General features: G+C 34.3%; 4 protein-coding genes, 2 non-coding genes and 1 pseudogene across 6 annotated transcripts; 2 read left to right on the forward strand and 5 right to left on the reverse strand.

Annotated features, from left to right (window-relative positions):
* Positions 1 to 10,075: 10,075 nt before the first annotated feature.
* LOC108488542 (hypersensitive-induced response protein 1-like) lies at positions 10,076 to 11,732 on the forward strand. The gene is made up of 5 exons (XM_017792822.2): positions 10,076 to 10,477; positions 10,546 to 10,666; positions 10,772 to 10,863; positions 10,974 to 11,070; positions 11,199 to 11,732. The coding sequence occupies exons 1-5, from the start codon at positions 10,289 to 10,291 to the stop codon at positions 11,558 to 11,560; spliced, it is 861 nt and encodes a 286-aa protein (XP_017648311.1). The 5' UTR covers positions 10,076 to 10,288; the 3' UTR covers positions 11,561 to 11,732.
* LOC108487788 (probable auxin efflux carrier component 8) lies at positions 11,490 to 65,908 on the reverse strand (annotated as a pseudogene).
* On the reverse strand, positions 24,702 to 24,808 carry LOC128282833 (small nucleolar RNA R71). The gene has a single exon (XR_008273187.1). It is a non-coding gene; the product is annotated as a small nucleolar RNA R71 (small nucleolar RNA).
* Positions 65,909 to 69,117: 3,209 nt separating the features above from the next.
* Positions 69,118 to 76,120, forward strand: LOC108487787 (beta-glucuronosyltransferase GlcAT14B-like). The gene is made up of 4 exons (XM_017792146.2): positions 69,118 to 69,745; positions 69,827 to 69,902; positions 70,012 to 70,127; positions 75,278 to 76,120. Exons 1-4 carry the CDS (start codon positions 69,181 to 69,183, stop codon positions 75,790 to 75,792), a joined length of 1,272 nt encoding a protein of 423 aa, XP_017647635.1. The 5' UTR covers positions 69,118 to 69,180; the 3' UTR covers positions 75,793 to 76,120.
* A 2,567-nt stretch (positions 76,121 to 78,687) lies between these two features.
* LOC108488864 (thaumatin-like protein) lies at positions 78,688 to 79,775 on the reverse strand. Its single transcript, XM_017793145.2, has 2 exons — positions 79,702 to 79,775; positions 78,688 to 79,609 (listed from the first exon to the last, which is right to left on the reverse strand). The coding sequence occupies exons 1-2, from the start codon at positions 79,745 to 79,747 to the stop codon at positions 78,894 to 78,896; spliced, it is 762 nt and encodes a 253-aa protein (XP_017648634.1). The 5' UTR covers positions 79,748 to 79,775; the 3' UTR covers positions 78,688 to 78,893.
* Positions 79,776 to 83,038: 3,263 nt separating this feature from the next.
* On the reverse strand, positions 83,039 to 83,769 carry LOC108487566 (uncharacterized). The gene has a single exon (XM_017791939.2). It carries the CDS (start codon positions 83,721 to 83,723, stop codon positions 83,172 to 83,174), a length of 552 nt encoding a protein of 183 aa, XP_017647428.1. The 5' UTR covers positions 83,724 to 83,769; the 3' UTR covers positions 83,039 to 83,171.
* A 48,941-nt stretch (positions 83,770 to 132,710) lies between these two features.
* On the reverse strand, positions 132,711 to 132,817 carry LOC128282803 (small nucleolar RNA R71). Its single transcript, XR_008273156.1, has one exon. It is a non-coding gene; the product is annotated as a small nucleolar RNA R71 (small nucleolar RNA).
* Positions 132,818 to 144,179: the final 11,362 nt, after the last annotated feature.

Genomic DNA, 144,179 nt, shown 5'->3' on the forward strand with positions numbered 1-144,179 from the left:
GGGTTAACATGTTTTGTATTGGAGTTTTTGATGATTTTGAGTAATTAGGACTAAATTGCAAAAAAAAAATTGAAGGACTAAAATATGAAATAAATGAAATATATGGACTTGTATGAACACTAAGAATATTCGGCCCAACATGGATGTGTTGAAATTTTGCATATTTTGTGTTTTGTGCAATTTGGACTAAATTGTAAAAAGTGTAAAATGTCAGGGTAAAATGGTAATTTTCCCATTTATGTGTTTTTGGACTAAATTGAGTGAAAATATGTTTGAATGAGTTTAATTTGAATATGTTTAGATCAAGAACCAAAGAAATCAGATTTTGCTAAAGTTGTCGATTAGTCGTTTCGTCCCAATTATCGTTGTCCGAGGTAAGTTTATAAGCAAATAGATGTTATTTATTTGATTAAATATGAATTATATATGATGAAATGTATAATGTGATAATATATATATGTGAAAGCCAAATGTGTATAAGCTCAGAACCTACGTGTACGAGTTCGATTCGACCGAGTTACGACGTCTGAAAGCCTTATGTCAACCTTAGGAATAATTAGGACATAGAATTCTGATATGTGATGTGCGAGTAAGACCATGGCATCGATATATGTGTACGAGTAAGACCCTGTCTGGGACAGTGGCATCGATATGTGATTACATGTAAGACCACGTCTGGGACGTTGGCATTGTATGTTACGTGTGACTATCTGAGTATCCTATTCAATTCCGAATGGTTCAACGGGCAATGATAAGTTGAGATCGAATGTGTAAAATGAGCTAAGATGATCAGGTATGAGTTGGTTGATTATTTATTTGAAAATAAGGTAAGTTGGCTATTGGCTTGTGATACAAATTATACAAGTTAATAATGTAAACATATGTGCTCTTGTGTGATATATTCGGCCATATGCTATGAATATGTATGTGATGTTATATTTTGATTTATGAATATATATATATATATATATATATATATATATGAATATAAATGTACTTGGTTATATTATGATATTTTGGCTTTAAATTTGAATGTCATTTTGTATATATGTATATGTGTACATTCGCCATGATAAATTCTATAAGTGAAAGTATATGTTATACAAGAAAATAGTAAGCTTGAATTTAAATGTAATTATGATAATATATTTTGGTATGGTTTAAATAAGTTGATTATGTCTTTAAGCTGTTTATTTGCTATGACTTACTAAGCTATGATAGCTTATTGTGTGTGTTCTTCTTTGTCTTTGTTTTATAGATTTTGAAGTTTAGTTATGAGCTTGGGGATCGTCAGCGGAGTTTATCACACTATCGACTGTTTTCGGTACTTATAAGTTGAATTTTGAACCCATGGCATGTATAGGCTAGATTATTTTTGGATATGTTAGAATTTGGCATGTATATATATATATATATATATATATATATATATATATATATATATATATATAAGCCATGCAAAAATGGCTTGTTCATTTTGTTAAGTTCGGTTTCAAGGCTTGATTATTATGCTAATATTTGGAATACTTGATCATGGTTTATGCTCATTTCGGTAAGTATGTTTTATGACATATATCAATGATGTTTGGTTTTATGTCTTGATGCGAGTAATGATATGAATAACTTACAACTAGTTCAATAATAAGCTCGGTAAATGGATTTGATTAGCATATGTGGTTAGTCTTGTGAGTTGGCTTTATAATGGAGTAAGTGATGAATTTATAGCCAATTTTAATGGTTAATTCGGTTTGTGTTCTATAAATACAGATGAAGGTTATGAGCTATTTACGAAATGAAATTTGTATTCATATATATGATCAATGCTTGACGAATTATGGCAAATGAAATATAATTTGATTGAGTTATGTTTGTGTTATATGTTTTTGTAATTGATTTGGATTTTTGGAGATAAATGATGGATTATACAATGTTTAAGTATAGTCGACTTAGCTTAGCTAAAGTAAAAGGTATATGTTTATGATATGTCCATATATGAATTTGTTATTTAGGTTCGGTTACAAATAGCAAAGAATGAATAAAATTTTAAAAGACATATTGAAGTTATTTGAATGACCAAATGTTTGGTTATGATGTTTGGCTATCTATGTTCAGTTTATGATGGCTAGAATAGATATATTATAATCTGTTATAAGGAAGTCATATTAAATGACCGAATATATGCTTAAATTGATTTAGTTGTGTATATGAAATATTAGCATAATTTATAACATATGTAATTGACATGTTTTGATTTAGTTAAATTGCATGAAATTATAAATGCTAGTTAATTAAGAAATGAATGAATTGATTATTTTGCAAGTGAAATTCGGTCTCTTACTTATGATTGTATGTATTGTAAAATTTTGTTTAGTTAATCGTGAGGTATAGTTTAATTTAAGCTAATATGTGCATGTGGAATGGCTTATAAATAAATATATTTATTGTAAGATAATTACGTGCAAATAAATGATGATTAATGATATTTTTAAGTGATCAAATGTCATGTTATTTTATTAGTATGTTCGGCTAAATCAAATATAAAGTATATGCATTATTATATGTTTTATATTAATGAGATTTAGTAAAATGATCAACAAATATTATTGACACGTTTAATTTATAAAGCATTATTAGTATATGTGTTATAAATGATAAAAATTTATGTTGACCCTTGCTTGGTTAAGTAATGTAAATGTGTGATTAATGTAAGTTGAAAATTAATATGGCCTTATGAGGAAAGTCTTGTGCCGAATTAAAATGGCTAGGCATATTTGATTTAGTTAGTTTTTTTTTTTTGAGTAGTCAAATTAGGTATGATATGAAATGTCTTTGATATTTGGAAATGATTAAAGATATTATAATGAATTGCACATGAATTAGTAATGCACATGATTATATTTGATTTATAATGTACGTTCGATTTGTATTGGTTATGTGATTGGTTTATGTAGACTTAGCTTTTATGGATGAGTGTTTGGTTATTAATTTAGTATAAATTATTATTAAAGAAGTCGATATAATTTTGTGCATGATTTGTAATAAGGGACACGACTGTGATGAATTGTGTTTATGTTTAGTAATGCCTTGTAACCCTAATTCGGCGACGGATTCGGGATAGGGGTGTTACAAAGCACTTTGTGCTTAGTAAGCTCATGTAACAAGAATTATACTTACCTAATATTTTCAATACAATGCAATAAACATTCAAATATCCATTCAATGTATTATTACCCTAACATGCACAAACTCAACATTTAAGTTAGTCCAATAATTTTCATGTATCATAATATATACCATGATTGATGAGCTCATCAATACCATGATTTCCATTCCCTTGTTATTTTTCCATATTTATCCCGTTGAATTTCTCGGAATTTTGATGGATTTTCAGAGGTACACTTTTAGTGTACAATTCTGGGTCTGTCAATTCATATTCATGTGTTCACATTTCCATTTCAGAGAGCACACTCCCGCGAACCTCATCCATACAGCGGGATTACCAGTCCAAGCTAAATCCCCTGTAATATAAACTCATAGAGTATTGTTGGGATTACCAGTCCAGGCTAAATCCCCTACAACGACAATTACTCTAATGAGCTTGGATCTGAATTACAAGTCCAGGCTAAATTCAGACCCTAATTCAGATTACCCGTCCGGGTTAAATCCATTTTACACATATTCTTCGAGAGGGCTATATTAGGATAGGATCACCCGTCTAGGCTAGATCCTTTTTATCGTTAATTCATTTTCAGAGATCCATCGAATTTTCCTTTCATTCAACTGAGATTTCTTCCCCTTTTATCAAATATATCAATGTTTCATTAATTTTCATACAATGAACATTCAAATCATATTCACATCAATAACATACATTTCAAGCATTTAAGAATATAATTCAAGTTACACGAACTTAGCTCGATACTTGGTCGTATACAAAAAGCTACTAATCCCGAAATTTTTATTTTCCTCGATCTAGCTTCGTATTTGAATTTTTTGGATTTAAATAAATAAATTTAATTATCAATTTAATACATTTCATGTTCATATGTAACATTCTCTATAATTCCACTATTATTTATAGTTCATTCAAAGCTGTCTACTTGAGTCGTAGTCAGTAAATTATTTATATGTCAAGCTAAAGAATTCAAAATTAAAAATTGCTTAATATTTCTGAAACTAGACTCAAATACCTTTCTACCATAAAATTTTCAGAATTTTTGGTTTAGTCAATAAGTATAGTAAAATCTTCAAACTTACCCTTGTTCTGTTGTCTGACAGCTTCGACCTTTCATTGCTAAAAATTAATTATCTCTTACTAAAAAATTTGGATGATGTTTCCGTTTGTTTTTATTGAAAATAGACTCATTAATAATTTAAAAATGTAAATTTTAACCCCTAATTATTTTTATCCAATTTTTGATGATTTTCTAAAGTCAGAACAGGGGAACCCGAATTCATTCTGACCTTGTCTCACAAAATTTATTATATCTCATGATTTATAATTTCATTTCTTACAATGTTTCTTCTATGAGAAACTAGACTCAATAAGCTTTATTTACATATTTTTTTCATCTTCTAATTCGATTTCCACAATTTATGGTGATTTTCAAATTTTATCTACTGCTGTTGTCCAAAACTGTTTTAGTGTAAGATGTTTATTACCATTTTTCCCCTAAGCTTTTAATAAATGATAATTTCGTCCCTACTCAATTAACCTCTCTTGAGCTGATTTTTCTCAATTAACACTTAATTCTAGCACTTTATACTACTTTATAACCTTTGGGAATCAGAATTTCAGCACTAGACTTTAATTCCAAACATTTTTACAATTAGGTCTTAAAAATCAATTTTTATTGAAATTACCTAATAAAATCATCTCATAAATAAATTAAAGCTTAAATTTCATGATATTTCATCATAAAATTACAGAAATCAACCAAGGTGACTTCCAATTTCATCCATGAAATCAAAAACTAATGAATTTAATAGTAGGACCTAGTTGTAAAAGTCTTAAAAACCCAAAAATTATAAGAAAAAGGCAAGGATTAACTCACTTGGTACAAAAATTATGAAATAACAGCTTGAATAAACCCTTAGGACATTTTTGGCTGATGATAATGAAGAAATATGAAGAGAATTCTAGATATTCCAATTTGGTCCCATTTTTATTTTAGTAAATTTTGTTATTTTCCCATTTTGCCCTTATTTCACCAATTCTCCTGATTTTTCTCAGCTTATGCCTCCCAAAATATCTCCTTTTGGGCTTATTTGCAATTTATGTCTGTCCTCATTTAACAATTGAGCTATTTAATCCTTTTAGTAACTTTTACACCCTTTTCAATTTAGTCCTTTTTACTTAATTAACTACCCAAACGTAAAAATTTTCTAACGAAATTTTAATACCATATTACTAACATTTCAGAAATATTTATAAAAATATTTTTGACTTAGTTTTACGAGATCGAGATCTCGATACCTTGATTTCACCCAATTTCTTCAATAATTTCTTTTTCTAACTAACCACTAAATTGGTAAAATTTTTCTATCGATTTTCATACGATTTTCCTATCATATCAATATTCATGCAAAAATATTAAAATAAATTTCTCTTTAAATCAGATTTTTAGTTACGAAACCACTGTTCCGATAACCTTGAATTTAGGCCATTACACTGAATATACCAAAGTTCAACATTTGTTGCGAACTATTGAGTTATATTATAGTGATTCTGGTGTGTTACCGGGGGCGGATGTATAGCCTTCGGGCTTGACACTTAGTGCCCAGGCGTGTTTTTGGAGGCATGTTAGCCTACAGGCTAGGCACTTGGTGCCAATGTGTGTTTTCAATTAGATTGGCTTATTTGAGCTCTTGGTGTGTTTCGAGCGGATAACTGTGTACTCATATCTGTTATATCATTCATCGGGCAATATTTTTAGTGTTAGATGTTTTGTTCATGAATTCCTATAAGCATTATGGCTTGTTGTTGTATGAACTCGTATGATTATATTCAAATGTTTCTCGTACTCGTTTGTGTATAACTCACCTGTAATGAATTGTGATTGACAGGAAATACTAATTATTAATCTTGTTATTTAAGTTTTCATGTTATTTTAGCAAGTTTTATTGTTTTACTCGACGAACTTACTAAGTTTTATAAAAACTTATTCGTGATATTTATCTTGTTTCTTTGTAGATAGCATTTCGTGGAAATCGGGTGATCGGATTGAGTAAAAGAAATCACATTATCCAAATATCTTTTGGTAGTTTTGAAAGTTTACTTTTGGTTATATGGCATGTAATAGGTGTTTTGGTAATGTCTTGATTACTAGTTAACGAATTTGGTTTATGTGAATATATGTCTTTGATATTGGGCTTGTAGTGGTTCATAAATAAGTGTTTTTGATCATTTGGTTATATGCTGCTATTGAATGACTATACTATGATAGAAGTAAACTTGAATTATATGTATGAAAGGTAAGATTGGCATGTGTTCTTAGTAAAGAATTATGGGCTTTGTATATAACTTGGTTGAAAAATTGAATTGTGGTGTTATTGAGGGCACATTGGTTAGGCATGTGTTCTTGGATGCTTTGACATGTTTTGATTCACTTCAGAGAATGCAAAAGATCTAGTAGGAACTCTAGAAGTCCGTCTTACTTGGACTTCAACAATAGTTGGTTAACAAATACTCCCCGTTACAATTTTAACTAAAATTTGAAACATATTTAATAACAAGAATTTAATCATCAAATATTCAATTATCTAAATATCATGCATAATTTAACTCAATAAAAAATAAACTCTAGTTTGAAAAAAATTTTAAAGTAATATTTTTTGGCTTAAGGGTGTAAAAAGCTCTCAAACTTAAAAAAAAAAAAGAAGCAATTAGGTCTCTCCTTTTCTTTTTTTCTTTTTCACTCAATTGAGTACTTAAACTTTAAAATGCATAAAAAAAGATCCTCAATTTTTTTAAAAAGCAATTAAGCCCCTACTCTTATTAAAAATTAGAAAAAAATATAAAAATAATAAATTTTATAAAAATTATTAAATTTTAATAAAATTTAAAAATTTAAAATTTATTAAAATTAGAATTTTTCTATAAGAATCGTAAAAAAAAACAAAAATTGTAAAATTTTATAAAAATCATAAAACATTTATGACCCCTTTTTCAATTAAAGTCATCACGTGTTGCAACACAAAGATGATATGTGATTTAAAATGATAAAAAATTCAATAAAAGTTATAAAAGAAAATTATAAAATGCTTCTTTTGGTACGATAATTTTATAATTTTTTACAAAATTTATATTTCTTTACATTTTCTATAATTCTCTTAAGAACTTGTAAAATTTTATAAATTTTTATAATTCTATATATTTTATAATTTTTTACTATTTTTATAAAATTTACAATCTTTTATTATTTTTACGATTTTTATATATTTTATAATTTTAATATTTGAATTTTTATTAAAATTTAATAATATTTATAAATTTTATAGATTTTAATTTTTATAATTTTTAATAAAAGCAGAGGCTTAATTGCTTTTTTTGAAAAAGCTCGAGGGTCTTTTTGATGCATTTTGAAAGTTCAAGCACTCGATTGAGAGCAAAAAAAAGGTAGGGGCTTAATTAATTTTTTTGAAAAGGTTTGAGGGTCCTTTTGATATATTTTGAAAGTTTAAATACACAAATGATTGCAAAAAAAGGGGGGCTTAGTTGCTTTATTTGAAAATTTTTAGGGTTTTTGCACCCTTAAGCCTATTTTTTCATAAAATAATTTACCACAAATAAGAAAATAGGAAAGAAAACATATGAATTTTTATAATCAATAGGATTATTTACAATATTTCTCCAAAGTCTATATTTATAAACATAAGAAGTATAAATGAATTAAATCTCTACTTCTAATAAATATTAGAGTCTTAAAATTCATCAAACTTATTTTTATCTTAATGGACATCCACTTAATGATAATATATTCAAACGCTCCCTCTTGGATATCCATTGGTAGATAATGTGCCTTGTTATACTTTACTAAGATAAAAACTCTGTAGAAAAAAATCTTAGTAAAGGAAAAAGAGTATAATTATCTATAATATGCATATCATGCCGCTTCATTAAAAACCTTATCAAGAAAACTCAATGGAACAAAACCTCGGCTAAGGGAAAAAGAGTACAACACGTATTTACTCTCATCTAATGACAACATCATATAATATCTTATATTCTATGTATTCAATCTTGAATGCTAACTTTTCAAATGATCACTTGAATAAATTTACTAAACATGTATATCATCATTCTTTTAGAAGTCATGAGTGAATAAGACTTCTAGAAATCCTATGATTAGTCTGGTAGTCAAGAGTTGTTCACCCATAGATCTCACTCAGGTTCGAGTCTCTGAAAGAGCAAGTAAGCCTTTATTTAGGCACCTTCCTTTAGACATAGTGTGTGCATGTACATGTGGTGTGAGTATGTTCTTATTGTGTGTATGATAACTAAATTCATAATTGTTGTTTTATTTTATCGAAGAATAAATTGACGTGGTTTGATTGAGTGCAGTTAGGTGACGTCAAGGGACTTACTGATCTAGTTTAAATAGCTCACAAAATCGAGGTTGTTGACTTGAATTGTATTCTTCTATTTGTGACCACTTCAGAATCAAAATTGAAGTTGTGTTTAGGCTAGAGTTCTTTTTATTAAATTTATTTTTATTTCGAAATCCTAATATTCTATTTTATTTTATTATTTTATTACATTATATTTTAACTCCTTTTTATTTTCACAGAAACTCTCTAATTTTAAGGAATCTTAAAATAAATTAGATCCACCTCTTTGGAATCGATCCTACTTCCTTAATAATGAATTTAAATTTTAGTTTAAGAGTTGTTACTTTTTATTAATTTAGTTTTCTTCTTAATTTTTAAATCAATGGGGAAGAGGTAAATATTTTTATCTTCTTAAGCTTTAACCTAAATTATTTATAAAAGGAATATATTTGGTTGTGAATTCTTTGATTTATCTTCACTGTTTCACTGAAAATCTTAATAGTTTTATCTGTCTAAATAAAATAAAATGGTATAATTTTATAGCTTTAATCTCTCCCTCTTTCCTTTATGATTATTTATCCAGATAGTCTTTGCAATTTCCAACTTTGTTTTGTCTGTTTGACGGAGAAGCCATGGACCTATATATTTATTAAACTTGATCATTCATTATCTTTTCGGAATTTGAACTACATTGATTGAATTAGGCATGATGACTGTGTAATCCTTAAATCACATTTAAAAATTCAACCGCTTAATTTTATATTAAAGTTTGAATGCATTCTTTTTCATTTGCTCTCTCCCAAACATAATTTCATTAGTTTCTCGTTGTTGAAATAAATGATAAAATTAGACAGTGTGAAAATCAATGCTTTGATGTATACATCAAACTAACCTAACAAAATTACCAAAAATACAAAAAGCATACCTATCATTACCCTCATTAAATTATTAAAAACAGCATTGATTCCTTCTTCAAGGATTTCTACATCATTTGACAATTACGTATACTACTCTGTCCATCATTATAATTGGTGTCTGCAATGGGATTAAGCTACACTTTCATTGGTTGAAAACCTGGACTATAATTTTTAAACATTAAGAAAAAAATATATGATTATAGTGAGTAGGAATCTTTGAATTAATACGGCAAACACAATAAATAATGAAATTGACCTGAATCAAATTTTATTAATTTAATTCATTTTATTTTAAATTTTAAATATATATATACTCTTACTAATAAATAAAAATAAAATATTTATTAAACTGAATATATTTTGTTAGAATTGTGTCACTTAAATTCTTATTAAGGAAATAAAATACAATGACAAAATAAAAGAATCGTGTAGAGTTTAAAGATATAAATTTTTAGAGATACAGATCACGTTGCACAAGTAGAATTCGTATAGAACATCAAAACTCTTCTTGTATCATTTATATTTTAATATTAGTAAATTTCTTTTTCTTTAGACATTGATTTTTTCCGTAAAGGTTTCACGTATAGTTTTAACATATCTAATTATTAATAAATAGATTTGCTTGATATTTTCTAGCCCTGTATCTAGTCAGATGTTTGAATGGCATTATTTATATCATCCTTGTTTTCTTTCCTCTCTTCAAACTAAACTCTAAATGTGTGTTCTCTTGACATCCTTGTCCGGTCGTATGTATTGTGCTTCTTTTTTATGTGTTTCTTTTGTTGTTTGTTGTTAGTCCATAGAGAAAAACAAGGGAGGGGATGGGCAACCTATTTTGTTGTGTCCAAGTAGATCAATCAACCGTAGCAGTAAAGGAAAGATTTGGCAAGTTTGATGAAGTTCTAGAGCCAGGATGCCATTTTTTACCTTGGTGTATTGGAAGCCAGCTTGCCGGCCATCTCACTCTGCGTTTACAGCAGCTTGATGTGCGTTGTGAGACAAAGACTAAGGTTTGCAACCATCAAATCCTCGCTTTATACCATTTATGTTGGTTAGACTCAAAAAATTGTTGGTGCAGGACAATGTATTTGTCAACGTTGTGGCATCCATACAGTATCGTGCGCTGGCTGAGAAGGCTAATGATGCTTTCTACAAACTTAGCAACCCCAGGACTCAAATTCAAGCCTATGTTTTTGATGGTCTCACAAACAGCTATCTTATTGCTTTAATATCCTTCTTTAATTTGTTGCCAAATGGTAACTTGGATTTTCTTCTTTACCTTTTTTTTTTTTCTTATTCTGTAGTTATTAGGGCAAGTGTTCCAAAGCTGGATTTGGATGATGCTTTTGAGCAAAAGAATGATATTGCTAAAGCTGTTGAAGATGAGCTTGAAAAGGTAATTCGAACTATCAACTTCTTTATTCTCCAAACGGCTTGTAAGCCTGTACAATCTTGATCTCCGTATAAAATTTATTGATGGGATATTTGATGATTTGTGTTTAATAGGCTATGTCTGCTTATGGATATGAGATTGTCCAGACCCTCATTGTTGATATAGAACCAGATGAACACGTGAAAAGGGCCATGAACGAGATTAATGCTGGTGAGTTTATTTCTAAATCAAACATAAGCAAATCATTATAAAGCTCTTATTGTGACATCTAATTGTTCCAAAAATTTTGATTTGATCAATGATTAATTATTGGTAAGAGTTTTTGATATATATGGCAGCTGCAAGGATGAGAGTTGCAGCAAACGAGAAAGCAGAGGCGGAGAAGATTATACAGATAAAGAGAGCAGAGGGAGAGGCGGAATCAAAGTATCTGTCAGGAGTGGGGATTGCAAGGCAACGACAGGCGATTGTGGACGGTCTAAGGGACAGTGTGCTTGGGTTCTCAGTCAATGTTCCAGGGACAACGGCTAAGGATGTTTTGGATATGGTTCTTATTACCCAGTATTTTGATACCATGAAAGAAATTGGTGCTGCCTCTAAATCTTCATCCGTCTTTATCCCTCATGGACCTGGTGCTGTTCGAGACATTGCCACCCAGATTCGAGATGGCCTGCTTCAGGCATCTCACCATCATGAATAAAGGGTCAAACCCAAACTCCTGATTGTAATAAAAAGTCTTAAAACCAGGATACGGTTTAGTGTGTTTGAGTGAAATCTATATTTAGTCTCTCTGCTTAAAAATATGAAATGTAATTTGCTATGTAAAGTTAATGAAAGTGAACTTTTCCATTTATGGTTTATGATTTAGAGAACTTTCTCTTCTTCTTTTTTCCCTAGCATACAAACAACAATGTTAAACAATTTCCCAGGAAACTAGCAGGATTTTCCAGGAATTTAACAATGCTAAAACAAGATAGTAGATCAATGCTACAGGTAAAGCAATAAGCATGCCAAATATCACCTTGAAAACAAACAACAACCAAATCCTCATCAGTCAAATGGATCCAAATCAAAACAATATGAATTGAAATGTTGATTACCCTGTGCTTATGTTGAAGCTGATCTCCATGCAGCTGGTATGAAGCAAATGTAGCTGGAAGCTGGCCATGCAAGCTCGTGACAAGCATGCAGTAACCTAGGTTTTGTGTTGCTGTTAGATTTGAACTAATATTTTGTTCATTTTGAAGTCTAGTTTGCTATAAGCTTTTTGATTGATGTAATTTGATGTTGATGGAGCTGTTAACCAGCTTTGTGTTAATGTACAAGTTAAGCTTTTTGTTATTTGGAAAGCTTAGTGGAAGTAGGTGTATGTTTAGGTAGAAATTTGACTTGTAAGTTTTTTATTTTATTTTGATATATGTAATGGCAATCTGCCTATGATGATGGTATAAAAAAATACAATTCTTTTTTCATCAATACTCTCAACTATTCTTCATGCTCCTTCTTTCTTTGCTTTAGCTCTGTTCTTGTTTTCCTTCCAATTTCTGCTCTTAAAGCTTGAACTGGAAGCATTTTGCCTTCATTCTTTACCCGGTATATTACGTTCTTCTTTGGTGCTCTGTTTGCAACTCTTACTTTACCCGTTAAAGTACTCTCAAACTCAACAATTGGTATCAAGAGCTTTCATTTTAGAGGACCTGTTGTTGAAAATTAAATGGCTTCATCAGGCTTTTCTCCTGCTGCACCACTAGTCTTTAATGGTGAAGGGTTCCACATATGGCAGGTTAAGATGAGGACTTACCTGCAGGCCTTTGATCTGTGGGAAGTTGTTAACACAGACATCGAGCCAGCTCCACTAAGGATCAACCCCACTGTGGCTCAGATTCGTCAGCATGCAGATGAGAGGACTAAAAGGCACAAGGCCATGTCCTGTATTCAGAACTGTGTTTCTGATGTGATCTTCACCAGGATCATGACCTGTGAGACCCCGAAGCAGGCTTGGGACAAGCTTAAGGAGGAGTTCTAAGGCACTGAAAGAACTAGGCAGCAGCAGCTTCTAAATCTGAGAAGGATTTGAGAATCGAAAATGAAAGAAGAGAAACTGTCAAACAATATTCGACGGATAATGGCTTTTGTAAACAGTATAAGGCTCCTTGGTGAGCAGTTTGATGAAGTAAGGATAGTTGAGAAGGTTCTCTCTACTTTACCAGAGAGATATGAGGCAAAGATATCCTCCTTAGAGGACTCGAGAGACTTGACAAGGATCTCCCTGACTGAGCTTATCAATGCTCTTTATGCTCGAGAACGAGAAGAGCCAGCGAGGATCGATGAGCACCGTGAGGGTGCATTTCGTGCCAAGAGCAAGCCTAGCTCGAGTAATGCTGCCTACAAAGGCAAGAAAAAGCGGAGGATAAATCCAAAGTCGATGCCTCAAAAAAATGGGATAGATCATGCAGACACTGCAAAAGGCCCGGTCATCCAGAGGCGAGATGCTGGTTCAGACCAGATACCATATGTCAACATTGCAAGAAGAAGGGCCATGTTGAAAGAGTCTGCAAAGAAAAAGGCAGACCTGGCCAAAACCAACCTCAACACAAGAATGAAGAGGCTCGAGTAGCTGAACAAGGCAGTGACAGTGAAGAACAAGTGTTTGCAGTCTCATGTTTAGCTGCAAAATGCAAGGTTAAAAAGGGATGGCTCCTTGACAAGGGTCGCACCAACCACATGTCACCAGATGCAACTATCTTCAAAACTCTAGATAGAAGTCGTAAGACTACAGTAAAAATTGGAGATGGACACTGTATTCAGGCAGAAGGCATAGGTGATGTGATAATATGCACTCCATCAGGTAACAAACTCATCCCAAATGTACTGTTTGTACCTGAAATTGATAGAAATTTGTTGAGCATAGCTCAGTTGCTGGAAAAAGGATATACTGTGGTCTTTAAAGGAAAGGAGTGCCAAATCAGTGACCAAAAAGGATCCATACTTATGACAGTCACCATGAGTGACAAATGTTTTGAAGTTGACTGGTTAGGTGACTCACACACAGCCCATACAGCCTCAACAGAAAATACCAAGCTTTAGCATCAAAGACTTGGTCATGCCAACTTTAAGTCTATGGCTCGGATGGTCATTAAGGAAATGGTTGAAAACTTCACCAAGACAGTTCAGAATGAAGATGTTTGTGAAGTCTGTCAGATGGGAAAGTAAGCCAGGCTTCCATTTCCTACAAACACAACCTGGAGAGCATCAAGCAAGCTGGAACTAGTGCACACTGATGTTTGTGGCCCCATAAGGACATAATCACTAAGTGGTAATAGGTACTTTATTCTCTTTATTGATGACTATACCAGATACTGCTGGATTTATTTTGTGAAGCATAAGTCTGAGGTTGCTCAAGTGTTTATGAAGTTCAAAGCTGCAGTAGAAACAGAAGTAGGCTGCAAGATAAAAACCATTAGGTCAGATAATGGAACTGAATACACTTCAGCTCAGTTCCAAGCTTTGTGCAAAGACGCTGGCATCAAACACCAGCTAACCAATGTCTACACACCCCAACAAAATGGGGTTAGTGAAAGGAAAAACAGGAGCTTGATGGATATGGCCAGATGTTTATTGTTTGAGAAGAATTTACCCAAGACCATGTGGGCTGAAGCTGTCAACACTGCTGTCTACATTCAGAATAGGCTTCCAACCAAAGCACTTGCTCACAAGACACCTTTTGAAGCCTGGTTCGGGTTCAAGCCATCATTGGCTCATATGAAAGTCTTTGGTTGCCTATGTTATAGCCAAGTACCAGCTGTTAAGAGGGACAAGTTGTCCAAAAGGGCTGTTCCTGGTATTTTAACCGGGTATAGTATGGTAAAAAAGGGTTATAGGATCCTAGATCCTTCAACCAACAAAATCCAAGTAAGCAGAGATGTAGTGTTTGATGAGAAGGCTTGTTGGAATTGGGACAAGAATGAACCTGAAGCTGTCTCTGAAGAACTTGTGGTTGATCAAACAGAGTCAGAAGAAAATAGTCCTGATATGGACTTTGATGATGTGCCAATCAGAGGTACCAGATCCTTGGCTGAAATTTATGAAAGGGCACATTTAGCCTTAGTAGAGCCAACCTGTTTTGAAGAGGCTATGAAGCATGAAGGCTGGAAACAGGCAATGGCAGATGAAATTGCCATGATCGAGAAGAACCAGACTTGGAAGCTAGTTGAGAAGCCTGCTAACAGGAAGATTATTGGAGTAAAATGGGTCTATAAGGCCAAGCAGAATGCTGATGGAAGTCTGAATAAACTGAAGGCTAGACTTGTGGTAAAAGGATTCAGTAAAAAATATAGACTGGATTACTTTGAAACATATGCTCCTGTTGCCAGATTGGATACGATTAGGCTGATTGTTGGATTGGCTGCTCATATGCAGTGGAATGTTTATCAACTAGATGTGAAATCAGCCTTTCTAAATGGAATCCTTGAAGAGAAAATTTATGTCGAACAACCAGAGGGATTTGAAGTACCTGGCAAGGAAGATTTGGTTTACAAACTAAGAAAGGCTTTATATGGCCTAAAACAAGCACCCAGAGCATGGTATGCTAGAATTGACTCTTATCTGCTTAGTTTGAAGTTTGAGAGAAGTGCTAGTGAGCCAACGTTGTATGTCAAGAAGAATAAAACTGAAACTCAGCTTGTGGTGTCATTGTATGTTGATGACCTATTGGTGACAGGAGGAGATGGAGTTGATTTGGCAGAATTTAAGACAAAGATGATGCAAATGTTCGAAATGACTGACCTGGGGCTGATGACATACTTCCTAGGAATGGAAGTAAGCCAGACACAAGAAAGCATCTTCTTGAAACATGAATCATTTGCCTTGAAGGTGTTGACAAAGTTTTCAATGCTGAACTGCAAGCCAACTCCTACACCTGTTGTAACTGGGTTGAAACTATCAAGCCATGAGGGTCATGAAGAAGTCTGTGAAACTACCTACAGAAGCTTAATTGGTTGTCTTCTATACTTGACTGCAACGAGACCAGACATCATGTTTGCTGTAAGTCTACTTTCTAGATTCATGCACTGCTGCAATGTACAACATTTTCAAGCTGCAAAACGAGTACTAAGATACATTAAAGGTACTCTAAATCATGGTCTCTTGTTTAGCAAGGCTACAGAACTTAGATTGAAAGGCTACATAGATAGTGACTGGGTTGGTTCTAAAGACGATATGAAGAGCACATCAGGGTATGCTTTCACATTGGGGTTAGGAATTGTATGCTGGAGTTCCAAAAAACAGTCTCTGGTGGCTCAATCGACTGCTGAAGCCGAGTTTGTAGCTGTTGCTAGTGCAATAAACCAAGCTATTTGGCTGAGGAAAATCTTAACTGATTTGAACTTATCTCAAGTAGAAGCAACAGAGATACTTTGTGACAATAAATCTGCTGTTGCAATTGCAAAGAACCCTGTCTTCCATGGTAGAACTAAGTACTTTGACATAAAGCTGCAAGTGATAAGGGAGATGGAGCAAGCTTGTGAAATAAAGCTGGTTCATTGCAATTCGGATGATCAAATTGCTGATATCTTGACCAAGGGTCTTGGTGTGTCGAGATTTAACAAGTTAAGAAAGCTCATGGGAGTTTGCAGCATGGAGCTCAAGGAGGAGTGTTGAAGCTGATCTCTATGCAGCTGGTATGAAGCAAATGTAGCTGAAAGCTGGCCATGCAAGCTCGTGACAAGCATGCAGCAACCTAGGTTTTGTGTTGCTGTTAGATTTGAACTAATATTTTGCTCATTTTGAAGTCTAGTTTGCTATAAGCTTTTTGATTGATGTAATTTGATGTTGATGGAGTCATTAACTTGACTTTGTGTTAATGTACAAGTTAAGTTTTTTGTTATTTGGAAAGCTTAGTGGAAGTAGGTGTATGTTTAGGTAGAAATTTGACTTGTAAGTTTTTTTTTATTTTGATATATGTAATGGCAATCATTTATGATGATGGTATGAAAAATACAATTCTTTTTTCATCAATACTCTCAACTATTCTTCATGCTCCTTCTTTCTTTGCTTTAGCTCTGTTCTTGTTTTCCTTCTAATTTCTGCTCTTAAAGCTTGAACTGGAAGCATTTTTGCCTTCATTCTTTACCCGGGTATATTACGTTGCTGCTGGTGCTCTATTTGCAACTCTTACTTTACCCGGTTAAAGTACTCTCAAACTCCAACAGCTTAGTATATCCGGATGAACATCGAATTCTTTGGCGAAAACAAATGGAACTACTCCTAGAGGAAGAGCTACCTGGAATATGTAGATTTGGGGGTATCAATGTCTAGCTTTTTCATCCCTTTGAAAATCAAGATTAATGGAACAGTTTACTAACCTGCACGATTCCCACTCTTAATAATCTGCCTCGAAGTCCCAAGGCAGCTGAGGATGCTGCAATTAGAGCTGGACCAGCCATGAATTTCATGACCATGGCTACTGCCCTCATTCGTATACCACATGCTATTCTGCTACGTTGTGATGCCATAAATAGACCTATATTAAGTGGGAAGAGCTGGGGTTAGGATCAATGATCGTGTTCAATAACTATAACAGGTACTCTTACTTCCCCACGCACACACATTCAGGTCTATCATATGTGGAAGTCCTGGGTTTGAGCATAAAGAGGCGCACTTTCGAGAAATTTAACCTTGAGAGAAGTGAGAGTACTCAAAGAGAGCAATTCTTGATTGTAATGTACAGGCAGTCGTTACAGTCACATAAGCAATGCTATTACGGTCAACTGTGATGGATATACCAAAACTGTAATCCTACCTAAACTGAACATTGACATACCAAGTCCCCCACTAGCTATTATTGATAATGAATTCTGAATAATGGCAGGGAATTTTATTTCCCACCCGCGGAAGATAATCCATTTTCAGCAAAGTTAAAGCAAATTTACAGTCACCAAATAATCTTTATCAAAGATGAACATCATGTTGTTTGGCTTAATATTTTATGTAATCTAACCTGAATCGAGTGCCTGCCCAAATGAGACCAAGCCAAGCTGCATGAGTGTTGGGATTTGCCACCAGCTTCTTTTCCACAGACTTGAAAATGAGCATAATCTTGAATTTGCTTGCTCTGGTTTCTGCCTCTTCTTCTCTCTCTTCCCCTTGTACTTCCGTGTCCTCTTATTTCAACAAAGATTAAATAGTGATATATGTCGATAGTACAATTCATATAATTATATGAACTTGATGCTGGATAATATAGCTGGATAATATATATTGGTATAGTTTATGAAATTCATCCATGTTTATATTTCATATAATTATATGAACTTGATGCTGGATAATACATATTGGTATAGTTTATGAAATTAATCCATGTTTACATTTCATGCAAAGTTAAAAAGGTTTAGCTATGTCTTCTAAAGTTGGTGTAATCTCAGAGGCTGGCTTTGCAGCATTGAACTCGAACATGAACAATAATAAATTATACCAAATCAAGCTTTGAAGAACAACAATCTGAGCCAGTAATCCAGCCGATTCATCACCATACATGGCCTTCTATCGGAACTAAGAACAAAAACGAATGAAACAAGCAGTTTCTTGAGCTTGAAGGCTCGATACTTGCTGTAGCAAACAAAAAACAGAATCAGGCTTGAAGAACAAAAGAAAGAAAAGAATTAAGAGAGAATTAGATGAAGAATTCTGATGAATTTTCATTAACTTTGAAATATGGCATAATGGCAATACATATACTAGACATAAGCTAGTCAAAAATAAGCAAATTATCACCTAAACATTAACTACTACCATTAAGTAACTTTGAAACTTAAAAAACATGACTTGCACACTTTGTAAAGTTGATTTATCAGCTCAAACATTGAAAAATTACATCAAGTACATTAACAGCTTGGTTTGAATCTAACTAAATTACAAAATGTTAATTGAAGTAACAAAACAAAACAAAACAACAACACCATCTTCAGCTGCAACATGCATGGCTCGGACAACTCCTCTGCTTCTTGGCTGCATGTGCTGCATGGAAGCCAACTTCAACACTCCTCCTTAGCTTGCATGCTACAAATTCCCATCTTAGCTCTCAAATATTCAAACCTTGACACACAAAGAGGCTTTGTCAAGATATCAACAAGCTGATCCTCAGAACTGTAATGAATCAATTGCACTTCTTGAGCTTGCTCCATTTCTCTAACAAAATGAAATTTTATCCTGAAATGCTTGGTTCTCTGATGGAACACTAGATTCTTTGCAATTGCAATAGCAGACTAGTTGTCACATTTGATCTATGTTGCTTCCCTTTGGTGTAGATTCAAGTCTGCCATGATTTTTCTTAGCTATATAGCTTGATTAACAGCTCCTGCAGCTGCCACATATTCTACTTCAGCAATTGATTGAGCAATAACATTTTGCTTCTTAGAACTCCAACAAAAAATGGCTGAACCAAGTGTAAACAGATACCCTGAGGAGTTCTTTATCTCATCCACTGATCTAGCCCAATCACTATCAGTATAACCAAGTAGCTTCATGCTATCAACCTTGGTGAACATCATTCCAAAGTTCAATGTACCTTTGATGTACCTGAGAACTCTTTTGGTAGTTTGTAAATGCTTCACATTGTAGCAATGCATGAATCTAGATAGTAGACTTATAGAAAACATAGTGTTTGGTCTAGTGGCTGTAAAATAGAGCAAACATCCAATCAAACTCCTATAGGCTGATTCAAAAACGTTATCGAAATCGTCTTGGCTTGACAGCTTTTCTCCAATAGCAACTAGTGTGCTTGTTGCCTTGTAGTTCAGCATGGAGAATTTGTTCAGAATCTTTAAGGCAAATGCCTTCTGACTTAGAAGATCCCTTGCTGAGTTTGAGATACCTCCATGCTAAGGAAGCAGGACATTTGTCCCAAATCTGACATCTCGAACATCTTGGCCATTTTTCCTTTGAAATCAGCCATCATGGCATTGTTGCCTCTTGTCACCAATAGATCATCCACATACAAGGAGACTATGAGCCATGTTTCATCATCTTTCTTCTTCACATACAAGGTTGGGTTACTGATGCTTCTCTCAAACCCCAAGCTGGCTAGGTAGTTATCAATTCTGTCATACCAGGCTCCTGGTGTCTGTTTCAAGCTATACAAGGCCTTCTTCAGCTTGTAGACATTACCTTCCCTGCCAGCTACTTTGAAGCCTATAGGCTGTTCAACATAAATCTCCTCATTAAGAAAACCATTGAGGAATGCTAATTTTACATCTAGTTGATGTATTTGCCATTGCTTTTGTACAGCCAAAGCAGCCAGCAGCTTTATTGTGTCAAGCCTGGCTATTGGTTCAAATATTTCAAGGTAGTCAATTCCATACTTCTGACTGAATCCCTTTACTACTAGCCTTGCTTTTAGCTTTTTCAAAGTTCCATCAGCATTATGCTTGGCTCGAAACACCTATTTCACTCCTATGACCTTCCTGTTGGCTGGTTTTACAACTAGCTCCCAAGTTTGGTTCTTTTCAATCATGCTTAATTCATCAAGCATAGTCTGTTTCCAACCTTGCTGAGCTTTAGCTTCTTCAAAATAATTTGGTTCAACAACAGCCACATCAGCCCTCTCATATATTTCAGCCAATGGTCTGGTTCCCCTAACTGGCACATTATCAATGTCCATTTTAGGATCATTTTGATCAATTTCAATCTGATCTATCACCAGGTCTTCAGTAGCAGTCTCTGGTTTATTTTTATCCCAGTTCCAGCCTGAATTCTCATTGAATACAACGTCCCTGCTCATAAAGACTTTATTGGATGAAGGGTCCAAAACTCTATACCCTTTCTTGACACTGCTGTAGCCCACCAGGATGCCAGGTTGATCCTTCTTGGCTAATTTGTCTCTTTTTAGTGCTGGAACATGTGTATGACATATGCAGCCAAAGACTTTCAGGTGAGCAACTGATGGTTTGAACCTAAACCAAGCCTCGAATGGAGTTTTATAAACCAATGCCTTGGTTGGTAGCCTGTTTTAAAGATATACAGTAGTGTTAACTGCCTCAGCCCACAAGATTTTGGGCAAATTCCTCTCAAACAACAGACATCTTGCTATATCCATCAAGCTTGTATTCTTTCTTTCACTAACACCATTTTGTTGAGGTGTGTAGGTATTGGTCAGTTGGTGCTTAATGCCTACTTCATCACAAAAGCCCTGAAACATAGCTGAGGTATACTCTGTCCCATTATTAGACCTCAAAGTCTTTAGCTTGCAACCTGTTTCTATTTCTACTACAGCCTTGAACTTCCAAAATACTGAGGCCATTTTTGACTTGTGCTAGGAAGTAAATCTAACAATATCTCGAGTAATCATCAATGAACATGATAAAATACCTACTGCTATTCAAAGATAATGCCTTCATAGGGCCACACACATCAGTGTGGACAAGCTATAACTTTTCAGAAGCTCTCCAGGCTTTGTTTGTAGGGAATGGCAGTCTGACTTGCTTTCTTAGTTGACACACTCCACAAACATTTTTTTTCTTAACTGATTTGAAGAAGTTTTCAACCAAGTCTCCTTTGGTCAACCGAACTAGTGACTTGTAGTTAGCATGACCTAACCTCTTGTGCCACAGCTTGAATTAATCTAAAACAGTTATATAGGCAATATCTGAGTTCTTGTTCCAGTCCACTACAAAGCTTCTGTCAGCCATGGTCACTAACATAAGCTTAGATCCACTTGGATCACTTATTAGCCTTTCTTTGCCTTTGAACACTACTGAATAACCCTTTTCTAACAACTGAGCTATATTGAGCATATTTCTATAAATTTCAGGCACAGATAAGACATTAGAGACAAGTTTGGTACCTGTAGGAGTGTCTACTAGTACATCTCATTTGCCTTCTACTTTGATGAAGTGTCCATTTCCAACTTTCACCCCTTTTTTTAAAGCTTTTATCGATGTTTTTGAAGATAGCAACATTAAGGGTCATATGGTTTATGCAACCACTGTCTATCAGCCATCCTTTTATGGTTTTTTTTTTGCCAGCTGAGTAAGAGACTGTAAATACTTGCTCTTCTTGGCCACTACATTCTTCTGCCACTCGAGCTTCAGCTCTAAGCTGTTGAGGCTAGTTTTGATTCAGCTTGCCTTTGTTTTTGCAAACCTTCTTAACATGGCCCATCTTTTTGCAGATTTTACACTGTCCATCAGGCCTAAACCAACAGTTTTCTCCTTGATGACTAAGCCTTTTACAATGTGAGCAAGGTGGATTTTTTCTTCTTGCTTCATCTCTCCTAGGCTTGTCTAAACAGGTCTTCTTCCATTTGTAGCCAGAAGAGCTCGAGGCAGGTTTGCTCTTGGCTTGAAAGGCATCTTTTTTATGCTCTTCCTGTCTCTTGACTCTTCTTTACTTTTGAGCATAAAGAGCATTAATCAGCTCAGTTAAAGAGATGCTAGTCAGATCTCTCGAGTCTTCAAGGGAAGAAATATTGGCCTCATATCTTTTAGGCATGTTTAAGACAACCTTCTCTACAATTCTTGCTTTACTAAACTGGTCCCCAAGCAACTTGATACTGTTCACAACAGCCATGATTCTGTTTGAATATTGTTTCACTGTTTCTTTTTCATTCATCTTCAAATTTTCAAAGTCCCTTCTCAAATTCAGTAGTTGTTGTTGTATCTTTCTTTCAGTCCCCTGAAACTCCTCCTTCAGCCTATCCCAAGCCTGCTTTAGTGACTTACAAGCTATGTGATAAACCGTAATTTATACATATTTTTATCCCACAATTAGCACATTTATGGATGAATTCTCCTTAGATTTGGTGAATTCAATGCTCCTAATCCTTTAATTTCATGTTTTATACTTAGGTGAGCATAGGAGAGTAAAAAGAGCGAGAAACAAGACAAAAATGGAGAAAATAGACCAACATGAGAAATCAACACGGCCTGGACTTCCTCACACAAGTAAGCCACAAGGCCGTGTCCATTTGGCAGAATTGAAGCACGACTTACATGGGTAGACCACAAGCCCGTGCCTATGTAAGAGCCTTGAACATGGATTGGAAAAATTACACACCGGTGTGTCCCTGTCGAGCCCAAGTTTAGTTCTATTCGGAAAAGGTCACTCTTGAGGGATTTTAGGCATTCTAAAGCCTATTTAAACACCTGATGAGACACTTAGAATGGAAACAGGGAGGAGGAGGTAAGGAATTACTCAAGGAAAGCCGATTGATCCATCTTACAAGCTGGATTCATCATCAAGACTGAAGATCTCCCTTCAATTTCCTTCAGGAGTTTTGGGTTTTCTTTATGTTTTGTTATCTTTATTCTTTTGAGATGTTTTCTTTTATAATTATGAACTAAACCCCCTAAATGCCTGAAGGGAATAAAACCTAAGATGGATTTTGTTATTATTATTTGAATTGTATGATAAATATTTGACTTGTTCTTAATTATGTGTTCTTAATTCTTGTTTTAAATATTCCAGGATATTGATTCAAGTTAATGCGCTTATTCAGAGGAGAAAAAGTCCCTGTCTAAGAGTAAATTTGTCGTAATTAAGAGGAGTTGATTGCACGCTTAGAGATAGGGTAACAAGATTTTGCCAGAATAGGGTGAAACCTAATAAGGGAGTCCATTGATTGAGTTAATGCAACACTAGGGTGTTAATTAGAAAGAGATTTCAATTAATCAACTTAGGGTTAGATGTTTTTTTTCAATTAATCAACTTAGGGTTAGATGTTTTTAGTCTCGAGAGAGATAATAATATAACTTAGGGATTTCTAAGGATCAAGTCAAATGAATAAATGGTCTGGTTCAAAGTCAAATAACAAGTGAAGTCTAGGTGGATTTTCCTTGGGCATTATCTTAATCAATCGAGTTTTCCCAAAAGCTTTTCCCCAATTTTCTCTCTGTGCACCCTTCGTTTAGTTAATTGGTTTAGATAAACAAATCCCTTAATTTTTAGACTAGATAATAAAAAGAAAGTAATTACTAGTACTCTTGGTTCCTTTGGGTTCGATAATCCAGTCTTGCTAAAGCTATACTACTGTTCGATAGGTACACTTGTCTTCATCGTGATAATAGTTAGTTTCAAGAACGATTAATTATAAATTTCTGTCACGAATATCACGTATCAAGTTTTTGGCGCTGTTACCGGGGAACTAAGATATTAGGAACACTCGGTTTTTATTACTTTAGCCATTTTACTTTATTTTCAATTTAAATTTTTATTTCCTTTTCCAATTTTCTCTTTTATTCGCTTCTGGCAGTTTTTTTTATAGTGTATGACTAGAAGAAACCCGTCGGGACTATTACTTTTTGATAGTGAGATTGATCGCACAGCTCGCAGAAACCTAAGAGAAATAAGGCGAAGCCTAAGATACACAGAGGAAGAGCAAGAGGACGATACTTCAACCGCAACTGAGGAGATAGCTGAAAATTAGGAAAATTCGTTACCTCATGCGATTGCTGCTGGTCCAGTAAACCAGAATCCTGGTCCACGCATTATGTATGATTATGTTAAACCGAATTTAATAAGAACCGAGTTGAGTATAGTGAGGCCTACTATTGCTGCAAATAATTTTGAACTAAAACCTAACACGAATCAAATGATACAACAATTTGTTCAGTTTGATGGTTCGTAGGATGAGGATCCAAACAATCACTTGGAAAATTTTCTAGAGTTTTGCGACACATTTAAAATCAATGGTGTTTCTGATGATGCCATCCGCCTTAGCTTGTTTCCCTTTTCGTTGAGGAACAAAGCTAAACAGTGGTTGAACTCGTTACCAAAGAGGGTCAATCACTACTTGGGAACAAATGACTGAAAAGTTTTTACTTAAATATTTCTCGCCGGCTAAAACGACTAAGTTAAGGAATGTCATCTCTTCTTTTGTGCAAATGGATCTAGAAACACTCTATGATGCATAGGAGAGATATAAGGACATCTTGAGAAGATTCCTTTACCATGGGCTGCCCTTATGGTTGTAGGTTCAAACATTTCACAATGGCCTGAATCTTTCGACTAGATAGATGATTGACGCAGCTGCTGATGGGACTATCAATAACAAAACACCTGAAGCAGCTTACGAATTTATTGAGGAGATGTCATTGAATAATTATCAGTGGCAAGTTATGAGGACAAAGCTGACAAAAGCAGCCGGAATTTTCAACCTCGATGCGATTACTATGTTATCTAACTAGGTAGAACTCTTAACTAAAAAGATTAACGGTTTGTGTGGTTCTACTCAGGTACATCCAGTGATGAGGTGCGATTCAAATAGAAGAAGAGCATACATGGAATATGAACCCTTCAACCCTAGCACCGAGGAGGAACAAGTTCAATATATAGGTAATAATTCTATATCTCAAAATAACCCATATAGTAACACATATAATGTAGGTTGGAGAAACCATCCCAACTTCTCATGGGGTGGTCAAGGGAATCAAAGGCCACAACATCCTCCGGGTTTTCAACAACCACCTTACCAACAAAAGAAAAAGCTGAACCTTGAGGAGATGCTAACAAAGTTTATCTCGGTGTCTGAAACTCGCTTTCAGAATACTAAAACAGCACTTAAGAATCAACAAGCGTTGATCTAAGGGCTCGAAACTCAGATAGGACAACTCACCAAATTGATTTTTGAACGAAAACAAGGTGGCTTGCCAAGTAACATGAATCTAACCCAAGGGAATAGCTCAATGCAATTACCATTCAAGATGAGGAAGGGTTAGTCGAACTTGAACCAGAACCGAGGCAAGGAATTGTGGTAAGTAAAAGCAAAGGTGAGGTAGACCACAGTGAACAAACACCGGTAAGTAAAGAGTACAAACCTCGTGTGCCATACCCCAATGTGACAAGGAAAGACCGCACAGACAAAAAATTTGGTAAATTCCTTAAATTATTAAAAAAATTACATATCAACTTACCGATTATTGAAGCTCTTTTGTAGATGCCAAACGCAGCCAAATTCTTAAAGGAGCTTTTAACAGATAAGCGGAAGTTGGATGAGGCGTCGTATGTGGAGTTAAATGTAGTTTTCTCAGCCATACTACAAAATAAGCTGACCAACAAATTAAAAGATCTAGGGAGTTTTACGATTCCTTGCGTAATTGGTAGCTTAGATGTTAATAATGCTTTGGCTGATTTAAGGGCTAGTATCAATGTCATGCCTTATAAAATATTTAAACAACTAGGTCTTGGGAAACCCAAACAAACTAGGATGAGCATTCAGTTAGCAGACAAAACAATCAGATTTCCTAGGGGTATTATTGAAGATATACTCGTTAAAATTGACAAATTCATATTCCCAGTTGATTTTATTGTTCTAGACATAGAAAATGATAGTGACGTGCCTTTAATTTTAGGAAGGCCCTTTTTAGCAACTACTAGAACTATAATTGATGTTGGTACATGTGAACTCACACTTCGTGTGGATGAGGAAACAATCACCCTTCAAGCTCAAAATTCAACTAATGCTGATCATGTGGTGCAACCTTCCTTGTAGGAAATACATCCGAAAAGCATACATGAGCCTTGTTTAAATAACAATAAAGAACCAATCTATAAAGAACGAAGGCTACAAGTCGAGGAATTAGATGAATGGCAGACATAGAAACCGAGAGTACACGATAGACCAAAATCACCCCATGACGAGCTCAATATTTTACCAAAACAACTTAAGGTTGGAGACAAAGTACTCTTAGATGGAGCAGACCCTTGGATTGCCACATCTGAACCTAATGGAGAAATCTCTCTTACGGTACTTAGTATTTTCCCATACAGCATAGTCGAGGTAATTCATCCTAAATTCGGTACGTTCAAGGTAAATAGTACTCGTCTAAAATCTTATTTTGATAAAATTGATTGCAGAGATAAGGAGTGTAAACTCCTCGTACCACCATGACCATGTAACAGAGAGGTAAGTCAAGCTTAGACTATAAATAAGTGCTTCTCGAGAGGCAACCCGAGCACTAATGGTGTTAACTTATTTAAATTTTAGTTTTTAACATTTAAATCCACTAACCGAGACACTGAACATAGGTTTTTCAGAACCACACGGCCAAGCCACGGGCATGCCTTAGGCCGTGCGCATACCATGGAAGGCAACACGACCATGCGATACGGCTGTATGAAAACAGGGCATAAATTTTCCCCAACACGGGATGCGATAAGCTGCCACGGCCGTGCGACGTAGCCGTAGTCGAATCTGTCAAAACAACACGGGTGTGTGACACGCTCGTATCTAGAAACTGTGGTTGAAACTGAGAATTGAGCATGGACATGTCGTGCTCAAGACTGATAAAATAACACTGGCGTGCGCATTTGAACATGGGCGTGGGAGAAGCGAACGAAGTAGGACACGACCGTACAACACGGCCATGTGAACCAACATGCCCAAAGAACACGGGCGTGGAAAAATTTCAGACGCGCCCAAATTTAAAAATCATGAAACACATGGGCTAAAATTAGGGCACACGAGCGTGCCCCACGACCGTGTGCCCCAAAATCTATATAAACCCCTTGCTATTCATCATCCCCTTCCTCAAAATCCTTAACCCTAGCAGCTGCAACTCCTTCACACGCCCTTCCTACCAAGCCCGTGCGCCGACCACAACACCACCATCAACGACCCAAGCTCCTCCCTCTACCAAGCTCTTGCATTTGTTCATTCTTTTCTCTTCATTTTGCTTACTAATTAGATTTTTCTTATTTTATTTTGACTATTAATCTTCATAATTCTAATAATAACAATGCTTGTACTCTTTGTTTCTTGCTAATCTAGTTGATGGATTATGGTACATTCATTCTTGTGTTGCCATTGACTTCAATCTATTTCCCATATTATCATTCCCATATGCATTCATTCACTAGGTATTATTCTCATATTACTATTCATAGTAATGACTTAAAATATCTGATCAGGTTATCTTTCAGCATAATTGTTTTTAGTACATAACTCCTATGAACTATCTCTATTTAGTTCTAACATGCATTGCATATTTTTCCATGCTATTGTTGGGGAGTAATTTTATTTTTAATTATTGTTTATTTTGTCTTGCCATTACAGATATCATGTTAAATCATGGTAAAAAAACTGTTGTCCTCCCTTCAAAGAAGAGGAAATGAGCAGCGTCATCCTCGGGTCCTACAATGGAGATCAGACATCCCTTTATTCAATTTCCCTTAGGACCCCAGGAAGAACTCTTTCAGATACTTCGGGCCCGACCCCTAGGTGTGGGCCGCTGCATTGATTGGGCTGCACTTGAACAAGTCTAACTGGCTAACGCGATTAGAGCCCTTCTGTCGACTGACCTATGGGAGCTCTTCTTTGGGATCATTGAGTCGATGTACCTCGAGCTCACACTGGAACTCTGTTATGATAGAGTTTGATGATCCAGGAACTGTCCAGTTCTACCTTGGTGGTTTGGTTCGCCAGTTGAGCGTACCTAAGTTTGGAATCACATTGGAACTGTACACGGAGGAGTTCATGGACGACAACGAACTCGACACCGTCCATCGCCATATTCACTATTCTCCTTCGAAGTGTTGGAGTGCTTTAGTCCCTGACTCGGCCACCTATGATCCTAGCTGCTCTAAGGCATCAGCCCTCACTCCATCCCTACGGTACCTACAAGCCATCTTGGCCCACACTCTGACAGGACGGAAAGAGAGCACCGGCATCGTCAACACTCACAACACCTATCTCTTGTGGAGTATAGCGAACGGACACATCTTCGACCTTGCCATTCGCCATTAGACGGAGTGGCATAGGAGAGGAGTCATCTCCATTGGCCCCTATGTGACTAGACTGGTACGGTATTTTGGGCACCTCAACACAGCAGCACAATCATCGTCCCTCAGCCTAATTGGCCAGATGTCCCCACAGGGCATCTCGAGTATGCTATATATAAAGATGATCAAGAAACGACTTGGAACCTACCCTCCTTAGTATCGCATCGTCCAGTCTGCCGAGGAGGAGGACCCAGAGGACATTACTGATGATGTCCTTCCATGTCATGAGGACCCACCGTCTCAACCACCATCCATCCATCATCCAGTTCATGTGGCGGCTTCATTCTCTGATATCTCTCAGCGCCTTACTCGATTTGAGCAGCAGTGTTTTCAGTACTTTGATTACATTGATGCTACTCTTCATCAGATTTGGCAGCACCTTCACATCTCATTGCCACCACCATCTCGCGAACCATCTGGCGATGACGATGTTTAAAAACTTTTTATTTATTATTTTTATTTTCATTTTTATCTTTATTTATCTTCTTAAAGTACTTTTTATTTTATTTTCCTTCAATACTATTTCATTTTTAGGTTTTATAATTTTTATTGAACAATTTATAGTTTCGACTATTTCATTACGAATAATTATGTTTCTCTATATTTCCTAAAGAGTTTTTGATGTTATCACAGTTATAAAGAGCTCCAAACCTCATCATCACTTAGGAACTCAAAACTCCACTGGAAAAGGTTCTCCACGACTGTCATGTCCTGCCCGACCACCATGATAACCTCTTCGTTGGACACTGTGGTTGTGGAACCCAACCTCTACCACCACCGGAGTATCTTCCTCCAAACTTATCATTGCCTTGGCCGATTATTCTCCATACCACCAATTCAAGGATTCCATTCAACATTCAAGAAGTTTCACTTCTCTCCCTATCTTATGATCTTATATTTATATCGTCGTAAATCTAACTTTGTGCATTGAGGACAATGTACATCTTAAGTGTGGGGGGGTTGTTTATATCTTTATCAGAAAAATCCCTAAATTCTGTCTTATTCTCATGTGATTTTCTGTTATCAGTATTAGAATGAATTTTGATTAATTTATGATCTTTATTGATATGTTTTGAATTAAAACATAGGCATTCATGTATTGATGGTTTAAACTTTAAGAAATTAGAGAATCAAGCATGATAAGTTGATTTTTGAGTTTTAAAAATTTTGAGGTTGTTTCCCCAAGATCAGGTATTATCTTAAGTTGAAATTCACAGGTTTAACATCAAAAAGCCATAATTTTTGTGAGATCTTGAACCTTTAAAAGCATCTATTATTTCTTTCATGCTCACTGTAGCGACGTAAAAGTTTAGCTTTGGCCGCAAGTTGAGGCGATTATTTGAAAATTTGAAAATGGAATTTCGGTTTTCAAAAGAAAAGGAGTCGCCACCGATCTTTTTTTTTAGGTGTGATCGGACACCTAATAAATCCTCTTTTTTTTTAAAAAAAGGAAATTTATTTTTGAACAAAAATGAAGGCCGAATTTGGGTCTACGCGAAGATCCAAAGAGAAATAGGGTTTGGGAGTCGGTTAAGCACGAGGAAGGTATTGGCACCCTCGCGACGCCCAAAATTGGTATCTTGTTAAACACGCATTGTCTTAATTCTCAAAAATACAAGTTTAATTTAATATTTAATCGCGATCCGATTGAACTACGAGAATTTGAAATTTTGGTTTTTTAGAAGGACGTCTCGTTTTTAACACGAGCCAATGATATTCACCCAACATAACGATGAAATCAGTGACTTGGTATTGAAATTGGTACGTTGCCTTATTTATTAAAAATTAATTAAAAGCATAAAAATAATATTATTCGCAGCAGAATTTGTAAATAATGCACACGATGATACAATTAATGAAAACAATATTAAAATACAATATTAGAATAAAAATAACAATAATATTAATATATACACGAATAAGAACGAAATAATAATAATAATAATGACACGACAAGTCAAAGTAGAAAATAATAAAATATTATCAATAATAACGATCATAGATTAATAAAATGATGACATGTTAACAAGGACAATAATAAATAATAATTAATAATGCTAAATTAGTTAATAATAAAACAATAAATAAATAAACACAAAAGGAAGGCATATAATATAATAATAATATTAAAATAAAGTAATTAAAAATGATACTATATATAAATATATATGTAGCGGCGTAAAAAAAAATTAGTTTAAACGGTAGCTAATTGTGGCGATTTATTAAACATTTGAAAACCAACTTTCGATTTTATTAACAAAGGGAGTCGCCACCGATCCTTTTTTATAGGTGTGATCGGACACCTAATAAAATTATTTTAAAACAAAAAGAAGGCCAAATTTAGGTCTACATGAAAGTCCAGAGAAAAATTGGGGTTCGGGAGTCAGTTACGCGTGAGGAAGGTATTAGCACCCTCGCGACGCCCAAAATTGGTATCTCATAAACATGTGTTGACTTGATTTTCAAAAATACGAGTTCAATATAATATTTAATCGTGATCCGATTGAAAAATGAGAATTTTTAGTTTTCGATTTTTTTTTTAGAAAGGGTGTCCCGTTTTTTAACACAAGCCGACGAATTTCACCCAACATAGCGATGAAATCGATGGCTTAATATTAAATCGGTACATTGCCTTATTTTTGAAATTAATTAAAACATGAGAAAAAATATTCCTAAAGTGAGAAATTAAAAATAGATAAAGGACGCAAAAAAATGATATCATTAATGAAAAATATTAACATGGAATACTAGAATATTAGAATAACAATAATAATGATATTTACAAAATAAAAACAAATCATGTACTAATAATAAAATAGGAAAAATGATATATTTGGTAATAATAATATAAAATAATAATATGTACATAAAAATATATATATATATATGCATGTAATAAAAGTATGTAATAATAATAATAATAATATCTACAATAAAAGAAAATATTAGGAAATGTACATAAAAATATATACATAAAAATTTACAACAATAATATAAAATAATGATATGTGCAAATATATATATACATATGTACATAAAATATACACTAATATAATAATAGTTATAATAATACTAGCAATAGTAATAATTTGTAATAATAATATATACACAATATGGTATTTAAAATATATATATATATATATATATATGTATATATAATAGTATTTAAGAATATATACATAAGAAATATATAACTAATGGCATTAAAAAATATATACATAATATATATAAAATACCTAAAAAAAAGAAGGGGGAAAGAAGAGAGAAGGGAGGGGGGAAAGGAAATCCGACCAAGGGGGCCGGTCACTGATTCGATCGTCGTACCATGCCGTCGTCGACCACCGCACACCAATCGTGGGTGGTGGGGAAAAATAAATTTTTTAACAATATATGTATATATAAAGAAAGAAAAAACAACACAAAAAAAAGAAAAAAAAGATTCGAAAGAAGAGGAAAAAAGAAAAAGATGCAACCTTTTTATTGATGTTTCTTTTGTGTTCAAAATTTGAAGGGATTTTTGTGTTTTTTTTTCAATCTTTGTAAAATCCCCCTTACATGATTTTTGAATGGCTTTTTATAGCCATCTTTTACATGATTTTCTATTATTTCTTTTTCTATTTTGTAGGTGGTGGTGGTAGACAATGGATATCAAAAATGGGAGGAAAAATGGGGCAAGTGGGAAAGTGGCTAGGTGGCTAGGGTTTCTTGGTTTTTTTGGGGGGGTTTAGGTTTTTCTTTTTTTTTTGGGGGTTAGGTTTTTTCTTTTTTTTATTTTTGGTTAGGTTTTTCTTTTGGGAGGGCTTAATGGGCTTTTGAATTGGGTTTAATATTTGGGTTTTGTAATGGGTTTGGGTAGATGTAAATGGGTCATGGGTTAAGGGTTTTAGTGGGTTTAGAGGTTTGGTTGGGTTTTGATATAATCGGGCCGGGCAATTTGGGCTTCTATTGCCCTCTTTGCTCATTGTCGTTACAACGATAATAGAGCAAAGACTTTCAAGGAAGACCAAACTTGCCGGTCTTGCTAGGTCTTGACTTGCTTTGGAACTCTTCTTGTTTAGTTAGTCCCTTTTCAGTCCACCGCATCTTGTAGCTTTGGTTCAATACATCGCAAATTCGAGATATGCCTTGTAGCTTCAATCTGCTCCAATGTAACTTCAAGGATATGAGATTTGTGGCTTCAAACCGCTTCATGTAACTTCGAAAGATAAGATCTACAACTTCAATATGCTCTTCTATCGCTTCAGTGAGATAAGGTTTTGGTCTTCTCTCTGCGACTCCGAAAGGCAAGATCGATACCTCGATCAACTCCATCAGCAACTTTAAGGAGATAGAATCGGCGTCTTCAATCGACTTCAATCTTTATTCTCTACTCGGCATGTGATCCTGAGCTCAACTCATTTTTCGCAATATGAATTGACTCTCTAAAAAGACATTAAAAAAGAAATTGAAAATAGCTCAACAAGATGAGCCAAGGCTCAACTCACCTCTCGCAATATGAGTTGATTTTTGAAACTTAACTTGAAAAGCGATTTTGAAAATACCTCGATATGTGATGGAGGTTCAACTCACCTCTCGCAATATGAGTTGATTTTTGAAAAGCGAAATTAAAAGACTCAACTCAACTCTCGCAGAATTAAAAGCTCAACTCACCTCTCATAATATGAGTTGAATTTTTTGAAAAAAAAGAATTGAAAATAGCTCAAGACGTGAGCCAAGGCTCAACTCACTTCTCAATATGAGTTGATTTTGAAAATGCAATTTAAAAATAGATTTTGAAAATACCTCGACATGTGACTCGAGGCTCAACTCACATCTCGCAATGTGAGTTGATTTTTTTGAAAAATATAAATTGAAAAAAATACCTCAGTGTGTGATCTGAAGCTCAACTCACCTCTCGCAATATGAGTTGATTTTTTTGAAAGACAGAAATTGAAAATAGCTCAGCGCGTGAGCCAAGGCTCAACTCACCTCTCGCAATATAGATTGATTTTTTGAAAACAGAAATTGAAAATACCTCAACGTGTCTTGAAGCTCAACTCATTTCTCGCAATATGAGTTGAATTTTGAAAATAGAAATTGAAAAATGGAAATTGAAAATACCTCGGCGTGTGATCTGAGGCTCAACTCACCTCTCGCAATATGAGTTGAATTTTGAAAAATATAAATTGAAGTAAAAAAAATACCTCAGTGTGTGATCTGAAGCTCAACTCACCTCTCGCAATATGAGTTGATTTTTTTGAAAGACAGAAATTGAAAAATAGAAATTGAAAATACCTCGGCGTGTGATCTGAGGCTCAACTCACCTCTCGCAATATGAGTTGATTTTTTGAAAGACGGAAATTGAAAATAGCTCAGCGCGTGAGCCAAGGCTCAACTCACCTCTCGCAATATGAGTCGATTTTTTTTTGAAAGACAGAAATTGAAAAACAGAAATTGAAAATACCTCGGCGTGTGACCTGAGGCTCAACTCGCCGCTTCATAATCTGAGTTGACTTTTTGACAACAGAATTGAAATTACCTCAACGTGTCACGAGGCTCAACTCACCTCTCGCAATATGAGTTGATTTTTTTGAAAGGCGAAATTGAAAACGGAAATTGAAAATACCTCGGCGTGTCTTGAGGCTCAACTCATTTCTCACAATATGAGTTGATTTTTTTTGAAAAATGAAATTGAAAATACCTCAAGCATGTCTTGAGGCTCAACTAATTTCTCGCAATATGAGTTGAATTTTGAAAATAGAAATTGAAATTACCTCAGCGTGTCTTGAGGCTCAACTCATTTTGAGCAGAAATTGAAATTACCTCAACGTGTCTTGAGGCTCAACTCATTTCTCAAATATGAGTTGAATTTTGAAAATAGAAATTGAAATTACCTCAACGTGTCTTGAGGCTCAACTCATTTCTCACAATATGAGTTGAATTTTTTTGAAAGACGAAATTGAAAATACCTCAAGATGTCTTGAGGCTCAACTCATTTCTCACAATATGAGTTGATTTTTTGAAAAAGAAATTGAAAATACCTCGGCATGTCTTGAGGCTCAACTAATTTCTCGCAATATGAGTTGAATTTTGAAAGCAGAATTGAAATTACCTCGGCGTGTCTTGAGGCTCAACTCATTTTGAACAGAAATTGAAATTACCTCAACGTGTCTTGAGGCTCAACTCATTTCTCGCAATATGAGTTGAATTTTGAAAACAGAAATTGAAATTACCTCAACGTGTCTTGAGGCTCAACTCATTTCTCGCAATATGAGTTGAATTTTGAAAACAGAAATTGAAATTACCTCAACGTGTATTGAGGCTCAACTCATTTCTTGCAATATGAGTTGAGTTTTTTTTTTGAAAGACGAAAATTGAAAATACCTCAGCATGTGAACCGAGGCTCAACTCACCTCTCGCAATATGAGCTGATTTTGAAAAAGTAGAAATTAAAAGGTTCAACCCACCTCTCGCAATATGAGTTGATTCTTGAACAACATAAATTGAAAATGAAATTGAAAATACCTCAGCGTGACTCAAGCTCAACTCACCTCTCGCAATATGAGCTGATTTTGAAAAAGTAGAAATTAAAAGGTTCAACCCACTTCTAGCAATATGAGTTGATTCTTGAACAACGTAAATTGAAAACAGAAATTGAAAATACCTCAGCGTGACCTGAGGCTCAACTCACCTCTCGCAATATAAGCTGATTTTGAAAAAGTAGAAATTAAAAGGTTCAACCCACTTCTCGCAATATGAGTTGATTCTTGAACAACGTAAACTGAAAATAGAAATTGAAAATACCTGAGCGTGACCTGAGGCTTAACTCACCTCTCGCAATATGAGCTGATTTTGAAAAAGTAGAAATTAAAAGGTTCAACCCACCTCTCGCAATATGAGTTGATTCTTGAACAACGTAAATTGAAAAAGAAATTGAAAATACCTCAGCGTGACTTGAGGCTCAACTCACCTCTCGCAATATGAGCTGATTTTGAAAAAGTAGAAATTAAAAGGTTCAACCCACCTCTCTCAATATGAGTTGATTCTTGAACAACTTAAATTGAAAAGAAATTGAAAATACCTCAACAGTGACTCGAGGCTCAACTCACCTCTCGCAATATGAGTTGAAATTAAAACACAAAAATTGAAAATACCTCAGCGTGCCCCGAGGCTCAACTCACCTCTAACAATATGAGTTGATTTTGAAAAACAAAAATTAAAAGGCTTAACTCACCTCATTTAAAACATAAACTAAAAATACCTCAGCGTGCCCCGAGGCTCAACTCACTTCTCGCAATATGAGTTGATTTTGAAAAAAAATTAAAAATACCTCAACGTGTCTTGAGGCTCAACTCATCTATCGCAATATGAGTTGATTTCCCTTGAAAAGCATGAATTAAAAACATCAAAATACCAAAACCTGTCCTTTGGTAGAACTTGGGTGTCTTTTCCTTTGATTCAGTGCGACTCTCATTCAAGATTTCTTGCTCTGCTGGGGTACCTGTATATGCCATGTATGATGTTATCATGATATGCACATGTTTGTCTTAAATGCTTTTATGCCTACATGATTATGCAGTGCTCCTTAAGCATGTTTGTCGGATGTCCATTTAGCCACGATTGTTGAGGATCTGTGTTCATTGCTTTGATTCTCGACTTTCTCTTGAGCCTTATACACGTCTTCAAGCTTCACGAGTAATCGGCGTTTCTCGATATCACTCTTACGCTTCGATTGAACTTTGTTCTTACTTTGAGACTCTTGTGCTTATCAAATTTTCATCCGTAATGCTTAACATTTTTTTTTGTTTAGAGTATGTCATTTGACCATCTATCATGTAAATAAACACATAATGAGATGCATGAAAAAGGTCAGATAGGGATAAAAATGATATTTCATATTCATCTATTTTAAATGTGGCAAACAAAGCAAGTTAACCAATGAGAGTAAAAAATGTCAAAAAGAAAGAAAGGATCGTATTCAACGGATACAAATGCTCTAGATATTCAACACATGAACTCTTCCTCGTTCCTCAATCAAAAATCTTTTCGAGCGCGGCTTCTTGCGTAGAAGATTTCGAGCTTTCATAAATGCTTCAAATACTGTAGCCTCACTGCTTGACCTATCGTTCGACCGCCAGGTTTGTTTCATTAGGACGCCCTTTCGGGTTTTCATCCTAATCTTTTTGTACTAATCAAGACGCCCTTTTCGGGTTTTCGCCTTGATCCCCCCCCTTTTTTTTTTTTAAGATGCCTTTTTCGGGTTTTCATCTTAAGCATAATATTTCTTCACAGCATCTGAGTTCACTGGATTCGACAACTCTTTCCCATCCATCTTGGTAAGGATCAAAGCTCCTCTTGAGAATGCCTTCTTTACGACGTACGGTCCTTCCCAGTTTGGTGCCCATTTCCCTCGCAGATCTTTTTGTATTGAGAGAATTTTTCTCAGCACGAGTTCTCCTTCATGAAATTCTCTTGGTCGTACCTTTTGTCATGGGTCGCTATCATTCTTTTTGGTACATCCGCCGTGACAAATTGCCCCGAGACGCTTTTCTTCAATGAGGTTCAATGATCATATCGAGCTTGTACCCATTCTGCTTCTTCTAACTTTGATTCCATTAAGACTCGTAGAGAAGGGATCTCAACTTCGATATGTAGCACAGCTTCCATTCCATAAACCAGAGAGAAAGGAGTTGCTCCTGTAGATGTTCATACAGATGTGCGATATGCAAACAAAGCAAATGGAAGCTTCTCGTGCCAATCTTTAAACGTCTCAGTCATTTTCCCAATGATCCTCTTAATATTTTTATTGGCTGCTTCAACAGCCCCATTCATCTTTGGGAGATAAGGCGAGGAGTTATGATGCTTTATTTGGAATTGCTCGCATACTTCCTTCATCATCTTGTTATTCAGATTCATGGCGTTATCTGAAATGATTTTTTCAGGCAAACTATATCGACAAATGATTTCCTTCTTCAAAAACCTGCAAACTGCAGTCTTGGTCACATTGGCAAACGAAGTGGCTTCTATCCATTTTGTGAAGTAATCAATAACCACAAAAATGAATCGATGTCCATTAGAAGCTTTCAGGAAAATAGGCCCTATGACATCCATGCCCCACATAGAAAAAGGCCACGGAGAAGTCATGACGTGAAGGGGCGAAGGGGCTACATGAAATTTATCGCCGTAGATTTGACATTTGTGGCATTTTCTGGCAAAACTAATGCAGTCGCTTTCCATCGTTAACCAGTAGTAACCAAGTCTCATAGTCTTTCTGGCCATAGTGAAACCATTGGCATGCGTCTCACAAATTCCCTCATGGACGTCTTCAAGTATTTTTCTAGCCTCAACAGCATCTACGTATCTCAAGAGCACTTGATCTTTTCCTTTTTTGTACAGGATGTCCCCATCAAGAACAAATCCCGCTGCCATTCTTCTGATTGTTCTTTTGTCGTTCTCGTTTGCTTGTTCAGGATACTTTTGATTCTTGATATATTCTAAGATATCATGGAACCATGGCCGTCCATCTGGCTCCTTTTCAATGCTGAAACAGTGTGCAGGGACCTCGTATATGCTCATTTTGAGGGGTATTATTTCTGCTTCTTTACTTGCTTTGAACATTGAAGCCAAGGTGGCGTGGCATCGACCAATTGGTTTTCTTCTCGGGAAGTAATGAAAAGTTATTTCTTTGAATTCTTTGATCAATTCACTACTAAATCACATGCTTAATCAATTTTGGGTCCCTCACTTCCCACTCTCCACGGATTTGGTAAACCACTAGGGTGAGTCCCCGTACACCTCTAAGATTTCGATGTTTCATTCAATAGTGCATGAAGTCCCATGATCTGAGCCTCATATTCGCTATGTTATTGGTGCAGAAGAAATTCATCTTGCAGATGAGCGGATAATGATTCCCGTCTGGTGATACCAGATTGCTCCAATTCCATGCCCTAAAGCATTTGGCCTTTCCATTAAAGCATATCTTCCATGACTTCTCTTTTGATGACTTCGGATTCCATTTCGTGATGCACATTAAGTCTTCGTCTGGGAAATCAAATTTCAAGGGCTCATATTCCTCCGTAGTTCGAGTCGCTAAGAAATCACTATTGCGCTCCTTTTATCGACTTCGACTTACATAGGCAATGTCATATTCGATAGGAGGATCGCCATCGTGCCATTCTTCCCGAGAGTGCGGTGATTCCATCATGTATTTTATTGGGTTTAGCTTTGAAATTAGCCATGTCGTATGATACAACATATATTGTCCGAGTCTCCGAGCTACCCAAACCAGAGCGCAAGCAGATATTTTTCAATGGACGAATACTTTGCCTCATATTGATAAACTTTTACCGAGGTAGTAGATCGCATTTTCTTTCTTTCCCGACTCGTCGTGTTGCCCGATCGCAACCCATTGAATTCTCGAACACGATCAAATACAATATCAATGGTCTTCCGGCATTGGCGGTACTAGCACGGAGGATTAGACAAATCTTGTTTTATCTTGTCAAAAGCCACTTGGCACTCCTCGTTCCATTCTCCGGATTATGTTTTCGAGGAGTCGAAAGATTGGGTCGCATTGGTTGGTAAGTTGAGCGATAAATCGGGCGATGTAGTTTAATCTCCTAAAATCCTCGACTTCCTTTTGCGTGCGCGAGGGTGGTAACTCTTGAATGGCTTTTATTTTATCTGGATCAACTTCAATGCCTCTCTCGCTGACAATGAAGCCAAGCAATTTTCCTGAGGTAGCCCCAAACGTACATTTGGACGGATTGAGCTTTAGCTGGAACTTTCTCAGTCAGTCGAACAACTTCTTCAGGTTCGCTACATGCTCTTCTTCCCCTCGGAACTTAGCAATCATATCATCGACGTAGACCTCTATTTCTTTATGCCTCATGTCATGGAATAACGTCACCATAGCCCTTTGATATGTTGCCCTAGCATTCTTTAACCCAAATGGCATCACCTTGTAGTAGAATGTTCCCCACATTGTTACGAAGGTAGTTTTTTCCATATCCTCAGGGGCCATCTTGATCTGATTATACCCCGAGAATCCGTCCATGAAAGAAAACAATGAATGTTTTGCTGTGTTATCCACCAACGTATCAATGTGTGGTAAGGGAAAATTATCTTTAGGACTTGCTCGATTCAGGTCACGATAATCCACGCACATTCGGACTTTGCTGTCTTTCTTTGGCACCGGGACTATGTTAGCCACCCATTCTGGATATTTGGAGGCTTGTAGGAAACCAGCATCAAATTGCTTCTTGACTTCCTCTTTTATCTTCAACAACATCTTAGGCTTCATCCGTCTTAGCTTTTGTTGAATGGGCTTGCATTCTGGCTTTAATGGGAGCTTATGGACTGCTACATCTTCATCTAATCCTGGCATGTCCTGATATGACCATGCGAATACATCTTTGTACTCACGGAGCAAAGCTATCAAATTATGCCTGGTGCCCCCTGAAATAGAAGTCCCAATCTTCACTTGTTGCTTCCTTTCTTCAGTTCCCAGATTTATTGTTTCAACAGATTCTTGATGAGGCAAAATCTGTTTATCCTCTTGTTTCACCATTCTTAGCAAGTCAGGGGACAAAACATAGTCTTCAGCATTTTCTTCGACTTCAAATTCTCCTAAACAAACAGCCTTCTCAAAATCGATTTCAGGACTCGTAACGGGTTTGTTCATATTGTTGCTATCCGAGCACCTGAAAGTTGAATGGAAAAGGAAACTATAGAGGGGCATCCAAGTATTGGAACCAACAAACGAAATGTTATGGCATGGTATGAGGCAAATGTATAGATAGGCTATGAAATGAGGAGATGATTATGAAATTAGTGATAATGCGAAAGATCGTGATAAAATGCATCTTCATTGATATTCATTTAAATGATAAAGAGTGAATGCAAGCTCTTACAAAAGAATTCTATTATATCTAAGGACACAATAGAATGTTAATGTTTGAGCATTACTCTGAAGACTTATAAACTACAAGAAGGTCCTTGGCAGTCCCATTGTTCAACATAAAACCCGGAGGACAATGGCGTATCATTGAAACATCTTTAATAGCCTCACTTCCTTTGTCAATAACATTTATACTGACATTCTGAAGACCCCTTTCAATTAATAACAGCGTGCTTTGTATATTATCCTGTCCGGGGTATATCATTCCCACAGATGTAAATGTTTTTAACAAGGGAGGGTATGTTATGGGCTTCCATTCTACTTCTCGGCCCAAAGTTCTCACAATCCTTCTCTCCTGATCTTTTTCCCACTGTTTTCTTCTTTGATGCATGTCCGGCTGGAACCCCAAACCGTATCGGGCCTTGTGGTGCACTGGATTTAGAGCCCTGACTATTCCTTGCAGATAACTCCCTAAACATTTTCTCGCTCGAGCTCCCCTTCCTACAGTCAGTTTGACACCCATCCTGGTATTTCTTGACAATTTTGGAGCGGGAATTCTGTTTCCCTCAGCGACTAATGTGGCATTGACAAATTCAAGAGATCGGAAGGAATATTCCATAGCGTCTTTACTCACTTCAATATATGGTGCGTCGGCAGAAATAGATGCTACAATGTCTTCTTCTCCCTCGACAGTGACCAAACAGCCATCCATGATAAATTTCACCTTTTGATGGAGTGATGATGGGACTGCTCCAGCAGAATGGATCCAAGGTCTTCCCAAGAGAAAATTGTATGATGGTGTAATGTCCATGACTTGAAACTCAACATCGTATATGTAGGGACCCACTTCTAGAGGGATCTCGATTTTTTCCCATAACTTCTCATCTTGTTCCATCGAATGCCTTTCTGTAGAATGACAGGGCTTTAGATAGGACAAATCCATCGGCATCCTGGAAAGTGTGGCCAAAAGCATGACATTGAGTGCCGATCCATTGTCGATGAGCACGTTCGGTATTATATAGCCCTTACAACGGGTTGTGATATGCAATGCTTTCACTGAGCCTCTACCATTGGGCGATATTTCATCATCACTAAAAGAAATGAAATTATCCCCATTCAAGTTGTTCATCCATCTATCCAGTTTTTCAACGGATACATTGTTTGCCACATAAGATTGATTTAACACTTTCAGCAGAGCATTCCGGTGTGGTTCTGAATTCAACAGCAGAGATAATACCAAGATTCGCGCTGGCTGCTTACTCAATTGTTCTACCACATTGTACTCACTTTGCTTGATAAATTTTAAGAATTCCTGTGCTTCCTCCTCGTCCACAGGATTTTTAGCTTCTTGTTCAGGCGCAGTTTCATGCTCATCATCGGTCACGTGCATCGGTGCTTTTCCTTTCTGTTTCAAGTCACTGTTCTTCTTTATCTCATTCGAATAACATCTTCCACTACGAGTGAAATGACCTACTTCCCCGACGCTTCTAGTCATGGCTTTGGGTTTTTCATCTTCAGGTGTGACAATATTAACGTCATATTTCCATGGTACTGCTTTATTGTCCTTGTAAGGGAAAGGAGACGGTACTTCGATTATCATTTTTGGTTTCACCGGCTCTTTCGTCGCATCGTAATAAATTACTAACAGGTCGATCAGCGCTATAAAGGGGACCTGATGACTGGCTATCAGAGGCGCATACTTCTCTTTCATTAGTCTCTTCCCTTTTGTTAAGAACCTTAATCTCCTTATTATCCATCCGGTCTTGAAGCAACCTTTTAAATTCCTCACACGACTGAATGTCGTGTCCCACAATTCCATGGAAATTGTAAAAACTTTGACCTTCTTCTCCGAGAATTCTATCGGGGTGACAAAGTAATCCTTTCTTAACCAGTACCTCCCAGATTTTCTGTAGAGGCGTCCTTATTTCCGAAACACATCTTCTGATTTTCCATTTGTCCACTTTCCCCACTATGCTCACATCTCTTTCGGTATGGTTAGGGAATGGGTTCCCAGTTACATTACTGGCACTATCGAATCATAGGATACCTGCATCAATAAGTCCTTGAACTCTTCTCTTAAAGGCTAGGAAGTTTTCCGTGGAATGTCCCTGGTTTCTCGTATGGTATGCACAACTAGCGAATTGTATGTTTTAACCTCAGTGAACGAGTATGGAATATGCAATGAATGAATGAATGCATAAATGAATGCATGAATGTCAAATGACTGTTAGTCATGAAAGAAATGCAAGAAATTGGTGTTAATTTCAAGATAGCCCCTATTTAGGCATTTCCTTAATCAAAAGAGTCTATTACACAACGTTTCGGTCACTCGTGTAATTGACTCCTCCATCAGAAACCCCTTTTTGGCAACCAATCTCTAATCAACACCTTCCTAACAAGATGTCTATGATGCATGATGGAAAATAGAAATACAGACAAACAACCTTGGTTAGCACAACACATATGATCAGAGAAAAATTGTGGAAAATCTAACAAATTATGCTACTTGGTTCAATGGACTCGATTCCCTTGCATAGAAAGCGAAAGTGCAAAAGGTAAGAGGCGTTCCTCCCATGCACTTATTTTGGTGACTACTAAATGGACGGAGGTTCAGCATGGCTCTAGTTGGATGGCTCGTATGGTTCACTATATGCGGTTTTGGTTCTAGATGGGTACTCGAATTGTCTCAGACCGTCATCTACTAAGATTAGTCTGAGCCTCGGTCATGGCCCATCATAGGCTTACGAGATCAATTCGAGGATTACATTTACTTATGCCTATGCGAAGGGACAAGTTAACTCACGAAAGCATAAGTCATATGTAACCCGAAAGTATTCACTAGCTCATGCGGAGGAACGAGTTAACTCACGAAGGCGTAGCGTTTACTTTCACTTAACAGGGGCGGAGCCGGGTATAGAGCTCATGTTATGCAACAAAATGCATGTGCACGGTGTGTGGGGAGAAACTTACAAACCTTTACGTTTTATTTAAAAAACTAAACCAAAACTAAAATCACAAAATTTTAAAGTTGAAAAACAATAGGATAAAACAAGTTAGAATATATACAACACGATGCAAATGCATGATTTTTGAAAACAAAAATTTGAAGATCACGACTAAATGTTAATTTGAACAAGGAACTTTGAAAATTTTGACAACGCGAGTTTAATTCGACTCGACTCTCAAAAAGGGTCCCCGATGGAGTCGCCAAATGTAGCGACGTAAAAAATTTAGTTTAACTTGGTCGCTAATTGTGGCTATTTATTAAACATTTGAAAACCAACTTTCAATTTTATTAACAAAGGAGTCGCCACCGATCCTTTTTATAGGTGTGATCGGACACCTAATAAAATTATTTTAAAACAAAAAGAAGGCCAAATTTAGGTCTACATGAAAGTCCGAGAGAAAATTGGGGTTCGGAGTCGATTCTGGCGTGAGGAAGGTATTAGCACCCTCGTGACACCCCAAATTGGTATCTCATAAACATGTGTTGACTTGATTTTCAAAAATACGAGTTCAATATAATATTTAATCGTGATCCGATTGAAAAATGAGAATTTTAGTTTTCGATTTTTTTTTAGAAAGGGTGTCCTTTTTTAACACAAGCCAATTAATTTCACCCAACATAGCGATGAAATCGATGGCTTAATATTAAATCGGTACATTGCCTTATTTTTGAAATTAATTAAAACATGAGAAAAATATTCCTAAAGTGAGAAATTAAAATAGATAAAGGACCTAAAAAAATGATATCATTAATGAAAAATATTAACATGGAATACTAGAATATTAGAATAACAATAATAATGATATTTACAAAATAAAAACAAATCATGTACTAATAATAAAAGCAGGAAAAATGATATATTTGGTAATAATAATATAAAATAATAATATGTACATAAAAATACATATATATATATATATATATGCATGTAATAAAAGTATGTAATAATAATAATAATAATATCTACAATAAAAGAAAATATTAGGAAATGTACATAAAAAATATATACATAAAAATCAACAATAATATAAAATAATGATATGTGCAAATATATATATACATATGTACATAAAATATACACTAATATAATAATAGTTATAATAATACTAGAAATAGTAATAATTTGTAATAATAATATATACACAATATGGTATTTAAAATATATATATATATATGTATATATAATAGTATTTAAGAATATATACATAAGAAATATATAACTAATGGCATTAAAAAATATATACATAATATATATAAAATACCTAAAAAAAGAAGGGGGAAAGAAGAGAGAAGGGAGGGGGGAAAGGAAATCCGGCCAAGGGGGCGGTCATCGATCGATCGTCGGCCCTCGTCGTCGTCGACCAACCGTGGTGGTGGTAAAAAGGTAAATTTTTTAACAATATATGTATATATAAAGAAAGAAAAAAACAACACAAAAAAAGAAAAAAGATTCGAAGAAGAGGAAAAAGAAAAGATGCAACCTTTTTATTGATGTTTCTTTTGTGTTCAAAATTTGAAGGATTTTTGTGTTTTTTTTCAATCTTTGTAAAATCCCCTTACATGATTTTTGAATGGCTTTTATAGCCATCTTTACATGATTTTCTATTATTTCTTTTTCTATTTTGTAGGTGGTGGCGGTAGACAATGGATATCAAAAATGGGAGGAAAAATGGGGCAAGTGGGAAAGTGGCTAGGTGGCTAAGGTTTCTTGGTATTTTTGGGGGGGGTTTAGGTTTTTTTTTTTTTTTGGGTTAGCTTTTTTCTTTTTCTTTTTTTGGTTAGTGTTTTTTTTTGGGAGGGCTTAATGGGCTTTTGAATTGGGTTTAATATTTGGGTTTTGTAATGGGTTTGGGTAGATGTAAATGGGTCATGGGTTAAGGGTTTTAGTGGGTTTAGAGGTTTGGTTGGGTTTTGATATAATCGGGCCCGGGCAATTTGGGCTTCTACAATATATATTTATATATACATATAATAAAACATAGACTAATATTAATAATGATAATAATACTAACAATAGTAATGAAATACAAAAAAAGTAAATATAATATAATAATAATATTAAAATAAAGTAATTAAAATAATACTATATATAAATATATATATATACATATATAATAAAACACATACTAATATTAATAAGAATAATAATACTAGAAATAATAATGAAATACAAAAAATAAACATAATATAATAATATTAAAATAAAGTAATTAAAAAATACTATATATAAATATATATATACATATATAATAAAACATATACTAATATTAATAAGAATAATAATACTAGAAATAATAATGAAATACAAAAAATAAACATAATATAATAATAATATTAAAGTAAAGTAATTAAAAATAATACTATATATAAAAATATATATATATACCTATATAATAAAACATACACTAATATTAATAATGATAATAATGCTAACAATAGTAATGAAATACGAAAAAGTAAATATAATATAATAATAATATTAAAATAAAGTAATTAAAAAATACTATATATAAATATATATATATATATATATAAATAAAACATATACTAATAATAATAATAATAATAATAATAATAATAATAATAATAATAATAATAATAATAATAATAATAATGATGAAATACAAAAAAATAAACATAATATAATAATAATATTAAAATAAAGTAATTAAAAACAATACTATATGTAAATATATATATACCTATATAAAAAACATACACTAATATTAATAATAATAATAATAATACTAGCAATAATAATGAAATACAAAAAAAGTAAATATAATAATAATGTTAAAATAAAGTAATTAAAAATAGTATTATATATAAATATATATACGTATATAATAATAATATACACTAATAATAATAATAATAATAATAATAATAATAATAATAATAATAATAATAGTAATAATATTGAAATACAAAAGCAAATGTAATATAATAAAATATTAAAATAAAGTAATTAAAAAATAATACTATGTGTAAATATAAATACATATACGTATATAATAAAAACATATACACTAATATATAATAATAATAATAGTAATAATAATAATATAAAAATAAAAATAAAAATAATAGTGTTAGACAAATTGATGCGAAAAAAGGACTAAATTGAAACTAATATGGAAGTTTGGGGGCAATTTGAAAATAAATAAAGAAGAGAAGGACTAATTTGGGCACGCGGATAATAAGGGAGCACCAAAATGGGCAATATCCCCTCCTCCCAAAATGCACAGCACCAAGAGGGACTAAATTGAAGGTCAAAATAAATTACAGGGCAAAATTAAAAAAAACGAAAAATACTTGATTGCAAAGTAATAAAAAAGCGAAAGGGCTAAAAGTGCAATTAGCCCTTCCGTTAAAAAACACGCGGATCCTAGGCGGGTCGGGTCGGGTCGATCCGGTCCAAGTCAAAACGACGTCGTTCTAGGGTTTAAAGTCCTAGACCAAAACGACGTCGTTTTAGTCCTCTGTATAAAGCAAAGTTTTTTGTTAAAATTTCATTTTTTCTTTGTTTCAGAAAAAAAAAAGGGGGGTTCTCTCATTCCTCTCTGGACGAACCCAGAATCCGGCGAAGGGATTGCCGTCGCGCCGCCGTCGGACGCGGCCGTCGGCCACCGTGAAAATTAAAAAGGTATATATTTTTTTTATTTTTTTTTATATTTTTATCTATATCTATATCTATATATATATATATATATATATGCTATTTTTTAAGAAGAAATATAAAGAAATATGTATATATATATGCGGAAAAATAAAGAGAAAGGTACACAAAAATGGACCTTTGCACCACGAATCTGTTCTTGATTGCTTGTTACTTTTTTTTATTGAAATCTATTCTTTGTATTCTCTTTTTTATTTTGTTGGAGCAAAAAAAAAACCCTTTACATGATTTTTGAATGGCTTTTTATAGCCATCATTTTACAAATTTTATTATTATTTCTTGCTGTCTTTTCTTGCAGGTGCAAGTGGGCGGTGGTGATGCGACCGTGGCGGTGGAGCAAGTGGTGGCAGAGGGCAGTTGCAGAGGGTGGTTGAGGCTTGCGGCTAGGGTTTCTGATTTCTAAAAATAGGTTGTGGGCTAGTTGGGTTTGTGATTTGGGCCAGGGTTTGCATATTGGGCCTTGGAAATTGGGTTCATTTTATTTTATTTTTGGGGTGGGTTGATTTGTTTAATTTTTTTGTTGTTTATTGGGCTTCGTTTTGGGTCTGATATTGGTTTGGGTTAAGTGGGTTTGTTATTTTATAGGCCAAAATTGGCCTACAACAGCTGCCCCTCTTTGCTCATTGTCGTGTAAAGGGAATAGAGCAAAGACATAAAGAAAGGCCAATTTTGCCCGGTCTTGTTGAGTATTAACTTTCTGGTGTTTCTCTTTCTTAGGTAGCCTCGTCTAGCCCACTGTATCTTGTTGCTTTGATCTACTTCATGCAACTTTAGAGGTATAGGACTTGTTACTTTAATCTGCTCTCTTCTTCAGGGGTATGAGGTTCATAGCTTGGATCTGCTTTACCGTTCCACTGTAACTTCAGGGAGATAAGGTCTAATATCTTCAGTCTGCTCTACTACAACTTTAGGGTTCTGCTACAACTTCATGGAGATCAGACATGTAATTTCAACCTGCTCTACTGCAACTCTCGTAATATGAGTTGATTTTTTTTTGAAGCATAAATTGAAGATACCTCAGCGTGTGACCCGATGCTCAACTCACCTCTCGCAATATGAGTTGATTTTCTTGAAAAACAGAAATTAAAAATATCTCGGCATGTGGCTCGAGGGTCAACTCACCTCTCGTAATATGAGTGATAGAAACTAAAAATACCTCAGCGTGTGACTCGAGGCTCAACTCATCTCTCGCAATATGAGTTGATTTTTTTTGAAAAACAGAAATTGAAAATACCTCGGCGTATGTCCCGAGGCTCAACTCACCTCTCGCAATATGAGTTAATTTTTTTGAAAAAGAAGAAATTAAAAAACAGAAATTGAAAATATCTCGGCATGTGGCCTGAAGGTCAACTCACCTCTCGCAATATGAGTGGATAGGAACTAAAAATACTTCAGCGTGTGACCCGAGGCTCAACTTACCTCTCGCAATATGAGTTGATTTTTTTGAAAAGCAGAAATAAAAATATCAGGATACCAAATATCATCAAAACCTCTCGCTCTGCTGGAGTACCTGCATATGTCATGCATGATGTCATCATGGTATGCACATGCTTGTCTTAAATGCATGTATGCCTATATGATTATGTTATGTGCCTTGGACTTGTTTGTCATATATCTCTTTTCGTCACGATTCTTGTGATGACCTGCATTCATTGCTTCGATTCTTAACTTTCTCTTCAGGCTTTGTACCCATTCTCCAACTTTATGAGTAATCTGTATTTCTCAGATACCACTCTTTTGCCCCCTATTGAACTTTGTCCTTGCTTTGAGGCTCGTACTTATCGAATTCTCATCTGAGTAATGCTTAACCTTTCTTTTGTTTAGAGTATGTCATTTTACTATTTATTATTCAAATAAATCATACAATGAGATGCATGAAAATGGTCAGGTAGGTACAAAAGATATACTTCTCATTTATTTATTTTGAAGGTAACAAACAAAAAGGTTAACCAAGGATAGTAAAAAAAAGTGTCATAAAGAAAAGGGAATCACATTCAGTAAATACAAATGCTCTAGATATTCAACGCATGATCTCTTCCATGTTACTTAATCAAGAATCTTTTTGAGCATGGCTTCTTACGGAGAAGATTTCGAGCTTTCAGAGATGCTTCAAATACTATAGCCTTGCCGTTTGACCCACTGTTCAAATCGCCTTGCTCTTTAAGCCCAGGTTTGCTTCATTAGGACGCCCTCTCAAGTTTTCATCCTAATCCTTTTTTGTTCATCAAGACGCCCTTTTCGGGTTTTCGCCTTGGTATTTTTTTTTTAGGCATAATATTTCTTTACAGCATCTGAGTTCACTGGGTTAGGTAACTCTTTCGCATACATCTCAGTGAGAATCAAAGCTCCACCTGAGAAAGCCTTCTTTACGGCATATGGTCCTTTCCAATTTGGTGTCAATTTTCCTCGGAAGTCTTTTTGTATTGGGAGAATCTTTCTCAGCACGAGTTCTCCTTCGTGGAATTTTCTTGGCCGTACTTTCTTGTCATAGGCTGCGATCATTCTCTTCTGGTACATCTGTCCATGACAGATTGCCTTCAAATGTTTTTCTTCGATAAGATTTAACTAGTCATATCGAGCTCGAACCCACTCTGCTTCCTCTAGTTTCGACTCCATTAAGACTCGTAGAGAGGGGATCTCAACTTCGATGGGTAGCATAGCTTCCATTCCATAGACCAGAGAGAAAGGAGTTGCTCCCGTAAATGTCCGCACATATGTGCGATATGCATACAAAGCAAACGGTAGCTTCTCGTGCCAGTCTTTATATGTCTTGGTCATTTTCCCAATAATATTCTTAATATTCTTGTTGGCTGCTTCAACTGCTCCATTCATTTTCGGGCGATAGGGTGATGAGTTATGATGCTTTATTTGAAATTGTTCACACACTTCCTTCATCATCCTGTTGTTCAAATTCAAGGCGTTATCTGAAATGATTCTTTCAAGCAAATCATATCAACAAATGATTTTTTTTTTAAGAACCTGCAAACTGCAGTCTTCGTCACATTAGCAAATGAAGCGGCTTCTATCCATTTTGTGAAGTAATCTATCACTACAAAAATGAATCGGTGTCCATTAGAAGCTTTTGGGGAAATGGGCCCTATAACATCCATGCCCCACATAGAAAAAGGCCACGGAGAAGTCATAACATGAAGGGGCGAAGTGACTACATGAATTTTATCACCATAAATTTGACATTTGTGGCATTTTCGTGCAAAACTAATGTAGTCACTTTCCATCGTTACCCAGTAATAACCGAGTCTCATAATCTTCCTGGCCATAGTAAAACCATTAGCATGTGTCCCACAAATTCCCTCATGGACATCTTCAAGTATTTTTCTAGCATCGATAGTATCTACGCATCTCAAGAGCACTTGATCTTTTCCTTTTTTGTACAAAATGTCCCCATCAAGAACAAATCCTACTGCCATTCTTCTTATTGTTCTTTTATCGTTCTCATTTGCTTGTCCGGGATACTTTTGATTCTTGACATATTCTAAGATATCATGGAACCATGGCCATCCATCTGGCTCTTTCTCAATGCTGAAACAATGTGCTATGAAGAGGCATTATTTCTGTTTCTTTGTTCGCTTTGAACATTGAAACCAAAGTGGCCAGGGCATCAACCAATTGGTTTTCTTCTCGTAGGAAGTAATTAAAAGTTATTTCTTTGAATTCTTTAATCAGTCTTGCCACTAGATTGCTGTATTTGACTAATTTCGAATCTCTCACTTCCCAATCTCCACGGATTTGGTATATCACCAACGCTGAGTCCCCGTACACCTCTAAGATTTTGACGTTTCGTTCAATAGCTGCACGAAGTCCCATGATATAGGCCTCATATTCCGCTATGTTATTGGTACAGAAGAAATTTAGCCTGGTAGTGAACGGATAATGGTTCCCTTCTGGTGATACTAAGACTGCTCCAATCCCATGCCCCAATGTATTCGATGCACCATCAAAGCTCATCTTCCATGACTTCTCTTTGGATGACTCACATTCTTTTCCTGTAATGCACATCAAGTCTTCATCTGGGAAATCAAATCTCAATGGCTCGTATTCCTCCGTTGTTCGAGTTGCTAAGAAATTCGCTATTGCACTACTTTTTATCGACTTTTGGCTTACATAGACGATGTCGTATTCTGATAGTAGGATCTGCCATAGTGCCATTCTTCCTGAGAGTGTAGGTGATTCCATCATGTACTTTATTGGGTCCAGCTTTGAAATCAACCATGTCGTATGATACAACATGTATTGCCTGAGCCTCCGAACTACCCAAACCAAAGCGCAACAGAATTTTTTAATTGACGAGTACTTTGCCTCATACTCTGTGAACTTTTTGCTGAGATAGTAAATCGCCTTTTCTCTTTTCCCTGACTCATCATGTTGCCCCAGTACGCAACCCATTGAATTTTCGAACACAGTCAGATACAATATTAACAGTCTTCCTAGAGTTAGCGATACTAGCACCGGCGGACTAGAAAAATACTGTTTTATCTTGTCAAAAGCCATTTGGCACTCAACGTTCCATTCTCCAGGATTAAGTTTTCGAAAGAGTTGAAAAATTGGGTCACACTGGTTGGTAAGTTGAGCAATGAATCGAGCGATATAGTTTAACCTCCCTAAAAATCCTCTGACTTCTTTTTATGTGCGCGGAGGTGGTAGTTCTTGTATGGCTTTTATCTTATCTGGATCAACTTCAATGCCTCTCTCGCTGACGATGAAGCCTATCAATTTACCCGAGGTAGCCCTAAATGTACATTTGGCTGGATTAAGCTTCAGTTGGAACTTTCTCAGTCTTTCGAACAACTTCCTGAGGTTCCCAACATGCTCTCTTTCCCTCTTGGATTTGGCAATCATATCATTGACGTAGACTTCTATTTCTTTGTACATCATGTCATGAAACATCACCATGGCCCTCTGATATGTTGCCCCAGCGTTCTTTAATCCGAATGGCATCACCAAATAACAGAATGTTCCACACATTGTTACGAAAGTAGTTTTCTCCATATCCTCAGGAGCCATCTTTATCTGATTATAACCCGAGAATCCATCCATGAACGAAAACAATGAATGTTTGGCTGTGTTATCCACCAATGTATCGATGTGTGGCAAAAGAAAATTATCTTTAGGACTTGCTTGATTCAGATCGCGATAATCCACACACATTCTTACCTTGCCATCTTTCTTCGGTACTGGGACAATGTTAGCTACCCATTGTGGGTACTTGGAGACTTGTAGGAAGCCAACATCGAATTGTTTCTTGACTTCTTATTTTATTTTTAACAGCATTTCAGGTCTCATTCGTCTTAGCTTCTGTTGAATGGGTTTGCATTCTGGTCTCAGTGGGAGTCTATGGACCACTACATCCTCATCCAATCCTGGCATGTCCTGATACGACCATGCAAATACATATTTGTACTTATGAAGCAAAGCGATCAAATCATGTCTGGTATTATCTGAAATGGAGGTCCCAATCTTCACTTCTTGCCTCTTTTCTTCATTTCCCAAATTTATTATCTCAACAGATTCTTGATGAGGTAGAATATGTTTATCTTCTTGTTCTACCCTTCTTAGTAAGTCAGGAGACGAGACATAGTCTTCAACATTTTCCTCAGCTTCGAACTCTTCTAAAAAAATAGCTTTCTCGAAATTGATTTCAAGATTTATAACGGGTTTGTTCATATTATTGATATCTGAGCACCTGAAAGTTGAATGGAAAAGAAAACTATAGAAGAGTATCAAAGTATTGGGACCAACAAGCATAATATTATAGCATGATGTGAGATATATACAATGACAGGCTGTGAGAAGAGGGAAAAATTATGAAATTAATGAGGATGAAAAGACCATGACAAAATGCATCTTCATTAATGTTCATTTAAATGATAGAGCAAATCATAAGCTCTTACAAAAGAATCCCTACTATTACTTAGGGACACACAAAAAGGAGGGTGTTAACATTGAGCATTACTCTGAAGAAGACTTAGAAACTACAAGGAGATCCACAACAGTCCAATTTTTCAAAACAAATCCAGGAAGACAAGGGCGTATCATTGAAACATCTTTAATTGCATCATTTCCTCTGTCAATGACATTTATACTGACATTCTGAAGACCCCTTTCAATTAATAACAGTGTGCTTCATGGATTATCTTGCCCAGGGTGTATCATTCCTGCAGACGTAAATGTTTTTGACAAAGGAGGGTACGTTATGGGCTCCCATTCTAATTCTCGGCCTAAGACTCTTGCAATCCGCCTTTCTCGATCTTTCTGCAACTATTTTCTTACTTGTCGCATATCCGGTTCGAACCCTAAACCGTATCGAGCCTTGTGGGGCACTGGTTTTAGAGCTCTAACTATCCCTTGCTGATATCTTCCCAAACCTTTCCTCGCTCGGGCTCCCTTTTCCCACAGTCAGCTTAATTCCCATCTTGGTATTCCTTGACAGCTTAGGCATGGGAATCTTATTTCCTTCAGCAACGAACGTAGCATTGATGAATTCGAAGGAACGGAAGGAACATTCTACTACATCCTTGCTTACTTCGAGGTATGGTGTATCAGTAGAGATAGATGCGACAATGTCTTCCTCACCCACAACAGTGACCAAAAGACCATCCATGATAAACTTCACTTTTTGATGGAGAGATGAAGGAACTACCCCAGCAGAGTGGATCTAAGGCCTTCCTAAAAGGCAATTATACGAAGGCGTGATGTCTATGACCTGAAACTCGATGTCATATATATAGGGGCCCACTTCCAGAAGAATTTTGATTTTTCCTATGACTTCTCGTCTTGTCCCATCAAATGCTCTTACTGTAGAGTGACAAGGCCTCAGATAAGATATATCAATTGGAATTCTAGAAAGCGTGGCCAAAGGCATGACATTGAGTGCTGACTCGTTGTTAATGAGCACATTTAGTATTATATAACCCTTCCAACGGGTTGTGATATACAATGCTTTTACGGAGCCCTTACCATTTGGCGGTATTTCTTCATCATTAAAAGTAATAAAATTATCCGCGTTCAGGTTATTCACCCACCTATCAAGTTTTTCGACGATATATTACTTGCCATGTAAGCTTGATTTAACACTTTTAGCAAAGCATTCCGATGTGGTTCTGAATTCAACAGTAGGCATAATATCAAGATTCGTTCCGGTTGTTTACTTAACTGTTCTACGACGTTATATTCACTATGCTTGATGAACTTCAAGAATTCATGTGCTTCTTCTTCATCCACAGGCCTTTTAACCTCTTGTTCGGATGGAGTCTCAAGTTCGACCTCGGCCTCGTGCATCGGTACCTTTCCTTTCTGCTTTGAGTCATTAGTCTTTTTTATTAGTTCGACCTCTTTAGAATAACACTTCCCGCTGCGAGTGAAGTGTCCTACTTCGCCAACATTTCCGACAGTGACTTTGGATTTTTCACTTTCAGGTATGATAATGTTGACGTCATATTTCTATGGTACTGCCTTGTTGTCTTTGTAAGGGAAAGGAAATGGTACTTCAATTATCATCTTTGGTTTCACTTGCTCCTTTTTTTCATCGTAATAAATCACCAATGGTCGATCGGCACTATAAAGGAAACCCGATGATTGATTATCAGAAGTGCATACTTCTCCTTCATCGGCCTCTTTCATTTTGTTAAAGATCTCGACTTCCTTGTTGTCCATCATGTCTTGAAGTAGTTTTCTGAATCCTTCATAAGATTGGATGTCATGCCTCTCGATCCCATGAAAATCACAAAAACATTGACATTTTTTATTTCCTTCTTTGAAAATTCTGTTGGGATGAAAGAACAACCCTTTTTCAACCATTACCTCCCAAATCTTTCGCAGTAGTGTCTTTATTTTAGAAACACAACTTTTGGCACACCACCTGTCTTCTTTTGTCACCGCGCTCACGTTCCCTTCAGTATGGTTAAGGAGCGGATTTCTAGCCGTATTACCAGCACCATCAAATCGTTGAATATCTGCATCAATAAGACCTTGAACCATCCTTTTAAAGGCCAAACAATTTTCTGTAGAATGCTCCTGGTTTCCAGCGTAGTACATGCAATTAGCATTAGGATCGTACCATTTTGGGTATGGAGGCTTCAGGGGCGCCATATAATGTGGGGATATTAATTATTTTTCCAACATTTTTGGGTACAGCTCTCGTATGACACTGGAATTGGGGTGAACTGGGGTTTTTCAGGATTGGGTCTTGTCGGTCTTTGATCATTTTTGGGTTGGTTTTGAATAGGCATGGCATTTGGTGGGAACATGGAAAATGGTCTTTGGTTATCTGTGGCGTAGACGGGGTAAGGAGGAGGTGTTTGATAGTAAGGGTTTTGGGAAGGATAATAAAAGTTTGGAGGTGGGCGATATCGAGGTCGTGGCTGGACTGGGTAAGGATTAGAAGTATGTTGGCTCTCAGTTCCCACCATATGGGCTTCTGCCTCTTTTTTCTTTACAGGTGCTGCCCTTTTCGAGCTTTCGAAACTTTCCATCCTTTCACTCTTGATGGCATTTTCTATAAGTTTCCCGAATATTACAATATCTGCGAAGTCTTTCGTGGCACTTCCTACCAACTTATCATAAAACGGTGCTTTCAAAGTTTTGATGAAGAGGACCGTTATTTCAGTTTTAGTCAATGGGGGTTCTACTTGAGCCGAGATATCCCTCCACCTTTGCGCGTATTGCCTAAAAGTCTCCGTCGGCTTCTTTTCCATCATCTGTAAAGTTAGCTGATCAAGCACCATGTCAGATACATGCTTGTATTGTTCACAAAATGCTGATGCCAAGTCTTTACATGATCGGATCCTTTCTCTACTAAGTTGATTATACCATCAAAAGGCCGATCTGACCAAGCTATCTTAGAAATAGTGTATTAGCAATTTATCTTCATTTACGTAACCAGTCATCTTCCTGCAAAACATGACAAGATGCGCCTTTGGACATTTCGTTCTATCATATTTTTTAAAATTTGGCACTTTAAATTTTGGAGGCAGAACCAGATCGGGCACCAAACTAAGCTCTTTGGCACTTAGTGCAGAGAAGGTTTCAGCACCTTCTATCGCCTTGAGCCTTTCTTCCAAGCTCCTATACTTATCCTGGGCATCATGATCATCCATTTTCAACCTGGCTATTTTTACCGGATCATCCAAATCTAGAACATTGGGATTAGCAAGATTAGCTCCGGGGTTCGATATGAATATACCTTGCCCTAGATGAGCAGGGGGTACGGTTCGTTGCTCCAAGCTTGCAGGTTCTCCTCGAGGACATTCTCTTTGCATTACATGTGCATGAGGTGGAGTGAATCCTGGGGGATAGAGCGGATCCTGATCATGATTAGTTCTTGGCTGAGGTTTCATAGTGTCAGGGCTCTGGATAGGTCATTTTCCTTTGACCAAAGCTGTCATCATCTCCATCATTTTGGCCATCTAATCTCTTTGCTCGAACGATTCCTCTTGATATCTTAACATCAGATCTCTTGCTTCCTGTTGTGACTTGGTCAACTGCTCTTGCAATTCTCTTTGGGTCCTTTCCATCCTTTCAATTCTTCCATTGAACTCGGCTTCCATAATTCTAGCTTTTCAGCGCGTCCTATAAGAATGGCATGATTCCAGACTTGGAGTGTCGCAACTGCGGATTATACGGTTTTAGCCTCAGTGAATGATTATGGTGATATGTACATGGAATGAACAGATGAATGGATGAATGACAAATGAATGTTATTTATGAATGAATATGCAAGAATTTGGTGTTGATTCCAAGATGGCCCCTACTTAGGCATTTCATTAATCAAAAGAGTCTATTACAAAACGTTTCACTATCTTTGATTCAACAGCTACATAAATTTTCTAGCCACATTGCCTTGTTTCTTCACTCGCTCTAAGAATTCTGATATGCTTGATTTTTGACTCGAATAGAATTGGCAATTGAGAGCTTCGGCTTCATCTGATGATTGCACGACTTGCATAGCCGCCTTGCGAATTTCGTTGATCAAAAAGTCGAGTTGCATTTCTTTTTCTTAGAGAGCTCTTTCGTAGACGTGAGTGTCTCTATCGTACTGACTATTCTTTTCTTCCAGGGCTTTTAGGAGATTATCCAACTGTTGCTGTTGAGCTTGCAGTGTATTTTCTAAATCTTGTACTTTCCCTCTTAGCTCTTGATGTTTAGACTGACTAGTCACAAATTCTGCAGACACAGTTTCATACTCAGCATTCTTCTTCCTTAACTCTATCATAGCACGTGCAGCTTTTTCCTCTTCTTTCTTTGCTTTCCCTTTCCAGAATTTCATCCCACCTTTTATATTGCTAATTTCTTCCTTCCATTCTACTGACGACTTGCCCAAAGCACTATTTTTTATAGTGTTTCTTAATTTCTTATTTTCCAAATGAAGGTCCCTTAAGTCGTTTCTCACGATCTCAGCTTCTTTTTAAACTTTCTGGTTTTGGATTCTTCAATTTGAACCCCGATCTTCAGCTGGTAGTTTTTCTCTTGAAGAGAACTAATATCCCGTAACAGCTTGGACTTTTCACATTCGAATTCACGTCTCGCTACTTCCAGCTCGGATGGCATTTCTTCTGAGAAAGGATTCTGGAAAGTGTAACTCGTCAGTAAGATTTATTGACTATTCACTCGTCGTTTTCTCCATAAGTCATAATCCTGAGTGATAGTATCAGCATAAAGGGCTAACTCCATTAGGTGAATTTCCTTCCAAGACTTTGCAGTATCTCGGACTCTTTTCATGTAGCCTTCACCCGTAAAGGCGAACTTTAATTGTGCCAATCCTCCGGTAGCAGGTATGAACTGTCGTGAAGCAAATTATCTTTGAACCATTAACGGAGTGTATCCAATTCCTCCCCATAGTCCTAGTAAAGGCACCCAATCTTGGCTCCCACATTTGTATAATAGAACTGAAGGATGGATCCATGGTGCTCTCCAGGTTATATCTTTGGTACGAAGGTTCTAAAAAACTGAAACCCAATGCTGTTCAGTGACATCCTTTGGCCAATCTTTCTCAAGGTAAGCTTTCAATGGGGTGAATGTTTTTGAAAACATGTGGAAAGGTGTGCGCTCCACTTTCCAGAAATGGCTTAGAATCCAGACATTAAGTAACTGTGCGCATTTGATAAAACGTCCTTCCCCTTTCCTCCTACAACAACTTAGAGATATAAAAGTCTCGGCTAAGATAGCTGGGACGGGATTGATCTCTTGCTTCAATCTTTCGAAAAAATCCACTATCGCGACTTCTATATGCCCGAGAACTTTTGGGAAGACAATTAATCCGTAAATGGCCAAATCAAACAGATCCACTCTCTTCGCAATATCTGGATGGTTTTGAACTAAGTTTCGCAGAGAAAACCACGGAACACAACTGACTTCATTCTTTTTCTTTATCTGTGTTTCAGCCCATATATCGGTTATTCCCGTCAACCTCACTAGCTTTTTCTTGAAAGTCATTGGTTTGGGCTCTTTCACATATATCTTGTTGAAGTGTACGTTGTCAACACGAAGCAAGGCAGCATACTCTTCTATGGTTGGAGTCATATCTTTCTGATTGAAAGTGAAACATTGGTATGCTGGGTCCCAGAATCGAACCATGGCTTGAATCAACTGTTCGTCTACATTGACGGCGATCAAGTGAGCTATATCCCCGTACTTTTCAGTGAAAATCCCCCTAGTATCTGAGTCCCATTGTTTCCAAATCTGAGTCAAGTCTTCGAGGTTATTTTGACGAACGTTTGAAGTTACATGTTCGGGAAGATTGGAGATACATCCTTCCATTAAATTTCCCCATTTTGCTTTCTGGGTTTTCAAAGACCAGTCTCGAACAACGACATTTTTTTCGGTTACTTGCGTAATTGACTCCTCCATCAGAAACCTGTTTTTGGCAACCAATCTCTAATCAACACCTTTCTAATCAAGATGCTTATAATGCATAATGAAAAATAAAAATAAAGACAAACAATGGATAGTAATCACAACAAATATGAACTGAGAAAAACTATGGAAACTTCAACAAATAAAGTTACCCAATTCAATTCTTTTGCATAAACAGTGAAAATGTAAAGGAAATGAAAGGCAAAAGGTGTTTCTCCCGTGTACTTATTTTGGTGACTATTAGCGGACAGAGGTTTGGCATGGCTCTAATTAGGTGGCTTATATGGTTCACTACATGCGGTTTCAGTCTTAGACAGGTACTCAAATTGTTCGTACTATCGTCTACTAAGACTAGTACGAAGCCTCGGTTGTAGCCCATCACAGGCTCACGAGTTCAATTTGAGGGATTACATTTACTTATGCCTATACGGAGGGACAAGTTAACTCACGAAAGCATAAGTCGTATGTAACCCGGAAGTATTCACTAGCCTATACAGAGGGACGAGTTAACTCACGAAGGCATAACGTTTACTTCCACTTAAGCGGACGGAGCCCGGGTATAGAGCTTATGTTATGCAAAAATGCAAATGCACGGTGTGTAGGGAGAAACTTACAAACCTTTACGTTTTATTTAAAAACTAAACTAAAAAACTAAAACCATACAAACTTAGAGCTGAAAAACAACAAGACAAAAACAAGTTAGAAGAATATTTACAACATGATGCAAATACATGACTTTTCAAAAACAAAATTTAAGGATCACGACTAAATATTAATTCAAACAAGGAATTTTGAAAATTTTGACAACACACGTTTAATTCTAGACTCGACTCTCAAAAGATGTCCCCAGCGGAGTCGCCAACTGTAGCGACGTAAAAATTTCGCTTTGGTCGCTAGTTGAGGCGATTATTTGAAAATTTGAAAATGGAATTTCGGTTTTAAAAAGAAAAGAAGTCGCCGCCGATCTTTTTTTTTAGGTGTGATCGGACACTTAATAAATCCTCTTTTTTTAAAAAAAGAAAATTTATTTTTTAACAAAAATGAAGGCCGAATTTGGGTTTACGCGAAGATCTAGAGAGAAATAGGGTTCGGGAGTCGGTTACGCACGAGGAAGGTATTAACACCCTCGCGACGCCCAAAATTGGTATCTTGTTAAACACGCGTTGTCTTAATTCTCAAAAATACAAGTTTAATTTAATATTTAATCGCGATCTGATTGAACTACGAGAATTTGAAATTTTGGTTTTTTAGAAGGACGTCTCATTTTTAACACAAGCCAATGATATTCACCCAACATAGCAATGAAATCAGTGACTTGGTGTTGAAATCGATACGTTGCCTTATTTATTAAAAATTAATTAAAAGCATAAAAAATAATATTATTCGCAACAGGAATTTGTAAATAATGCACACGATGATACAATTAATGAAAAAATATTAAAATAAAATATTAGAATAAAAAATAACAATAATATTAATATATAGACGAATAAGAACGAAATAATAATAATAATGACACGACAAGTCAAAGTAGAAAATAATAAAATATTATCAATAGTAACGATCATAGATTAATAAAATGATGACATGTTAACAAGGACAATAATAAATAATAATTAATAATGATAATTAGTTAATAATAAAACAATAAATAAATAAAGGAAGGCATATAATATAATAATATTAAAATAAAGTAATTAAAAAATACTATATATAAATATATATATACATATATAATAAAACATATACTAATATTAATAATAATAATACTAGAAATAATAATGAAATACAAAAAAATAAACATAATATAATAATAATATTAAAATAAATTAATTAAAAATAATACTATATGTAAAATATATATATACCTATATAATAAAACATACACTAATATTAATAATAATAATAATAATAATACTAGCAATAATAATGAAATACAAAAAAGTAAATATAATAATAATGTTAAAATAAAGTAATTAAAAATAGTATTATATATTAATATATATATAATATATAATAAGAATATACACTAATATTAATAATAATAATAATAATAGTAATAATATTGAAATACAAAAAGCAAATGTAATATAATAAAAATATTAAAATAAAGTAATTAAAAAATAATACTATGTGTAAATATAAATACATATACGTATATAATAAAAATATACACTAATATATAATAATAATAATAATAATAATATAAAAATAAAAATAAAAATAATAGTGTTAGACAAATTGATGCGAAAAAGGACTAAATTGAAACTAATATGGAAGTTTGGGGGCAATTTGAAAATAAATAAAGAAGAGAAGGACCAATTTGGGCACGCGGATAACAAGGGAGGACCAAAACGAGCAATATCCCCTCCTCCCAAAACGCAAAGCACCAAGAAGGACTAAATTGAAGGTCAAAATAAATTACAGGGCAAAATTAAAAAAACAAAAAATACTTGATTGCAAAGTAATAAAAAAGCGAAAGGGCTAAAAGCGCAATTAGCCCTTCCGTTAAAAAACACGCAGATCCTAGGCGGGTCAGGTCGGGTCGATCCGGTCCAAGTCAAAACGATGTTGTTTTGGGGTTTAAAGTCCCAGACCAAAACGACGTCATTTTAGTCCTCTATACAAAGCAAAGTTTTTTGTTAAAATTTCATTTTTTTCTTTGTTTCAGAAAAAAAGGGGGGGTTCTCTCATTCCTCTCTAGATGAACCTAGAATCCGGCGAAGGGATCGCCGTCGCGCCGCCGGAAAATTAAAAAGGTATATATTTTTTTTTTTTTTTATCTATATCTATATATATATGCTGTTTTTTAGGAAGAAATATAAAGAAATATGTATATATATATATATATATATATATATATATATATATGCTGAAAAATAAAGAGAAAGGTAAACAAAAATGGACCTTTGCACCACGAATCTGTTCTTGATTGCTTGTTACTTTTTTTTTTAATTGAAATCTATTCTTTGTATTCTCTTTTTTATTTTGTTGGAGCGAAAAAAAAAACCCTTTACATGATTTTTGAATGGCTTTTTATAGCCATCATTTTACAAATTTTATTATTATTTCTTACTGTCTTTTCTTGCAGGTGCAAGTGGGCGGTGGTGATGCGACCGTGGCGGTGGAGCAGATGGTGGCAGAGGGCAGTTGTAGAGGGTGGTTGAGGCTTGCGGCTAGGGTTTCTGATTTCTGAATATAGGTTGTGGGCTAGTTGGGTTTGTGATTTGGGCTAGGGGTTTGCATATTGGGCCTTAGAAATTGGGTTCATTTTATTTTATTTTTAGGGTGGGTTGATTTGTTTAATTTTTTTGTTGTTTATTGGGCTTCGTTTTGGGTCTGATATTGGTTTGGGTTAAGTGGGTTTGTTATTTTATAGGCCAAAATTGGCCTACAACACTCACTTTTATTGTTGCTTTGAGTGCGTCAATATTGATTTGTTATTCTAGAACTTGCCTGATTATGCATGTCAAGACCACACCTTTGATTTGATATGTCGAGATGATAAAGGAACTTAGGTTTAACCCACTCACTCCATAAAAGCCTACCTTCATAATTAACCATTAGTGAACCCACTTTGATCCTAACAAGCCATTTATTGATTTACCCTTTCCTATAATCCATTTTTGTTAAAATCCTCTCAAATTGACCCCTATTTTTGTCAAGATTTGATTTGAATAAATTGCTTAACTATGTTTTATCTTTGATAGTTAGCTTATGTTGTTTGACTTATTTTTAAAAAAAAACATACATTTTAGTTGTAATTTATTGTTTTTGAGCTTAAGTGTTTAATCCCATAATCTGAGAAGAAGCTCACTTGTTTTTAATTGATGATTAGTTATTTTTCTAGTTAGGTAATTTTTCAATTCAATCTCGATTCTAACCTTCTCTTTCAGCTTGTGACCACACCCCCTAACTAAAGCCACGTTACAACCCTCTAAAGACCTTTTGATTAATGTATCATCTCAATATAAAGTAGTGGAGATTTGATTTTCATGCAAGCCTATGGTAATAACTTTTCATATTGACTAATGAGTGCTTCATTTATTGTCCTTAAAACACCTCGAGTGATTTTAGCGAAGCTTTAGTGAGGATGTTAAACTTTGTGATATTTTGAATCAAAGGTAATCACTTAGATGAGGGGAGACACCTATGTTTTCGTGATAAAACGCTCAACTTGGAATGTTTGAAACTTTGATGTTTTTCTAGTTGAATTCTCAATGTATGATTACTTATGGTTTATTTTGATATATTATCGATAGGGGTTATAAGTTAAGAAGAATTTATTTTGATTGTGAGTTGAGAATTTTGCTTGAGGACAAGCAAATGTTTAAGTGTGTGGGTATTTGATAAACCGTAATTTATACATATTTTTATCCTATGCTTAGCATATTTATGGATGAATTCTCCTTAGATTTGGTGAATTCGATGCTCCTAATCCTTTAATTTCATGTTTTATACTTAGGTGAGCATAGGAGAGTAAAAAGAGCGAGAAAAGGGAAAAAAATGGAGAAAATGGACCAACATGGGAAATCAACATGGCCTGGACTTCCTCACACAGGTAAGCCGCATGACCGTGTCCATTTGGCAGAATCGAAGTACGACTTACACGGGTAGACCACACGCCCGTGCCTATGTAACAGCCTTGAACACGGATTGGAGAAATCGCACACGGGCGTGTCCCTGTCGAGCCCAAGTTTAGTTCTATTCAGAAAAGGCCACTCTTGAGGGCTTTTAGGCATTCTAAAGCCTATTTAAACACCTGAGGAGGCACTTAGAATAGACACACGGAGGAGGAGGCAAGGAATTACTCAAGAAAAGCCGATTGATCCATCTCAGAAGCCGGATTCATCATCAAGACTGAAGATCTCCCTTCAATTTCCTTCAGGAGTTTTGGGTTTTCTTTATGTTTTGTTATCTTTATTCTTTTGAGATGTTTTCTTTCATAATTATGAACTAAACCCCCTAAATACCTAAGGGGAATGAAACCTAAGACAGATCTTGTTATTATTATCTGAATTGCCTGATAAATATTTGACTTGTTCTAAATTATGTGTTCTTAATTCTTATTTTAAATATTCCAGGATATTGATTCAAGTTAATGCGCTTATTCAGAGGAGCAAAAGTCCCTGTCTAAGAGTAAATTTTTCGTAATTAAGCGGTTGATTGCATGCCTAGAGATAGGGTGACAAGATTTTGCCGGATTAGGGTGAAACCTAATAAGGGAGTCCATATATTGAGTTAATGCAACACTAGGGTGTTAATTAGAAAGAGATTTCAATTAATCAACTTAGGGTTAGACGTTATTAGTCCCGAGAGAGATAATAATATAACTTAGGGATTTTTACGGATCAAGTCAAATGAATAAATCGTCTGGTTCAGAGTCAAATAACAAGTGAAGTCTAGGTGGATTTTTCCTTGGGTATTGTCTTAATCAATCGAGTTTTCCCAAAAGCTTTTCCTCAATTTTCTCTCTGTGCACCCTTAGTTTAGTTAATTAGTTTATATAAACAAATCTCTTAATTTTTAGGCTAGATAATAAAAAGAAAGTAATTACTAGTACTCTTGGTTCCTTTGGGTTCGACAATCCGGTCTTGCTAAAGCTATACTACTGTTCGATAGGTACACTTGCCTTCATCGTGATAATAGTTAGTTTCAAGAACGATTAATTATAAATTTTTAAAACCTATCACGAATATCACGTATCACTATGATCCTTTTTGAAAATCATATCAGACACACTGTTTTGCATGCAAGACATTGCCTTGTGTCTCTTGGTTCTTTCATCTGTGTGTTGCCTAATTTGAGCCACAGTGGGATTGGCTCTTAGAGGTGCTAGTTCAACATCCAACTTAGCTACTTCCCACAAGTCGAATGCCTGCAGGTAGGTTCTCATCTTTACTACCCAAATGTGGTAGTGGTGCAGCTGGAGAGAAACCCGATGAAGACATGATTTTGAGGAATGAAAAATGACAGGTCCACTAAGAAATGAGCTCTAGATACCAATTTTTAGAACTGATAACAAAGATCTTGAAGGCTCGATACTTGTTGTAGCAATCTAAAAATAGAATCGAGCTTGAAGAACAAAAAGAAAGCAAAAAATTAAGAGAGAATTAGATGAAGAATTCTGATGAATTTTCATTAACTTTGAAAGATGGCATAATGCCAATACATATACCAGACATAAGCTGGTCAAAAATAAGCAATTTGTCACCTAAACATTACCTACTACCACTAAGTAACTTTAAAACTTAAAAAACATGACTTGCACACTTTGTAAAGCTGACTTATCAGCTCAAACATTGAAAAATTACATCAAGTATGTTAACAACTTGGTTTTAATCTAACTAAATTACAAAATGTTAATTGAAGTAAGAAAACTAAACAAAACAATAGCATCATCTTCAGCTACAACATGCATGGCTTTGGTAGCTCCTCTGCTTCTTGGCTGCATGTGTTGTATAGAAGCCAACTTCAACACCTTTAACAACGGTATCCCCAGGATCAAAGTGTTAGGCAAGGTCGATAACGAGAAGCCAGTTATGATAGACGGCTAACCGCCCCGAGATCAGAGTTGTCCAATGGCAATCAAAACAATGAAGGTGAATACTTTCTGAAGAAAGTCAGCAAGTATGAGTTTAATGTTCATCTTGTGAAGGTTGGTTTTTGAGATCACTTGGAAAAATAGTAGTGGGATTGAGAATTTAGCTATGAACTTGTTTATGCCTGCATATTGTTGTGGTGTAAAAAGCTTCTACCATGTCACAGAAATGTAAGCCAAAATCAAGGCGAAGTATAAAGGAGCAGTGGCTGCAAAAACATGGTAGATATCTACTGGAGAAATCATGGTAAACTAGTTATTATTGAACGATTTTTTCTTTTAAAATGTACTGCTTTGATCGTATAACCTTAGTAAAGACTATCGCTATTCACATTCTCATTGAGTAAAATTACTTAATAATTAATTATTGGTATATTTATAATTCTTTTGGAGATTTAATGGGTAAAGTAAAAAGAGAAATAACCAAAGTGTAAATATTAAGACATAAATTTGTCATTATGTCATTTTATTATAATTCTTTAATTTTTCAATAATTCACTTTATTGAACAAGATAGGCACTATACATAAAGCCCTGACTTGATAGCTTACAGTGTATAAGGCTTGAGAAGTAAAAATGCTCAAGATGAAGAATAATAAAACACTATTTAACACGATATAAAAACTAGTACAAGTCACAACAAGAAACAAAACACATAACAACACAAAAACTCTACATGGACATGTTTGATCACTCCACACTGGCTTTACTATAATCTTTCATTCATGAAATAAAATAAAATGAGAACATACATTACCAACTTTATACCTCTACATATCTATTTCTTTAAATATATCTTACAAATTTCATGGTCAAACCTAAAGATTGATGCATCAAGAAGCAACAATAATCCTTTTATTAATAAATTCATGAGCACCCCATCATAAATAAATTCATAAAATTAGGCTCATTTGCAAAATCTTCACTACACCATTTTCTTTCCATCCCCGATCAAACAATAAAAGTCTCTAATATCTTATTACATGGTTCTTCTACTCATCAATATCACACAATTCGTACACATTGTTCATCACCATTGCTCTCAAATAGGGTTTTTAAGCCTTGATATCTCATTCGATAGTTTTTCTATTTAGCAAACTCTTATCATGCATACACATAGACCATCACAATTTAGAATTTTTTTTACGTCTAGCTCTCTTTAATAATATCCCGTTGTGCTTAATAATATTTAAATTCATTGTAAATTTATTTTTAACCTAAATGATGATTAATTCCCTAACTCTATCATCTATTGGAAGCTAAAAATCCCTTCAACCCAAAATTTTGTATCTCTTTCACTTTTCACTATTAAGAAAAGATTGAGAGAAGAAAGAATTATCTTTATGAAGCATTCAACTTAATTTTCACTATTTAACCTCTCAATTTTTAATGTAAGAATCACGTGGTTTCACAATCTACACTAAAACATTAGATTTGAAAAACAAGTTATGCATAGATTCGCAAAATAACCACTTTATATATACTTTAATTCTATTATTGGTTTACAAGATTAATCAGTTCATTGATAATTAGATAATCATCATAATTTATCAATAATTTAATGAGTTTGGTGACCTTTCAAGCCTCCTTTGTGTTTTTTTTTATAAAATTATTCTATGATTTTGAATATCAAAATTAGTAAAGGACTTATTTGTATATTTCTCACTTTTGTTAATCGACAACCACACCTTTTTCCTTTCCTCTGTCTGCTCTTTTCACTCAAATTTTGACAATTAATCTCAACCAAAGTGTATCCTCAATCTCTTCAAAGCTCTTCATTTTCCTTATTTTTAATTATGGACTGCTACTCTTTTCAATTATATTTTGGGTAACTCATCACCATTTGTTCCATTAGTTTCAAGCCCACTATATATATTTTCATCCTTTTACGGATTCAATCCTGACTTAATTGGTTGTGTTGATTCTAAAAAATTTAAACCTGCATTAATTAAAAATAACCATGAAGTATCCCAATCTAGTGTTCGTGTATTAAGGTCTCATTCATCTCAAATAATTGCTTCACTTACCACTGTTTCTTGACAACTACCTCCATATAGATCCTCAACATCTATTCCTTTATCGATTCATTCTTGATCAAGATTGATACTATGCTTCCTTTTTTTATTGTTATGTTCCACGTATAAAATCCCCAAAAATAGCTAATTAAGTTTGCCCCATTTTCTCTTTCATTATCTCCACCTATGACATGAATATATTCCTCTATCTTTCCTAACTTCTTTCTTTGATCAACAAATCCACTTGATTTAGTATCCAATAGCAATAGAGACATGAATATATTGTGCTTTGTATTTTGGAAGAATATCTAGTGCACTATCAGTGCATAAATCACATGCACTATAAGTTAATAATAACATAACAATTAGAGGTGCTCATAGGCTAGACCAAGTTTGGGATGGACCAATATAAGGTATCTAGATCAATTTTTCAAGCCCGAGCTCCATTCAAAAAATGGGCTTACTTTTTTTTCCCAAGCTTGACCCAATTTATAAAAGGTAAATCTAGGCTCGAGCCACCCTGCCCATATTTAATATTTTAGATTAATTTTTATTTAAAAATATTTTTTTAAAAAATATAATGCGATAAATACACTAAAAATGCTAAAATAAAGATTTCTAACACATTAAAATGTATTTATATTAAAAAACATACTACAATAAATATAATAAATACTTTATTATATTAAATATAATTTCTAAAATTTTATATTTTGGGTTGGGTTATTTAGTTGGGTAAATTCTTTTTAGGTTTTAGATAATGAGTTTTATTGTTATTAGGCTAGTGATTTAATATAAATATATTTAATTATTATTTAACATATATAATTAATATACTTAATTTTCATAACATAATATATTCGGGCTAAACTCGGGCCAAAAAACTTATTCAAGGCTTGACCCATATATAAAATTAGGCCTTAAATTTTACTCAAGCCTATTTTTTTGACATCGTATTTTTGTCCAAACCTCTCATTTTTATAGGCCTTCAAGTTTTGGAAAGGTGATCCGGCCCATGAACAGGTTTAATGATAACTCATCATTAAATTAACAAACAAATAGTGGAAGATTTATAAAAATACTAATAAATTTATTTAGACATAATTAATTATAAATAAATGCTAAAACCCTAAATCCTTGAACCCAAAATCTTAAATATAAGAGTTATTAATATTTATTTATAATAATTACTTAAATATAATCAAATAAAATAATTAGTATTTATTTATAAGTCCTCTATATCTTTTTAATTTAACGATGATATGTCATATTATTATTTGCACGAAAGATTCACATATTATACCATTAATAAATTTGGCAAAAAATCAATCAATTAATAAATATGATAAAATAATAAAGTAGTACTAATTTTATAGTAATTGAGAAAATTCAAAATTCCTCTCTGTTTTCTCGGCGAAATATTTTGCATTCACTTGCATAACAGTAAACTTTAACTGTCACCGATGAGTTCACAATTTCTTTCACATTTTCCTTCAATCCAAGCATGCCAAATTGTCAGCCTAAATGGATCCTCTCATTAGCTTTTGGCTCCATTTTCCCCTTATTTTTACTCTGTTTTACAACCATAGCCTCTTTTAATGGCGTCCCATTACTTTTCTTGTACCGTTTCTCCGCCATAGGCCGTTCCTCCTACCATTTCGTGGAGAACCAACTGAAACCCATCTCCGTCTCGACTCACATCACCATCTCCACTCCGCCTTCACCTCCCCGCTTCGCCTACCTCATTTCCGGCTCCGCAGGCAATGGTAAGATGCTGAGAAGGATGCTTTTAGCCATTTACCATCCCTTGAATCAATACATAGTTCATGTTGACCGGAAAGCTAGCCATGCAGAGAGGCTGACTATTGAGCAGTTTGTGACAGATTATAAAGTGTTTAAAGAAGTTGGGAACGTTAGGATGATTATGAAAGCTAATTTGGTTACTTATAGAGGATGTACAATGGTTGCTAATACGCTCCATGCTGCTGCAATCATGTTGAGAGAAGGTGGAAACTGGGATTGGTTTATTAATCTTAGTGCTTCTGATTATCCCCTTGTTACCCAAGATGGTGAGTTAGATCTTCAAAATATATGACTTTTTGTACTGTCTTTGTTTTTATCTATTTATTTTGACATTTGGGTTCTTTCAGATCTTTTACACATATTTTCATACGTACCAAGGGATTTGAATTTCATTGATCATACAAGCAAAATGGGGTGGAAAGCGTGAGAACTTGTTTTAAATCTTGTAACCTTTAATTTTCCTGATCTGGGTACTGTTTTATTGTTTGGGAACTTTGTGTGATTTGATGGGGTTTTAATGTTGAAATGGCAGGGGTCAAAGGGCTAAGCCAGTTATTATAGATCCAGCATTGCATAATTCGAAAAAAGCTGAAGTGTTTTGGATAACTCAGAGGAGAAGTATCCCTACCGCATTCAAACTCTTTACAGGTTAATATGCTGAAACCTTCTACTTTTCTTTTCAAAATGTTGTTTTAGCTTATAATATATTTAGTTGTTGGAATTTTAATGGTGTTGTTATTTGCCAAATTTAGGAGTATGATCTATTCAGTCTTTTTTGTGTTCAAAAGTATTTCGGCCCTCTTTGTATCCTAATCTCAAACTGTAATTTAGTTTCCATACAGCTAAGTGTTTTAATCTTTTCACATTTATGGTTATTAAAAAGTTTATTCAATATTTACAATTTAAAATAATTAAACATAAAATAAAAATAATTTATATAAATTTAAATTTAAAATTAAAATGATGAATAAAAGTTTTATAAATAATTATTAATTGTAATTAATTTATTACTTACTCATATACTAAAATATAATAAAAAAATAATACTACTATTAAACATGAGAGAAATGAAATTGATAGCTACTTTAGTTGAAAATCGTACGGGTGACCAAAATTCAATTCGACTTGAAAAAATCGAAAAAAACTTGAATTTTGAGTTAAACTAATTGAGTTATTCGAGTCAACTCGAATTTTTTTCGAATTTCGAGTTTGAATCAAGTTGAGTTTTTGAATTCAAATAACTTGAATAATTCGAATATCAAACTATAATATTTTACATTTTTACCCCAAACTCTCAAATCTTTTTACTTTTCTCTCAAAACTTTTACTCCTTCCCACTTTCCCTCCAAAACTTTTACTCTCCTCCCCTCCTATCCCAACTCCCCAATTTACCCAAAATTCATTTCCTACCAAAATTTTACTCTCTCATTTACTTTTTCTCAAAATTTTACTCTCAAAAACCTACAAAACTTTTTATTTTTCTCCAAAATTTTTACTCTCTCCCACTTTCCCCCTAAAACTTTTACTCCCTCCTATTTTTCCCCTAAAACTTTTAATCCCTTCCCATCACACCTCTCATATACCCCAAACCCATTCCTCCCCCAAAAAAAAATTTTTTTAAATATTTTCCTCAAAATTTTACTCCCCATTTACTTCCCTCAAACTTTTATTCCCCAAAACTTTTATTTTCCTCCTAAACTTTTACTTCTCACCCTTTACTCTCAAATAAAAATTAAAATTATCCAAAAATATCACTAAACATAAATAGTAATAATTTTATTTATATATACTATTTATATTATTAAATTAAATTTCACAATTTATATTATTTATATTATTGAATTGTTTAATCATATTGAATATTTATATTAAAATTGATTTATTAATTATGCCATAAAATATTTGTGCTAAAATTTTATATTGGTATCAATTTCACATTTTATATTTAAAATAACTTTTATTAAAAATCATATTTTTACATTTAACATATTTTTAATTACAAAATACATAGTGACAAGAATCTGAAGATAATTGAAACAACTAAGCAAGCAAAGAAGCTAACCCGTATATAAAAGATTAATAAATAAATTATAAGGTGATGAAAGTTAATAAAAAATTTGATTAAGGTGGACAAATTTTATTATGATAGGTGACAGTGGTTACAAGGACCCAAAATTATTTTTAAAATTTAACTCGAACAAATATATTCGATTCGATTCGATTCGATTCGATTCGAATTCCATCTCACTCGACTCGATTCGAGAAAATTTCAAATCAAATTAGGATGATAAAATATGATTCGTCAACTCGATTAACTCGAAATTTTTTCATTCGATTCGATCAAACGCTCACCCCTAGAAAACCGTCTAAAAGCATATTGTACTTATCTATATAACTTTATATAAAAGAAAAGTCCAGTTGACATGTGGCAAATCATCATACTCAATTTTTTTTTTTTTTTACATTTGACTTAATTCATAATTTGGTATCTAAGTTTGATACCTTTTTTAATACGGTACTTGTGTTTATTTTTTAGTCTAATGTGGTATATGTATTTAATAAAAGCTATACATTTTAGTATTTAAATGTAATGAGTGTTAACTTTTAGTACTTAATTTAGGTTTTATAGTTGATTTAATAAAAATTCATAACTAACTAATAATATTAGCAATTATTTTTCATCAAATTTACCTTAAAATCAAATTAAATCACATCCATTGGATTGTATTTAATAAATTAAATACAAACTTAAACAGGTTTACAATTAACACTAAATATATTATATTAACAAAGTCTTGGAAAATTTAAACTTAATAATATTAGCAATTATAACTTTCATCAAATCAACCTTAAAATCCAAATTAAATATTAAAAATTAACATCGTTATCTTTCGGTACCAAAATAAATAATTTTGTCAAATACAAATACTAGATTGGACCAAAAAATAACTCATGTAACACATTAGAAAAAAAGTGTCTAATTTGGTACCAAGATATACTAAGCCTTTACATTTTGTAAGAATGATTAAATTTTAGTTTTGGTCCCTCTAATATGTCTAAATTTGAGATTTATAGCATATTTTGGTCTTTATATTTTTATATTGTTATTAATTTGTTTAAATGATTAATATCTTTAAATTTCTTATTAAATGAAAATCAATTCTTAAATCCGGACAATAGAAGGGCTAAATTTTTAAGTAAAAGTAGATAGACTAAATTTCAAATGTACAAAGTGTATAAAAACTTATAGTATATTCTTTACTTTATAGTTTGTACCAAACAAATAATCAATCTAATGCAAGACGTAAGTAGACTATACTAGTACAATTTGAAAATATGAACCCATAGATAGAATTAAGCTCTGCTTGGTATCGAGGAAAGAAAATTGAAAAGATAAAAATTAAAGGGATAAAAAAATATAAAGATGAAAAATATAATTTTTCTTTCCATTCATTGCTCGGTAAAGTTGAAAAATAAAAATAAAACATTTGAAAATTGCATAATTTTGATCTAACATAAACATATCTTCCATTTTCTCTACTGTTATCATTCAAATTTGAAAAGACTACTTTTTATGCATTAAGGTGAAAAATGATCATTTTTTTGTCCTTTTTTTCCTCTTATTTTTCTTCACTACTAAGCACCCTGAAAAATTTATTTCCTTTCCACTTTTTCCTCATATCCTTCAACTTTTCTACCCAATCAAACACATCCTAATCAACAAAATAAATTATTCCAATAAAGAATATATGCTTTGTTAGACTTCAATTCATATATTTCATCCATTTTGAGAATTCCATTGTCAGCATTTAGACGTGCCTACATAAATTTGTTTATACTTTTTGTATAGTGGAGTTGAGGTTGATTCTTTCACGAGCAAACCGATGATAAGATTAAAAGACTGTAGGAATTCAATTGCTATGCTCTTGGTCTTGATTTCAGATTATAGTTGGGTGGAAAAGTGGAGGGGTGGGAAGAGAGGGTGTAAAAGTTGAAAGAAAATAAATTTTAAGTATCAAAAGAAAATAAATTTCGAGTGTGCTTGGTAGAGAAAAAAGTAAGAGGAAAAAAATAAGCGGGATGATCATTTTCCATCCTAATATCTAAAAACCAATCCTCTCAAATTGAAATGATGAGAGGAGAGAAAATGAGAGAGAAGCGTATGTTAGTTCAAAATTATACATTTTTAACTTTTTTTTTCTTTTCATTTTTCAATTTTTCTTATTAAGCACACCTATGGAAAGAAAAATTATATTTTTTTATCTTTCCAAATTTCTTTTCACTCTACCAAACAAAATATTAGGGTGTGATTGGTTGACTGAAAAGTGGAATGATAGAAGTAAGAAGTGGAAAAGTGGAAGGAAAATAAAATTTAAGTGTGCTTGGTAATGAAGAAAAACAAGAAGAAAGAAAATAGGAGAGATAATCATTCTTCATTATAATGCATAAATATGACTAATTCCGAATTGGAATGATAATAGGAGATAAAATAAGAGAAGAGTGTATTTTAGTTTAAAATTATGCATTTTTCACTAGTTCCATTTTCTTTGCTCTCATTTTCAACTCTATCAAGTCATGAATGGAAAGGAAAAAATATATTTTCCACCCCTTCAAATTTCTTTTCATTTTACCAAGCAGAAAATATAATATTTCTTTCCATTCGTATACTTGATAGGAAAAATGGAAAAATTAAAAGAAAAAATATTTTTTTCATTATTTATTTGGTAGAGTTGAAAATGAACTAAAACATTTAACAATGTATAATTTTGAACTAATATGCATCTCTCATTTTCTTTCCCTCATTTTTCCAATTGGGAAGAATTAATTTTTATGTATTAGGATGAAAAATAATTATCTCTTCTATTTTCTTTCTTCTTACATTTATTTCCTATCAAGCATATCTAAAATTTATTTTCTTTCAATTTTTCCACTCCTTCCATCCCTTCACTTTTCTTTCAACTTTATTTGGTAGAGTGGACACAAAATTGGAAGAATGAGAAAATTGAAGGGTAAAAATTAAAAGGATGAAAAGTAGAAATATGAAAAAAAAATCAATCTATTGCTTAGTAAAATTAAAAATTAAATAAGATAAAATAAAACATTTGAAAATTACATATTTTTTAACTAATATTTTATCTCTCTCATTACATTAAAATAAAATTATCATCTTTCTTCTTTTCTTTCCCATCACTTTTCTTCTCCATCAAATATACACAATTTATTTATTTTCACTCTCCACCAATTTCTCCACTTTTACACCCAAACAAGCATTCCTTTTGTAGAGAAGGCATGTCTAAATTGGTTCACCTGTTTAAGTGACGTGTAGCGTATCAGACTAGCAGTATGTATACAGCTCGGAAAGAAAGCTTTGCTGCTGTTTCCAAGGGATAGTTGGTGAGAAACATTCTAGAAAATTGGTGCAATAGGCAAAAATATCTGAGGATACGAAATTATTTATGCTATGCTTCCATGTTCTCGTTCTTTCACCTGGTTAGCAGCCCACTCTCTCATTTCCCCTTAAAACATCAAAATTGGAGGATTTTTAGTGTATTTAAATTTTGCTGAATATTTCGGAAGTCTTGGTCGAAGCTTGGATGTCCTAAAAAGATTGTTCTATATGTTTACACTTTAATCTCATTTTCTTGTACCCAATTTCTCAAGAAGTTAAAAAGTAGCCAGTTGAATAATCTTACGTTTGTCATTTCATTGAATTTTGATGAATGTTTATAACAGTGAATACTCATCATGTTAATGATGATTGTACATAACGTAATCTTATATCGTCAAGCTGTAAGTAGGTTCGGCATGGATGGCACTTTCTCGCCCTTTTGTGGACTACTGCATTTGGGGATGGGACAACCTCCCTCGAAAAGTCCTCATGTACTATACCAACTTTCTATCATCTCCAGAAGGTTACTTCCACACTGTCATTTGTAATGCAAAAGCTTTCAGTAACACTACAGTAAACAATGATCTCCATTTTATATTATGGGATAACCCACCTAAGCAGCATCCTCGTCGCCTCACGCTTTCTCACATGCAACGGATGCTCAACAGCAATGCCCCTTTTGCCAGGAAATTCCATCAGAATAGCCGAGTGCTGGACAAAATCGACACTGACCTCTTATCTCGGGGCGAAGAAATGTTTACTCCTGGTGGTTGGTGTGTAGGAAGTGGGGAAAACGGGACTGATCCGTGTTCAGTTGTTGGTACTCCAACAGTCCTCAGACCTGGCCCCGGCGCCAAAAGGTTGCAAACTTTGATCAATTCTCTTCTATCCAATGACAATTTTCGACTGCGACAATGTAAATAATACTCGAGGAAAGCTGCTATGGGATGGGAGGCACTCTTCTTGCTAACTGGGATTTAATATCAGATGATGCAGTCCATCAGCATCCAGTGTTGCTTCCGATACAAGTTGGAAAGAAGAGTGAATTGATCAAAGTTTGAATACTAGTAAAAAGAAATATCTATATTCAAAGTGTATCGGGGAGAAAGATTTATTTTTACTAGAATGAAGACCCAGGGGACTCATAACCATAAAATATATTGAAGTTTCAAAGCGAAATGTTTCATATAGCAATGATATTAGACAAAGGCTATTGCTTGGACGACAAATAATAAAACCAAAAAGTAAAATGGTTGGGAAAGCAAGTGTTGGGTCATCAAATGGGTTGCCTTGTCATTTGCATTTGTTTCAGGCTGCCATGATTCCATCAATTCTCCCATGCAGTGAAGTGAAGGAATTGACGACCGGAACTGAACTGCTTTTTAAGGTTTTTTTAGTGTTTCTGTTTTTTTTACAACCAAAAATCCTGAGGAGGTAAAAGAAAATAGAGGAGCAAATATATCAAAGATGTACGGAAGAAAAATTTAAAGCCTCACCAATATTGCGCCAAATTTACAGGCTTCTCACTTCGGTTTTTCCAGCTGAATCTGGGGTACCTAAAATTTCCACAGCATATTAAATAATAAATTAGACAGGTGTAACTACCTCCTTCAACAGCTATAGTTTTTATATATAGGTATAGGTTATGAAAGGTTATATATTATTTGAATTATAAAATAAATAATTATTAAAAATTACAAAATAGTATTAATAAAATAGCACTAGGACGCATAAATTTTTTAACTAGTCTCTATATTTTTATTTTTTGAATAATTTAATTTTTTCGAATGAGGTAAATTTGTGGACTAGTTTTAATAAACAAAAAATATAGAAAAACTATATTAAAAGAAATGGAGAAAGGAGGAAAACAAAGGGAGAAGCAGAAGAATGGAAAATAAAAAAAAAATTAAATTGCTCAAAATGAAAAAAAATTAGGGACTAAATGTAGAATTTAACCTAAAATTTTCATTTGAAATGATGATTTAACGTGCTACGTCAGCTTACTGTTGCACCGTTAACAGTAATTAACGGCTTAGTGACTAAAATGTTACAACACAATAACGTAAGTGACTGAAACATAACATTTCAAACATAAGTGACTAAAATATAACCTGAGACAAATAAAAGTAACTATGTTGATAGTTTATCATTAAAAATATCACCTTTTTTTTTTATGTGTAAAAAACTTGTAAAACTAAACAAACCTAACTACCCTACAATTACCTTATTATTCCAATATTCCTCCTAATAAATGATCAAAATCTAAATTGTGTTCTCTGGATGGATCCCACCTTTGAGTGTCTCTATACTGTTTTGCCAAACTCACTAATATCTTAATGATTTTCATAAAACTCCATGACAATCCTTTAAAAGCAAAAAGATTCCTATTCTTCCATAGACGACATGCTAGCAAGCCAAAGAGAGTAGTCCAAGGAATCTCAATCCTTGGCACCCACTCACAATTTTCCAAATTTGTCTCAACTCACTTTAAGAGATTTTTTGAGAAGAACTGAGGTTGGCGACTTTTAGGCACAAAATTTAACCAAACCTCTTTAATAGCCAGACAATTTCTAAGGACATGCAAGATATCTTTTATATTATAATAACATATTGAACAAGATGATTTTGACCAAACCTCATCGTATGCGCTCAAGATTAGTAAACAACCATTGCTTGCAAACAAACTATAGGAACAAATCGTATAGGATCAGTTATATATTTTATTAGTGTAAGAATTATCTTATTTTACTTTTTACAATTATAATTTGAATTCAGAATATTTTTTTGAAAAAAACAAACATTCACTTATAAACTACAACTTAGTGTTGTTATGCTAAAATTTTATATTAAATACTACTTAATCATTTATTTAGTTTGGAATTAATTATGCTTGTATGTCCTTTTTATTAGTTAATTTATTTCCTCGATATATTCAATAGTTTTTATATTCAAAATGAATGTGTAATGTGTAATGTGTAATGTGTAATGTGTACTATGTTTGAAGTATAGGTCTCCTCCTCTACATTGGTGAGATGTCATCTTACAACCCATCTAAAACCATGGACAGAAGATCAAACGTCCAATTCTTTGAATAACATTTTTATAATTTATTGGAAATTTCCTTCTTCAAAACCCTTTACAAAAACAAATACATATAGTGAAAAATATTTGGTCAGAAGAAACATCAGAAACTAACTATATACTAAAGGTGACTGATATTATACTACCAAATATATACACAAATGATCATATAAAAGAAGATAATAATTTTATTAAGGGTTTGGTTTTTCCATTATAATTATTATAATATTATATTTTAGAATCAAGTTACGGTGTTTGGATTTCAATATTTCGGTCATTCCGTAATTTCATATTACGATCATCTTGTATTATAGAGTGTAATCTCATTACGCCCATTCCTTATGTAATCTTAGATTATAGGTGTAGTCTAAAATTTTGAACCAATTTACCTTTTGTTTTTTTATTATAATCATTTTAAGTTTTTTTCTTAAATAAAGTTTAAGACTAATTAAAATAAAAAAATATCATGCATTAGAATTATAATCATTATATTTTATTTAATAAATTATTTATAATATATTAATTATGGTTATAACTATAATGTGTTGCAATCACTTTTATGAAATATTATAATTATGATTTACAAAGTTATTTCATCATAATATATTTACTTATTAATATATAAATTGTAATAAAAATTAAGAATTGCAATAATTTATCATAATTTTATAAAAAGTGAGAATAATAAATATTAAAGGAAGTAAACTTGTTAAAAAACAAATTTTATAACAATGACAATTGAGTAAAATGGTGCTTCTAGGTAACCTTACATCTTATTAACCAAATACTCAGTATCTTACATTCCAATTAAATGAACTAAACAAAGTAATCTCACATTCCATCTGTAAAAATTCAGGCAGTTTAAGGAAAAGAAACTGTGAAGTGAGATTTATAAATTAAATGGTAAGAAGTGTGTATTATTTGAAGAAAATGTTACAAAAACTCTAAATAGAATCCTGGTCAGTCCCCCAAGCTGAAGGACAGAAAATAATTACATAGTCTTTTGAGGCACAATTCACCAATGGTGGAGGCATGTCAAAGGCATAGCTATAATAAGAAGGGCATGCGTCCTTAAACATCTTTGAATACACACTTGGTTTGCATTTTTCAGGTGTCCCAAACTCGTTTCTGCAACAAAATGAATCGATATCAAACGCCAAGCAAGCACTTTTGCAAGCAACTACTTCCCCATTTTTGTTAACAACTTGAACTTCTTGAGGGCAAAAGTTGTTTGGATTCTTTGAGCAGCTTCCGATGGTGCATTTGGGTGAAAAAGGTCGTGTAGTGACCGAGACAGGAAGGTTGTAGCCGTCAACCAGGCTAACGTCGTAGAAATTTGGCTTGCCTTTATCACCTTGAAGTGCAACTTGTACTAATGTGGCTGGAGGTATTCCTATTAGTCCATTGCATTGGAGCCTACCATCACAGTCACCGGTTTCACAAGCCGGTTGCCAATTCGAGTTGAAGTTGCAACCTGTCCTTGCCCAAATTCGTCCGTTCCACGTCCACGGTGCCTCAAACCGCTGCATCTGTCCTGATGGGAGATAGAATCCGCCATTTGCTATCACTGGATGGCCGGTGTTGGGGGCCGTTGCTGGCCATATAGGAAAGGGGCACTTATTGTGTACATAAAATGTTACCGTATGTGCTAGTGAGTGCCCTGCAAATTTTATTCGCTTCCATTGAATTAATATTGCTAAAACCATTTCAGTTATTCAACAAATTTTAGATAATAATTGGTATGAAAATTACCAGAAAACAGGAGCAGAAGAACAGCAGCAACCTGCAATGACTTCATTTTTTCAATTCAGGTGGAGATGAAAGACAAAAGGTTTTTCCAAACTATATATATATGTATGGAAACATAAGTTACGAATTTTAGGTCTGCTTAGATTGCAATTTAAGGTTTGATGTGTTTAATTTTTGCAAACAAAGCAATCTTGTCTTTAAGGAAAATCAAACAGCTTTAAGGAAGTCGACATTTGTTGTAAAAATTTACGAACTGTTAAAAATCAGATTGTTTGTGTTTGTCATTTGAATTTAGTGTTAACAGTTGGAAATGAGTATTTTTGCATCATTTTCACAACATTCAGAAAGGTAATGGATGATGCATAATACTTGTATCTAACATATAATGGATATGAATATGAAAATATCATCCTTTAAATATATAAAATTTTAAAAAATTCAATATATAGACACGTAAATGTCTACAAATAGGTCACCATTATGTGAGTCATATTAAATAAATATGAAGAATAATAATCGTATGTGACATAATATCAAATTATGTCGGTATAAAATAGAGTAGGATGGATAAAACTGAAATCGGATATGAAATATATATTTATAAATGTGACAAGCATCAACCAATCATATTTTGAAAAAGAAAATTGTATTTCTTAAATAGCTCCTACCTCTAGCATTTTCAATACAATTACCAAAACCATAATACTTCTTCCAAATGCTACAAAACTCTGATTATAGTAAGAGTAAAGAGTTACTCAAATTTAGTTTACCAGAACCATTTGTTTGTATCTTCGCTGGATTTTTTACTCCCACGTTTGAGTTTTTTTTTTTCTCAAAATTTGGTTTCATTATTCCACTTTTGGGTCAAGAACCATTACGCAACTGTGGATCGTGAGCGTGATGGACATGGGATCCAAAATCAGACCATCTCTGTTTCAATTCTAATGATTTGTAAAAGGGCTAGTTTCGACTCGTCCCAGTGACGTCCATAGCTTCAATTTGTCCTCGTTGGTTTAAGAGCCCATGAAGCAGAAAGGAAACTTTCACGCATTGATGGCAATGTAAATGGGGTTCTAGTCTCGATGGTAATTTGAAGCTTTGGTTGGAACCTTCAGTATGATGGCTGAGCATTTCATTGAAACATAGATCACTGCTTCATGCTCATGAAATAATTGAATAACTGTTTTCGACCTTTGTGGAAGTTGTTACTGCTACATTATTGAAGAGCCTTTTGCTACTTCTTGTAAGGTTTTCTGTTTTTACGAGGATATGATGATCTAATAGTCTCCAAATACATGGAAAAACTTCTCTTTATTTTTCTTCTTCAAGTATACATGTTTTACATATATCCGTACTTGGGTACAAGGATATGATGCTCCAAATGCCTCCAATTTTTTTTTTTTTTTTTTTTTAAGTTGAGCATTGAGGCAGCAACGCATACCAATATCAAATAATCAGTCAAATCCAATTAAGCTAGTACATAGCTAGCCACACTACTGTTACACCAGAAGTTAAACTCCACTTTAAGCCAAATCTAATAAGTACTGAACAAGACAAAATGTAATGCTTTAAAATTTATAAGAAAATATCATAGCATTCCATAAGCTGAAGATCCTAGTTATTATCTTCAGTTAGGCATTATCATCTTTGATTGGCAAAATAAAAGGGCTTTACCAACATGGACACCATTGTTGACAGGCAACATAGTGATGCATAGACTAAAGAACTATTACGTCTGCTCGTAAGCCATAAAAAGAGCCAAATTTGAGAATCCTAATAATGCTCATGAACCTAATCAAACTTTTATTATAATTATATATATTATTTTTAATTAGTATTGAAAAATATCAATTTGATCTCCAACTGGAGCCTGAGAGAAAAAAATCAAGTTTGATATTGAGCATGGAAACGAACTCATTATTTATTAGGTAAACAAGTTTAATCAACAAGCTCAAGCAGCTCGATTTTTTTTTTTCACAAATTGAGTTCACGATTTAAAAAATGAAACTTAATAGAGCATAAAACAAGCTTCTAGCCTTGAATTTCAAATTGACTGAAGCTTCTCACATCTAGAGCTCAGGTCGGCTCAATTACAGATTTTATAAAGAAGTGATATAGACATGGTCTGTATTCTAAAGCAGTACACATGATGCAATCTGATCAACTCACCAATTCATAATGTTAAACATCAAAATAAAAGAGAAAAACTGTCTAGCAACCCAAGCCAACAAGGATTGATTCCTTTTTCTGATTGCCAATGAGCAGAAAGGGCCATCAAATTTGCTTAGCATGAAACTAATCAATAAGACTATATTGACAAACACTTCCAAGATATAAAATGCAAATATACCAATAAGTCAAGGCAGAATGTATGGAAAATCGGAACTCAAAATAAAGTCTCTTATAATGCATGTAGAAACAAATAAAATATGTAGGTTTACGGAACAATAAGTATAATACATGATTAATTAATACTCCGTTTGGGAACATGGATTTGAAAACTTGGGATTTGGATTTCATTGTTATGTAAATGGTAAGAATAAAATGCATATTATGGAAAAACTAGCTGCTATTTGACTTAATATATATTCGAAAGGTATAAAAACATGGAGTTGTCAAATACAAATATATTTTGAGAATTTCAAATTCATTACTAAATAAGCATCTAACAAATTCATGGATTTGAGAGATTATCATAAAGTTATATTTCTGAATAGTTTAGTACTCAATTTACCCTACTTTTGAAATCCATATCCAAATTCTAAAATCCAAGTTCCCAAACGCAACCTGAATAATTTGGATAAATACTTTTCATTTGCTTATTCGAGGAAGTCAAAAGCAACACGCAGGACACATACAAAAAACTTTGCAATCTAATCTTTATAACCTCTAAAATCCAAAATATGGTGCATTCAACGAGGTTCGTGCGTGTGTACATACAGGAATCAACATGATGTTTCCAAAGTCCAAACATCCAAACCAAGATAGCAGATTGACAACGGTAAGGACCAATCTAAAATAGCTTTTATCCCATCCAATATAGAATCCGATCATATCATTGTAAAACATATCCTCATCAATGCAAGAAGTTAGATTCAAAAGAGATTAGATGCAAGCAGTAACAACTAAAAATTCATTACATTAATGGGATGCTTTACGATTTCCATTATTCTAGTAAACTAGATACATGCACAAGGATAAAAGACTGATGAAAGTTTTGAGGGCAATCCATTATTTAGTCCCATTGAATAAAGTTAAGTAATGCTAAAATATAGAAGGTAGGAAAATGATCGGATAAGGAAGTAAGTTTCAATCTGATCTGTAGAAACAACATAATAAGTTGCAACTAAGAATCCATCATTCATTACTAATTATAAATAAAATCTAAATTAGCAGCACATTATAAAAACAGAATTTGGAATTCTAACAAAAGGCAAAAGGAACTAACACTGTCATAATGAGCCCTCAAAATCTCATGCCTCAACAGTATTCCCAAGTTCAAATGAGAAATATTCACGAACGGGTGAAAACTCCACCAATCCAATGTCCATTGCATATCCAGAAACAGGCAATTTGGACTCTCTCAACACACAAAAAGCTTCAGCTATTCTTGTTTTTGGCACATCCTGAGCTACTGCACAAAAGGGAATCCAAGAGTCAGCTTTAAACTCTTCACCAATTTCGATCCCTTCCTTTTTAATTGCCTCACATAATTGAGCTTGGAACTGTAGGAGGGCCATTGTTGGAACAGGTGCAAGAAAAAGAACATTTTTGTCATTTGGGAAACTCCCAATTGAAGTAAAAGATAGAGGTAAAGGTCCTTGTTTTGAAGCAAAAGACTTGACAACAGATTCAAGCTTGGCAGGGTCTAGAAAAGGGCTGGAGAAGAGAGTAATGTGAGGCCTTGACTCAATTTCAATTAACTGAGTGCTGATTTGGCGACGAGCCAATACATTCCAAGCTTTCAAGACTTGGTTTTCGAGTGCTGGATCAAAGTAAAGCTCAATTGAAAAGCCTTGTGACATCGAATCTTTGATGAAAAAATAAAAGGAACCCAAATTTGGAAGGGAGATCTCAGACTACCCAGATGATGAAAACTGGAACTTGAATTAGAATTGAAATGAGCCAGAAAGGGGAAACACTTCAAAACCCTAGAAAGAACATGGAAAATGAAAGATGCACAGATTAGATTTTTGTGAAAAGACCAAATTACAAGAAAAATGTAAAAGAAAAAGGGATTTTGATGGTTTTCTGGAAGAGACAACGCATAAAGAGAGGGTGCGGGTGATGATTTTCGAGTGGGTTTGAAAATTCAAAATTAAAATACTTACATGTAATGAAATTTGATTGAATCTGAATCGGATTTTATGGTTTGGATGATTTAGGTTTATTTGATTTTTTTTTTAAATTTGAAAATCAATAAGAGTTGAATAACAATAAAAATTATTCGATTAAGATAATTGAGTTTTTTTTATTTATTTATTAACCAAATAGAGCAAATTCAGTCAATTTCAGGAAAAAAAATCTAGTCAATCCAATCGTTAAGATTCAGAAAAGTTCACAATTCAGTGATTCACACACACAAAAAAAAAAAAAAAAAAGGGGAAGGAAAGAAAACAAGAAAAATGCTTAAGCTATAAAGCTTCCGTTTTTATTTATTTTAGATTTTTAATATAAAATTGAATAAGCTATAAAAATAGTAACTTGATTATGATTCTATTTTTTTTATAAATAATTATGATTTTATTTTCATCACTTAATTATAATTTTTTTCCGATTTAATCAGTAAATTATTCCGCCGTTAATTACTGTTAAACGAGTAATGGAAAATTGAGGTGACTTTTTGAATTTTTCACATAATTTTCAGATTTCCACGTGGGTAGGTAAATTTGTTTTACAAGTCCTCGTAGCTTTTTGGTTTCACAAACCCACTAACCATTTACGTAGTCCCTCATTTAACCTAGCCGCCGCCACCCTACTCTGGTGGCCTAAAATGAGGTCGATCCCTTTCTCTTTCTCTTTCTCGCTCAAATTTCTAGAGAAAACAATTCGAAATTGGAAAATTTCATAGCTTATTTATGTGGGGATTACTATTAAGAATAACATGAAATGTGTTTCCAAGTGTGGTGGGTTTTGGAAGATGACAAAGCAAAGAGGCAACAAGTTGAAGAAATCTGCTAAATTTTGTTCTTCTGAGAAGTTTGATTCTGGGTATTTTAGACATGAACCGAAGAAGGTGGAATAAGATGATTTTGTCAATGGGTTTAAGAACATTGAGTTTAAGAAGCCTAATATGGAGTCTAGATATGGACTCAGAGACTTCAATGCAACATTTAGGAAGTGTTTGAATAAATTCAGATGTGTGAAAACGGGATTTCCAAAATATGATTTAAGAAGAAATGCTAAGAATGATTATTACACTCCTCAAAAGAGAAGCAAATATGAGTGTTTAACCTGTAACAAGACCTTTGACTCCCATAGAAATCTTGGAAACCATAAAGCAAGCCATACAAAGGTGAATTACTGCCATGGATCAATACACAAGAGTTATGAAATAGCTTAGCAAATTATTCTTTTACAGCTCCAATTGTTGATACCAAAGTTACCAAGTCTTGTTAGCCTTAGTGTTGTTGTGACACTCTCATCTAACTCAAAAGAAAGATTCGAATGTAAAATGTCACATTCTGTTGCTAGAGTAACTCAAAATATCATCATTAATTTTCATTTAAATCAAACCGATAAATGTAATATAATTCATAAAATTTCAAGTTATATAAGTAAATTGCACATACATGAGGTCAAACAAGTCCACACATAGTCATCCATGATCATATTAGGTCAAGCACGGAGTTAGGACATGAATCCTAACTCAAATCATTGAAGTGAAAGGTAGTGTCTCGAGACATGCCTCCTTTGTTTTAAAATATTTGCTTCGAACTATGATGTCTCGAGACAATAGGGTTCATTTCTCGTCACTTGCACCCTTATGTCTTAAGACAGGTCTAAAGATTTAACTCCCCTATTTTAGACCCTTAAGCTTCGATGTTTGTAATCTCGAGATAATGGCATTGATGTCTTGAGACTCACATGATAAGTCTCGAGACCTTGATCTATAATTGCACAAAATGATAATTTTGTTCTTGTTGTAATTATTTATTCAAACTGCCCACAACATCATCATAAGAAATTGATTCTATTCTTTTTTCCATTCTACATGAGATTAAATTTGTCCATTCTTTTGCATAGAAACAATTCTTGTTGAACAATTATACATATTATATCACTCTAGAACTCTTCCGATATAGTTTTTCCAAGATAGTCCTAACAAATCTTGTGATCTATCACAAAATATTTCAATTCCCGTCATATAAGGTGCCTCTTTCATATATTTTATTTCAAAGTTATTCGAGAGAAAAAAAATTTGTCTCACACAGTATACCAAAAACATTTGCAGCAAACAAAATATCATCAACATACATATATAGAACCAAGAAAATAAACTTGCTCTCACTAATCTTTTAATATATACACCGATTAACGATGTTTGCTTGAAAAATAGATTTCTTTATGTTATCATTAAAATTGATATACCATTGTTGTGAAACTTGTTTAAGTCCATATATTGACTTCTTAAGTTTACACATCATATGACATTTTTCTCCAAATGTAAAACCTTCAAGTTGATTCATATAAAATTCTTCCTCAATATCTCAAATTAAAAAGTTTATTTTCACATCCATTTGGTGTAACTCTAAATCATAACAAGCCACCATTGTTATAATAATTTTGAAGGAGTCTTTCTTAGAGATTGATGAGAACGTCTCTTCAAAATCAATACCATCATTATTAATTATAATGTGCTTAATTAAAATATTATTATTTATTTTAATTAATTTTAGACATAAATTTTACTTAATTTAGTACTTAATCAATCATTTTATGTGTAGATGCAATTATTGTCCAATATTTTGGGAAACGAATGAATATACAAATTGCACAAAAGATTTGTCATGAGAATTGAGTTGATACACAAGAAGAAAATTTTAAAATTATTTTAAAATTATTTCTATTAAAATTATTTTATATTTTTAAGCTTTTATTTTTATTTTAGGGTTTATTATTATTATAAGTATATGCATGAAACAACACTATTCTTTTTAGGTTTATATATATGCACGAGGATAAAGGGGGAGGCGAATGAACACACAACCACCAAATTTGTCTCTTTTATTTTATTTAGGATAAATCTCAAAATTATATATGAAATTTTGTTTCGATTCAAATGAATTGGTAAAATTTTAATTTTGATTTAACTATATACATTTTAAAAATAAATGTATTACTTTCTTTTCATATTAGATAAATATAATTATTTGTGTATGCAATATGTTAATGTAAAATAGTATCATATTGATAATTGTTTTAGTAATTTACTGAAAATCGAAACAAATCAAAATTTCATGTATCAAATTACACAAAATCATAGTTCATATGTAATATTACACATTTGACCAAGTTCATGTATAAATTTGAGATTTATCCCTTTTATTTAATAAATTTTTATTTATTTATTTTTATTTTCTTGTTCTTCAATTTATGATTAGTTTAGTTTTGATCTAGTTTTAGGCCGATAATTGATCTAATGTTTGAACTGTGAGACTTCAAATTTTCACTTAATATTTTTCACGTCAATATTCATGAATTATCTAGTTTAAGAGAGACTCAACAATCTCATAACATCATTTAAGCATCAAATCGAGAAAAGGTACCCTTCATTTCAATGTTGGATGACATACCGTTGGTGAATTGGTACAATTATTAATTTTCATATTCATTCCATCAAATAAAAAATTGATATGACCAATTGAGAGAGTGGTTGGATCTGTCAAGGGAGTTAACGGTCAAGTTTAAATAACTTGTGTAGTTGAAGCTGTTGGTTTAAGTTGGATTCTTCTAGTTTGTAAGGCTGCTAAGGAATTAAATCATAGAAGTAGATTTCAAGGTTATTCACTTGGTAAGGGTTAGCTTCCTACAGTTAGTTTATCATTACAAAAGAATTAAGAGGTTTGAGATAGTTCCACGATCTCTATAACCAACTTATCAATCGGAGGAGAAAATCCATTATTTGGGATCAGTTTGAAGCCAAAGCCAAAATCGCGCCTAAGGCTAGAGTTTTCATTTATTTGTTTTATTTATATTTAATTTTTTTACTTTTATTTAATTTCTATTATTTATTTTAGATTTAATCCCCATTTTCTTTAATTTCACATTTTTGTTTAATCTTGGCCATAAGAAATTGTAAAATTAATCAGTCCAGCCTCAATGGGATCGGCCCTACTCTTTAAATTGCAAATTTAATTTATTTTCGATTCAGGTGTAGAAATTTATTTTTGATAGATTAGACACCCATCATTGAGTATATCCTTTGGCAACAAATCTAGCTTTATATCATTCGATATTGTCATTCGAATCACAATTTGGCTGTAAAAAAACTCATTTACATCCAACTTGTTTTGAGCCTTTTGGCGATTTGACAATGCTTGATACTTTGTTTTGTTCCATAGATTTCATGTAACACCTTTCGCCTGATCCAATCGTTGGATTTGAGCTACAGGATGCTATAATCATCACCAGAGCAACAACTAAAAAATTCATGGTAAATAAACATTCATTCATGAAATTACTTGTCAAATACATTTGAACTATGTTAAACAATCAATACCAAGTCTCAATCGAGCTTACGAAAACTCTTTTATCGACTCGAGCACGAAATATGATCAAATTGAAAAGTTTTAAAAATTGAGGACCGACGTTGTGACGTTGCCTCCTCCATGTCATGTCATCACCTAATTGTTTGTCACATCGTGACCTTAGGCTACTCGACGATGTGGGGTGACTCACTGTCGGTCGGATTTGCAACAAAAAAGGTTGCTCATCTAGACATGAATTCTATTTTTGGTAAAAATGAACCATTTGATACATATTTCGAGCCTTTCAATCAAACCATACTAAATATGCAATAAACAATAGATTGACCTGATTCAAAACATATTAAAAATATGTCAAACAAATCAAGTATCTATATTCAAGTTCTTATCAAAATATTCACTATTTGTACATCATGTAAACTTAACAATTTCAAAGGGGCATTGGCACTTAATATCTAAATTATGCAATTATCTATCTTTAAATAAGAAATACCTAATGGAAACATGTCATTTTTCTTTCATTACACACACTCAATAGCAAATACACAAATATAGCTTATAGATATTAAATATGAGCCTCAACAATAAAAAATAAATCACATTTGATCCCAAATTCCATTCACCTATGTAAACCAAATTCAATCTTTGTTAACATGTACTAAATAGCTAACAAAACCTTTATGACCTTATAAGTAAATCAAACTAATCATACACCAATTTGCATTCCAGGTACAATAACAAATATATCATTTCATCTAAGCATCAACTATTACCACAATCAGAAATTAGGTAAGTTTCATACTCTATCCAATGTTCAAAGCTACTATTTATTAGAACACTTATATACATTAAACTCAAAGCTACTATTTATTAGAACACTTATATACATTAAACTAACCTCAATGCTCCCTATAATTATTGTAACAGCTTGATTTTTCAATGGTATCAGAAACAGTGGTTCAAGGCCACCAAATCTGGCAAGTAAGCTCGTAAATTTTATTATTTAATAGTTACGAGTCAAATATGATTTTAAAAATATTTTTGAATGGGTAATTTATGTTTTATAATGAATTATTAGGTTCGAGTGGTAAAATCCTAGGTCAAGTGGTTTTAGGAAGTGAGGTATCAGGACCTCTTTTTTATAATCCGAGCCCTAAAATATTTTTATAAATATTTACGGAGTGGCATGAAGGTGGTATTAAATTTTAGTTGAAAAATTTTAACATTTCGATAGTTAATTAGTTAAAAATGACTAAATTGTAAAAGATGTAAAATTTAATCACTATTTGATTAAGTGGGTAATTGAAAAAGGAAAAGAGACTTAAATGGTAATTAAACCGTGGTTAAAGTTTCCAAGCGGTGGTGTTATGGTTGATTCCACTAGCTTTTGGATTACTTGTTCTTTTAGTCCTAATAAGTTTGGGATTAAATTGTAAATAAGTTTATTTAGTTAGAATTTAATTAAATTGAAGGACCAATTGTGAAATTAAACCTTCCTTGGATAGTAATTATGGCATATATTTATGTGATGGACAAAAATGGACATAAATTTGGTGTTTTAAATTAATTATTAATTAAAGGTAATATGGTAATTTGATAGATTAAATTAAATTAAAATAAAAACATAAGGAAAAAGGTGTGGTTATCATCTTCTTCCCCAAAATTACACCTGAAATCTTCCATGAAAATAGAGCTTGGCCAAGCTTTAAAACCCAATCGATCAACGTCGAGTGGAAAATGGAGGAAAATGGAAAATTTCCAAAATACCCATGAATATTGGTATTTCTGCAATTTAACCAGATAAGTTCGTACGGTTAAACTTTAATATTTATATTGAATTGATGAATGATATTATGTATTTCTTTTATTGTTGAAAATGAAATATTGTTAAACTTATAAATTTGAATTGAATATCCAGATTAAATGGAAAGCGAGATTTGGGTACATTCGACATTCGGCAAATTGACAACATTAGAGGAAAATGACAGCAAATTACCCAAGTAAACCGAGGTTCAGCATTTGTTGTGAACTTTCGTGTTTACTTTCCGTTTAGCTCTCACGAGCTTCTATTTAACTCATATGAGTTTCCGTTTAGCTTTATTGAGCTTCTGTTCAACTCTTATGAGCTTTTGTTCAGCTCTTCTGAGCTTTTGTTCAACTCTTATGAGTTTTCGTTCAACTCTTATGAGCTTCTGTTTCAACTCATATGAGCTTCCGTTTAGCTCTTATGAGCTCCTGTTCAACCCTTATAGGTTTCTGTTTAGCTCTCATAAGCTTCTATTCAGCCTTAGGGCTTTTGTTAACTATATACTCAAATCAGTAAGTCGTTCTTTGAATGGTAAAATTTTGGGAGTTATCATGGATGATATATGTTTATGAAGAAACGGTAAGAGAATGATATGTATTATGATATGTATAATGTTGATTGTAGATTGACACAAAATTGGGTGAGAAATATGGCTTATAAAATGGCCTATTTTCATCCACATGGGTGTACGTGACACACGGCCAGGTGACACGGCCGTGTGTCCCTTGTATTTTAAATTTGCACAAAATAGATTACTCACACGGCCTAGCACACGGGTGCATGACTTGGCCGTTTGAGCCAAGTCAGTATACTCACAAGGGAACGGACACGGGTTGAGACACAGCCGTGTCTCCCTATTTCGAATGCCCACACGGCCTGAGATACAGGCGTGTCTCCAGACCGTGTGAGTCACACAATCGTGTGACCCCTGAAATGTTGAAAATTTTAAATATTTCTAAAAAATTTTCTAACTTTTCGACTTAGTCCCTATTTGTTTCTAATGCGTATTTGGGCATCAAGGGCTCGTTTAAGGACAATATGTATAATTTTGATTGGTTTCTAATATGAATGCTAGATGAAATGAAATGTCTGATAATTAATTTGTAAACTCCGTTAATACTTTGTAATCTTATTCTGGTGACAGATTCGGGTTAGGGGTGTTACAATTATACATGCCACAATTAAGACTCAATATAATCGAAAAATATTGCCAATTTGGTGATACGATAGTATAAGCTTCAAGATGATCCAACTTGATGTATTTCGCAATGTGGCGATCTACAAGGAAGAGGGAAAATAAACGGGTAAGCATATAAAATGCTTAGTAAGTTCAAAATGGAATTTAACATACCTTGAATATTTAAAGCGATTAAACCAATCAAATTAACATTAAACTTAGTTATCCTTTGGCATATTATGACATAACTAGGTATATAAAAACATTGACAAATAAACCTGTTACTTATATTTTCGAATCATAAGCAATATTGAGACTTTAACGGAATCATGTAACCATCCACATATGAAGCATCAATAATTTCCATTTCATCTCACCATTTTATTTCCAATTTATCATTAAGTTCCATTTATAATATATTGAATATCACCCGATGTAACTATAGTTAAACAGTGTCACATCTTGAATTTCTTATTGATAAAATTGTAAATTATATCATGAGTAAGTAATTGACCTAGTAATTAAAAACTAGAGTAATTTTCCTTGAGACTTGAGTTCTTTTACTCGCAAATTCTTATTTTCTTTTAAGCCTGTGTCGCCCACCCTAGCAAGTTGTCAAATTTTAGTATGACTCAAACACAGAAAAATCTAATTAACTTGAATATTCCAAAAAAAAAATTATCTAAATTATCTAAGGCTATCAGTTTTTCTTTTTTTAAAAAGATTAAACTAAATTTTGCTGAGGTTTTTTTTTTTCCTTTTCTCTCTCTTAATTTCCTTTTGTCGTCCCCTCCTCATTATCCTTCTCTTTTCTCAATTTTTTTTCTTTCTTCTTTTCCCTCCTCCTACATTGTATCACCACCACCATTATTCACTATTGTGCTGCCCATTGTTCACCTTCTCCTCCCATTTTGTAATGTATTCATTTTCTAAAAAGAACAAGTGGTCTCGGGACCACAAATCGAAATGAAAAATAAAATTTATTTTTATTTTATTATATGATTCATATTATACTAGAAATATCGTGTGAAAATTTTGAAAAGAAAATTTTATCGATTTAGTGCCTAATTACGAGAAGGACTAAATCGCATAAAATGAAAAAGTTAGATTCTAGTAGCTAGAAGGATCAAATAGCTATGGAATTCAAAAATTAAGGTCTTTATATGTAAATTAGGCCATTAATAAAAAGTATGTAGATTTTTATGGTGACTTATCCATGGAATTATAGAAAAAGACAAGGGACTAAATTTGATATACCAAAATATTAATTAATTAAAAAGATGAAAAGAATTATATCATCTTATTTTGTCATCTTCAACCTTAAAAATACATGGAAACCCTAGGAGAGAGAAAAGAAGCTTTCAAGGCCTATTTGGGTAAGTTCTCTTATCCCGTTTTTAGTAATTTTGGTATTTTTGAAACCGAGATAGCTTAATCTCTCTATTTTAGGGATTCATTTGAAAATTTATCAAGGTATGAAATGGGTCATGGATGTATTATGCTGGAAACTAGAAATTTATGGTAGAAAATAAAAGATTATTGATAGATAAACAACTTTTACAAAGTGATTTTTCATGAAAACATGATTTAGGGACTAAAATGAAAAGTTGTAAAATTTGATGAAAAATTTTGAGATTTTATGAATACATGTTCTGGAAAAATTGTAATGGGGCTTTGTTTAGGCTTGGAATAGTGAGTAATTTGCATAAGTTTCATTTTCCGAGCCTAGGGACGAAAATGGAATTTATGGAAAGTTAGGGGCAAAATAGTAATTTTGCCTAGGATGAATATTTAGTCCATATGAATGTAAAATATGATAAATTGATGTTAAATTTACTCGTATAGATCCAGATAAACCAAATTCGGAGTTAGAACGAGGAATGAGGAAAATGTCGGATTAGTAGATTTTACGTACACTAATCTTTGTCGAGGTAAGTTCGTGTAACTAAATTGTATATGTTTTTATGCTTGATTTAAATGTTGTGTTTGTGAATTTTATTAATGTCATAAATATGTAAAATGATCACCTACTCGATAAATGCCCGATAAAATGGAAAATGAATAGAATGTTACTTGTATGCTTGACTCGAATTACATAAATGTTACGAAAGAATGAAATAATCAAATACCCGATAATGCTTGAAAAGTGTTTAAACCCCGGTTGAATAAATGGAAAATCAACGGATATGTGATTTTCCGAAACGAAAGAGGTCCTGCATTTGTTGTGGATAGGATTTAGCTCTGATTCGACCTCAATTCTGATAGGATTTAGCCCGAGTGGGTAATTTTGATATAAGTAGAGCTGATCATGGGCTGGGCGGCCCGAAAAATGGGAAGGTTTGGGTAAAAATATAGGCCCGAAAAATGGGCTTGGGTAAAAAAACGAGGCCCGTTTAGAAAACGAGCCAGGCCTCAGGTAAGAGTTTTTTGGCCCAGGTTCGGCCCGAATTATATATTAATATATTTTTTATTTTATTTTTAATCATTTTAAAATTTTAATATAACTATTTTTTTATTATATTATCAATTTGTGTATTGTTTTAATAATTGTTTTAGTATCATTTTTATTTGTTTTAATATTTGTTTTTATGTTTTTAAATATATTTGATTTATTATATTTTTAAAATTTTTATTTAATGAAATAAGAAAAAAAATTTAATATGGGTCGGTAAAGATTAAATTGGGCTCGAGCTTAACAATTTTATTTTGGTAGGGCTTGGACAAATTTTTAAGCCCATATTTCGGACTGGGCCGGGCCCGAGCCTAGTAGACGGGCCTAAAATTTTATCTGGGCCTGGCCCGGCCAATGATCACCTCTAGATATAAGTCCTCTCGAGCATATATTATGGATTAGATTTAGCTCGAACAGGTAATCCAGATCAAGCTCTTTAGAATATATGATGTAAAAAAGATTTAGCCTGGACTGGTAACCCTGTTGTATACATGTGTAGCTCGAGAGTGTACTCTATGAAATAGTACCTTATGGGTACAATTGGACACAAATTGACGAATTCTGATTTGTACACCTTGGGTGTGCTACCTATGTATCCATCGATATTTCGAATAAATTCAACGAGTAAAGTTCTGACAAGGGCAAAGATGAATTTAAAACAAGTTGACATGAAATGATCTGAACTCGAAATGGATTATTATGAAATCATACTCGAAATAATGAGATGAATTATGCTTGTTGAATGAATACATGATGTGGCAAGCATATGTGCTTGAAAACTTGGTTGTTGTTGAGCCCTTATATGTTTTAATGTTAATATGAAATATATGACTAACGAGGGCAATGATTATGCCTTACATAGTTACCTCATAATAGAATGAATGGTAAATTATGTACCATGGTATACAAACTTACTAAGCTTTTTTATGCTTACTCCATTTTATTTCCCCTGTTTTAGAGTAAATTAGAAGCTCGTTGGATTGGAAGCTTGGCGGAGATCACTCACACTGTCCATCGGCCCACATCGGTATAGTATGGTAATTCAATTGCAATTGCAATGGCATGTATAGGATATGTTGGCCATATTGGCATGTAAACATAAACAATGCTTGTAATCTAGCCATTGGAATGGTTAGTAATGATTGTTTTGATATACTTGTAATGTCATATTATGTTAGCCACATAAATGTTAAGTAGTCGGTCAAATTATATCTAACATGAGAATATAACCAATGTAAGATTGTAAACATGTATGCATAAAAAGTTATGTCATGATGATGAATGGAATATGCTTAATTAGAATGCCTGAAATGGTTAGTAATTGTATGTAATGATATATCATGTCAAATGATAGAATTAACTTAAATAAAATGCTTGGATTTGTTGGGTTATAAATGCAAGATGTGGTGTAGGATTATGACAAAGTTTGGGGTGAGAAATGAAGCTAAGAATGGCTTTATTTTGTCCACACGGACATGTGTCTAGACCTTGTGTGACACACAACCTGATAACACGGGCATGTGGCTAGGCCGTGTGTCCCCTACACCTTAATTTTGAGAAACAGAATGCTCAAAATTGGGCACACGGGTAGAGACACGAGAGTGTGTCTCAGCCGTGTGTGCCACACGGCCTGGAACACAGGCGTGTGTCCTGGCCGTGTGAATCCTGCACCTAATTTGAATTGAATTAATTAACCACATGGCCTAGCACACGAGTGTGTGGCATGGCCGTGTGTGCAAGTCATAGAGTTACACGGGGTCGAATACGACCTCTAGCATGGGCGTGACTCCAGGGTCACTTAGGCGTGTCCCTTGGACCACACTGGTGTGTGAGCCCTGCACATTGGAAAAAAAATTGTAATTTCGCGAAAAATTCTTAGAGGTCTTGATTAAGTCCTGACTCGAGTCTAATGCTCGTATTGGGCCTCGAGAGCCCAATCAAGGGACATCATAAATGATCTCGATAAATAAATAGTAACTTGCATGAATAAATCAAAAAATGTTTTGAATGTTCCGGTAACGCTCCAAAACCCTATTTCGGCGATGAATACGAGTTAGGGGTGTTACACATTTGATTTTATTTTTCTAATCATCTTTCTTTTTCCTAAAAGCCAGAACTTACTGTTTTTTAACTGTCATTGCTGCCCCTCTACGGCCCTTTTTCCCTCCATTGTCACTATCCCAACAAGCCATCGTCCTTGCTGTCTCCGTATTTCAAAACCTTTTCCCCTACCTTTTGTTGTTTTTCTATCGTTGGATCTGAGCAAGTAGTGTAAGTGCATGATTTTTTGGTTAGTTCATTTAGATCTAAGTAGTTTTCTCTACTTTTTATATTCTATTATGGCCAAATGGTTCATGGAATAGCTGAATCTCACATGTTTCATTCCTTTTGTATTTAACTCATTCAAGGTCTAGATCCAAACTATTCGGATTAGCAGTAACTTCGGTGAACTTGCAACTCTGTTGTAAGCGTGATAGGGTAAGTGTTAACTTTCTAATTCAAATATGAAAGTTTGGTTAATACCAATGGTTTGGCCAAACCCTATATGGGTAATAGGGGGTTGATTTTTTATTAATGATCTCTATTGTGTACACATCTAATTGAGTTCTAATCGAATCAAAGCCCTAGGAGTTGCGGATTTAAGTTAGTTCTTCGTATTTACGTTTAACAAGTGTGGGTCTATCCCCTATGTCTAATTAGTTTGGAAATCATACAATATGTATTTAAACGGTTAATTTGCTTGCTAGTTTTGGCTTGGCTAAGTGGCCTAAGTGCAATTAAGTGATGTGCCAAGCAAGGTATGTGAACACTTAAAAAGCCCAATTGTTAAAGGCCCTACTTTAGTCTGATGAAATTGTGTATGAGTTGTTAGTAATGTATTGTAACACCCCTAACCTGTATCCATCGTCGAAACAGGGTTTCAGAGCATTACTAGAATTTGCAGATCACCTAAAAAAATTTAAATACTTACCGATTCAATGCATCATATAAATAAATATATTACCATTCAATTAACAGTTTGGCACTTGTATAAGCATCAAACAGCAACATTGTTAGTATACTTGCACATATCTCATATAAATTCAACATTGATATATCTATTTTCTCGACATATCGCACTTGAGTTTAATAATAGTCTCAATTTACATAATTTCCTTGTATCAACATATCAAAGATAATCATATATGTACATGTCATGAAACATATCATGCTCTAACCATTTCTTCATAAGCATATATCATTCATTTCATTATATCAATATTTCATGCTCCGTCATTTCCATATATTTTATGTATATTTATCCCGGTAATAGTTTATATCAAACTTAACATAAATTATATTCCATGTACTTATACTTATTTCGTTTATCTATCTTCATAATTATTTCATACAACTATTTTGTACATATATTTTCATATGACCAGTTCTTGTAAACATTTCACACAACCATTTCATATAACCATTCGTCATCTGATACATATTACCTAAATATCAATTGTTCAACAGATGTCATAGCGTCTCCTATCCACGGTCTTATTTATCTTCGACATGATGCCATAGTGTCTTTCAACTATGGTCTTACCCATTTTCTGTCATGTTGCCATGGTATCTTTCAACCACGGTCTTATTCATTTCTTGTCAAGATACCATGGTCTTACTCATTTCCTGTCATGTTGCCATGGTATCTTTCAACCATGGTCTTATTCATTTCCTGTCATGTTGCCATGGAATCTTTCAACCATGGTCTTATTCATTTCTCGTCATATTGCCATAGTATCTTTCAACTATGGTCTTACACATCTGAATCGCGATGCCATAGCATCTTTCAGCTATGGTCTTACTCGTCTGAATCGTGATGCCATAGCGTCTTTCAGCTATGGTCTTACTCATTCCTGGTATGATGCCATAGTCCAACTATGGTCTTGCACATGTATTGCCAGGGCCCTACAGCCATGGTCCTACACTTGTGGTGCCATATCCCAGATATGGTCTTATTATCAGGATGCCATAGCCTAGCTATGGTCTTACACATATATTGCCATGGCCCAACCATGGTCTTATCCGTCAATTCATCACTAATCACTGAATGGTCATACTCAATTCATCTTTCTGCTCAATTTGAACTTTTGATCCGATTTCCATAATTTAACAATATTCATAATTCAATAGCAAACTTATGAAATAATACATTATATCAGTCCTTATTTAGCAAATAATCATGAAAGTTCAACCATATGAACTTACCTAGCTAAATTGCAGAAATACCAAAATTCAGGGGTATTTTAGAAATTTTCTATTTTTCTCTATTTTCCACCCGATATTTATATAAATTGGTAATTTCATTCAATTTATTAATTTAAATAATAAAACAATTCATTTCATGCAATTTGGTCATTTTTGACATTTTTATAAAATTGCCCCTAAGGTTTTTCTTTTATTCAATTTAATCCCTAAGCCTACAACATGTAAATTAGCCATTTTTAATGTAAACTCATATTAACTAAATATTCACATATATTTTTCTACTCCTCTCCATTCCACATCCTTGATATGTACATAATTCCACTATATCCTTATATATCCATATCAAGCTGTCCACTTAAGTCATTGTCACTAAATTATTTATATCCTAAGCTAAAAAATTCTAAATCAAGATCTGCTTGTTGTTTTAGAAACTAGACTCAAATATCTTTCTACAATAAAATTTATAGAATTCATAATTTAGCCAATAAGTACAGTAAAATCTTCAAATTTATCCATGTTCTGCTGTTTGACAGCTTCAACCTTTCTTTACTAAAAAATAATTATCTCTTAGTACGGGATTCGGATGATGTTCTTGTTGTTTCTCTTGAAAATAGACTCATTAATTATTTTAACATATAAATTTAAGCCCATAATTATTTTTATAAAATTTTTAATGATTTTTCCAAAGTCAAAACAGGGGAATTTGAAATCATTCTGACCTTGTCTCACTAAATTTATTATATCTCACAATTTACAATTCCATTGCTTACACCGTTTCTTCTATGACTTCTATGAAAAACTAGACTCAATAAAATTTAATTTAATATTTATTCATCCTATAATTAGATTTCCAAAATATTTGGTGATTTTTCAAAATTAAACCACTGCTGCTGTCCAAAACTTTTTTAGTACAAAATGTTGATTACCAAGTTTATAACACCCTTATTTCCTTTCTCTACAATATTTTTCATCACTTTCTCTTATTTTCCTTCACTAAAATATCAAGAACATAAAACTTTATATAAGAAAACTCTACATTCACATCATTTCCATGCTTTTTCAATAATATTACACTTAAAAATATATTGAAATCTTGATATTCTTACCTTGTTCTATTGATTTCAATCTCTAACTTGATTTTCACTCTCCTCCAGCTTCTATTTCTTGAATCTAACTTGATATTCTAGCTCTTCATAGTTTCCTTTTCATCTTTCTCTCTTAATGGCTATGAAAATTCTTTTGATTTCTAAGTGAAAATGGTAGATTTTTGGTGAAAGGACCAAATTGTAAAAAAAAGAAAGTTTCTTTCTTTCTTTTCTCTTCATACGTTGGGTGCATGGGAAAAAGATGATGGCTCTTCATCTTTCTTTCCTTATGTATACTAAATAAAATAATAATAAAATAAAAAAATAACATTTAAAAATTAAATTAAAATATTAATAAACTAACATTTATTTATTTAATTAATCTAAAATATCTTCAACATCATCATTACCTTCTAGATTTCTCTCTCCTTCTAGTTGACCATTTTTCCCTTTATGATCTTTTAAAATTCCATCCTTGAGTCATCATTTAAATTTGGTAAAATTATAATTTAGTCCCTCATAATTCTTCACCTATTCAATTTGGTCCTAATTCATCCATTTTCTTTAGTTTCTAGATCATTCCAACCTTAAAATATTTATACTATTAGTCCTTCAATTTTTTCATATTTACACTTTAACCCCTCAAATTTTGAGTATTTACTCTTGTGCAACAAAATTTTCCTCACTTTTACGATTTAGTCCTTTCTTGAATTAATATATCATAATGTACTCCCTAATGTTGACATAACTCAAAATTTCGCCTTTTGTCATAACTCAAAATTTCCCTTTTTGTCACTTTATTTCCTTATTTTACTATATCAAGGATAATATATTACTGTAAAAATTTTCGGGGTATTACAGTTTTAACCACATTGGGCTTAGGCCTTTACAGTTTTGGAGTTCTAATGACAAGTTCTGAGGAACTCATGGTGTGTAACAGATGGATGGGTAGGATTATTGCACTGTAATATTGAGCATGCCATATTTATATAATGTTATGCCATGATAAATTGATTGAACTGTTATATTAATTGTATGCCTATTTGACTGATTAAATGTTTATATTCGTAGACTCACACTGGGCTTTTAAAGCTCACCCCTTAGTTTACTCTTTATAGATGACCCTTATGATTAGGCTCGGACTCGATATACAAAGGTCTCATCTCAGACTTTCTGGCAATAAAGTTTTTTTAATTACTCTATTTATTTTATTATTTTTATTCTCAGACTGTAATTTTTATTTAAATATGGACTGATGTATGGGATATGTTTAACTAGGATTTTGCATGCATGAATTTTTTACAAAAACTAGACAAATTTAAAAACATGCCTAATATAACTTAAAATACAAATTTTTCTATAAAAATCAATTGCAATACTTTTTCTGCCACGTAATGATAAAAAAAAGGTTTTAAAAGGGTTTCCAATGAAATCCACTCAGTTTTATTTCAAACATGACGACCTTTTATTAGATTGAACTTAATAATAGATGACCTAACAATCTGGTGTTTTTAACAAGCCTTATGCAACTACCTTAAATTTTCCGAAAATTTATCCAAATAGCGATTTTAAAACTAGACATTTTACTTATTCATTTTTGTGGTTACTATAACCTTTGGGATTCAGTTATAACGTCTAGGCCGAGTTTGGGAGGATACATTTGGTGGTATCAGAGCCCGGTTCAATAACTTGGCCTGAAAAAAATTTAAGTCTGCATGTATGTTTTCGAAAAGTGTATTTTGGGGAAAAACTGCCAGAGTGTTTTATTTGAAAAGTTTTCAGAAAAAAATAACTTCGAGACTTTGATGCCGACTTTATTAAGTACTATTAACATCAAACTGAAAAAAAAACTAGGACTAAATTGCATAAAATTTTAAGACTTTAGAAACTAAAAATAACTAGTTTTTATGTCCTTGTGAAATTGTAGATAAGATAAAAAAAGCGTAAACCAAGATAGTATAATAAGTACCCGTGAAACACAAGCCTCTAGTATTCGAGGCCGTGGAAGGCATCGTCAAGTCAAGTTGAGTCATCTCTAGGAAACATGCCCAACCTTGAAATTAGTGAGACTTCCAAAATGCATGTCATAAAGGGAGATGATTAGGGAATTGATGATGATGTTGTATCCCAAGTGTGTTAAAGGTATTATAGAGGATCGCTGGGGCCCAAACTGGTACAAAAAATCATGGGCATGTTGCTTAAAAGGCTCTGATCTAACGAGGTTAAGTTGTTTAAGGGTGTTTCTAGAGCAATCCCTACAGTGGCCAAATATTGGATGGAGACTACTAAGAGAATTCTGAAGGATATGGATTGCACTCTAGAACAGAACTTAAGGGTGTTGTGTCCTTACTGAGGGACAAAGTTTATCGTTGGTGGCAGTCAGCAGTTAAGGGTAACATGGCTGAGTGCATCACTTGGGCCTATTTCCAATGGACCTTTAAGAAGAAATATTGAGTATTAGGTGTTTAAATTCTCATCGATTGGAGTTTATTTAACTATAGTAGGAGGAAATGTCTGTCAGGATATGAGGCAGAGTTTCTGAGGTTAAGCCGTTATGCTCTGAGTATGGTGGTGACTGAGCAAGACAAGAGCCTATGTTTTGATGAGGGCCTTAGGTATGATTTGAAAGTTAAAGTGGCCCAGCACCAAGAAAGGGTCTTTGAGAACTTAATTGAGAAGGCACAAATCGTTGAATAGGTTAAGCACTTGGAGCAAAAACAAAGAGATAAAGAAAAGGTTCAATATAAGAGAGAGTCTGGTTCTATTGGCCCAAAACCATGAGCTGTGAAGTAGGCCAAAGAAGTCAGGCCACAATAGGGTAATGCAGCAGTGGGTACTGGGCTGGTGGCATTCCGTTATGTGGGTTCTGTGATAAGAGCCATCCGAGTAAGTTTGGAAAAGGTTGGGTGCCTATTTGGGTTGTGGTTCGACTAAACACTGAGTTAAGGACTGTCCTCGTAGGGTTAATCAGATGCAAGCTTTGGTAAAGAATAGGGTACAAAATTAGAGGGTTGGGTCGATACCTCAGAGCGGTTGTAGTCTGAATTGAAATGGTAATGGGTAAGATCAGCAAACACTAATTAAAGGTGCAAGTATAATAGAGGCAAGGCAACCTATTTTAGTTTATGTTGTGAGGCATTGAGAGGACCGAAATGCAATCGATGCCATAGTAGGTATCTTTACTATACATTCCCTACATTACTTTGCTTTAATTGACATTGGATCTACACATTCCTATGTTGCATGTAATGTATTTGAAAAACTGGGAATTGGGGTAAAAAATACTTCTAATATTGTTATTTTAGTGAGCCTTTTAGGAAAATTTGTGGTAGTGTATAAGATTTATAAGAGGTGTCTGTTGGAAAGCTAAAGGGTGGGTTTTCTGATTGATCTGATGGAACTACCATTCGACGTATCTGACCGAATATTGGGTATAGACTGGTTGGTTAAGCATCAAGTCAAATTGAAATGTGCTACTAAGAGTGTAACATTGAAGACTTCTGATGTTAAAGAAATTATTACAGTTGGGGAGCTTCAAGATTATCTAACAAACGTGTTCTCTACTATGGTAGAATAAAAATTGGTCCAAAAAGGGTGTGAGGTATTTCTAGCCTATGTCCAAGATGCAAGTGTTACTGGTCCAACTTTGAAGAATATTTGAACTGTTAAGGAGTTTCTAGATATTTTTCTCGAGGAACTGTTAGGGTTACATCTGGATTGTGAGGTTGAGTTCGGAATCAAGTTGTTTCCAGGAACGACATCGATATCCATTGCTCCCTATTCTATAGCACTGAAAGAACTCAAAGAGTTAAAGGTCCAACTTCAAGAGCTTTTGGACTGGGGTTTCATAAGACTTGATGTTGCGTCATGGGGCACTCTGGTTCTTTTTGTTAAGAAGAATGATGGTTCTTTGAGATTGTGTATCGATTATAGGTAGTTGAACAAGTTGATTATGAAGAATAAGTATTCATTGCCTATGATTGATGATCTGTTTGATCAATTTCGTGGGGAAATGATTTTCTCTAAAATCAACTTGAGGTTTGGGTATTATCAGTTGAAAGTAAAGGTATCCAATGTGCCTAAGACTACATTTAGGACTTTGTATGACCATTAGAGTTCCTAGTTATGCCTTTCGATCTTAGGAATGCTCAGCTTGCATTTATGGATTTAATAAATTGGGTATTTCAACTGTATCTCGATTTGTTTTTTGTTGTGTTCATTGAAGACATTTTGGTTTACTCTAAGATTGAATCTAAGCACGATGAGCATTTAAGGGTAGTTTTGCAGATTCTCCGTAAGAAGAAGCTCTTTGTTAAGCTGAGTAAGTGCGAGTTTTGGCTGAAAGAGGTAATGTTTTTGGGTTATGTGGTATCTGTTGAGGGCATCGTGTGGATCCAAAAAAGACTGAAGTCATCCTAAAATGAAGATAGCCTAAGAGTGTTTTGGAGATTCAAAGTTTTCTCAGTTTGGCGAGGTATTATTAGAGGTTTGTTGAGTGTTTCTTCTTGATAGATGCTCCCTTAACTAAGCTATTGAGGAAGAATGTACCTTTTAAGTGGTCGGATGAACAACGGGCTAGCTTCAAGAAATTGAAATCCGTCTTGACTCAAGCTCCAGTTCTAATTCAGATGAAATTTAGAAAGGATTACATTATATGCAGTGACACATTTTACGTTGGTCTTGGTTGTGTATTGATGCAAGATGGCGAGGTGATAACCTATGCTTTAAGACAACTTAAGCCACATGAATGCAATTATTTGACTCATGATTTGAAGTTGGCAACTGTAGAGTTTTCTTTTAAGATATGGAGTTGGCCACATAGAGAAGTGCACTATCTACACGGATCACAAAAGTCTCAAATATCTCCTCATCCAGAAGGAGTTAAATTTAAGACAACGGATATGGATTGAGTTGTTTAAGGACTATGACTATACTATAGAGTATTATCTGGGTAAAGCCAATGTTGTGGCTAATGCTCTAAGTAAGAGATTGATAACCGAGCTTAAGGCTATGTTTGCAAGATTGAGTTTGTATGAGATGGTGGTTTATTGGCTGGTTTCTAGTTAAGCTTAAGTAGGTAAATGAGATTAAGGTTAAGCAACTTTTGGATGTATCCTTGTTGCCTTGGTTTAAGTAGGTTAAAGATAGTAAGATTAAGGATTTCAGATTAAACTCCGAGGGTATCCTGTGTTTCAGAGGAAGCTATTGTGTACCGAATGATCCAGATTTGAGATAGTCCATCCTTCGGGAAGCGCATAGAAATCTTTATAATTTATGTTATGTATCCTGGGTGTAATAAAGTGTATTAGGATTTAAAATACTTGTATTGGTAGCCTGGACTGAAGCGGGAGGTGACAAATTTTGTATCTAAGTGCCTAACTTGCCAACAGGTAAAGACTGAGCCCCAATTTCCTTCTTGGTTGTTGCAGCCCATTAGGATTCTGCAGTGGGAATGGGAGAGAGTCATTATGAACTTCGTTAGTGGGTTTCCCTTAACACATAATAAGAAGGATTCAGTACGAGTTATTGTTGATAGATTGAAAAAGTCAGCTCACCTCCTACCGGTTCGCATTAACTATTCCTTATAAAAGCTAGCTAAGCTTTATATCTCAAAATAGTAAGACTACATGGGGTGCCTGTGTCAATTATTTCAAATCGGGATCCACATTTACGGGTGTTCAAATTTTGATTAAAATTGAATTAACTGATTGAACCGATCTAATTCGGTTAATCGGTCATTTAACCAATCTAATTTGGTTAATTATTTTTTGGAAATTCAGTTATCAGTTAATTTAGTTCGAAAATCGGGTAATTAATTGAATTAACCGAACTTAATAATTAATATTATATATTATAACTATTAGCCCACTGCCCACCCAAACCCCAACCATCGACCTACCCCCAAAATAAACCCAATCTAATATATATCTATTGATAACTCTTGAAACGAGTTATATTTCATGCTTTCAACCTAATTAATTGCATATACTTAAGTACATCTAGTTGCATTTTAGGAAATTTCATCAGTATTTTTTGCATTGCATTAGAACTTGGGCTGTGTTTAAATATGAGGCACTTTTAATTTCTTGTGGAAAGGATGTGTTTTATGGTATTGGTAGGTGCATGATGAGGAATAAGAAATAAATGAGTAAAGTTTCGTCGGGCAAAAGGTTGGTTAGATTGCCAACTCGTATGCTATGGCAATGTCGGGAAGGTGTATCTAGTCAGCATTTAGTGCATATCAATTTTAGCCCAACTCTACTTGTATTAGATAAATCTACCTAGAAAAGAAGAAAAGATAAATCTTGGGCTGTTGGAATAATCCTAAAAAAGAAAAAAAATTAAAAAGAAGAAAAGGAGGAAACCCTGGAGAGCGAACAATGGTGGAGATCCATAGGTGAAACTAAAAGGTAGCGATTGAGTAGTGACGAAAAGAGGAAGGCGAAGGCAGTCCCTTTCAGCCACCACAGGACACTATGCCACTGGAGTGTGAACTGGACACGTGAAAGTTTTTTTTCCGTCGTTCTTTTGTTATTTCTTAACTTTTTCTCCGTGAATTGATTTGATTAAAATGATGTTGAATAATATTTTGGTTTTGAATTTTATTTGCCAATCCATGGGCTAAATCTCATAGGGTTGATATTAATTTGATGAAACTTTAACTGTCTTTAATGATTGTAGTATAAATCTAATTATTTTACTATTTCATTCAATTGTTTTATTCTTTAAATTGTATGTGAGCAATCCTTAGACATAATCGACCATGCAACATACCATTCAATTGATGTAAAGTCTGAAAAGGTTAGATTTGTTAGACCATGGTTGAATGATATGAGCAAGTACTCGATAGATAATTGTAGTAGACTCTAGACATAGAGCAGCGTTCATACAGAAGGAAACAATGTAGGGTACCATATTAAAGGCTTAGAGACATAGGCAAGGTAACTTAAGGTTTCTGCTCTCGAAAGAAGCAGACCACTTTAAAACTCTTTTGAACAGTAGATTAAGTATGATTTTGCTAAGGCATTGCTGACAGGAAAACTAGATTCTTAGTAATCCCGACCTTCCCACTCAACATCGTGTAACCCTTATCTTTTGCCATAGTATCTTTGCCATCACATCCTTAGTTATTTATTTGTTAGTTACATATTATTCATATAATCAGTTTCATAACTGCCATTACATTTCTACTCTCATTTTGCCATAGCATTTCCATGTATTCATTAATTCCACATATTGCATACATCATTATTCTTTTCAATTGTCACCGTATACTTACCATAGCTTTACCATAACATTAATTATATTTTATATTGTAATAACTTGACCACTTTGATGCCTTAGTTCGATCTTCGTGGGAACGATACTCACTTATCACTTTATTACTTGATCTGACGTGTATACTTCCACAATTCGCATATCATTTCACATGCGACATCTATAAACACACCCAATCCTTAAAAATAAAAATAATTTAATAATTTAATAAAACATAAAAATCATGAAGTCTAAAAATAACACTTAAAAAATTAAATCTCTAATCTTATCCCTCAAAAATGGAAATCCTTAACCTGAAATCTCCCAAAATCCTTATTGCTAGTCACCACCATTTGGTGTCCACCAGTCACACTGTCCAGCATCCACCAGGTCACCTTCATTGTTCGACGTTCATCAAGCACTCACCTTAGATTTTTCAAGTGTTTTTTTGTCAAAGGTCTCTTATTTTAGTTTTCACTAGAAATGAACTTTTCTGCTATTAATCTTTAGGATTAAAGATATCTTCTTTTCTGTGACAAAAATTCCATTCTTCCCTTCCTCTTTCTTTATTTGAATTATATATGTAGGTATCTGACTCTCACCATGTGTTGTCATAGGTTTTGGTTCAGTTACTCAATTTTAATTTAGATTATTTCAATTTTTAGTTTGTTTGTGCTGAATTGTAATAGTTTGACTCTAAACTTTGTGATTGTTAACACATATTTGTATTTTAACGTATATTTGTTTTGGTATGCTTGTGAACTTCAAAAAAAATGGTTAAATCTAGTGTGGTATAATTATGTGTCGTGCGAGGCTTAGAGTTAAGCATGATTTCTTGAAAAGTTGGTTCCATGGTATTGTTTCTTGATGTGCTCATTATTTGTGCTATGGCTTTTAAAGATATACTAGTCTTCTTCCTGATGATCGTTTTATGATTCACTAAACTAGACTACGATCACGACAAAGACAAGCGCACCTGTCGAATGGTAGGTATAGCTATGGTGAGTCCAGAATATCGTATCCACAAGGACTAAAAATACTAGTATTAACTATCTTTCTGTTATTTAGCCTAAAATAAGAGGGATTTATTTTAATCTAAAATTAACTAAACTAATTAACTAATGAATGTGACAGAGAGTGAATTGGGAAAAATACTTGAAGAAAACTTATAAGGAGGACAATACCTAAGAAAGAATCCACCTAGACTTCACTTATTATTCTGATTCTGAATCAAACAATTTATTCACTTGTCTTGATCCGTAAAAATTCCTAAATTATGTTAATATCTCTTTCGAGACTAAGAACAACTGACTCTAAGTTGATTAATTGAAATCTCTTTCTAATTAAAACCCCTATGTCGCATTAACTCGATTTATGGATTCCCCTATTAGATTTAACTCTAATTCGGCAGATTTAGGTCGTCCTATGTCTAGGATTGCATGCAACTCCGCCTAATTATGCTAGATCTACTCTTAAACAGGGTCTTTTGCTCCACTGAATAAGCACACCAAACTTGGAATAATATCCTAACAATATTAAAACAAAGATTAAGAACACATAATCAAGAACAAGAACAAGTATTTATCGTGTAATTCAGATAATTAAATAATAAGATCCATCGTAGGTTTCATCCTTCCTAGGTATTTAGGGAGTTTAGTTCATAATGTAAACAGAAAACATCTCAAATTTAGAAAAACTATAAGACATAAAAAACCCAAATAAACTTCGAAGGAAATTTGAACGGAGATTTTCAATCTTGTGGTGGATCTTCTTCTGAGATGATTCCATCGGCTTCCTTCGAGTAATTTCTGCTTTCTCCTCTGTGTGTCCCCTTAGGTCTTCTTCTAGTATGTATTTGTAGACTTTTGAATGCTCAGAAACCCTAAAAATTGGCTTTTTTCGCGTGTTTTGGAAACAAGGAGCAATATCGACACGGGCTGGCACATGTGCGTGTGGCTTACCCGTATAGATCCCATGGGTGTGTGGCCTGCCCGTGTGGATCTTGAAAACTCTGATTTTGGCCCCTTTTTTGCTCTTTTTGCTCCCAAATGCTCTCCTAAGTTTAGAAACATGAATTTAAGGGATTAGGAGCGTCAAATTCACTAATTTACATCATTAATCATCCATAAACGCATTAATAATGATATTAAAATATGTTACATTTATAGTTTATCAAATATCCCCAGACTTAAGCATTTGCTTGTCCTCAAGCAAAATCCTCAACTCACAATTAAAATTAATTCTTCTCAACTTATAATTCTCATCAATAATGTTTCAAAATAATTCACAAATAATTATGCATTAAAAATTAAACTAAAATAGCCCTAAAGATTCAAACAATCCAAGTCACACATTTTTTTAAAACATGAAAACATAGGTATCTCCCCTTATCTAAGTGCTTACCTTTAATTCAAAATCGACAATATTTTACATCCTCACTAAAGATTCACTCAAATCACTCAAACTGTTTAAGGTTAAAAAATTAAGCACTTAAAAGTCAATTATGAAAAGTCATTACCATAGGCTTGCATGAAAATCAAATCTCCACCACTATAGAATGATATGATACACAAATCAAAAGGTCTTCAAAGGGTTGTAACGGGGCTTGGGTTAAAGGTGTGGATAAAGTCTGAAAAAGAAGGTTAGAATCGAGATCGAATTAATAAATTACCTAACTAGAAAAATAAAATAATACTAAATAATTACATCAATCAAAATTATTATAACACAAGCTTCTTCTCAGAATATGAAATTAACTACTTAAGCTCAAAAACATAGAACTAGTAATAATTCAACATAAATGTATTTTTTTCACTTTTTTTTTAGAACAATAGATAATAAGAGAAAGTTTAACAACTGAAACAAAATAACATAGTTAAGCAACTAACCAAATCAAATCTCGACAAAAAGGGAGTCAATAAAATGGGAAACAATTCTCAATGAATCAAAAAAAAAGTTATGGGTTAATATTAAGGATAGATTAAGAGTTTGTTAGGCTCAACAGGGTTCCCTAATGGTTAATTGTAAAGGTAGGCTTTTTGTGGGGTAAGTTGGTTAAAACTTAGGTGCCTATATCATCTTAGTATATCAAATCAAAGGTGTGGTCTCGACATGTATAATCGAAACAAGTTCTAGAATAACAATTCAATATTGACACACTCATAACCAATAATAGAGTGAGCAAGAAGAATGTATGCTCTAAAGGCTCAAAATATCACAAAATTATGGTTTTTGATGTCAGTCTAGCAAATTTCAACTTCAAGGTAATACCTCAATTTAGGGAAACATCCTAAAAATTTTTAATTCTGAAAAATTGACTTGTCATGCTTGATTCTCTAGTATCTTAAAGTTTAAACCATCAATGCACAAGTATCTATGAATTCAATCTAAAACATATCAATGAAAATCATAAATCAATAAGAGTTCATTCTAAAAGTAATATGAGAAAATTACTTAAACACAAGCCATAATTCAAGGATTTTCAAATAATCATTTAAATAACATCCCCACACTTCAGATGTACATTGTCCTCAATGTACAAACAAAGAAAAATCATAATAGAGAAAAATATCATAAGATAGGGAGATAATTAAAACTGCCCTGAATGGTGGATAAATTTCCTTAAAAAGTGAAAAGCGGAATTGTAGATAAATGTAGGGGTAGTGCAAAATTCTGAGCAACTGATAAGAAAATAAACATAATACTGAAGAAGATTAAAGGGTTACTCATTAAGAAACAACCATAATAATTAAAATAAAGTTCAAAATGGGAAAACAAAATAAAAATAAATGGACTCAATGGTCCTCATCATCAGATGCGTGCGTCGTCGGTGCTGGAGGAGTAATATGTAAATGCTGACAGATCTGCTACAAATTCGTATTAAGACTGTCAAACCACTCAGTACAGTACTAACGGAAACTCATGAACTCCTCGTAGAACACTCCTCGAGAGCTAACAGCAGAGGGAGCATGTCGGTGACTCGATGGTAGAGGTTGTGTTGGGTCCTCATGATAGGGAGGAACATCATCAGTGAAGTCCTCTGGGTCATGTTGAATGTCAGACTGGACTAGTCTGTACTGAGGAGGGTCCACTCCATGTAGCTGCTTGATCATCCTCATATGTATCATGCTCGAGATGCCCTGAAGGAACATCTGATTGACTAGGGTAAGTGTCGAGGACTGCTCCGGTGTGTCGAGTAAACCAAAGTGTTGAGCGAGATGAGTCACGTAAGGGCCGAGAAAGATGGGGCCCTTCTTATGGCGTTTAGTCTGATTGCGGAAAGCGAGTGCAATGAAATACGCTACATCAAACACATGTCCGGTAGTCATGCTCCACAATAAATAGGCGTCATAAGTACTAACCACTCCTGTGCTCTCTCTCCGACATGTCAAAGTGTGAGCTATGAGGCCGTGAATATATCGTAAGGCCAGAGAGAGGTGTGTCGCCTTCGAGCGACTCGTGTCATAGTTAGTCAGGCTACTTGTGAGCTCAACCCAACATCGCGAGGGCGAGTAATGAATATGTCGATGAAGGTGGAGAAAGTCCTCGGGGCTTATGAACTCCTCTGTGTAAAGGCCCAAAGCAGCACCGAACTCTGGCACACTCATGTGTTGCACTAAACCGCCAAGGCGAAAGGTGATGGTGCCTGGCTCATCATGAACTGTCATGACCTGCTGGACCGAAAATGTGGCGCTAAACTTTAAGGTGAGCTCCGAGTAGGTGGGCTCGATGATGGTGAAAAACCTATCCCACGGGGTTATGGTGATAATTACGCGCACATCATCAGCCAAACGGACCTGCTCTAGCGCGGCCCAATCAATGCAGCGGCCTACACCGAAAGGTCGTACTCGATAAAGCTGGTACAGTTCTTTCTGAGGGCTCGTCGAAAATTGGATATAAGGATGGTGAGTCTCGACAGATGCGCTCGAAGTGGAGGTCGAGCCGGGGCCCTTCTGCTTTTTCAAAGCGAGAACGACAACTTTGGACTTACCTCGTGTGTTCGTCATAATGTGCCTATAAAAAAAAGTTCATCAGTAAATAAGTAAATAATCACCAATTCTGTAAATAAAAGCTGATATAGCAAAGTCTAAGTAATCCTAAATAATAAATTATGTCTAAATAATGTGTACTAAAATCCAATTATGCAAAAATAGTATTGTGATAAAATAAAAAGAAACAAAAACAATTCATGACATAATAGTAGTTAAGGATAATAGCAAGTAACCTAAACAAGCTTATTATAACAGAAATAAGCAGCAATACCTAAATAAAGGAATAAACCTTGTAATGACCTGAATTTTACGGTTATCTAAAAAGTGTATTTTCGAGTCTCCATTACTGAAAAACGGATCCATAAATATTTATAAAAATATTTAAAATTTAATTGAGTGGTTAATTAGAGTTTAATTAAGTGAATTTAGCTTAATTAAGGATAATTGGATAAAAGTATTAAATTGAATAAAGTGTGAAAGTTTAATTATAGATTAAAAGAAAATAAAAGGACCAAAATGACAATTATAACATTTAGCATAAATGAGGCAGCATATAAAGTAAAAATGTAAGATTTTTACTTAGATTTTAATTATAAAATATATATATTTATTAGTAATAAATTATATTAAATTAATTTATTATAATTATATTATAAGATATTTATATGATAAATAAATTAAATTGTGACAAGTGTGATAAAAATAAAATACATGTGTAATAAGTATTATACATACATTTGTAATATATGTATGTATTTACCTATTATTTAAGTAAATATTAATGTTATTGTTATTATTAAATTGACATTATATTATGAAATAAATTAAATAAAGACAAATGTATGATAAATAAAATATACAAGTGTAATACATATATTTGTACAATTGTAGTATATTTTATTTAATTACTTTTTATTTAAGTAAATAGATTTTATATGAAATAAATTAAATAAATAAAAGAAAGACAAGTGTATAAAAATGATTTGGTACAAGTGTAATAATATATATGCATACAAGTGTTAAATAAATATTTGTTATTAAATAGATTTTAATATAGATATTTTATTATTATTATTATTATTATTATTATTATTATTATTATTATTATTATTATATAGTAAATAAAGAAAAAAGAAATGAAACAAAGAAAAGAAACAGAATAGGCAAAAGAAAAGCAGGGGAAGGAAAGAAAGAAAAGAGAAAGAAAAGAAAAAGGGAGAATTAGGGTTTTGGAAGTTTAATAGGTAAGTCAATTTAGCCCTTTTTACTTAATTTTGATGTTTTAGAAGTTTTGGAGTAAGGTTTTGATGAAATTGAATTGATATTTTGAAAGTTCAATTAGGTTTCCTAATATGGTTCATGTTGAATAAAATGATTGAATTAGGGATTAAATTGATAGAATTTTAAGTTAGAAGTGAAATAAGGATAAAGTAATTCATAAGTTTTATGTTTTAGGGACTAAATTGAAGAAAATTCAAAATTATGGTTTTATGGTGAAATTAGAGAGTTGAAATTTGATTTTAAGTGATAGTTGAGTGAAAAATAGAGAATAAATTGTAAAGAAAACAAGTTAGTTTGAATTGGGATTAAATTAGAAGTTATGTAAATACTGAGTTAAAATTGGAATAAATAAAATGAAATTGTATATTGATGAATTTTTAATTGTTTTAATTTTCGTAGTTAACATTGTGCCGGAAATCTCGGCTAAGCAAGAAAAAGGCAAAGTCGACGAGGGTTAGCTCAGAAATTATGGTTTCTATTTCTATAATCCGCACTTAATATTTAATTATTGAATTTATTACTTAATATGTATAGAAAGTGCTTTGAGATGAATATTTCAATTAGAATAGATATCGGTTAGAATTGAAAAGTGAAATTATTTATTAATTGTTGAATTTTGATTGAATATTATGATAGTAATTGAGTTGAGAAATATTGTGTTTTATAATTGAAATGGATTGATTACGTATGTGTTAAATTTATTGAATTTATATGGATATATGTGATTATTGTGAAAATTGAATATTTGTTATTGAAAAAGTGAAATAAATTATATCAAATTATGAATATATATGATTGTTGAGATGTGAAATGATTGGAAACTGGAAAATGAATTAGAAACGCTATTAATAGTATCGGGCTAAGTCAGATATAGTTGGCATGCCATAGGATTGGAAGTGTTCAGAGATATTTCGGCTTTGTGTCGATGAGACACTATAAGTGTCGCCTTCTTTATTCTTGTTTGATTCATTACGAATAGGTACTTTGTACTTTCTTATTCTTATCTTATTTATTAGGATTTGTTCCGATGAGGTACTCGTACCGCCATCTTATTCTTATTATTATTATCATTACCATTATGTTGTATTTCGGCTCCGACCGATGAAACACTGTATGTTATCTCGGTGTGTGGGTTGGATCCGTGTATCTGTCTGAGTCCAAGTCATGTTAATAGGGGTAAATAAAGTCTTGAATGATTGATCTCTTGAATAATCGGTATTCTTGGATAATGGCTCTCTTGAATAATTGATCCATGAATAATTTATCATTCTTGAATAAGCGATCATTAAAGCGTGGTGAATATTATTGAATGATTGAATGTTACTGAATGAAACTGATAAATTGATCGATATTGAAAATTATTTATTGATATTGAATAGTGAACAAAAGTATAAGTGAGACATATGAATGGAAAATATTATTATTTAAATGATTGTGAATTTATTTGAAAAGCTAATTGGGTTAATAAATGATAAAGGTTGAATGAGTTGTAAATTGTAAAGAATTTATCCATGAAATGAATAAATGAATATTTATGATCATTAAAATGATATTAAGTGTATGTTTTGCTATTTAATGTTTGGATTATAGAAATACCACTGAGTTCATACACAACGTACGGTTTGTTTCCGTGCGCAGGTTAAATTAAAGCTAGAACGTTGAATTAGCATCCCAGGCCGATCCTGAATTCAATGAGGTAAAACGTGTTAATAGTTGGTATTGACATGTACCTAGGATGTTTTATGTATGTGTCGTTTTGGATTGTTAATATATTGATGAAATAAGTAGAATTAAGCTTGGTAATGGTATATAATAGGACTGGACTAATTTAGTATGAATTTGAATCATATTGATAATATATGATAAGTGATTGGAATTGAGTATTGGATAGTATATAAAAAGTCTAAATTTAGCAAGTTTTGAGCATATTTAAATGTGTTTAGATGGGTTGAACATAGGTATTTTATGTAAATTGTCCGATAGGTCCAGTAATGCTCCGTAACCTTATTTTGGCGACGGCTTGGGGTTAGGGGGTGTTACAAACCTAATGGTAGGAACAAATTGTAATAGCAACAGTGAATAATGAATTCAACCAATGAGTATTTAGTATACTAGTCTAAAACAGTACCCAATATAACTAGAAGACAGATCAAGAATGCTAATAATTGATAAAATAACTAATAATAATATTATGCAGTAAATAAAGGATTATAAAGTAAATAAATAAATAATAGTAATAATAAAAGAGTAATGAGTAACAAGGGGGACCCGACGGTGATGGTTGGTGGCTGGACTTTGGACGAACAGCGATGTCGACGGGTGAAGGGTCGGACGGTGAAGAGAGGGGGTTATGCATGGGGTTAGGTCGTGGGGGAAGAATGGAGAGGGAGAAAAAGAAAAAGGGGAAAGATGAGGGAAGAAGGAAGGTCAGGTTTAAGGCTTGTATGGGCTTGGGGAGAGGATGGAGCAGAGAATGAGAGTGAGGGTGGTGCTGGTATGGTGTGGGCTGTGGTTATGCTGTTGGGGTGGTTGGTTGACGGAGGAAAGTGAGGGAGGGGTTGGGAAAGAAAAAGTAAGGGGGAGAAAGAAAAGGGAAAAAAATAATGAAGAAAGAAGAGGAGAGGGGTGTAGGAGGAAGCGAAGTTGAGCTAGGTGGCGGCCGGAGGAGTGGTTTTGACGGAGGTCGAAAATAGGGGTTAAGAAGGGCTGTGGCGGCTATGACTTTTTGAAGAAGAAGAAAACAAAAATGGTAAGGTAACTTAGGTTTCCGTGTTGGGCCACACGGCCGTGTGGCTCGAATTTTAGCCCGTGTTCGTCGAGGAAAGTTAGGGCCCCTTCGTCACACGGTCTTGGACACGCCCGTGTAGTTCACACGGCCGTATCGCACGGCCGTATACTATGTTGTTTACTTCTCCTACGCCTGTATGGTATCCCAATGCCCGTGTGTCCGACCACATGGCCATGTACCTCACCTATGGAGTTCTCTGACTTGTTTAAAATTTAAAATTTTAGCTCCAATTTTCACACGGCCTAGGACATGCCAGTGTGTCCAAGCCGTGTGGTCCACACGGCCGTATCGCATGCCCGTGTGGCCTCTTTTACACCTTGTCTCTGTCAATAGTTGGGAAAATTTAGCTCCAGGGTCAACACGGCCAAGGACACACCCTTGTGTCCATGCCGTGTAGTCCACACGATCGTGTTACCAGGCCGTGTAGCTTACTGTCAGATTTTTCAAATTTTAAAAACTAAATGCCAATATCCACACGGCCAAGGACACGCCCGTGTATCCAGGCCGTGTGGGTTACATAGCCACATCGTACGGCAGTGTAATTTATTTGTCGCACCCCCGATCGGTCACACGGCCAAGGACATGCCCGTGTGGGTCAAAAACCTGTATCTTTAATGTTAGTCAATTGTTAAAGGAATACCATAATATGAAAATAAAGAAATTAGCAAAGTTAATACTCGGGTTGCCTCCCAAGAAGCTCTTATTTAGAGTCTAAGCTCGACTTACCTTTTATTCACATGGTCACGGTGGATCATGGAGTCAAAACTCATCTTTCTTGCTATCAATTCCTTTATTTAAATAAGGTTTTAAATCGAGTACTGTTTACCTTAAAAGTGCCGAATACGAATGGGTTACCTCGACTGCTCCGTATGGAAAGACTTGAAATACCGTAAAAGAAGTCACTCCATTTGCTCTGAGCTCTGTAGTGATAATTCAAGGGTCTTTTTTATCTAACCAGACTTGGTCCCCAACCTCGAATTGATTGGTTCTCTCCTTAAACTCGACATGGTGTTGCTTCTGCTTCTCCTTGCCATAAGTTCATCATTCCTCTAGTTCATATATGTATAGCATTCATCATTCATGGATGGTTCCATTATTAGTGCATGAACTAGAACGTGGCTCATTTATACTTCTTGAAAGTGTTTCCTACAAAGGGGATTAGACCATATGATTAGTATTATTAACCGGATTTATAAGGTTATCTTCATTACTTTATATCTCAATTGAATCACGAGCCTGAAGAGTAACCATTTCGTCACCTGTACGAAGTGTGAGTTCACCTGTACCAACATTAATAATAGTCCTGGCAGTCGCTAAAAAGGGTCGTCCTAAGATTAAAGGAACGTCACCGTCCTCTTCCATGTCTAAAACAACAAAATCTATTAGGAATATGAATTTATCAATTTTTACTAGTACATCTTCAATGATACCCCTAAGAAATCTAATAGTTTTATCCGCTAGTTGAATACTCATCCTAGTTTGTTTGGGTTTCCCAAGACCTAGTTGCTTAAACATTTTATAGGGCATGACGTTAATACTTGCTCCTAAGTCAGCCAAAGCATTATTAATAGCTAAACTACCAATTAAACAAGGTATAGTAAAACTCACTGGATCTTTTAACTTGTTGGGTAGTTTATTTTGTAGAATTGTTGAGCAAACTGCATCTAATTCCACATGCGAGAGTCATCTAACTTTTGTTTGTTTGCCAGAAGCTCTTTTAAAAATTTAACTGAATTGGGCATCTACGAAAGAGCTTCAATAAAAGGTAAGATAATATGTATTTTTTTTAAAAGGTTAAGAAATTTACCGAATTGTTCATCTGTGCAGTCTTCCATTGTCGCTTTAGGGTATGGCACGCGAGGTGTATATTCTTTGCTTATCGGTTTTTGTTTATTATGGCTTTCATCCACCTTATCTTTACTTACCACGCTCTCTTGCCTTAGTTCTGGGCTGGAATCAACTAACCCTTCGTCATCTCTAACAGTAATCGCATGGAGTTGCTCTCTTGGGTTAGTCTCAGTGTTGCTAGGCAGGTTACCTTGTGGTCTTTTAGAGATTAGCTTAGCAAGCTGACCTATTTGGTTTTCAAGCCCTTGACTCAACGCTTGCTTATTTTTAAACGCTGTTTCAGTGTTTTGGAAACGTGTTTCTAACATCAAGATGAATTTTGTTAGCATTTCCTCAAGGTTCTGCTTCTTTTCCTGCTGGTAAGGTGGTTGAAAGCCTAGAGGGGGTTGTGGTCTTGATTGCCTTGACCACACCAAAAGCAATTGGGATGGTTCCTCCAACCTGCATTGTAAGTATTACTATAAGGGTTATTTTGAGGTCTAAAATTGTTACTTATATAGTTGACTTGTTCGTTCGTATTGCTAGGGTCGTAGGCTAGGTATTCTAGATTATCCATTCCTCCTCCACTTATGTCACACTGCATCACCTGATATACCTGCGTAGAAACACATAAACCATCAATCTTTTTATTTAAGAGCTTTCACTCTTCTACAAGGCTTTTTTATGCTATTTTCCCCCTATTTTTATTTAAAGGCCCACCTACTTGCCAACCCTGATTCTTTTAATAACTAAACTATAATTTCATTTATTCCTAGGTTCGAACTCAAACCTTAATTAAGACCTACTATAATTATCACATGGCTAGAAACATAAAACACAATTTTTATTAAAACCGAAAACAAATAAAGTTTGGGATTTCGAGATTTTTAGGTTTCGAGATTTTTGGGGCGTTACAACTCTACCCCCTAAAAGAAATTTCGTCCACGAAATGTCCAACTACTAACACAGACTACCACACCACACTTCCGCTACGCACTCTAATTCCAAATTAGGTAAATAGCACACTATGGGTAAGTACATACCATTATTCGCCTCTGGAGCGTCTCCATCCTCTTGACGACGTGCTGCATAGACCAAAGCTAGTTGCCTCGCCTCAGCATGACCAGCATATCTGCTTGGTGTTCCATAACCCAAACCGTTTCCACCCCTGGCCTGATAATGGCCTCTCGACTACAGCTGACCACCCCTTGGTGGCTGTACACCACCTCAGTCCATGACTGGCACCTGAGCTGACATTCTAGGGCAATTCCTGATCCTATGCTCCATAGATCCACAAGCTAGACAAGCTCCCGTCGTCTTCCAACACTCGCCTACATGACCTTTCCCACAATCAGCACAAAGTGGCACCCCTGGATTAACAGCAGGGGGCCTTGCTCTATCTAGCCCATTAAATCTGGCCCTAGCCCTAGGCATCTGTCCAACACCAGGAGTCTCAGCCTCCCTTTTACTTTTACCCCTTTTTTTTCTCAATTTAAGCGCTTAGTACGCTTTACCTCCTCTGATATCTTTGCCTTCTCCACCAACTCTGAGAAAACTCGCTCCTTTTGTGGAGCTATCAGTTCCCTGAGGCTATCTTTAAATCCATCCTCAAACCTAATGCAACGCTCATACTCCATTGCCACCATTACTCTTGCACACCTACTAAGGCGTAGAAACTCCGCCTCATACTCCGCCATCGATTTGTTTCCTTAGGTCAGGTTCAGGAACTCCTTCCTTCTAGCATCTACATAGCTTACACCCACATACTTCCTTTGGAAAGCAGCTTTGAAGAACTCCCAAGTGACTCACTCCGGTTGGGTGCCCTCTTTCATTGTTAACCACCACTGGTAGGCTTCTTCCCTTAAAAGTGACACAGCTCCTTTCAGCTTTTGTTTCGGTGAACAGTCCAAATCCTTCATTATTCTTTCAGTGGCCTCCAACCAATATTCAGCCACGTTAGGAGCCACGCCAGCCACGCCTTTAAAGATCTCAGCCCCGTTCGATCAAAGCTGTTCCGGAATGGACCCCCGATTTCTGCTGCCATTATTGAGCCCAGCGAACCTTTCCAAAATTCTCAGCATTGCCTGCAACAATGCATCTTCTCCCGTGGCTCGATCATACTCTCCATTCCCAGCCACAGGTGAGGTCGGAGCCTCTTCTACTCCAACATCGGGCATATGGCTCGATGCCGATGATTCAGCCCTAGCACTTCCGGAGGCTCGACCACGGCCCCTTACACCTTTTCTAGCATTCATCATCGATTCGTGTATTATATGGATTAAAATTTTATGAAGTTTTAGTTAGTTTAATACTTACATGCATAGGAATCGATTCTACTATGAGGTAGATTTAAATAGGGTAATCGATGGTATGCCATGATCTTTTAACAAGCACCTTAGTATATTTCATCGATTGGAAGTAGGAAAAGATCCGCTACAAGTCTCGTTGTTTTTCTCAGAGTTTTGGGTGCAAATTCATAATCTTTTGACAGAGGTGATGTCGGAAGGTTTGGTGCGTCAGTTTGGAGATTTTATTGGATAGGTCATTCAGTATGATACAACTTTGGTGACAAGGGGAATAAGGAGATATATGCGGATTAGGTTAAAATTGGACGTTCGAGTACCACTGAAACGAAATAAGAAATTATCGTTAGACCAAAATCAAGAGGGATATGCCTATTTCCAATATGAAAGATTAAGGTTATTCTGCTTCCTCTGTGGGAAGTTAGGGCACAATGTAACACCTTTTACCTGGTCTTATTGTTGAACCCAAGTAATAGGAGGCTACAATCAAAAACCAAATAAGTTACATGATTTGTTAACCAAAATCTCAATTAATTATCATCAAATCACATACAATCAAATATAATAATAATTTGTTATTTGTAAGCTATATGGACCTAATCGTGAAATCCAAGCATGAAATTGGGTTGAATTGTAAAATTTCAACATTTTAAAGTTGGTATCAATATTTAATTTCTTAGTATTGATACCGTTTTGATACTTTATTTGGAATCGATACCAAATCAAGATTCTGTTTATTTACAAAAACAAGGCTATCGATATTTTATGAAAAAGTATTGATACTTGTATAAGTATCGGTACCATTTTGTATTCTATTAGTTTTAAAAACTGTTCATATGGTCAAGTATCAATACCAAATGCCAAAATATCGATACTTGAGCTCAGAAATGGTAAAATCCTATCTTTAAAATGTTCATTTCATGCCCAAATTACATACTAATCAAAACTTAGCTATATCAATTAGAGGTATATCTTAATATCACCTACACTATCAACCTAAATGTCTAACCAGTGTGCCTTCAATGGCACCTCAATATCAAGCCAAATATTCAAGCATTCAACATTTGATTTCATATAAGTTTTATAACCTAAATACTTGAACTACCAAATCATTTTCAAACATAGCATAGATATAAACATGAACTTACCAATTCCTTGATAAGCTTGAACTAAGCATGCATCACTTAACCCTTACAAGACATGATAAAACATTCAAATTCACTTATAAAACATACACCAAATATTGCCATCGATTGCATGACCAAGACTATGTACCACCCATCATTATCACAACTATGCCTTAACCAAATACACACCTAGCATACTAACTTTTCAACTATCAAACCATTATGCACATAACCAAACCATTTTAGCAAGATAACATCAATTTGACCATTTCCATCAGCCATATATATAAACACTTATACACATAACATTTAAATACCATCAAGATACAAAATGATCATATTAACCAAAAGACTTCCTAGGTACATGCCAAGACAAAAATTTAAAACATCATCAACACTTGAGTTCGAGATTGTCACTGGATGCTGAGTCGATGATCGATTCTTTAAGTACCTATCTTGTGCACGAAAAACAAAACTGTATGCTGAGTATAACTCAGTGGTATTTCTATAATCTGAACATTTAAAACATAATATAAGTCATAATGATGCATAAACTTAATTAAGATAATATGCAATCTGTAAACTCAATAGGCTAATTCACATAGCCATTAATCCTAATATGCTCATTTTACCAAATTAAGACATAACAATCACATTTCATAAATCATTTGCAAATTCAAATAATGTAATGGCACATTTCATCTCAATTTCTCATTTCAAGAGTTCGTTGAACAAATATAATCAATATTCATAGTTCAATCCACTATTTAATATTCTATTTCACATTTCATTTCATTCCATACATTTGCTATTTCAATAGCATTGCCATTTCAAAACCATTATCTCGGTTTCACCATTTATTTCCCTATTAACATGACTCAGACTCGGACGGATACACGGATCAAATAACAGACCAATTTGGCATCCAGTGCCTCATTGGATAAATCTGAAGCAAGTAGTTGCACCCAACATTATAAATAAGTTTGACACCCAGTGTCTCATCGGTTAAACTGAAGCAAGTTAGCATCCAGTGCCTTATCAACTCGTAGTCGAAGTAACATTGAATTCTTCCTATTCTATGGCATGCCAACTATATCCGACTTTGCTCGAACAGTTAATAGGGTTCCCATTTCATATTTCACTAGCATCAAATATCGCATTTCACCTTTATTTTCATCATAATCATATAAACTTACATGTAACAACATTATACCATCGCATTACATACTCAATTTCACATTTGAACAATATATATACATTTTCATAAACATTCAATTTACTCCTCAGATATATCAATCAATTCAATTCAGCCCAAATCACTTCATTATCATAAGTGACTCACCTTGTATTCTTACCATACACAAATAGTTCTAAATGCAACAATTTACAAAGAGTTCAGATTATATAAACACAAACTGTAAACTCCGAGCTATTTATTGATGACTTTGTTTTTTCCTTTCTTTTTTGAGAAATCCAGGTCAACATTAGCTACGGATTAAAAAAACATATAAAATTATCAAGTTACAACAATTTTCACATTCAATTTCTTAATTATGCAACTTTTTCATTTTATTCAATTTAGTCCCTAAAATCGGGACTAACATAACTTTCACATTTAACTTTCAATTTTAATACTAATTTCACTTTAAGTCTAATTTAACTCCTTAATTCTCATTTCTACCCTAATTTTTTTTAAATGTGCACTATTTAGTCCCCATTGCACAAAATCATCAACTAATTTTACAATTTAATCCTTCTTTCAATACTAACCTTGAAATCTATCAAATTGGTCCCTTTAACTTCAAATACTCAACAATAGTAACATCCTCAAACTCTAACAATATCGAAAAATAGGATATGGGTTAGCTAGATTGAACCACGAAGATTCTAAAAACATAAAAATTACAAGAAACCGGTAAAATTACACTAACCAAATTGAGTTTCAAAGCTTAAAACTTAAGGTCAAATGCTCCATTCTTCTTCCTTACCAATTTTGGCATGCAAATAAAGATGAAAGGTATATTTCTATTTATCCCCACTTTGCTATTTAATTTCTAATTGTTTATGTTTATGTTTTTAGTTTTATTATGTTTAACATTTTAATTAATGTTTTATAACACTAACATACATATTTTAATTTCTCTCAACCGGCCACTATATTTATAAGTGGTATTATTACCACTTTAGTCTTTGTTCCATATCCAATTAATAAATACATATAGAAATTGAATTTTTAACGCTATTACGATTTAGTCCCTGTACCTTAATTAAGAATTAATTCGTCAAATTTACATAAATGAAATTCAATTCACTACCAATATTTACGGGTCTAGTTTATGAAAACAGGGTCCCAAAACCACACTTTCTGATATTACTCACTTTCGGGTCATTACACACAGTGAGGGTTTTTATCTAGTAAGGGTGACATTAGGTTCACAGGAAGTGGAATTCGGATGGGATATATCCTTGAGAGCACCGCCACGAAGGCGTCTTCGGTGAATAGTAGATGGCTATGGGTTTACAATTTGGATGGTAATTAGATAGGTGGAAATTTAGTTGGAATGGATTTGGATGGACGTGTTGATGGAAGGAGTTTTGGAATTATCCAAACTCTTAATTCTTATCTAAATAGAGGTAGGAGGGAAGAAATAATTAATGGGCCAGAAATGATTGGATAGATGACAGTGGGCTTTAATTCTAAGGAATTTCTCTTCTTTTTATATTGATGTGGAGGTACATAAGGAGAACGACATGATTCCATAAAGGTTTACGGGGTTTCATGGTTCGTCAGAGGAAAACGAAAAAGGGAATCATGGAATCTTTTAAGGAAATTGGGAAAAGATCAAGATTTACCATGGTTGTTGATGGGGGATTTCAATGAAATAATGTTCTCTTTTGAGAAAATGAGGGTTGATTACGTAATGAAAGAAACATGGCAAGATTTTGTGAAATACTAGAAGAGTGTGATCTTAGTGATTTGGGATTCTTGGGACAATAGTTTACATGGGAGAGAGGCCAATTACCAGAAAATAATGTCAGAGAACGGCTTGATCTGGGAATTGCCAATTTAGTGTGGTGGGAACTTTTTTTGGAATATTCTGTGAAACATTTAGCTCATGCTTTTTTTGATCATTTTCTAGTGTTGATTGAATTGCAGGACAATAATAGAGATAACCACCATAGATTTGTCTGCAATTTTGATTTAACGCCAATTGGATCCTTGAGGACAATTGTAAACAATAGATAAGAAGCTTCTAATAGACAAATAGGGATGAAATCCCTATAAAATTAGAAAATTTAGGAAATAAATTGGCGAACTGGATGAGACAAAACTACGTAAATAGAAGAGAGGCATTTATCTCTTTGACTTCACTTCTGAATAAATTGAATTCAGTTGATCCAGATGAAGATAGTCTAGCGGAGGTGGTAGAGGTTAAACTAACACTTAATATGGAAGTAGATAAATAAGAACTATTTTGGGAACAAATGAGAGCAAAGTGGCTTCGATTTGGTGATAGAAATATGTCCTATTTTCATAATTTCACAAATCAGCGGAAAAAATGAAATACTATAAAGGTATTGAGGGACAAGAATGGAGAATGGGTAGAAGGGGAAAAAAAGATGGCCATAGTCGCAACAGATTATTTTAAGGAGCTATTTTCTATGTCACCAATAAGAATTTGTGAACATGTTTTATTTAGAGTTCAACCTTGTCTCATGGAAAGCATGAACAATTAGCTTATGGATGAGTTTTCGGTAAAGGAGATAATAGAAGCAGTGAAAAGCATGACGCCATTAAAAGCTTCAGGTATGGATGGATTTCATGCACTATTTTATAAAAAAAAATATTGGCATGTTATGGGGGAGGATGTGTCTCAATATTGTATTGATGCGCTTAATAGGAGAAGAGACATGGTGGAGATTAATCGAACTAATATAGTGCTCATTCCAAAAGTAAATACGCCTTATAATATGTCATAGTTCTGACAGATTAATTTATGTAATGTGATTTATAAGATATCAAAGGTTGTGGTCAATAGATTCATGAATGTGTTAGAAATTTGTATTGACGAAGCACAAGCGACGTTTGTTCTAGGAAAACAAATCACAGACAATATTATCATTGCTTACGAAGTATTTTCATTTGTTTAGGCAGAAGCGATAATGCACTAAAGGAAATTTTGCACTAAAGTTAGTGACCTACCGTCAAATATAGTAGTCAATTTGGGTCAATTCCGCACTTAAGGAGTTTGTTTTCTAAGTAATTTAGTATTTTAATTTATGTTTTCAATAATTAGGACTTAGGATTAAATATTAATAAAATAAATTATTTTTAACACATTTTTATAAGTGTTGTGACCCAATAGGCTGACACATGCCTTAGGCTGTGCTAATATATTTAATTGAGTGTGTAGGATGAAGATTGAAAGGTAATTCATCAATCACAATCATGTGTGCTAACCCTTTTATACATGTTTCTTGATCAAATCTCTAAGTTGAAAGATGCCCTTCCCCGCTTCAACTGCCTTTCTAGGTAAAACTAGTTGTCCTTGGTTAGTGTCAACAACATTACTAGGATTTTCTTACATGGACCGATATGATATTTCAATGACCCTGTACCATTTTTTTCCCCTCAAACAAAATCCCTTTTCACAATAATTACATTTAGCCTTACTTGCACTCTCACTATTAATAATCTTAGTGAAGTGAGACCAAACTTATAACCTTTGAGGAATGCCTTTTCTTTTTCCAACAATCCTCTTTGTTTGGCTTGAAGCTTCACCTACTAATTTTCCAGAGTCTACCAAAGTAGGAGGTGTAACACTACCCTTAACAAATGTTAGTTCGATGGACATTCTATAAGAATAAAAATTATATAATAGATTAAAATACATTTATTATAATATATAAATGGATTAAAATGTATACGTATTTAAATACATTTATTGGTGAAAAATCATGAATTTTTCACCACAAATTATCAATTTATTTATGTATTGGGACAATGTGAAGGTGATATAGGAGATTTAGATTGTGGGGAATGTATTAAAAGTGCAGTTCAAAAAGCTTAAGTTGAATATGGTGATTCAAATTTAGGCCAAATTTATTTACATAAATGCTTCATTAGTTACAATTATTATGTCCATGGAGTCATTAAAAGATCATCTTCATTTTCACATCATTTAGATGCTGTTTCAACAAGTAAAAACTTAGAGAACTTTAAAAAGAAAAATCAGTTTCAAAAATGATTTTTTTTCATTTAAACTCTTTCAAAAATCAGTTTCTACTTCTTTGAATTTTCTATCACACAAAAGTCTTTGATAAAGTTTTAAATAAAGTACATTTTGTGATTAAAGTTAATCGAATCCATAAATATCAATATTAATATAATTTTATATAATTTTAAATATTAAATATATTCTAGTCGGTAGGAACTTTGGTATTATTCAAAGTTACATGTGATAAACAGAGGAAATAAGAATATATTTTATAAATTTTAAATACTAAACATATGCTAATAATCAATCATACCACATATGCTAAAATAATTAAATATATAAATACTCTAACTTTTAGACATTAGATTTTATATGTATGTTACACTAGTATACAAACAAGTAAAATATATATACATATGATTTCGATAAAATTTACTTGATGATAGAGTTTTCAACTATTATTATACTTGTTCTTCTAGTATGCAAAACCATATGAACAACCTTGTTCTGTATATTGTATGTTAGCTTGATACATGTTCTATCTTCCAGAGTATTCAACTATTAACATGAATCAGACCTTGTTTTGTATATTGAATGACCATAGTATATTAATAGTTGAATATTTAAACATATGAATGACCTCGAGAAATGGCTATTTATAGATAGTTTAAACATATAAAAATAGTATATTGTATGTTACACGAGTATACAAACAAGTAAAATATATGTAATGCTATTTATATCATAAAAGACATGGTCACTTCATCCAAATGGCTTCTTGTTGAAGTGGTTTAGCATGCAGTTAGTGAATAAAGAATAATTTTTTTAGAGAAGTGATAAACCATAAATGTAACATATTTTAATCCAATTCTTAATGTGTTTATGGATGATTAATGATGTAAATTAGTGAATTTGACGCTCCTAATCCTTTAAATTCATGTTTCTATACTTAAGAGAGCATTTGGGAGCAAAAGGAGTGAAAAAAGGGGCCAAAATCGGAGTTTTCAGGATCCACACGCCCATGTCCCAGCCCGTGTCGATACTGCTCCCTGTTTCCCAAACACGCGAAAAAAGCCAATTTTTAGGGTTTCTGAGCTTCAAAAGTCTATAAATACATACTAGAAGAAGACCTAAGGGGACACACAGAGGAGAAAGCAGAAATTACTTGAAGAAAGCTGTTGGAATCATCTCAGAAGCAGATCCACCTCAAGATTGAAGATCTCCGTTCAAATTTCCCTCGAAGTTTATTTAGGTTTTTTATGTCTTGCTGTTTTTCTAAATTTGAGATGTTTTCCGTTTACATTGTGAACTAAACTCCCTAAACACCTAGGGAGGATGAAACCTACGATGGATCTTATTTTTTAATTATCTGAATTACACGATAAATACTTGTTCTTGTTCTTGATTATGTGTTCTTAATCCTTGTTTTAATATTTTTAGGATATTATTCCAAGTTTGATATGCTTATTCAGTGGAGCAAAAGTCCCTGTTTAAGAGTAGATCTAACATAATTAAGCGGAATTGCATGCAATCCTAGAAATAGGACGACATAAATCTGCCGGATTAGAGTCAAATCTAATAGGGGAATCCATAAATCGAGTTAATACAACGATAGAGCTTTTAATTAGAAAGAGATTTCAATTAATCAACTTAGAGTCAATTGTTCTTAGTCTCAAAAGAGATATTAACATAATTTAGGGATTTCTACGGATCAAGACAAGTGAATAAATCGTTTGATTCAGAGTCAGAATAATAAGTGAACTCTAGGTGGATTCTTTCCTGGATATTATCCTCCTTATAAGTTTTCTTCAAGTATTTTTTTCAATTCACTCTCTGTCGCGTTCATTAGTTAATTAGTTTAGTTAATTTTAGATTAAAACAAATCCCTTTTATTTTTGGCTAAATAATAGAAAGATAGTTAATACTAATGTAATACCCCGAAAATTTTTACAGTAAGATATTATCCTTGCTATAGTAAAATAAGAAAATAAAGTGACAAAAAGGAAAATTTTGAGTTGTGTCAACCTTGGGAAGTATATTATGATATATTAATTCAAGAAAGGACTAAATTGTAAATATGAGAAAAGTCTTGTTACACAAGAGTAAATACTAAAAATTTAAGGGTTAAAGTGTAAATATGAAAAAGTTAAAGGACCAATAGTGCAAATATTTTAAGGGTGGAATGATCTAGAAACTAAGAAAAATGGATGAATTAGGACCAAATTGAATAGGTGAAAAATTATAAGGGACTAAATGGTAATTTTACCAAATTAAGCGATGACTCAATGATAGAATTCTAAAAGATCATGAAGGGCAAAATGGTCAATTAGTAAGAGAGAGAATTCTAGAATGTAATGATTATGTTGATGATATTTTAAATTAATTAATTAGATAAATATTATTTTATTAATATTTTAATGAGATATTTATTATTTTTTATTATTATTTATTTAGTATATGAGAAAGGATTGTATGAAACAGTGACACCACGTCATCAGTATCCCTTTCCAATAGTTTTATGCCACATCAGTACTCTTATCACGAATTTGAGATTTTATCTTGAAAAAATCAAATCCAAATTAAAATACTAAAATTGTGATAAAATCACGAAATTCGGATAAGAATATCGATGTGGCATAAAACTATTGAAAGGGATATGACGAATAACGTCAATGCTTTCACACAATCCTTTCCTTAGTATATAAGGAAAGAAAGATGAAAAATTCTCATCATCTTTCCATGCATACAAACGTTAGAAGAGAAGAAAAGAAAGAAAGCTTTCTTTTCTTTACAATTTGGTCCTTCCACCAAAAAATCACTATTTTCACCTAGAAATCAAAAGAATGTCCATAGCTACCAAGAGAGAAAAATGTTAAGGAGACTATGAGGAGTTAGAATATCAAATTGGATTCAAGGAATAGAAGCTGGAGGAGAGAGAAAATCAAATTAAAGATTGGAATCAATAGAACAAGGTAAGTACATCAAGATTTTAATATATTTTTAAGTTGTTATTATTGAGAAAGCATGGAAATAATCTTATAGTAGAGTCTTCTTACATAAGGTCCTATGTTCTTGATATGTTAGTGAAGAGAAAATAAGAGAAAGTGATGAGAAATAGTGTAGAGAAAGAAAATAAGGGTGTTGTAAACATGGTAAATAATATCTTGCACTAAAACAGTTTTGGACAGCAGCAGTAGTCTAACTTTGAAAAATCACCAAAAATTTTAGAAATCGAATTATAGGAATAATAAAATATGAAATTAAATCTTATTAAGTCTAGTTTCTTATAGAAGAAATTATGTAAGCAATGGAATTGTAAATAATTAGATATAATAAATTTTGTGAGATAAGGTCAGAATAATTTTGGGCTCTCCTGTTCGACTTTGGAAAATCATAAAAATTGGATAAAAATAATTAGGGATAAAATTTATATTTTAGAATACTGAATGAGTCTATTTTCAATATAAATAAATAGAAACATCATTATAATTCTGTATGAGTAGATAATTAATTTTTAGTGAAGAAGGGTTAGAACTGTCGACAATGAGAATATGGGTAACTTTAAAGAATAAACTATACTTATTGGCTAAACCAAAATTATGAAAACTTTATGGTAAGAATATATATAAGTCTAGTTTTATGAAAAATTATCGGATCTTAATTTTGAGTTTTATAGCTCCAGATATAAATAATTTAGGGACTATGATACAGATGGATAGCTTGAATATTCATAAAAGTAAGTAACAAAAATTATAGATAATGTTACTTACAAGTGTGTTATATACATTAAGGATGTGGAATGGAGAGGAGAAGGAGAAAAAATATGTATGAATATTCATCTAGTATGGCTAATTTGCATGTTTTAGGCTCAGTGACTAAATTGAATAAAAGTAAAACTTTATGGGCAATTTTGTAAAAATGTCAAAAATGACCAAATTGCATGAAATGGATTATTTTATTATTTAAATTACAAAATTGAATGAAATTATTAATTTAGTTCAAGATCGGGGAAAAACATGTTTGAGGGATTAAATTGAAAAGCGTTGAAATCATGGAAAATTCTGATATTTTATAGAATTCATGGACCATTATCAATATGCATGAGAATAATAGCTGGAAATAAGGATTAAATTGCAAGAATTTTATTTTCCTGACCCTAAGGATGAAATAGTCATTAATTAAAAGTTTAAGGGCAAAATGGTAATTTTGCCTAGAGCATTAATTAAATGCATTAGAATATGAAATGAATGAGAATGATGATCAAATTTATTTATAAAGATCCGGACGACTCAAATACGAGACTTGATCGTGGAAAAGAAAAGATATCGGATTAATGAAATTATAAATACAAACAAGCAATGAGGTAAGTTTGTGTAACTTGAATTATAATTTTTAAATACTTGAAATATGTGGTTATGTGATGAAAATATAATTTGAATGTTCAATTCATGATAATTGATGAAATATTGATAATACTCGATATAAATTGAAAATAAATCCCGGTTGAATGGAATGGAATTCGATGGATCATTGGAAAATGAATTGATGGCAAAAAGGATCTAGCCCAGACTAGTGATCCTATCCTGATATAGCCCTCCCGAAGAATACGTGTAAAATGGATTTAGCCCAGACGTGTAATCCGAATTAGGGTCTAAATTTAGCTGGACTGGTAATTCAGATCCAAGCTCATTAGAGTAATTGTCGTTGCAGAGGATTTAGCCTGGACTGGTAATCCCGCTGTAAGGATGAGGTTCGTGGGAGTGTGCTTTCTGAAATTAAATGTGTAAGACCATGGTTGAAAGATACCATGGCAACATGATATGAAATGTAAGACCATGGTTGAAAGATACCATGGCAACATGATATGAAATGTGTAAGACCATGGTTGAAAGATACCATGGCAACGTGTCATGAAATAAATAAGACCTTGGTTGAAAGATACCATGGCAACATGATATGAAATGTGTAAGACCATGGTTGAAAGATACCATGGCAACATGATATGAAATGTGTAAGACCATGGTTGAAAGATACCATGGCAACATGATATGAAATGTGTAAGACCATGGTTGAAAGATACTATGGCAACATGACGGGAAATGAATAAGACCATGGTTGAAAGATACCATGGCAGCATGACATGAAATGAACAAGACCATGGTTGAAAGATACCATGGCAACATGACAGAAAATGAGTAAGACCATAGTTGAAAGACACTATGGCATCATGTCAAAGATAAATAAGACCGTGGATGGGAGACACTATGACATCTATAGAACAATTGATATTCAGGTAATATGTATCAGAAGACGAATGGTTGTGTGAAATGTTTAGAAGAACTGGTCATATGGAAATATATGTACAAAATAGTTGTATGAAATAATTATGAAGATAGATAAACGAAATAAGTATAAGTACATGGAATATAATTTATGTTAAGTTTGATATAAACTATTACCTAATAAATATACATAAAATATATGGAAATTATGGAGTATGAAATATTGATATAATGAAATGAATAATATATACTTAAAAAGAAAGCGGTAAGAGAATGATATGTTTCATGACATGTACATATATGATTTTCTTTGATATGTTGTTACAAGGAAATTATGTAAGTAAAGACAATTATTAAACTCAAGTGTGACATGTCGAGAAAATAAGTATATCAATGTTGAATTTATATGAAATATGTACTAGTGTACTAACAATGTTGCTATTTGACGCTTATACAAGTGCCAAGCTATTGATTGAATGGTAATATATTTATTTATATGATGCATTGAATCGGTAAGTATTTAATTGAATTTTTTTTAGGTGATCTGCAAATTCTAGTAATGTTTTGAAACCCTATTTCAACGGTGGCTACGGGTTAGGGGTGTTACAACTAGTACTTTTAGTCCTTGTGGATACGATATTCTGGACTCACCATAACTATACTACCATTCGATAGGTGTGCTTGCCTTTTTCGTGATCGTAGTCTAGTTTAGTGAATCATAAAACGATCATCAAGTTTTTGGCGCCGTTGTCGGGAACTAAGATACTAGGAACGCTTGATTTTTATTACTTTAGCCATTTTTATTTTTATTGCAATTTATTTTTGTTTTTATTTTAAATTTACTAATTTTTCTTTTATTTGCTTCTGGCAGGTTTCTGTAATTTATGACTAGAAGGAATTCGTCAGGACCATTATTATTCGATAGTGAAATTGAAAGTATAGCTCGTAGAAATCGTAGAGAAATAAGGCGGAGCTTACAGTAAATAGAGGAAGAGCACGAGGACGATACCAATACTACCTAGGAGATGGCTGAAAATCAGAATAATCCGCTACCTCTTGTGGTTGCCGAAATTCCTGTAAATTAAAATCCTGCTCCTCGTACTATGTAAAATTATGCTAAGCTCAATCTCACTGGGGCTGAATCAAGTATTGTTCAACCTACCGTCCCTGCAATCAATTTTGAATTGAAGCCAAATACAATCCAAATGATCCAGCAGTTTATTTAGTTCGATGGCTTGCAAGATGAGGATCCAAATACTCATTTAGTCAACTTTCTAGAATATTGCAACACTTTCAAGGTTAATGGCATTTTTGACGATGCCATTCGTCTAAGGCTATTTCCCCTCTTGTTAAGAAATAAGGCTAAGCAGTGGTTGAACTCCCTACCGTGAGGTTCAATCACTATTTGGGAATAGATGACCGAGAAGTTTCTACTAAAGTACTTTCCACCGACTAAGACAGCCAAATTGAGGAACGATATCTCTTCCTTTGTTTAGATGGATTTAGAGACTTTATACAACGTATGGGAGAGGTATAAGGACTTACTAAGAAGGTGCCCTCACCATGGTTACCTTTATGGCTACAGGTTCAAACTCTTCACAACAGTTTGAACCCCTCAACTAGGCAAATGGTCGATGCAGCTACCGGTAGAACTATAAATAACAAAACACCTGAGGAAGCTTATGAGTTTATTGAAGATATGTCATTGAATAATTATCAGTGGCAAATCATAAGTACAAAGCCGACAAAAGCCGCTAGTGTTTGCAACCTCGACACAGTCACCATGTTATCAAACCACGCCACGTAGAGTGCATGGAGGTGGTGTTAGTAGCTAGGAAGGAGGTCTAAGGTTCGAATCCTAGTTTTTTGTTTTAGAAGTTTAATTTTAGCCTTCTAGAAGGATGTAAGTGGCGTAAAGATGGACTCTAAGGGGAGTGTTCAGAAGAGAAAATTAAGGAAAGGATCAAGGGGTTATCAGGGAGAAAAATGAGGAGATGAGAAGGGAGAAGTGATGGAGCCGAATTGGGAATTGAGCATGGAAAATTCAGCTATAAGGTTATAAATAGGGGCCGAATACAGGGTTGTCAGGCTACTTCCGAAATTCTTCTTCACCTTGTTGCCAGAAACCCTTTTCTCCAAAAGCCGAAAACCCTTTTCTTTTCAAGATCCAAAAAGCCGTAAACACTTTTATTTTTCTTTCTTTTCTTCCTGTCGATTTCTATTCTTCTCTACACAATTTTCTTTGTTTCACTTAGCCGATTTCTTCTTCTACTCTTCTTTTTTAATCTGTACCAAATAAACCTTATTCACCATACTAAGTTTGAAAAGCCGAAAATCCGAATCTCCCAAGGGCTGAATACTCTTTGACCGAATCTAGTGTCAGTGTTGCTCTTCCAATCTGTTTTCTTTGTTAGGTATCAATTATTATCCCTTACTCTTTCAATCAACTTTGGTAGGGAATTAGTATCGGATCTCGGATCTTAGCTATCTGCCGAATTGCTCTTTAGGTGTTTGCGGTTTTGGTAAGTATTCCTCATCCATTGGCTAAGGTTGGCCGAATTGCCATAGTAAGGTAAGGGGAATTGTGTTGGATATGAGTCACCTATTATTCTGGTTTTAATAGTTACGACTGGTGCAAATCTAGGAGTTTATCGTGGTTAGTGAAGGGGTTGTTATACTTATCGCACAAGGTAAAGTTAAGGTGAGATTCTGGCTTTTGGTAAAGTATTCAATAAGTATGTAAGATTAAACTTTGAGTGATATCGATTGTAGGTTTGGGCTAAGGAAATCGCATCACTCTTGCTTACCAGGTGTGTACATACACTGCACATACACTATGAATCGGCAAAAGCTGAAATGCCAAAATGTCGAAATGCTGAAAAACTAAAAGTTTGGCTACAGTAGTCTTACAAGTGCACAAACACTCGTAAGGGAGAGACTGACAGGTTGCCTGAGGCTCACAGGCGATTCCGTAGAGCTATCAGTACCCTGAGGCTATCTCTGAGTCCATCCTCTCCGTTGCCACCATTACTCTTGCATACCTACTAAGGTGTAGAAACTCCGCCTCATACTCCGCCACCGATTTGTTTCATTGGGTCAGGTTCAGGAACTCCTTCCTTCTAGCATCCACATAGCTTGCACCCATATACTTCCCTTGGAAAGCAGCTTTGAAGAACTCTCAAGTGACCTGCTTCGGTTGGGTGCCCTTTTTCACTGTCAACCACCACTGGTAGGCTTCTTCCCTTAATAGTGACACAGCTCCTTTCAGCTTTTGTTTCGGTGAGCATCCAAATCCTCCATTATTCTTTCAGTGGCCTCCAACCAATATTCAACCACGTTAGGAGCCACGCCAGCCACGCCTTTAAAGATCTTAGCCCCGTTCAATCGAAGCCGCTCCTGAATGGACCCCCAATTTTTGCTGCCATTATTGGGCCCAGCGACCCTTTCTAAAATTCTCAGCATTGCCTGTGACAATGCATCTTCTCCCGTAGCTCGATACTGTCTATTCCCAGCCACAGGTGAGGCCGAAGCCTCTTCTACTCCAACATTGGGCATATGGCCCGATGCTGACGATTCAGCCCTAACACTTCCGCGGCCTCGAGCACGGTAATTAAGGAAAAATTATCGAAATGCCCCTAAAGGCAAAAACGACCAAAATACACCTAGGTGTTGAATGAAAGTTTTATGGATGTGACATGCATACATATGATGTTCTGTTTAGGTTGCATATGGGGTGGGAATTATGGTACGGAGGAAGTATATAAGGATCGCATGGTTGCCTGACAATCGTGGATCCACCGACGGCTTTTAAAGCCCAATATGTAAATGAATGTAGTTCCGTAACCGGGCTACCATTGGTGTGTGGACTGGGTGGGTCGATATTTATATCCCCACATGGTCTGATGGGGGACGAAGCTGGTGTGTAGCGGATGGATAATTTGGATGGGTTTGCATTACATCAAGGGTTGTACACACTGAGTTTGTGAAAACTCACCCCCTCTTTTATTTTATTTTCAGGTGATGCTCAGTAGAAGGTTCGATGTTTGGAGGGACTCTGGGTGGCCGGCTAGCAAGATAATTCAGACTTGGTATTTTTTTAAGCATTTAAGTTTTTATTTCTTTTTAAGTATGATCAGACATATTGTAATAAGGTTTTCCTTATGTTATTATTACTAGAATTATTATTATTATTTTCGTTGTAACTACGAGATGTTAAACATGGATTTCTTAAATTATAGTATGTTTTCTACGTTTCCGCAACTAAATTTTAAAATGATATGTTTTCATAAAATCATATGTTTTAAACAAGTGATTGAAAGGAGTTTTTTTTTTAGTTAATTAAGGTATCTTTCAATTTAAGAAGGGTTTTCAATGAAAATCATATGTTTCCAAGGGTTTTACATCATTAAATGTAACACCCTAAACCCGACCCAGATGCTATGGCCGAATCTAGTGTGTCACATTGAAGTGTTTTAGAGAAAACCGTGTTTCCATTGAAAACCCTTCTTAAATTGAAAAAATCACTGATTAACTTTTAGGAAAAAAAAAGAAAACACCTTTCAGTTGCGAAAACCTTGTTTAAAACATTTGATTTAAGAAAACTTAATATTTAAGAATTTAATTACGGAAACGTAGAAACACTATAATTTAGAAAACCCATGTTCAACTTCCTGTAATTACAGTGATAATTAATAATAATAATTCAAGTAATAATAACATAACGAAAACCTTATTACAATCTGGTCTGAGACATACTTAAAAGAGATAAAAACTTAAATGCTAAAAAAAAACCCAAGTCCAAAACATCTTGCTAGCTGGCCACCCAGAGTTCCTCCAAACATCGAACCTTCTACTGAGCATCACCTGAAAATAAAATAAAAGAAGGGGTGAGTTTTCGTAAACTCAGTGTGTCCAACCCTCGGAAAAAAAAGCATTAAAAAAAAACATCATTCATCAATCATGCAATGCAATCCCATCCAAATTATTCATCCGCTATACACAGCTCCGTCCCCCGTCACACCATGTGGGGATATAAATATAGACCCACCCAACCCACACACCATGGTAGCCCGGTTGCGGAACTACCTTCATTTATATATTGGGCTTTAAAAGCCGTCGGTGGATCCACGATTGGCAAGCAACCATGCGATCCTCAAATACTTCCTCCGTTCCATAATTCCCACCCATATACAACCTAAAAAGAATATCATATGTATGCATGTCACATCCATAAAACTTACATTCAGCACTAATGGGTAATTCAGTCATTTTTTTTGCCCTTAGGGGCATTTCGGTAATTTTTCCTTAATTACGGTATTCACTTACCTTGGCCCGTTAACGGGTCCCGTGAGCTAAGATGAATGAACACTGTGCACTAGGTAGGATTCCAGAGAAGAGGAGGTGAGTCATTAAGACCGCTTAAGTACCAAGCTCTCCCTAGATCCAATCCTAGACATGCATATACCCGTTGTCACACCTTAACCGTTTGACTTGTCCACGGTCGCAATATATTAATTAAGTCTTATGTGGATATCATATACTAGGCCCAAAACCCCTTACAAAGCCCAAACAATTTCACATACCTGTATCTGGCCCATTAAGCCCAATCATATCATATAGCTCATTAGGCCCAAATCACCTGTATATGGCCCATTAGGCCCAAATCACATTTATATGGCCCGTTAGGCCCAGTCACATTCATATTCATGCTTACATATAAGTTCCTATCACATAGCATCAACATTCAGTTTTTGCTTATTATAGGCCCAACAGCCCATCAGCCCATTTAACCCATTTCGGCCCATATGGCCAAATCACAACAAAAGTCCATGGAATCACCTGTGGGCCTCAAGCAATCTATCGGTCTCCCCCTTACGAGTGTTCATGCACTTATAAGACTACCATAGCCAAACTTTCGACTTTTCGGCTTTTCGGCATTTCGACTTTTGCCGATACATAATGTGTGTGTAGTGTATGTACACACCTGGTAAGCAAGCGTGTTGCGATTCCTTTAGTCACCAACCTACAAACGATATAACCCTTCCATTAATCGCATGCTTAATACACATCCTTACTAAAATCGAAACCTCACCTTAACCTTACCTTGCGCGATCAGCCATTTCTTAAATCACTAACCATGATCAACTCCTAGATCTACACCAATCTTAACTATTAAAACCAGAATAATAGGTGACTCGTATCCAACATAATCCCCTTACCTTAACTATGAACATTCGACCACCTTAGTCAATGAGAGTGGAATACTTACCAAAACCGCAAACACCTAAAGAGCAATTCGGTAGAGAGCTAAGATCCGAGATCCGATACAATTCCCTGCCAAAGTTGATTAGAAAGAGTGGGGGAAAATAATCGATACCTAGTAAAGAAAACCGATTGGAAGAGCAACACTTACACTAGATTTGGCCAAAGAGTATTCAGTCCTTAGGAGATTCGACTTTTCGGCTTTTCAAACTTAGTATGGTGAATAAAGTTTAGTTGGTACAAATTAAAGAAAAAGAGTAGAAGAAGAAATCGGCTAAGTGAAACAAAGAAAATTGTGTAGAGAAGAATAGAAATCAGAAGGAAGAAAAGAAAGAAAAACAAAAGGGTTTTCGACTTTTTGGATCTTAAAAAGAAAAGGGTTTTCAGCTTTTAGAGAAAGGGGTTTCTTGCAACAAGGTGAAGAAGAATTTCGGCAATAGCATGGAAACCCTGTATTCGACCCCTATTTATAGCCCTTATAGCTGAATTTTCCATGCCCAATTCCCAAGTTGGCTCAATCACTTCTACCTTCTCATCTCCTCGTTTTTCTCCCTGATAACCCCTTGATCTTTTCTTTAATTTTCTCTTCTGAACACTCCCCTTGGGGTCCATCTTCATGCCACTTCCATCCTTCTAGAAGGCCAAAATTAAACTTCTAAAGATAATAAGCTAGGATTCGAACCTTGGATCTCCTTGCTAGCTACTAACACCACCTCCCTACTCCCTAAGTGGCGTCACTTAGCCACTCCTCCACAAAGCTTTTTGATGTTATTTTTCCATAAGAAGATTAAGGTGAGATTCGGCTTTTGGTAAAGTATTACGTAAAATTAATCTTTGAGTGATATCAATTGTAGGTTTGGGCTAAGGAAATCGCATCACGCTTGCTTACCAGGTGTGTACATGCACTGCACACACATTATATATTGGCAAAAACCGAAATGTCAAAAAGTCGAAAAGTCGAAATGCTGAAAAGCTGAAAGTTTGGCTACAGTAGTCTTACGAGTGTGCGAACACTCGTAAGGGAGAGACCGATAGGTTTCCTAAGACCCACGGGTGATTCCATGGACTTGGGTTCTGATTTGGCCATATGGGCTGAAATGGGCTAAATGGGCCTGATGGGCTGTTGGACCCATAATAGGCAAAAACTGAATATTGATGCTACGTGATAGGAACTTGTATGTGAGCATAAATATGAATGTGACTGGGCCTAACAGGCCATATAAATGTGATTTGGGCTTAATGGGCCAGATACAGGTGATTTGAGCCTAATGGGTCATATGAATATGATTGGGCTTAGTAGGCCAAATACAGGTATGTGAAATTGTTTGGGCTTTGTAAGGGGTTATAGGCCTAGTATATGATATCCACATAAGACTTAATTAATATATTGCGACCATGAACAAGTCAAAGAGGTTAAGGTGTGGCAACGGGTATATACATGTCTAGGATTGGATCTAGGGAGAGTTTGGTACTTAAGCGGTCTTAATGACCCACCTCCTCTCCTTTGGAATTCTACCTAGTGCGTAGTATTCGTTCATCTTAGCTCGCGGGACTTGTTAACGGGCCAAGGTAAGTGAAAACCATAATTAAGGAAAAATTATCGAAACGCCCCAAAGGGCAAAAATGTTCGAATTACCCTTAGGTGCTGAATGTAAGTTTTATGGATGTGACATGCATACATATGATATTCTGTTTAGGTTGTATATGGGTGGGAATTATGGAATAGAGGAAGTATATGAGGATCGCATGGTTGCTTGACAATCATGGATCCACCGACGGCTTTTAAAGCCCAATATGTAAATGAAGGTAGTTCCGCAACCGGGCTACCATGGTGTGTGGGTTGGGTGGGTCGATATTTATATCCCCACATGGTGTGATGGGGGACGGAGCTAGTGTGTAACGGATGGATAATTTGGATGGGATTGCATTGTATGGATGAATGATGTTTTTTTTTAATGCTTGTTTTTGCCGAGGGTTGTACACATACTGAGTTTACGAAAACTCACCCCCTCTTTTATTTTATTTTCAGGTGATGCTCAATAGAATGTTCGATGTCTGGGTGGCCAGCTAACAAGATGTTTTGGACTTAGGTTTTTTTTTAGCATTTAAGTATTATTTCTTTTTAAGTATGTTTCAGACCAGATTGTAATAAGGTTTTCATTATATTATTATTACCTGAATTATTGTTATTAATTTTCACTGTAATTACAAGAAGTTGAACATGGGTTTGCTAAATTATAGTGTGTTTCTACGTTTCCTCAATTAAAATTTTAAATATTAAGTTTTCTTAAATCAAATGTTTTAAACAAGGTTTTCGTAATTGAAAGGTTTTTTTTTAAGTTAATTAAGGTTTCTTTTATTTTAAGAACGGTTTTCAATGAAAACACGGTTTTCGCTAAAACACTTCAATGTGACACACTAGATTCGGCCATAGCGTCTGAGCCAGGTTTGGGGTGTTACATTTAGTGGTATCAGAGGCCAGGTTGCAAAACTCAGATTGTAAATCGGGCCTTATAACTTGGTTTCTTTTTGTGTTTTTTTTAAAAAAAATATTTTTGATTGAATCACAATGTTTTGGAAAAAGGGAAGTCTTGCTGAGCGGCACACCGAGTCTCCGACGTTGAACCAAGTAAGTTTTTTGTTCCTAAGCTTTTTTGAATTATTATACAATAGATAGTTAGAGGGCTAATTTAGATGATTTTGTTAGAGTGGAACTAAAGCCCGTAGGATCTTGGAACTGTAGAGGATTTTCGAAAACAATCTTCACTTTAATTACTTTCATAAGACATCGGTGTTATTATGAAACTAACTAAGACTTCATAAAAAATTTTAATTCAGAAAACTTACAAATTGATGATAAGCGCTAGAAAAGGTGCGAGAGGCCGTGGCCGAGGCTGCGGAGGTGTTAGGGCTGAATCGTCGGCATCGGGTCATATGCTTGATGTTGGAGTAGAAGAGGCTCCGGCCTCACCTGTGGCTAGGAATGGACAGTATGATCGGGCTGCAGAAGAAGATGCATTGTCGCAGGCAATGCTGAGGATTTTGGAAAGGGTCACTGGTCCCAATAATGGCAATAAAAATCGAGGGTCCATTCTAGAACGACTTCGATCGAACGGGGCCAAAATTTTTAAAGACGTGGCTGGCATGGCTCCTAATGTGGCGGAATATTGGTTGGAGGCCACTGAAAGGATAATGGAGGATTTGGACTGTTCACCTGAGCAAAAGTTCAAAGGGGCGGTGTCATTGCTTAGGGAGGAAGCCTACCAGTGGTGGTTGACAGTGAAAGAGGGCACCCAATCGGAGCGGGTCACTTGGGAGTTTTTCAAAGCTGCATTCTAAGGGAAGTATGTGGGTGCAAGCTATGTGGATGCTAGGAGGAAGGAGTTCCTGAACTTGACCCAAGGAAACAAATTTGTGGCGGAGTATGAGGCGGAGTTTCTATGCCTTAGTAGGTATGCAAGGGTAATGGTGGCAACGGAGTATGAGCATTGCGTTAGGTTTGAGGATGGGCTTAGAGATAGCCTCAGGGTACTGATAGCTCCACAAAGGGAATGAGTTTTCTCAGAATTGGTGGAGAAAGCAAAGATAGCAGAGGACGTAAAGCGCACTGAGCGCCTAAACCGGGAGAAGGAAAGGGGTAAGAATAAGAGGGAGGCTGAGACTCCTGGTGTTGGACAGATGCCTAGGGCTAGGGCCAGAGTTAATGGGCCAGATAGAGCAGGGCCCCTTGCTGTTAATCCAGGGGTGCCACTTTGTGCTGATTGTGGGAAAGGTCATGTAGGCGAGTGTTGGAAGAGGACGGAAGCTTGTCTAGCTTGTGGATCTATGGAGCATAGGATCAGGAATTACCCTAGAATGTCAGCTCAGGTGCCAGCCGTGGACTGAGGTGGTGTACAACCACTGAGGGGTGGTTAGCTACCGCTGAGAGGCCGTGATCAGGCCAGAGGTGGAAACGGTTTGGGTTGTGGAGCACCAGGTAGAGGTGCTGGTCATGCTGAGGTGAGACAGCCAGCTCTCGTCTATGCAGCACGTTTTCAAAAGGATGGAGACGCTCTAGAGGCAAATAATGGTACGTACTTACCCATAGTGTGCTATTTACCTAAGTTGGAATTAGAGTGCGCAGCAGAAGTGTGGTGTGGTAGTCTATGTTAGTAGTTGGAAATTTCGAGGATGAAATTTTTTTTAGGGGTAGAGTTGTAACGCCCTAAAAATCTCGAAACCCAAAATCTCGAAATCTCGAATTTTTTTAGTTTTCGGTTTTGATAAAAATTGTGTTTTATGTTCCTAGCCATGTGATAATTATAGTAGGTCTTAATTAAGGTTTGAGTTCGAACCTAGGAATAAATGAAATTATAGTTTAGATATTAAAAGAATCAGGGCTGGCAAGTAGTTGGGCTTTTAAATAAAGTTAGGGGAAATAGTATCAAAAAAGAGCCTGTGGTGGAGTGGCTAAGTGACGCCACATAAGGTGTAGTGAGGTGGCGTTAGTAGCTAGCAAAAAGGTCCAAGGTTCGAATTCTAGCTTAGTATTTTTAGAGTTTAATTTTAGCCTTCTAGAAGGATGGAAGTGGTGTGAAGATGGACTCCAAGGGGAGTGTTCAGAAGAGAAAATTAAGGAAAGGATTTAGGGGTTATCAGAGAGAAAAACGAGGAGATGAGAAGTGAGGAGTAAGTGGAGCTGAAGTGGGAACTTGAGCTTGAAGAATTCGGCTATAAGGCTATAAATAGGTGTCGAATGGGAGGATTGAAAAGCTAATGCCGAATTTCCCTTCACTTTGTGCCAGAAACCCTTTTCTCTAAAAAGCCGAAAACCCTTTTTTTTTTTTCTTTGTGCCGAAGTCTGATTCCTTCTTTACTCAATATTTTCTTTTCTTTAGCCGATTCTTCTTCCTCTCTTATTTCGTGCTGAGTAATCAACTGTTTCCATTCAAATCTCTAAGAGCCGAATACCCTTGGTGCTGCCACTACTCTTTCCACCCAGTCGATTTTAGTGTAAGTGTTCGCTCTCCCAATCGGTTTTTGATAAGTATCGAGTATTCGATCCCTCCCTTCTTTCTAATCGACTTTGGTAGGGAATTAGTGCCAGATCTCTATTTTGGATTCTTGTCGATTTTCTCTTCAGATCTGAGAAATACGCGTGTTTAGTGATTAAAGTAAAAGCTAGTAAATGCTTGGCGTTCAGGTAAGGTTAAGGTGAGATTCTGAATTTTGGTAAAGTAATCGATAAGTACGTGTGATTAATCTTTGAGTGATATCGATTGTAGGTTTGGGCTAAGGAGATCGCATCACACTTGCTTACCAGGTGTGTACATACACTGCACATACATTATGTATCGGTAAAAACCGAAAGGCCAAAAAGCCGAAAAGCTGAAATACCGAAAAGCTGAAATACCGAAAAGCTGAAAGTTTGGCTACGGTAGTCTTGTGAGTGCGCGAACACTCGTAAGAGGAAGAATGATAGGTTGCCTGAGGCCCACGGGCGATTCCGTGGACTTGGGTTGTGATTTGGCCATATAGGCCGGAATGGGCTAAATGGGCCCAATGGGCTGTTGGGTGCATAATAGGCAAAAATTGAATGTTGATGCTATGTGATAGGAACTTGTATGTGAGCATAAATATGAATGTGACTGGGCCTAACGGGCCATATAAATGTGATTTGGGCCTAACGGGCCATATACAGGTGATTTGGGCCTAATGGGCCATCTGAATATGATTGGGCTTAGTGGGCCAGATACAGGTATGTGAAATTGTTTGGGCTTTGTAAGGGGTTATAGGCCTAGTATATGATATCCACATAAGACTTAATTAATATATTGAGACCGTGGACAGGTCAAAGGGGTTAAGGTGTGGCAACGGGTATATGCATGTCTAGGATTGGATTTAGGGAGAGCTTGGTACTTAAGCAGTCTTAATGACCCACCTCCTCTCCTCTGGAATCCTACCTGGTGCATAGTATTCGTTCATCTTAGCTCGCGGGACTTGTTAACGGGCCAAGGTAAGTGAAAACCATAATTAAAGAAAAATTACCGAAACTCCCCTAAGGGAAAAAATGACAAAATTACCCCTAGGTGCTGAATGTGATGTGACATGCATACATATGATATTCTGCTTAGGTTGCATATGGGTGGGAATTATGGAATGGAGGAAGTATATGAGGATCACATGGTTCCTTGACAATTGTGGATCCACCGACGGCTTTTAAAGCCCAATATGTAAATGAAGGTAGTCCCGTAACCGGGCTACCATGGTGTGTGGGTTGGATGGGTTGATATTTTATCCCCACATGGTGTGATGGGGGACAGAGTTGGTGTGTAGCAGATGGATAATTTGGATGGGATTGCATTGCTTGATTGATGAATGATGTTTTTTTTTTGAATGCTTGTTTTTGTCGAGGGTTGTACACACTGAGTTTACGAAAACTCACCCCCTCTTTTATTTTATTTTCAGGTGATGCTCAGTAGAAGGTTCGATGTTTGGAGGGACTCTAGGTGGCCAGCTAGCAAGATGTTTTGGACTTGGGTTTTTTTTTAGCATTTAAGTATTATTTCTTTTTAAGTATGTTTCAGACCAGATTGTAATAAGGTTTTCATTATGTTATTATTACTGAATTATTGTTATTAATTTTCACTATAATTACAAGAAGTTGAACATAGGTTTGCTAAATTATAGTG

The sequence above is a fragment of the Gossypium arboreum genome, chromosome 10 (assembly GCF_025698485.1).
Source record: "Gossypium arboreum isolate Shixiya-1 chromosome 10, ASM2569848v2, whole genome shotgun sequence".
NCBI classification, from domain to species: Eukaryota; Viridiplantae; Streptophyta; class Magnoliopsida; order Malvales; family Malvaceae; genus Gossypium; species Gossypium arboreum.

What these genes read in the sequence shown, in the direction of transcription:
- LOC108487787 (XM_017792146.2), top strand. Translation starts at nt 69,181, where the DNA reads ATGCCAAATTGTCAGCCTAAATGGATCCTCTCATTAGCTTTTGGCTCC. An exon ending in AGCAAAATGGGGTGGAAAGC is followed by an intron (nt 69,903 to 70,011) that starts GTGAGAACTTGT and finishes TTGAAATGGCAG; the next exon opens with GGGTCAAAGGGCTAAGCCAG. An exon ending in CGCATTCAAACTCTTTACAG is followed by an intron (nt 70,128 to 75,277) that starts GTTAATATGCTG and finishes AGCTGTAAGTAG; the next exon opens with GTTCGGCATGGATGGCACTT.
- LOC108487566 (XM_017791939.2), bottom strand. Translation starts at nt 83,723, where the DNA reads ATGTCACAAGGCTTTTCAATTGAGCTTTACTTTGATCCAGCACTCGAA.
- LOC108488864 (XM_017793145.2), bottom strand. Translation starts at nt 79,747, where the DNA reads ATGAAGTCATTGCAGGTTGCTGCTGTTCTTCTGCTCCTGTTTTCTG. An exon ending in TCTTCTGCTCCTGTTTTCTG is followed by an intron (nt 79,610 to 79,701) that starts GTAATTTTCATA and finishes TAAAATTTGCAG; the next exon opens with GGCACTCACTAGCACATACG.
- LOC108488542 (XM_017792822.2), top strand. Translation starts at nt 10,289, where the DNA reads ATGGGCAACCTATTTTGTTGTGTCCAAGTAGATCAATCAACCGTAGCA. An exon ending in GTTGTGAGACAAAGACTAAG is followed by an intron (nt 10,478 to 10,545) that starts GTTTGCAACCAT and finishes TTGTTGGTGCAG; the next exon opens with GACAATGTATTTGTCAACGT. An exon ending in CATGAACGAGATTAATGCTG is followed by an intron (nt 11,071 to 11,198) that starts GTGAGTTTATTT and finishes TATATATGGCAG; the next exon opens with CTGCAAGGATGAGAGTTGCA.